Source organism: Nelumbo nucifera, chromosome 3, assembly GCF_055504915.1.
Source record: "Nelumbo nucifera cultivar China Antique chromosome 3, China Antique-T2T, whole genome shotgun sequence".
Lineage (NCBI taxonomy): Eukaryota > Viridiplantae > Streptophyta > Magnoliopsida > Proteales > Nelumbonaceae > Nelumbo > Nelumbo nucifera.
The window spans coordinates 93765669-93883717 of NC_142651.1; the positions used below are offsets into that span (position 1 = coordinate 93765669).

At 38.6% G+C, this 118049-nt stretch overlaps 3 protein-coding genes and 1 pseudogene across 18 annotated transcripts; 2 read left to right on the forward strand and 2 right to left on the reverse strand.

Moving 5' to 3' along the window:
* The first annotated feature begins 20122 nt into the window (after positions 1-20122).
* Positions 20123-64146, forward strand: LOC104586588 (putative LRR receptor-like serine/threonine-protein kinase At1g53440). 2 transcript variants are annotated; one of them, XM_088900997.1, is made up of 25 exons: positions 20123-20467; positions 29979-30147; positions 30315-30386; positions 30916-30984; positions 31073-31144; positions 31227-31298; positions 34130-34201; positions 34285-34356; positions 34474-34545; positions 34669-34740; positions 34833-34907; positions 43841-43909; positions 44052-44117; positions 44312-44377; positions 44465-44506; positions 44599-44648; positions 44774-45017; positions 45123-45141; positions 45364-45559; positions 45643-45777; positions 61079-61197; positions 61410-61620; positions 61745-61982; positions 62651-62801; positions 63504-64146. In XM_088900997.1, exons 1-25 carry the CDS (start codon positions 20341-20343, stop codon positions 63915-63917), a joined length of 2964 nt encoding a protein of 987 aa, XP_088757123.1. In that variant the 5' UTR covers positions 20123-20340; the 3' UTR covers positions 63918-64146. The 2 variants fall into 2 exon arrangements, with proteins under 2 accessions (XP_088757123.1, XP_010242177.1); XM_010243875.3 differs by having other exon boundaries at positions 20124-20467; positions 44774-45141.
* A 3315-nt stretch (positions 64147-67461) lies between these two features.
* Positions 67462-82183, forward strand: LOC104586587 (Putative adipose-regulatory protein (Seipin)). 15 transcript variants are annotated; one of them, XR_016084084.1, is made up of 6 exons: positions 67462-68715; positions 70713-71240; positions 73555-80478; positions 80553-80605; positions 81265-81452; positions 81695-82183. XR_016084084.1 is itself a non-coding variant. In XM_088901319.1 (3 exons), exons 1-2 carry the CDS (start codon positions 67534-67536, stop codon positions 71223-71225), a joined length of 1695 nt encoding a protein of 564 aa, XP_088757445.1. In that variant the 5' UTR covers positions 67462-67533; the 3' UTR covers positions 71226-71240; positions 81695-82183. The 15 variants fall into 15 exon arrangements, 2 of the variants coding, with proteins under 2 accessions (XP_088757445.1, XP_010242174.1); XR_016084085.1 differs by having other exon boundaries at positions 73555-80464; XR_016084088.1 differs by lacking the exon at positions 81265-81452 and having other exon boundaries at positions 73555-73709; positions 80400-80478.
* Positions 82184-83892: 1709 nt separating this feature from the next.
* On the reverse strand, positions 83893-86886 carry LOC104586586 (aquaporin NIP1-1-like). The gene is made up of 5 exons (XM_010243871.3): positions 86443-86886; positions 86139-86363; positions 84999-85196; positions 84499-84560; positions 83893-84382 (listed from the first exon to the last, which is right to left on the reverse strand). Exons 1-5 carry the CDS (start codon positions 86602-86604, stop codon positions 84166-84168), a joined length of 864 nt encoding a protein of 287 aa, XP_010242173.1. The 5' UTR covers positions 86605-86886; the 3' UTR covers positions 83893-84165.
* A 2547-nt stretch (positions 86887-89433) lies between these two features.
* On the reverse strand, positions 89434-91011 carry LOC148801733 (RING-H2 finger protein ATL2-like; annotated as a pseudogene).
* Between the last annotated feature and the right edge of the window lie 27038 nt (positions 91012-118049).

Genomic DNA, 118049 nt, shown 5'->3' on the forward strand with positions numbered 1-118049 from the left:
CCCCTCTGCGGCATAGCTCAGCCTCGACCGAACTCCTATAACTTAGCTTCCTAAGTGAACAACTAAGTAACAAGCCACTTCGGATAACTTCTTTGCTACTTGTGACCTCTCAGAAGGGGGCATCAACCCCTAAGCAAAAAAGTATGCAAGTACAAAAATAGAAAGTAAAGGCACAAGTTACGCAAAAAGTGTATTTCATTAAGTATTTCCTATCATCTTTACAAAAACTAGCATCGGATCCCTTACAAAAAATGACTCAAACAAAAACACAAAAAGAAGATGAGGAGCAACCTATGTAGCATCCTCGGCAGGAGTAGGAACCACGGCAACATCGACAGCTAGGTCAGTAGTAGAAGGAACCTAGGTAGTAGGCGGATCCTCGGCCTCTGGGACCCCCAACTTGTCCATTAGGAAGTCAGGCATTAGCTTCAACACTTGAAGTTTGACATCTTCAAGGCCCTCTAGGTATGAGTCGACGCCATCACAATCAAAGAATAAGTGCATCCTCGACAAGCCGAAGCCTAGGCTAAAGCCCTTATCAAAGAAGGCCCATCAACACCTCCCAATGAAGATAATGCACTCTCTTTGATCAAAGCCGAGGTCCCCAGTTAAGACCCCCACCATGGCCTCGAGAGTGGGGGACAAATGATGTAGGCACTTATAGCCCAGGCCAATGGCGTGCACGCTTGTGGTAAGAGGCAACGCGCAGAGCAGACCTAATGAGAGCACGCACAGAGAAGAGGCCAGCGTGCGATGCAGGGCCAATAGCACGATCACATGCAACAGCTTCGGATGGCCACGCACTCAAGGTCGGACCACATCCTGGCCATCCGCGTCCACTTACCTCCAAGCGGACTCAAGTATAAATAGGGAGTGACCCCCCAAGGTAAACATCTAGACTCTCTATAGTTAAGAACTTTCTTACCTCCCTTGTTGCCTCGTCTAAGCATCCCAACCTCATCCTCGCCCACTTCCTGTCACTGTCGTGCTAACTTGACCATCAGAGTCCTCGCCTTAGGTTTATGTTCAGTCCGTCTTATAACACTAATGCCAAGTAAGTTTGGGAAATACATAAATGGTAGTAGTCAAAGGTCTCAAAATAACAAGGAAACTTCTTTCAACCTAAAGACAACCTGTGTAGAAAGGAACAATCATACAACTGAGTAATACAAGGTTGTAGAGAGCATTAGATTAGTTTCTCCCTAGTAATACAAAGCACTAACTTATCCTTTGTGTCTAAAACAAGTGTTCCAAGTTCTCCACCATCCTCGATTCAAAAGTCTGCAAAGCCACTATTTGGTGAAGATAGCGAAGTTGGGAATGTTGACCCTATGTATTTTGTTGATAACAAACTCATTGAGAATAATTATAGTGTGTTTAAGTATGCAAATAACTTAAATAAAGCTTCTTTGAACTCAATTATATTAAGCAAGTTTGCTACTAAAGAATAAGATATCGAAACATTTCTTATTTCAATTGCTTGAGCTTCATAATCTCTATATCAGCACCTATCTCTTCAATAAGGAGGCTCCAAGGAAAATCAAGCATATAAAGGCTACAAAAGTGTTAAAGGCTTTGTAGTTGCACAAAGTGGACTTATGCTACAACAACTCAAGGAAAAAGACTACATCAAGCCATACTCTAAAGTGTTATATTTTTAAATTCTTAATGCAATTAGTTGTTTGGATGCACTCTTCATAATGCACATCAAGACCTAACTCGATTTAGTCAACCTTAGAGACCAATGGTTAGAATGGATTTGGTTGCTAAGCTTTCCTAGGCTTAAAAAGGTTTTACATACTTGAAAGTCACTATTAAAATCCATGGAAGAATCACCAAACCTTGCGACAAATATTTTCAAGGTTTCTAAGTGTTAGGCCTACAAACGGAGTGAATTCAAATCAAATCAAGATATATTCATATTCTATTCTGATTAAAGAGCATATTATTCAAATTCAATTTGACATCTATTAGATATTCAAAACTACAAATTGAATTTGAATTCAACTAAAGAACCGAATATTTGAATAGATTTAAATCTGATTGAATGAATAAGCATTAAAATTCTTAATTTTATAAATCAAAGCAAGAAACCCCTTCGATGTTGTGATTTGTAAACAAGAAAATCCTAAAAAAATATCTAGAATAAAGAAGAAAAGAGAAAGAACCCTAAGAAATCTATAAAAAAAAGAGTAATAGATAAAGAATAGGGAGAGAAAGGAAGAGCAAGAAAAGAAGAGAACTTATATATCTAGTCAGTTTGAATGTTGGAAGCCAACAACCTTAGTCATGCATGAATGAGTCCGAAGATTCTTCAAATGTTGGAAGTCGAAAACCCTAGCTAGTCGTGCATGAATGAGTTTGGTGATTCTTAATCTATCAACAAGACTCTCTATCGCTATGATCTATAGTTGATGGATGTTGATATGTGGCCTATTAGTAATCTTTAAGATCTTACAAAGAGATTGAGATTGGGAGAGGAGGATTTCATGATGAAAGCAGAGACGAAAAGTTAAACAAAGAACCTAAAGAAGACAATGAAACTATGAAATCATTAGAGGCTAAAGAAGAAGAAATTTAGAAATGGATAATGGTGGAGAGATGAGACTTTCATTAAAAATATCAAAATATTAATTTTGTTCTCAAGCATCATTATAGTTTTAGTCTTTGTTCTTTTACTTAATAAAAAAATATTAAAGAAAGAAATAGATTTCAAAAGTCATCACCGCATGTTCAAATTGTCATTTAATCATATAATATACTAATATATTTTTTATCTACATTCATACCAACAAGATAAATGCTAATATATATGTATATAGTTTATATATATTTTTTGAATCAAATTAGGTTATATCCAAATTTCCAAATTTAATTTGGTTATGTCAAATCTTGAATTTGAATTCGGATTTTCAAAAACATTTTTTCACCCCTACTAAATGTTGGGCTAAGTCAACTAACCAAATTCATAGTTGACTAACCTTAATAGTAGGGATTGAAAATTGTTAATTGTGACATTGTCGGCTACAAAATGCATAGTTGACTAGTTGTGATAGTCAAGACATGAAAGTGACAGCTTGTGTTATGTAGTTAATAACACAAAAATGTATAGTTGACTATTAATAGCTAAGGCATAAAATTGCCTACTCTATGAATAGTAGTTAACTACCCAAAATAGTATAGTTGACAAAGTTTGACAAGTCGTGTCAAAATACATCAATCGACTAATTAGTAGGATTCAGTCGAGCTGCATGAGAAGAAAAAAGATTTCTCCCTTCGTTTAGTAGATGACTACTAGATTTTAGTAGTTGGCTACTTTAAAGAATTTGACCATTTGAAGGCTTAAACAACTACTACTGAGCTTGCTAAGCCCTTTATTGTTGAAGGCATCTTGAATGTCTACTAAGTATGAAAAAAACCCTCCAATGGCTAGAAATTGGTCACTTACTTTGAAAACCTCTATAAATAGAGGTGTTTATCTTGATTCAAGATAAACAAAAAGAAAACAACCTGAGATAATAATATTGTATATAGTGTATAATTGTTTTTGTGAAAACAAGTTTGCAAGAACCCTTTTGTTGAAGAGATTTTTAAGCTTTAATAGTTTTAGATGTAAGAAAAGTTGGGAAGCCTTTGATTTTATATAGTCTTATCCATCTATTGTGGATCTCTTCATTGAGCTAAGCATCTTGGGTACATACTCTTGCAATTAAATAGGTTTGAACTTGTACTGTTTTATTTGCTTATTCTAAAGGCTTTTGTATCTTGCCATTGTATTCCATTCATAACATCTTTGAGTGCACATAAGCTTTCTAGTTTGAATACCATTAATTAGTAGGCACCCATAAGCTCTACCAACTTAGGTTAGGTAGACACCCATAAGTTTTTCCAATTTAGGTTAGACAAGCACTTGTAGGTTATGCCAAGGTATTGTAGGCACCCAGAAGTCCTATTGGTTGTAAGGCTTTATTGGTATTCAAAATGTCCAATTGGTTTATTAGTAGAAATCCTTAGATGGTGTCTTAGTTAGAAGACATAGGTAGGGATTAATTTCTATGGAACTTCTATAAAAAATCATGTATGCCTCTTTTCTTTGTGCTTTCTTGCTTTATCTTTCTTTACTTTTTAGATTTCTATAGTTATTGTGCTATTAACATTTACTAACTTTTCAACTAACTATTAAACTTAAATATATACTTATCTTGTAGTCATTATACTTTACTTTGTTTATTTTCTCTTAATCTGTGAGATATTGATTTCTTGACGTAGTTACTGAGCTATTAACTCATCTAACCCTACTAATCACACTAACATTTACTTTAATTGCTTTACATTTACATTCAATGAGGATAACCCTACTACCACGTCATTAGGAGCTGCTATGTTATCAGATAGATCTCCTTCTACAGATGTAACTCTATCCAGATTGAGATAGAACTCAACTAACTAGATAGACCCTATCATATAGAGTTTAAATCTATGATAAACTCTATCTAATGGAATTCAATGTTATTTGACTCTCTCCAACTATTGTTGTACCCAAACTGTACTTCTTCATCTATAAATACACAAGGGTTCAAATGATTCACCAATTCCATCGAACCATTCTCCATTTATTTCGTTTTTCTATTTCCTGTTTTATTTCTTTAACTTGGTATCAAAGCTAGTTCCCATGGCTTCTTTCAATAGCTCGATAGGAGGAGAGATCAACAACCTAGGGTTGTTGACACCACCATCCGCAACAGGCACGTCGGGTTCAATTCCAAATGTCTCTCACTATCTCCCTATCAAGCTAAATAGCGACAACTACCTGCTATGGCAAGCATAGATTCTTCCCATTCTTCGTACTCACAAACTCATGGGTATCGTAGAACGGAAGACTCCTGCTCCTCCTAAAGAAATTGATGATCCTAAAATCCATCAAGGAAGATTATCAACCCAACATTCGATCACTGGTATCAACTGGATCAACTAGTACTCAATTGGATCATTTATTCACTGACTGAGGGTATCCCAGCTCAGGTCATAGGTATGTCCTCATCCTTTGAAGTTTGAAGTGTGTTGGAAGAGTCCTTTGCTTCCCATTCACGTTCCAGAGTCTTGCAATTAAAGAAACAACTCCAGAGCATCAAGAAAGGTACTCTTTCTATCTCTGAATACATACAGAAGGCCAAAAGTATTGTTGACAACATTTTTGTTGTTTTTGAACCTGTCTCTTAACAAGATCTTGTTATGTGTATTTTGAGTGGACTTGGATCTGAATATGAGTCCATTATTACTGATGTTGCTAACAGACCTGATTTTGATAGATTGAAGATTACTGATGTTGTTGGTCAATTACTGAATCATGAGTCTTGGCTCAAAGAAAACCATTTTACTAGGTCTGATGATGGAGCTTCTACCAATTTTGCTTCAAACAATAAAAGTAACTCACAACACTCCCAACAGTCGCGCAATAGTTTACAGTGAGGCAGAGGCAAAGGCAGACGCAGGAACCAGAATGATGGTTCTAAAAGAGGTCATGGACGTAGCAATATTATCTATCAGTTGTGCAACATCCCTGGCCATGGTGTTTGAAAGTGTAGACGCAAGTTTGATATCTCCTATCTTGGTCTAGATCGACAACTTGCTCAGAATCCCACACCAAATCCAACTGTTGCTTTTCACACTGGTTCTTCATCATAGTTTGATCTGGCCTGGTATCCGAACTCTGGAGCCACACACCACATCATGTCCGATCTGGACAATCTGCAAATTCAATCAGACTATGGCGAGTTTGACCAGGTGAAAGTTGGTAATGACGCAGGTTTGGAAATTAAAAATGTTGGTTCTTCTGTTATTTCTCATGATAAAAATAAATTTTATCTTAAGGATATTTATCATGTTCCCTCTATTACAAAGAACCTACTTTCTATCAGCAAATTCACCAAAGATAACAATATTGTCCTTGAGTTTCATCCTTAATATTTTCTCTTGAAGGATCATATGGGGAGAGTTCTACTATGCGGGCCCAATAAAGGTGGACTCTATCAATTTCCCACTTCAGCATTCATTCCTTCATCTTCTGGCAGTGCTGCATTTATTGGCAAGAAAGCATCAATTCGAGTTTGGCATCATCAACTTGGGCATGCTTCAATTAAAGCAGTTCGACAAGTGTTGTCTCAGTTCGGTCTTCCTTATCATGGTTTGTTTGATATTTCAGTTTGTCATGTTTGTTAGTTAGGAAAATCATCATCTTCCCCTCCCTAGTTCATTGTCGTCTTACAGTAATCCTTTAGAACTTATTTATTCAAATGTATGGGGACCAGTCCCAGTTGAGTCAAATAATGGTTTTAAATATTATGTGTTATTTATTGATGTTTTTTCTAAAATTTTCTTGGATTTTTCCTATGTGCTATAAATCTGATGTGTTTGAGATTTTTCTCAAATTTAAATGGCATGTTGAGCTATTATTTGATAGAAAAATTAAATGTATTCAATCAGATTGGGGAGGGAAATATCAAAGACTTTCATAGTACCTTGACTCTCAAGGCATCGGACACCGTCTCGCCTATCCGCACACTCATGAGAAAAACGACATGGTTGAAAGGAAGCATCGCCATGTGATAGAGTCTACCCTCACCTTATTGGTCACTGCCTCTGTCCCCCTGAATTTTTGGTCCGATGCAGTTGAAACTGCGGTTTTTCTAATCAACCGCATTCCTTCACAAACTCTTCAAGGCAAGTCACCATATGAACTTTTATTTCAGCGCACACCAAATTATTCTTTGCTTTGCACCTTTGGTTGTGCATGTTATTCATATGTTCATCCGTACAACAGACATAAAATGGATTTTTGTTCTTCCCTCTGCATATTTTTGGGGTACAAGTCCTCTCACAAGGATTACCGCTGCTATGATGTTCAGATAGGACAAATTTATATCTGCTGCCATGTCATCTTTGATGAAGATCGGTTCCCTCGCTTGCCATCACCATCTTCAGCTCCAGCACCCAACTCTAAGGGTGTTCACTTACTACCAGTATGTATGTCTTGACTATCAGCACTTGTTCCTACAGCTTTGTCATCACCCCAGACATCTTCCAGGACAAATGTACCCAGTATCGGTTCCAGTGATAATGATGTTGCAAGCGTTGGTCCTCCTTCTGCTTCAAATGAACTTCCACGCACGCGACCTTGGACTCGGCTGGTTCAGGATTTAATGAACACCACACAACCTGTCCCTGCTCCAATTTGGCGCACTCATTCTATGGTCACCAGGTCCATGCGCACTCAAGCCTCTCTGACTACTCGGTACCCTCTGCCCCTCTATTATACTACTTCTGTTGCTGTTGCTGAATTTGAACCTAAAACTTGATCTTGTTTCGTATCATTCCTCGATGAATGTAGTAGGTTCTAAATGGGTGTACAAGGTCAAATGAAAACCCGATCGATCTATGGATCGCTATAAAGCCTGGCTTGTTGCGCAGGGTTTTACGCAAATACCGGGTGTGGATTTTTCAAATACTTTTAGTCCTGTTGTTAAACACACTACAATTCGTACTATCCTCTCTCTTGCCATTTCTCATCAATGGGTTATTCGGCAACTAGACTTCGGTAATGCTTTTCTCAATGGTCTGGTAACTGAAAATATTTATATGCGGCAACCTAAGGGTTTTAAGGATGCAGATCGGCCTAATCATGTGTGCAAGTTATCTAAAGCCCTCTTTGGGCTTTGACAGGCTTCTAGAGCTTGGTTCTCACGCCTTAGCTCTGAGCTTGTTGAACTGGGATTTTGTACCTCTAGCTGTGATCCCTCTCTTTTTATTTACTCTCATGGTGTTCACCATATCTACTTGTTGTTATATGTGGACAATGTTATACTTTCTAGCCTTCCTTAGCTATTATCAATTCTATTATTGCCAAACTGAGCCGTATGTTTCAGCTCAAGGATCCTGGTGATCTCCACTATTTTTTGGATATTGAGGCTCACAGGGATCACACCGGACTTTATCTTTGCCAACACTAGTACATTATTGATCTTCTTCATCTTGTTGGGCTGGCTGGTGCTAAACCTCTCTCTACTCCTATGGCGGCAAGTGCTAAACTCTCTAGACTTCATGGGTCTCCTCTCTCTGAACCATCTCAATACATGAGTATTGTGGGTGGACTGCAGTATCTTACTCTCACTAGGCATGATATCAGTTTTGCAGTTAACAAGACCTGTCAATTTTTACATAATTCCACTTATGAACATTGGATAGCAGTAAAGCATATTCTTCAATACCTCAAATATACCCTAGATCACGCTTTCTCCTCTTAGTCCTCTACCGGACTCTTGGCTTTTTTTAATGCTGATTGGGCAGCATGCCCTGATGACCGCTGGTCTACTGGCGGGTATTTTGTTTATCTTGGTTCTCATCTAGTGAGTTGGAGTGCTAAGAAGCAGCAAACTATTGCTGAATCTAGTACAGAAGCAGAATTTTGGTCCCTTGCCAATACTACCACCAAATTAAGGATAACCCTATTCGCTTGAGGGGGCGTATTGTGGGGGCGTACTGAGGATAACCCTATTTCCACATCATTAGGAGCTGCCATGTTATCAAATAGATCTCCATCTACATATAGATCTCCTTCTATAGATGTAACTCTATCCAAATTGAGATAGAACTCAACTAACTAGATAGACCCTATCAGATAGAGTTTAAATCTATGATAAACTCTATCCGATAGAGTTCAATGTTATCTGACTCTCTCCAACTATTGTTGTACCCAAACTGTACTTCATCTATAAATACACAAGGGTTCGAATGGTTCATCAATTCCATCAAACCATTCTCCATTTATTTGGTTTTTCTATTTCTTGTTTTATTTCTTTAACTACATTTCTGCAGTTGTTTATATTTATTGCTCCATTTCTTGTTTAACTACATTATTTACATTTTATCAGTTAATTTGTCTATGGGGTTATAGTAGGAGTTTTCCAACTACTTAAATCTCAAGTTAATTATTCTTGCAGTTGCAGTTGGTCTTTTTCTTAACTACTTGTGGCATCCTTAATCTCCATCTCCCGTTACAATTTCGACATGCACATCTTATGTAGTTGCCATTTTACATTTCAGTTATTTTCATTTTTGTAGTTATATTGAGTTTATTGTTTATTCTTTTATTTAATTGCATATCCACTATCAATCCTCAATAGTTATTTTACTTCATTGTTTCACTTATTTCAACTGCTATTTATTTTCAACAATTACATTTATTATTGTTCTATCTATTGTTTAATTGATAACCCTTGAAGCTCTTGAGTATATATTATTTATTTGTTTGAAGTTATATCTCATACTCAACAGTTACATTAATCATCCACTTATCTCCACTACTAAATAATATGATTAAGCCTCTATTCCATTATTATTTGTATTGAAGGCTTAGATTCAATTTTAGGGAAGGTATTGGTTCAAAGTTTTAAGCTATATCAATTCACCCCCTCTTGGGTAAGGCCATTAGTCCCAACAAGAGAGTTGGTAGAAAAGTAGGGATGAGTGGAAAAAATAAGAGAATGAGAAAGGAGAAAGAATTTGGGAATTAATATTACAAATTACTTGAGAAAGGAAAATAAAGAGTATAGGGAAGAAGAGAAAGATGAGGATTCGGTTTTAAAATTTGTGGGAAAATTGAGGTGTAAAGTAAAAACACAAATGACCTAAAAGTTTATATTATGAAAAAACAAAGGAGAGGGGAAGAAGAGGAAGAGAAAATGAGATAAATAGAAAGATTGAGGCAAGATAGAAAGGGCAAGAAGAGGAAGTAGGAGTTCAAGTAGTAATAAGGGTAAAAAAGAAAAAAAGGTTTGAAATGAGGATAGTAAGTTGGAGGGTGAGAAGCAAAGTGTAAGGAAGAGATTGGTTATAATGGAGGTGCTTTATGAAAGAAAAGTAATTATGTTCTTATTCAAGGAATATAAGTTGGTAGAGTTTGATAGTGAACAAGCTAGAAGTCTGTAGAGGTCAAGGGGAATAAATTGGGTAATGAATCCATCTTAGGGGTCTTCAAGTGGCATTATGACTTTGTGAAGGATGGTTGTGTTGAAGGCATAAGAGTTTATTGGCAAGTCTACTATTTTCAGTAAGTTTAGATAAGTGAAGGATGGGTTTAAGTGGGTGCTAACCAATGTTTATGGACCTAATGGGTATAAGAAAAGAAACGAAATGTGGGAATAATTAAACAATATCAGAGGTTTATGGGAGAGGCCTTGGTGTATTAAATGTGATTTTAATATCATAAGATTTTTGTAAAATTTCTTCAAACTTTGGATCTTCAAAAAATTAAAATGGTCGTTCAACAGGTATAATATATTTAGCTAGTTATTGTCTCATTTTTTATAAGAATCTTGAAAGTTACTAGAAAAAAGAGATATGTGTTCAATCTTTGTATTTGATTTGAATCATTGTTTTTATTTATGTGTTGTAGTATATGTCTTTTTAAATGCCTAATGCCACTGCTGCTTTGGTAACTAAAATCACTTTTGCATTTTTTGCAAATGGATTTTAAGCCCTTTCCATCAACTTCTTATACTATTAAATATAGTTCATTTGTCACTAGTTTTTATCTTCTCACCCCTAAATCCACTAAAGGTAACATCAATGACAGAAATATTAGCATCAACACCAGTTCTATCATATTGGGATTGGGCATCATCAATGCCATAGGGAAAGGGAGTTTGATAAGAACCAACTATTTTATAAATGGAAAATATTAAAACCTAAAATTTAGAAAAAAATATAAAATCAACTAATCCCTATTTGTTCCACAAGTTTAGTATTCCAATTTGATTTTAATAGATGCACCTTCTAAACCTCCCAAATTGTTAACTTAAGACACTTGAGCAACCCTCCTCCTTGTTGAAACTTGAAAAAAAGTTACAAATGCAAGAGTAAAAGAGAACGATAGAGTATAATACATTGATTGTTGTTGTCATGAAAATGAACCAAAGTAAGGGTATTTATAGGAGTTGAGAATTATTGAATTGATCGAAATACCCTCCTTAACTAGATATTTATAATTGTTAGGAGGGGTATTTTGGTCTTTTATACCTTTATTTATCACTTAACCAAAATTATGAATGACAATGAGGTAAGGCAGGGTTGGGTTTTGCATGCCCCATTCCCAACCCTAAATTTAAATGTCCCACCCCGTCCATGCCCCAATCCCCACTATGATAGAAATCTCAACCCCATCTCCATCCTTGCGAAGAACAAGGATCCCTGAATTTGCCCCGCCCCACCTCAATCATTCCTATTTGCATACTTGCAAATTTACTTATTTTTTATTTTTTTTGAAAACTAATTAAAACTATATTATATTATATAATATAATATAATTAGTATAGTACAATACATAATATATAATATAGTAAGGGTGGGTTTAGGGCCAAGGTTGAGGCGGGTGGACAAATACCATCCCCGCCCTCCCTAATCCCTAGAGTTTCAGGTTTCCCAAAAGAAACCCGCCACGACTAGGGTGGGGCTGGGCAGGACCCCACAAGTGTGGGTAAAATTACCATCTCTAACCAAAATGCCCCCAAATTAGCTATTTATAATTATTCAGGGAGCATTAAATCATTCTTGTTGATTAATAATTAAACCAAAACTACTGAATTTTTCTTTCTTTTAAGTAAATCTTTTCTTCCAAAGCAAGCTTTTAATTGAAAGAGAGAGAGAGAATTCAAGGATTCCAGCCCCCAATGGGGAACCCATCTCCAATGGGGATGGATGTTCATTTTTCTCCTTGACTGGGATAGGGGATGGGAGTATGGCCCCTGCCCCATTTACATTCCTAAATTCTGCCATGTCGAGAAATAACTGGCATAGGGATGAGGATGGGGAATAATTGGGATATTCGATCAAGGACAGGGACAGGGATGGGAGTGAAGTCCTCATCCTACAAGGAGCCTATTGAGACAAATTAGACAAATTTTGAAAATAGTTCTGTATAATTACAATAATGCCACTATATATTGAACAAATTTTCATGTTATCTTGGTGATTAATGACGATAATTAAGTGTAAAACCAATTTAGATTAATGAAATTTTCTTTCTTTAAGTCCTAAGAAAACTTTTAATTCAAATCAAGAGGGATCGAGGACAAGAATGGCTAGTTACTTGGAAATTGGGGATGAGGATGGGGTGTATGATCCCAACCCCATTGACATTCATAAATTCTGCCACGTTAATATATTAAATTAATCAAGGTAGTCACAATAAAATATTACTAAGATAAATTAGGAAAATTAAAATAAATATTAATAAATAATACTAAAACAAGTCAATAGGTATATATGCATAATATTTCATTAGATGTTTTAAATTAGCCACTTAATCTGAAATAATTATTTGTGTATTGCACATAAATTTAAATTCCATTTAAAAAAATGAAAATGAGTAAAATCTAATAAAAATTAGTAAAAAACAAAACAAATTTATCTTACAAAAAATAAAGTTCATGTATTATAACAATAGAAATTAACAACATTTTACCTAACCATAATAAAATTAATAAAAATTAATAGGAAAATTAATACAAGTTTACTTAACAATATACATAGCCCAAAAATAATGCTTGGGTCAGAATCAGTTTGGCTTTTGGCCAATTGAAAATGTCACAAGGGCCTTTCAACTTGGATTTTGTTTAGCAAAGCCCATGCATCACATAAGGCCCCTACTAGATTAGGTACGTCAATTTAATTAAAGTAGTTTAATTAGTTATGCTAATGTAGTTTATATTGAAGTAAAAAAAAAAAAAAAAACACTTAGTTCAACTACACCTATATATGGTTAAGTTAGTTTATATATTACTTTTATTTAATTAGTAGTGATTGCAGATAAAAAAAATTGATATTAATAAAAACTTGCCCCATTTTGTTAATAAATATATTATCCTACATTAACTCTTTATAAATAGATATATATTCTATTTCTATTAATAATAAATTAATTAATTAACTATTAAAGGCATGTCTCTGCATCACGGGACCCTGTTAGTGAGGAGTTCAGATCTGCACCCCATGAGGGGGCGCCCCACAATATTTCACAGTGCATCCCTGCTTTGTATTGGGAACATCTCCCGATGATGACATTCTTTGGTCTGATATTATTATCGGGAGATATTCTTAATACATGGCCGAGATGCGCTATGAGTAGACCTATTCATGGGCCGGGTGGCCCGAAGGGCCGGCCACCGGACGGGATTGAACAGGTATATGGGCCTGTGGGCTTGACTTTGGGCCAAAAAGCCCGGCCCGCAATAAATTCGAGTCGGGCTCGGGATTTGCCAAAATAGCCTGGCCCGAGCCCGGTCTGGCCAGACTTATAACTAAACCTAAGTAAAAACCCTAGTCCCTAGTTGAGTACCCTCTTTTTTTCTTCTCTTTGCCTCTTTCTCTTCTCTTTTCCAGCCAAACCCTTCTTCTCCAATCTCCACATCCTCTACACTCCACAGTTCTCATCCTCACACTCTCAGGCAGCCACAACCGGCGAGGCAGCAAACGATCACCGGCGCAACAACTCCGGCGGCGACGGTGAGCTCTCTCTCTCTTTCTTTCTCAGACGCAAACTGATCATTGTCAAAATCGCAGGTCAAGCTCGCAGCTCACAGACCACAGCCACCGACTCACCGCGAACTCTCTGGCGAATACAATCACCGGCGGCGGCGATGAGTCCTCTTTACCATTTTATTCTATTACAATATTTAGTGTTTACTCTTTACCATTTTATGCTATTGTTTGTCTTATTGTTTACAATGCTATTATTCTATTACTGTTTACAAATTACAACAGAATCTGCGATAACAATAGAATCTTAACTATTTGCTCAAGTTTTCGATACAAGCATTAATGCAGGTGCTTCTTCCAAACAACTTTGACATTGAGTACCATCACTGACCATTCCAATTGTCATCTTCCACACTTGACACTTCCTCGTGTGGTGTATACATATATACCGGATTAAATAACTTGCTGCCAACTGTCCAAGTATAAATGATGAAGGTTGATCATTTCCATAAGTAATACACTATAACACTAATACGTAGACAAAACAACTTGATATAAGATAGAGAAACTCACTGTCAAGTGTCAAAGTGTCAAGCAACATCACCCACGATCAACATATATCATTTCTCACTGTGCAAACAACTAGCCATCCTTTATATTAGAATTAGAAGGTCTTCCAATGTTGAATTGTCGGTTGCCGCTCCAGTTCTTTCAGCAGATCATCAATAGCCATTCGGTCTTGATGAATCAACTTCTCCTCCCACCATCTTTCTTTTCTTGTAAACCTTCACTTTATTTATTTAGGAGTTAGGATGAACGAGAAGAACTTCAGCAACGCAATTAATATCCAACTATGCTATATGTTGTCACAACTTCTATTAGAACTCTGAGAGTTGGGAACTCGGGTTTCTCCAGTTTTGGATCCATTCATAATTTCATCTTTCCCATCATCTTTTGGGTCCAGATCTTGAGTGGTAGGAGAAGACAGCAACTCATGGTATGGTGCTACTAACATGGCAAGTTACTCGATTAATCTGATGGAAATCATGATAGGAGGGTTTTCGGATACACAAAAGAGGGTTTGCATGTGGAACCCATTCTCACTCTGCCAAGGGTGCCTCTTTCCTTGTCAGTGGATAAAGTTTTCTGTAGATTTTCAGTGGGGTTTTGAAAGTAAGCCTACGGTTCTATTTTCCAAATTTACTTACTACTGAAAACAAGGCAATGGCGGCAAGATACGCTCGGAGATCATGCACGAGGTGGAAGTGTGTGAAGACATCATTGCGTAGTGTTTCATGTAGCTAATGTTGGTCTGTTGGTGCTGCTTAAAGAATTGGTGGATATTAGCATCAATCTAATCTTGATAGAGACTCTTTTGGTGGTGCAGTCAAAGAGTTCATCTTTTCTTTTCTTTTCATTCATTCATTTTTTATTTATTTTTTTGCTATTTTTTGAGGGAGGTTGCATTTAGGTTGTTGGGGGTTGGGGTCCATGTGTGTTGTATCTGACTGTAACCTGAATCTGGGCCACAGGGAGTTATCACTTCAGAGAGCTAACTTACTTTTGGTGCTACAAGTCCTAGAGGCTCCATGGAATAGTGTGGCTTATGCAGCAGTGAAATGTCACATTCTCAGAAGGTGGATTTGTTTCAGGTTTTGATGGGCAGATGGTTGTAGCAAAGGAAGGGGAGTTGTTTAGGTAAGAAGGCCCTTTGTTGGTTGATGTGCTTTTCTGATGCTAAGAATGATCTAAGCATCAATACAAGGCTAGTTCTTTAGAAGAGGAGGGGAGATTCTTAGATTATTGGAGGTGGTGTCACTGATGAATCTGAAATTGGGGTTGCTAGAGGAAGCGAAAGAACCACAAGTACATCAAGCATTCAAGGTTGAAAAACTATTACCAATTGAGGGAATCATTACATAAATGAATGTTGTAAAGTCACAGGGTTTTTCTTTTTAGGTGGCAAAGAACTAACAAAGTTATGTTCAGATGATTGGGACTTGGGAGATGAAGAAGATAGAATAAGTGAAACTAGGGAGGCTGGCTTAGCTAAGGAAAGGACAAGTATAGAGGCTTTGGAACCTGAAAATGTTGATGAAGTTGAGGGGCTACTCAAGGTTGTTGGGGGTTGGGCCCTTTGTACATGTAACCGAGATCATTTTTCCCCCAAGTATTAAGGTTGAACTCAGCTCTTTTATATTGAATTTATATTCTTTTTTAATGTAAATAAATTATGATTTATATTGATTACTAAATTCAGAATTTATATTCTTTTTTTAATGTAAATAAATTTTAATTTATATTGATTATTGAATTTAGAATTTATACTGAATTTATATTCTTTTTTAATGTAAATAAATTCTTATTTATATTGATTATTGAATTTAGAATTTATACTGAATTTATATTCTTTTTTAATGTAAATAAAATCTTATTTATATTGATTATTGAATTCATAATTTATATTGGATAATCTGCAATTGTTTTTTTTTGCAGATTCAGAAATTATATTCTTTTTTAATGTAAACAAATGATTACTTTTCTTTTAGTTTTTTATTTAATATATGCTTGTTTTATTGATAAAATTAGAATTCATTATGCAGGTTATTTCATATTTAATAATTACTATCATGTCAATGGCAAGTGAAAATGTGGCTGTTGGAGTAGATATAGTTGATGATGACTATCAAGAGTTTGACCAGACTTCCACTAAGAAAAGATTGGCATCTAAGGTGTGGGAAGAAATGGAAAAGATTAATTCGGAGAAGGCACGATGTAAGCACTGCATGAAAATATTACAAGGTAAGTCAAGTAAGGGAACTACTCACTTGAAGCATCATTTAGAGCATTGCCCTAGACGTAGAATTCAGGATATTAGACAGTACAAAGTAACTACTCAATCAAACACTGATGGGAGTACTTCTTTGAAAAACTACAAATTTGATCAAGAGTCTTGTAGGAAATTATTAATTATTCTTGTATGTGGAAAACACCATTTTACTATTGTTGAAGAACCTGCTTTTAAATTCTTTATTCAATCTATAAATCCTGAATTTAAAAATGTGGGTAGGCATACTGCTAAAAGATATATCATGTCTAGTTATGTGAAAGAGAGAGAGGGTGTGAAAAGTGATTTGTCTAATATACTTGGTCGGATTTGTTTAACTTCCAATAATTGGAGATCTGAATACACTGATGATGAATTCATGTGTATAACTGCTCATTGGATTGACAACAATTGAAAGTTACAGAAAAGAATTATTCGCTTTAAAGCTTTGGCACCTCCTTTTGATGGATTATCTTTAGTAGATGAGGTGGCCATGTGCTTAAGCGAATGGAATCTCGGTCAGAAAATTTTTAGCATCACATTAGATAATGCTAGTTACAATGATGTGATGGCTAACTCTTTGAAATTGAGATCTTCAATACATAAATCTTTGGTGTGTGGTGGTGATTTTTTCAAAGTTCGTTGTTGTAGCCATATTTTGAATCTTATTGTGCAAGCTGGTTTAAATATTGTTGATGATGTTGTTTCTAAGATTCGGGATGGTGTGAAAAATATAAAGAAATCAGCTGCCCGAAAGCATAAATTTTATGAACTTGCTGAAAAAAGTTTTCATTTAAACACAACTAGAAGATTGAGGTTAGATATGTGTGCAAGATGGAATTCAACTTATTTGATGCTTGAACATGCCATTTATTATAAGCAAATCTTAAAACATTTGGGGCAAAGGGATAATATTTTTAAAATGTTTATTCTTTCGGAAGAAGAATGGGAAAAAGTGGATAAACTTCACAAGTTCTTAAAGGTTTTTTATGATGTTACTTGCATGTTTTTTGCCACTAAGTACCCTACTTCAAACATTTACTTCAAGGGAGTGTGGATGATTCATAGACATTTGATGTTAGTGAGTAAGGAATCTCGGAATTTTATGACTGACATGGTTAGAAAAATGAAGGAGAAATTTGATAAATATTGGGTTGAATATAGTATGACTTTGTCTTGTGCTGCTATGTTGGATCCTCGTTGCAAGATTAGGTTAGTGGAGTATTGTTTTGATAAACTTTATGGGGATGAAGCTGAGCATGTTAATGCTATAACTAAAACTCTCCATGATTTGTTTAATGAATACAAAGAAAATTTTTCCTCCACCTCCTTTGTTGGATCTTCTAGTCAATTTGACATGAGTGAGAGAAATGATGATGGTGATGGGTTTGAGGATTATGAGTAATTTTTGAATTCAAAAAGAAAGATTCAAAGTGAAAAAACTTAGTTAGACCTTTACTTGGAGGAACAAAACCTTGATATCAAAGCAGATGCTGATGTTTTGGAGTATTGGAATAAGAGTTCACTTAGGTATCCTGAATTGGCATCAATGGCTCGAGATATTTTGGCTATTCTTATTTCCACAGTTGCATCTGAATCTGCATTTAGCATTGGAAAGAAGGTGATCAATCATTGGAGAAGTTCACTTAAGTCCAAGACAATTCAAGCTTTGGTTTGTCTTGAATATTGGCTTCATGCACAAGGCCTTGTATTAGGTAATTTTTTTATTTATTGTTTATTAAAATATATGATTCATTGATTTTTTTCTAATAGATTTTCCAATTGTATCTAGGGGGATCAAGCTTGTTAGGGGCTTCTTCAGGATCAAGGTTGTTAAAAGATGATGGAGAATCAAATAGTAGTGATGATGATGATGAAAATGTTGAACTTGATGATATGTTTTAAGTATTATAATAATATATATTTCCATTGTTTATTTGTCATTTGACATGATAACAAATTACATATGACATGGGTAGTGAATTTATCTCTTATTTTCTTTTGTAGGGTGGCTTGGAATTTGGAAGTTGGAATATTCAATCTTGTTAGTGAATTCAAGAATGAATGGAGATGGCTAGAAGCCTAGAACGCGTTTTATTTGATATGGTCATATGGGCAATGGAGTCTTTTATTTTATTTTTTAGAATGGCTTGAAACTTGAGAGTTGGAATATTCCATCTTGTTGGTGAATTCAAGAATGGATGGAGAACATGTTTTATGGATTTTGTTTGTCTTATTCAGATTATTTTTTTATGACTTTGGAGGAACAAGAACTTGAAGTTATATGAATTTAGTTTTAATGTGTGATGCTATTCGTAGGAATATGAACCTATATGATTTGCTCTTATGTGTTTTATTTCAGGTTTGCCTTGGTTGTATAGAAACAACCAAACAACAGGGAATATATTAAACAACCTTAAAAAAGGTTGTTGATTTACTTGATTGTAAGAAAAAAAGAATGAAATTAAAATGGGCTATGTGATGTCCATTTGAATAATTTTTTTTATTTAAGAATGTAAAATTGTGTTTATTTAAATAGGGGAAAAATATTGGAATTAAAATACATAATGTAGGGAAAAATTTTAATTTCTTTTATTAGGTCGGGCTTCGGGCTCGGGCCCAAGTTCTAAGCCCGTTGGTCAGGTCGGGCTCGGGCTCAGGCTTAACATTTTTCCGTTAATGAAGACTAAAAGCTCGGCCTGAGCCCGGCCCATGAACATGTGTAGCTGTGAGACATTGTAGGGCGCCCCCTTCTAGGGGCAGATGTGAACTTGCTAGTGATGAATATATAACATTAGAACCTTAAAGGCATGCCGATTTTTTTCCTTTTTTTTTATTTTGGGGATAACTCTCGTATCTAACAAGATTCTTACTACAACTAGCCAAACCATCTGAGGGTGCTCAGTTGTTCCATACCCACAACCTATGAAGTCGAATTAAAGCAGAACAATCAAAGCTTCAGTCCTATCAAATGGACCCATAACTAAAATATCTGACAATGAGTGAAGGGGAAAAAGAATACCTAAAATTTGATAACTAATCCATCATAAAAAATGGTAACCACCTCAATCAGCTGGTATTCATCATGGGGTGGTTCTGATTGGATAAAAGTTCTTCTGTTATATAGAAATTGCCCTTAAAATAATGGCTTCACCAAAAAAGACATGCTGGATAAGCTTATAGACTTGCCCAAAATCAAGGTTTTTAAAATCGACGCAGACAATGAATCTGTCAAGAGTTTGGTTCTCGGGCGGAATGATACGAGCATTTGAACTGAGTAATTAGTTCGTTCTGACAAAAAATTAAAAAATAGTCAAAATCGTTCAAATGGTTCAATCACCTGGGTTAATGATTTATTGATCAAATCAATATTTTTTTTTTGACAAAAATTCGATTTTAAGAAAAAACGGAACCAAACACCTGGTCAGTTTCTAATTTTTCTGATCCAACCGTCTGATCCGATTTTGAAAACCATACCCAAAATAATAGTAAAGTTAGTAACAAGAGGAGAACATGTTGGCATGAACTAGTCGTCTCGTCGGGCTCCCAATTGGACTCTTGATGTTGATGTCATTAATTTCCTATTTCCTGTTTGGTCCGGTTTTTGGACCTTGGACCGGAGTTGATACTTTCTGACTTTTCAGCCCTCTTTTTATTTTATTCAAAAATATTTGTCCTTTTCTGACAGAAACGAAGGCTCTGAGTGACTGACTCTCCAATACATTGTTGTCCTCTGTTTTGTTTATTATTTTCATTACAGTGAGGCGTGAGCCATTTCCGGATTCCTTTCGTCTTAGCTATTTCTTTAAATCTTGTCGCTTTGTGTTTCTGAAGCCATTGTCGATTTTCGCCGTCTGGTTTAGTTTCATTTCACCTCACAAGGGAGCTTAATTTTTATTTTTTTGTCTGAAGCAAAATATCCCGATCGAGTAGTATTAGAGAGAGAGAGAGAGAGAGAGAGAGAGAGAGAGAGAGAGGGAGAGATGGTGTCAGAAGTTGTTCTAAAGAACTCGAATCAGAAGCTGTTATCTGCTGTTGTTCTCTTCTTTCTTTTACTGAATTGCTTCGGAGGGTTCAGATCTCAAGCGCAAGTCTTACCGGAGGTCGAAGGTACATCTCTCTCTAATGAAAAACTTGCCGTATTTTCTTTTTGAACAATTTGTTTTGATGATTTCTCCGTTTTGTCCGACCGTATCAGATTCGTTAAATTGTCAATCTCGTCTTCTATAGTTTTAGTTTCTGTAGATTAAGAAGCGTTACCGTTAGCGACGGGTAACGTTTCCTCAAAATAAGAGAAATTAAAATTCTTTCACTTTCTGGTCAGAGATTAATTTTTGCTTGAATCGAGATCTTGTTTCCTTTTTTTTTTTTTTTTTTTGAGGCACAAATTGCAAAGAGTACAAATACATTTCCAAACTAGCCCAAGAAATCAATCGATAAATAGCGATAAACGTGTAAGAAGGGAGAGAGAGAAAGAGAACGACAATTTACACTTTTACAGTGTTCACAGATAGGGCTAGAGACGGTCGCCACCGTCCTGTCGTTTCATGCACATTTAGTCTGGATCAGTTAACTGAAACATTTTTAGTTCACGTGGCATCATTTCTTTTTCTCTCTCTCCTCTTTCAATGGCGATGATGGCAATCAACGCCTTTGATATTTAGTGCCCTTTTGGGAGGAGTCCGATCTGCTCCCTACAAAAGCCTATTTCAATAATGTTCCAATGTCTCAATACAGTAAGTCCTATGATCAGGATTTGCGAACACATATAGGAATAGATCTCATCTCGTTTTGTTTAGGAGGGTTCAACTGAAGATTCAGCTAAGTTAAGCTACTAAGCTGGTTTGGTTGCTTTGAAGCGAGTCTGGATCTGCTGCTCAGAAATATGTTTCTACGAGTCCAGAGATTCACTTTTGGGTATAATTGTTTTTTATAGCTTTTCTGAAAAAATCAGTAAACGCAAGTCAATCAACATTGAAAGCCCTCCCAAACAACAGGTTTTAGTTTAATTTACACATAGTCCTGTTATTCCTGTAGTCCAACTCGTTTTATAAGTTTTTCAATGAATAATTTTAAACATTTTGACTGTTGAGTGATCTTTTCTTTTTTGGGGTAAATTATAAATACCCTTATGGGTTCATTGACAAATATCTCCTGAATTTTTATTTATAACAAAGACCCCTTTGAATTTTCACTTTACAATAAATATCCCTTCGTTTTTGAATTCTGTTAGTTAACTTTGAAAAAGATTCTCATTTAACTATTTAATTTTTTTTAAATCTCTAAATTGCCCTTGATTGCTCTAATAGATTTATGATTTATGATTCATTTAGTTTTCAAAATGTAATATTGAAGTCCCCTTGGTTGCTCCAATACATCATTGCAGATTTTTGGTTGGATTAAATATTCAAATAAAATGATAGATATTTCTTTTTGATAGATATAAATTTATTGTTTCATTTGGTTTTTCTTGATTTATTAGAACAAGGAGTGTACAAAAACAAAAACAAAACGATGGAATACAAATAAGGTTTTTTGAATTTCTTTGGACTCCATTTGGAATTGCTATGCAAAGGTGGCACTCTTTGTACTTGTTATGGCTACTCAGGAGGTTAGAACCCAGCCTCGTTTTTTTTTTTTTTTTTTAATTTCGTCAACAAGTACAGAGATGCAAATTCCAAGGTTTTAAAAACCGATTCAGAACCGAAACCGTTTTGGCCACCGGTTTCGGGTCAAAGGTTTTGATGTAACTGGTTCCAGTCATGTATCATTTTTTCGTGATGTGTCAATTTTTTGGTTAAGTATCTCGTCATCTCGTCTGCTCCCATGTGATTGGTGACTCAGAGGTTGAAGTGGAGCTCCCTGGTGGCGAGCTTCCTGGAGGTGAGTTACATTGATGAGCTACCTGGTGGTGAGCTACCTTGATAAGTTGCCTGGATGTCAAGCTCCCTAGTGTAGTGCAACCCGACTGCTACCGGTAGGAGGTGATCTCTGGCTATCAACAACGACGGGAACTGAACTGGCTACTCCCTGCTGGCGATGATCTGCTCATCTTTGTAAGCGGCGGGAGCTGAGGGACCTGCGAGAACATCCTTTCATCCTCCTCTTTCCCCTTTGGGGGGTGAGGTCTTTATATACTGGAGTCCTCGTGGGTTAGGTGGAGCAGTTCCTGGATTACCGCTGTGATGGGACCTGCTTTCGTGTTAGGTGGGGAAAAAGCCACCAACTAGTAAGGTTGCCCATTTCCGCCTGACTCGGGGAGTGGGTAAGCTAATATAGCCATTACAAGTCACAATCCCGTAAAATGCAGGGTACGGTGGTGAGCTCCTCGAGCTTGTCAGGTTGGCGCCTGTGTTAGGCCGCTAGGTCGGTGCCTGGCCCACGCCGCCAGCTCGTGCTAGGGCCAAGTCGCGCCAGGGCCAAGCTACCAGCTCGTGCCAGGGCCAGGTCGCGCTAGGGCCAAGTTGCCAGCCCGTGCCAGGGCCAGGTTGTGCCAGGGCTAGGCTACCAGCTCGTGCTAGGGCCAGGTCGCGCTAGGGCCAGGCTGCCAGCTCATGCCAAGGCCAGACTGCCAGCTTGCGCCTGTGCCAGGCTATGCCTAGTGGGACACCATCAACTTAGCAAAGGCAAGTTGTTTCCAAAGTGGTCTTGGGTGTCACCTAGTTGTTCTGAGGTGCCAGGCTACAAGATGGCGAGCTGCCTGTGTGTTGCATGATGGCGAGTTGTCTAGTGGTGAGCTACCTGTGAAGTGCTGCATGGTGGTGAGTTGCCTGTGTGTTGCATGATGGCGAGCTGCCTGTGAAGTGCTGCATGGTGGCGAACTGCCTAGTGGCGAGCTCGAGCTGTTTATCTGTCAAGAGGCTGCACTTAGTTGGCATGAGGTGCCAGGTGTCACAATGTCATTGAAGGGCCAAATCCACCCTCATCAGGTTTGACTGTCCAATTCAAACAGACAACTCATTCCAACTAAAAATCAAAAAATAATTAAAATAAAAAATAGTCAAAACTGTTGAATGGGTCAAATGGATCAACAGTTTGATTGCCCAGGTCAATAAATCACTAACCAATTCAACGATTTTTTGCCAAAGACCGAGTTTGAAATAAAACAAAATTGGTTACCTAGATAGTTCTTGGGCCAAATGGTCCGATCATCCAGGTCAATAACAATTAAAAAACACTGACAAATTTCCATTATGGAATCGTAGCCTTCCAAGTTTTGAGGTGATAAGAATCCATAAAGAATGAATTAGAAATTAGAAGCAATCAATACCATATGTCTTGCATCGAGCGTATTGTATCGTGAGGTTTTCCATACACCCGTTTAAAGGTGTTTTTGAGAAATCACTTCTTTTATTTATTAAATAATATAAAATTATATATATAATGAAATTTTGAAAAAAAAAATCTAAAACAAAATAAAAAAACATAGGGTAAAAAGTATCCATACACCATACATCTGGATAAAATCCATGGTTTTACCTAATAAGTAAAGGCTATCTAGATTGACACCGGAAACTGAAGTAAGAGGAAGGGAACTCGGCTTCAGTCGGTGCAAGGCCTGTTCGAACAGCCTTGATGGCCTTGCATCGGGAGCATCTTCCCATAGGTATGAAGATATTCTCAATGCAAGGCTGTAAAGGCTGTTCTAAAATAGTGTTCAAACAAGTTTTGCACTGACTGAAGCTGATCAAACCTGAGCTCACTGAACGCACGGTCATGGAACCACCTCATCTCATCTAACCATGAAAATAATGAAAAGCAAAAACGGAGAAACAGAGAGGGACTATAAATGAAAAGGCTATTTTTCTTCTTCTTATTGCCGATTTAAGAGAAAGAAAAAAAAAAGAAAAGATTTAGTACTAGTGAAGAGAGAGAGAGAGAGGAATAAAAGGTAAATCGGTTGTGGGTCTGAGTGCAGAAAATGGGAAACAGAGAAATGGTGAAAAGTGTAAAGGCATGATCAAGAAAACAGATCAGGAGAATCCACATCAGAACTAAAGGCTTGCAAATTTTGTTTCATTGCTCCTCGTTAATGCTAGCTATCGATAGTCATATAGACAGTGAAAGGCTTGTTTATCAGTAAATGCTCATTTCTCTCCATTATAACTTTTATACTTTATAGGTATGCTTTAAGCAGTGTATTTCAGACAAAAGGAAAAAACAAAGAACTCCCAACAACATAATATTGTTCTGATGTTTATGTTTTGTTTGTTTGTTTGTTTGTCTTTTTTTTTTTCCATGGTGCGGAAAACCCCAAAGAGCTTTGTAATCCGATGTGTTTTTAGTACAACCAATGCAATGAACGACAATATGGTCAAGGTTTCCACTAATAAGTAGAAAAGAGAGAAAGGAGAGGACTCTTTCATGCATAAAAAGAAAATAGATATATTTTTTTAAAAAATATACAATGGAGTAGTTAGCACCTTTTAGTTATTTCATGATGTAGAACTCTTATCACATGAATAGAAACAACTGATATTATTTTATTGAGTTAGTAGAGAGGGCATAAAGTTAGTAGAGACTGCACGAGCATATAAAAAGCCAATATATATTTAAAAAATATATAATGGAATAGTTAATTAAGACCTCTTCGTTATTTCATGAAGTGGGACTCTTATCACATGAGTAAAGACGACTGATTTTTTTTTTTTTTGGGCAAAGAAGAAAATTCATATCAATTAATTAACTACATGCCAAGGTAAACTAACTTGCCGAGTTGCCGGTAAGGTCTAGGCTTGTCGGGGATTTGGGATCCGCCTTCACTGGGAATGGAGTTCTTCCTTTTCCTGTTTTTGTTTTATTTATTTATTTATTATTATTAGTAGTAGTAATTAAGTGTGTTCATTTATATGTAGTTTTAAATTATTATTATTATTATTATTATTAAATTTTGTATTCTATTTCTGGCATAAATAAAAATATTTTTTATTTAATATGATGAATATACAACATTAGAAATGTTTCCAAATGTTTTTGGCAAAATTCTTTACTTTTTCATTTTTTGTGTTTTATCTTTTTTTTAATATTTATTATTCAATTATAGCATCATGAGTTTCTTTGAAAAATTAGACCATTGACCCACCATATAGGTAATAAAATAGTTTTGCTTTTTGATCAGTTTTAAATTATATATTTCATCTATATTATATAAATAATTACTATCACACTTGATTTTTGTGTGACATAATTAATATATAATTTTTATATATTCTTTTGATTACTTGTACTTTTTATTTTTAGAGATTTATTATTTAACTATTATATCATCAATTAATCTATTTAACCCAAAACACTAACCCACCACCCAAAAAGAAAAATAGTTTGATTTCTAGGTTGACATTAAATTTTGTATTACATCTCCATCATTGACAAAATTATTTATTATGTATAATACTTATTTTTGTTCAATATAATGAATGCATAATATTACAGATGTACCCAATATTTTATTTTTTATAAATATATAACATTAGATATGTGCCCAAAGTTTTCTTTATTTTTTTTATTTTAGTGATTCTTTGTATTTTCTATTTTTTAAAAAAATATATTATTTGGCTATGATATCATTTTATTTCTAGGTTGATTTTAAATTTGGCATTCCATTTTCATCATTGATGAAAATACTTCTTACATTTTATACTTATTTTTGTTTAGTATAATGAATATACAATATTAGAGATATGCCCAAATCTTTTTTTGTATTATATATTTTATTTTTTATTATTTAATAATGGCATTATTTATTAACTCATTTGATCCAAATGGTTGAATACTTGAATTGCTTACCCACCACTTGGAGGGAATAAAATGGTTTTGTTTTCAAATTACTTTTCAAAATATTTATTTTTATATTATTAAAATTAATATTGTAAATTTAATTAATATAATTTAATAATAATAAAAATATATATTAAATATAGGATTTAATGAGAGAATACACCTTAAATATGAGATTTAATTAGAGAGAATATAAATATAGTTTTATTTTCAATTGGTTTTAAATTTTATATTCCACTTGCATCGTTAATGAAAATATTTATTATCTTTTATACCTATTATTGTTTAATATGTTGAATATATGATGTTAAAAATGTTTCCAATTTTTTAAATTTCAATATTTTTTGCATTTTATCTATTAATTGAATTTTATTATTTAATTGTGACAACATGGATTGACTCATTTGACCTAAAATGGTTTAATTTCTTACCATCACCTAGAGAAAAACACTATTTTTTCCAGGTAGATTTTAAAAGTTTAAGTTTTTATGTTATTGAAATTATTAGTTTATTATATATGGATTTAATTAATAGAATTTAATGATGATAGGAAACAAAAATGCCTTAAATATATGATTAAATGGAGGTAAATGCAAGTTAATACCTTAAATGTTGGATTTAATGAGAGAGAATTGAATGCATTGAATATCTTAAAATTACCTCTTTTCAATTCATTTAATATCAATAACAAATTACCCTAAATGCCCTATTTTTTATCAATAAATGTAAATATGAAGGGTAAATTTTGTCTTAAAAAATCTAAGAATATTCTTGATGCTATTCATACTTTAAAGTAGCATGAATTATTATTATTATTATTATTATTAAAGGAAGTAGGGATGACAATTTTCCCCATTTCCTTGATCCCCGTGGGGATCCGCCACGAATGGGGTGGGGATGGAGATGATTATCCCCTAGTGGGGACGAGAATGGAGAAATTTTCATCCCTATTAACGGGGACAGAGAGAGCATTCCTCGCCCCGCGGGATCCCCACTAATATATATGTATATGTATGCATACGTTATATATGTATATATGTACACATACATCTATATATTAATATATTTTAAAAAATATGGTTCAATATGTTTGAATATTTTCTAATGGGATTGTAAATTTTAATTATTTTATTTTTATTTTTTTAAATAAAATAAAAAACAAAAACAAAATGGTTAACATTATAAAAAATGATGGGGAATGGGGATGGGTATAACCTTGCCCCCGTTAGCAGGGATGGGGATGGGGATTTTCGCGGGACGGGGATGGGGAGAGAAGCAATAAATTACATACTAGTGACCAGGGATAATAATGGCAGTAGGTAGGGTATCCGTGAAAATTGCCCTTCCCATTTTTCAAAGCTATTTAAATACCCTTGATCCCAAATCCATTTGCCTTTTCTCCCAATTAGACCTGTTCATGGGCTGGGTGGCCCGACGGGCCGGCTCGGCCCCCGAACGGGCTTGAACATGTATATAGGCCCGCGGGCTTAAACTCGGGCCAAAAAGCCCAGCTCGCAATAAATTCGAGTCGGGCTTGGGTTTTGTCAAAATAGCCCGGCCCGGCCCGACCTAAAATTAGACTTAAAAAGGGTTATGTGATTATGTCCATTTGAATAAATTTTTTGATTTAAGAATGTAAAACTGTGTTTTAAAACGTAAAAGAAAGGGAAGAAAACCATCTTGTAGGCCCATTGTTTATTTAAATAGGAAAAAAAACCATATGAATTTTTAATTCTAATTTGAATAGGGAAAGTTGTAATTTTTTTTATTAGGTCGGGCTTCGGGCTCGGGCTCGGGCCTAGCGTATTTCCATTAATGATGAATAAAAGCCCGGCCCGGCCCATGAACAGGTCTACTCCCAATTTCCCAAACCCGTCTTGACCTATCCCACCTGATTAATATTTGACATATTATTATTGCTATCATTTTTTAAATTTGAAAGTACTAAATGGATGGACTGCTAAATAAAGTCAATTATAGTGAGTTTAATGGGCATTATTAAGGTAACTAAATTTGAATAGCAATTTTGAAAAATGATAGCAATAATTGGATATGTCAAATGATAATTGAGTGAGATGGGTCCTGACTAGACTTGTTCATGGGCTAAGTAGCCCGACGGGCTAACTTGGCTTGGACTGTCCTAAATCGGGCTTGGACAAAATTTTAAGCCTGCAGTCTTGGGCTTGGGCTCTAAAAATCGGGCCCAACTATTTTTTGGGTTGTGCTCGGGCTTTCCTAAATAAGCCCGATTCAATAATATTAAATATATAATAGAGATATAATACATTAGTAATATATAATATATATTATACAATAGTAAAATTAGTAGCAAAAAAGTATTACATATATTAAATGTATAAAATATTATATAATATATAATTAATATATTATAAAATACCTACCAAAATTCGACTTCGAGCTCAAGCCTGGGCTTCAAGCTTTATACAGGGATGGGCTTGGGCCTAATAATTTTTTGTTTATAAAGAGGCAAAGCCCAACTCGAACCTTGCCCAGCTCGACCAACTGGCCCGTGAACAGGTCTAGTCCTTACGGGATTAACAAATTTGTGATTGCCTTTGAGAAATTAGAGGAAAAGTTAAACCGGTTGAGATCAAAGGTACCTAGGTGGATTCACAAATGGGAAAAGGAATTTTCACAGGTATCCTATCTGTTGCAATCCCTAAACTTGGTTTGAGGCTCAGTCAAATCAAGCTTTTTATTAGCCAAGATAAAAAAACTCGTGAAAAACTCAAATGGTATCCACCCCTATTCACTACACATTCCTGTGATGTGTTCTAAAGCATTAGGAAACGATATATAAAGATTTTTGTCAAAATATATTACATCATTATTTATTGAGTGTCCAAGGTGTGGCATGCCATAGATTACAAAATTTTGATGTGTTTCAAAATTTACTTATATTTTGCATTCTAAAACGGTACCAAACACTCCTTAAAATTTTCAATTGAGACTAACCATTTTCCTCTTAGGCTGATAAAAGGTGTGGGACCCTTGTTTAGATGTAACCAATGGCCCAGGCCATGTGAAATGAGAGCTTGGTTGCGAGGAATGCATATGCACTTTATAGTTAAACAACCATAGGGTTCAGCTAATCATTTAACCTTCTGCCTTGTCATGGTGTATAGTTGGTCAACTGGCTCAAAACATCTGTTACCTTTAGGTTGCTTGTCGATGTGTATGTTTTTGCTTTTTGAAACATTGCATTTGTTTTTGTTTTACCAAAAAAAAAAAAAAAAAAAAACAGAAAGGAAATAACCATGGGCCAACTCCCGTGATCCCTTATTGCCAGTTCATAATATGACTGCCAATTCGTCTAAGTTCAAGTAACCATCGCCAATAGATGTTTTTTTTACCTCCTCGATGTGAAATAACATTAATGTCTTTTAGAAAGAGAAGTGAATAATGGAAAACATACATTTCTTCCAAAGAAAATTACCAAGAATAGTAGAATACGGACGATCTTATTATTTTGTCCAACGCAACGAAGAAGATAAAATTTCCTATACAATTTGGTAATTGGTAAGAGTGGTTTAAAATTTTTGAAATATTAATAAACAAAATGAGTGTTTGGCAATTCGGTTGGGTTTCTTAGTCCAAGCTCAAAGGGTCTATAAATCTATTATATATGCATATCTGATCATATGTCTACAAGATTCTTAGCCCAAGCCCAAAGTGGAAAAAAATGAAAAGGAATTGCATTCATCCATAATGTCATTATTAAGTTATCAACAATCATTGCATCTGATTAATTTGTGCTCTGTGGCCTGTGGGAAACTTAATGCATGCTAAATTTTTAACGATTACTGGTGTTCGTTCTTGACAGTGAAGGCTCTTAAGCAAATATCAGCCAAATTAAATAACAAATATTGGAACATTAGCACAACTTCTTGCAGTAGTGGAGGTTTCAACAAGACCAATGGTCCTGCTATTCTCAGCAATGTCATCTGCAACTGTTCTTTCAACAGCTTCACCGTTTGCCACATCACAAATGTGTATGTACATTCACTACCTTCTCCCTCTAGAACCAGAGTGATTGTGCTGGAAGTGGGACCCGATGACCATTATCAGCCTGGAGAGTGGAAACATTATTCTCCTGCTATGATCTGTATTTTTGTTTTTTTTTCCTCCTCTATTTTACTTTCCTTTTACTGAATTGTAGTCAGCTGAAGGGTCTGAACCTGACTGGAGTTCTTCCTGAGGAATTTGGGGATCTTCCATATTTGACAGAGATGTAAGTGATTTTGGCATTTCAGAAAATTTCTCCATTTGAGTACGCGGAATGTTGTTTTTTTTTTTTTTTTTTTTTAATAAGCTACGCAGAATGCTGCTTGATCATCCAAATTGTGGGGCTCCAAAACACTGTCAGTATATTTCAAGGTTTGTATTTTGCGAGTCTTGTCTTGTGCATTCAGCAAATGGTATTTATGTCTCTCACCTTTCGTGATCAATGGCTTGAGAAGAGTGGCGCTATTTTTCCCAAATGACTGTTTGAGTGAGGTTTGTATTTTGTGGGTCTTCTCTTGTGCATTCAGCAATTGTTATATATGTCCCACATCTGATGATCAATGGCTTGAGAGGATTGGCGCCATTTTCTCCAAAACGGTTGTCTTAGATTTCGAGGTTTGTATTTTGTAAGTCTTGTGCGTTCAGAAAATGGCATGTATGCCCCACATCTGATGATCAAGGGTTTGAGAAGATTTGGCGCCATTTTTCTGCCAACTACCACTTAAAGGCTTCTTCTTCTTTTTCTTCTAAAACAGAGATTTTAGCCGAAACTATGTCAGTGGGTCCATTCCTGCGAGTTGGGCTCGGTGCCCTCTCATCACCATGTAAGTTACTTTTGTTGCATTTCGAGTTTTATAGCTCTGTCGGAATTATTTGATAGTATTACTTGACTGAAACCATCATGCATGGCAGATCCCTTCTGGGAAACCGCATTAGTGGATCAATTCCAGCGGCAATTGGTAGCATTAAAACGCTGGAGGAGCTGTAAGTCATGACCTAATATTCTCAGTAGATTATGTCAACAAACGGCATCTGTCTATGTTTCTGATACGAATATGGCTTCCAGGGTGTTGGAAGATAATCAGCTTGGAGGAACCCTTCCTTCAGAGCTTGGTAATTTAAGTCAGTTGAGGAGATTGTAAGGCTTCTGTTCTTATTTCCTTCTTAGTTTCTTAGTTTGTTTTTCTTTTATTATATTATACTTCAGGTTTCCAACAATTTGCATATAGTCTTCCTTACAGTTTACTTTCAGTTTGTATGGACCAATTTGTCCATTTCTGATATTAATACTGATGAAATTCTGCTGTTGTTATATCAGCAGCAGCAGCAGTAGCAGCCTTATCACTTGATTGATTGGAAGGATAAATCCTGTTCTCCATTCTAGGGCTATTTGGTCGATTAAGAAATTAGCTAAGAAATCTTCTGTTAGGACCTGAAATGAAGTTCTGCCATCCCCTTGCCTTTCTAAATCATTCAATGTAACCAAACCACTTCTTCTAACTGGGACATTGTTGGTTTTTATTCTACATATTCAGTCCATCTTTGTACTTTTTTCATCTTTTGCTGATTGGTGTTATTCCAAAGTTCCCTCAAATAAACTCATTTCTAAATTTTCTCCTCCAGCTACATCTTCATATTTGGCATGCTCATTTTACGGGTCTTTTCTTTCTTGATTACACAACATTTTGCTTTGCAAAGCATGAATGCCATCTATAAGCAATTCCTGCTGTATATTCTTTTTAGTACAGCGATTTTGTTTTGTAAATTTTCAGGTACATGGATTTAAATATTGGTCTTAGGATCTGGAGCCTAACACCCTGAAAGCTTTTTTTTCCCTCTTTTGGAAGTCCCCTGAAAGCTGATTTAGACTATATGGGTTAGGGTAGTTGGGAATAACTCAAATTACTTGTACTGATTTGATGGATATAAGTTGCAACTAAGATGCTCTCCTATGTACGTACAATGGAGCACACCATTGCAAACATTTACTCTCCCAAACTGCAATAAGCATGCAGCATAGGTCACAAATGGTTGGGGATTTGTTGGTCAAACGAAGTATACATTAGTCATCCTTGCACCACTAACTAGCAAACTCTTTTAGAAACCTATTGTCATATGATGATGAACTGTTTAAGGAACTATTACGGTATATCTGTTTTATCCTATGGGAAAGGCTATGCTACCCAGATATGGCAAAGATACAGCTGAACATGGTGTTGGATAAAAAAGGCAGCCCAGCTGCCCAGTGCACAAGGCTCCTGCCAATGCAGGGTCTGGGGAGGGACAGATGTACGCAGCCTTACCCCTGCACATACAGAGAGGCTGTTTCCAAGATTTGAAACCTGGTCACCCAGATCGCAATGGAGCAACCCAACCATTGTGCCAAGATTTGAACATGGGGTCAGATGCAAAATATAAATTAAAACATGTCACCCTTGTATAGGTATCTGGGTATCATAGGGTAAAGGAGAGATTGACTTATTCAAAGAAAGTTCACTGGTTCTTTTTAAGTTGGTCCATAATTTAGAGATAGCTGTTTAGTGCAACGTTGTCAGACTAGGACCAGATACAGAATCATTTTGTTCACTGGGTCACAGGTTGAATGGTCCAATGTCTGGTTTGACAATTTGACTTGCTCAAATAGAAAAACTCAAAAAGAAAATGGCAAATAATTCCAGATTATCTTTTAAAGCTGTTTCATGTCAAAATAAGTTTAAAAAAATAAATACTATAGGTCATAATAGGTATCAATGCACCTATTTGAGGTAGGTTTGAGTTGTTTGACCGAGTTAACAATTATAAGAACCAGGGAGTCTAAAAACCATTTTGGCTGCTGGTTCCCAGTTAAGACAGTCCAACTGTATGGTCCAGTCTGAGTCTGACAATGCTGGTTCGGTGTGTAACCCTAAATTTGGATGAAGATAATTCACAGAAAGTGGATTTCCATCTTGTCTATCTCCTTTCTCTCTAGTCCATCTTGTCTTTTCATGGAACAAATGCATTCTTTGCGGTCCTTCCATATTTCCTCTATATTGGTGATTTGGTGTTACATGCAGCTGCATATCGACGTTAGTTAGACTAGGAATAATATGTAAAGCATTTCACAGCTGAAGTTACAGAATGGGATCCTATGACTTCATCTACATATCCTTCTGATTTCATTTTTTAATATAAGCTTCCCAATATGCATGGACGGAATATATTGCAAATGTAAATTAGAATCTTCGAGGCTCCGAGCATGTGTGTCTATCCCTCTTTTCTTTTCTTTTACTATTGAGACAGGAACAAAGAGTGGAAGAAGAAGGTCCTTCAGACTGACTCCTTTAGTCCTCCAATACACCTGAGAGAAACTACTCTAGGAGGGTCAAGCCCCAAAACATCTTAGTTCTGTCTACTCCTCTCCTGGCTGAGGAATCAACTAGCTTATTGGCAGATCCCTCGATCCAGCAGGATGAGGTGTCCCTTCTGGATGCCAAGGATCTATCCTCCCAAATAAGATTTCTGCAATGCCTGTGTCCCTTCCCTCTGTCTCTCATCTAACCCACCATGATCTGAAACTATCCTGGTAACTTAGGGTATAGTCTTGAATCTCTCAGAAAAGACAGTATCCTGGCATGATCAGAGTTTCTGACATAAATGGCCTCTCTGTAGACCTAAAGAATCTAGTCATCATGACTTCTGAACACCCATCAACTCCTGAATGACTTTGACTTCCCAAACAAGAAACTTCCAAATTGAATTCATTAGCTCCTTGGGCTGGAGGAGGCATAAATAGTATCAAGGTACAATCCCCTTAGCTATTAAAAAAGCTAAATGCTGTGATCCTTTCACTATGTTGTCTTATTGAATCCTTCAAACTCCAATTTAGTGCATCATAACCATTAATAATTCTAATACTATTAGTCTATTACTATCTTCTTTTTTTATCCCTCTTGCTAACTAACATAGATTGCTTTCTCACTCCTCCAGTGTTGTTTCAGCAAACAATTTCACGGGCCCAATACCAGAAACATTTGGAAACCTAAGGAGCTTGACAGAATTGTAAGTTGTTATTACCAATTTGGGCAGCTGTTACTTTTGAGATTATATTTTCCTAAATTCCATTACTACTTACATACATGCAGTAGGATAGATGGAAATGGTATATCTGGGAAAATGCCTAATTTCATTGGGAACTGGACCAAACTTAAAAGCCTGTGAGTACCTTGATATTTAACTTAATTTCTCTGCAATTTGTTACCTTATTCAAGATGGACAACAATTACTGTTATCTAAAGATACTTTATATCAACCACCATTTCAAACTGTTGCAGTGACATGCAAGGTACATCCTTAGAGGGCCCTATTCCTTCTACAATCTCCCTCTTGAAAAACTTAACTGAACTGTGAGACATCATTCCAGTCTTTTGTATCTTTTATATTAAGTTTAGAGACCTTTTTTAACTTAAAGCAATGAAGATAGAACGGCGGTATGAGTTTTTCTGATATGATTGCATTTCAAATTTCAGGAGGGTGACTGACTTGATTGGATCGAATATGAGTTTTCCTGACCTCCATGGCATGAAATTCATGATTGAATTGTGAGCTCACATATGCATGGTGTGATTGCATGGAAATGTTTTTTGTGGTTCCTTTAACCCATGAGGTGTTTGGCTTTGTTTGTGTTCTCTAGGATACTCAGAAATTGCATGATTGTGGGCCAAATCCCCAACTACATTGGAGAAGAGATGACTAGTATTAAAAAGATGTAAGTTTTACAGGGATGGATACCTTTTTCTAGATATTTTGTTCTATTAACTTCATTTATGTGTTGGTTTTTCTGGATGCTGAGTGTTAGTTCGGCTGGTTTAGTGTTTATGTTAGTCATATTTGTGTCTTAAGTTCTTAGTTATTGGGCCTAAACTTGCTTAATTTTTTATTTGTCTAGGTGTCCCATCACTAATCAGGGGCATTCTAGTCCATTCATGTAACATTACTTTGTAAACATCTATATAAGATTGTAGGGCCGGCTGAAGTGAGTAAGCCGCCATTCTCAAATCTTCTTCTCTTCTTCTTCTTCTTTGGCTGTTGTTTTCCAGCAAACATGGTATCAGAGCGCTAATCCGTCTGTCTGGTTACAGCCGCCTCTTTTCTCCTCTTCTCTATTCCTTTTTTTTCTCTTTCTCTCTCTCTCCTATCTTGGCCGTTGTGAAGAAACCCTAGGGATGACCGTAGAACACAGCAAGTTCTGTATCTAGGGTTTCCCTTGGTTGTAGGGCCCAAGGGGAGTTTGTTCCAAAAGCTGATGCCCTACTAGACACCCTGCAACAGGTAGTAGCCATTCGGCTGCTAAGAGAGATCTGTGTGGAACAGATCTAGGTGGAAGGACTGAATGAGACAGTCCTAGTACAGATCGTAAGGGTGATCACAGTCTACGACAACAGAAGTCAAAGCCCAACCTAGTAGTTCAGCATAGTACAGAGGTGGATTGTTCTTGGTTTCAGACCTATTACGAGGGGTTCTTAGACTTGTAATGGCTTCGGTAAGTCTGAAATCGTGTTCTTTGTATTGAGTTTTCAATTGTGATCACTGTAAAAGGAAGGAGATGTCTTCAATATTGGGAGAAGTGTCTTTTAGGGATAATAGAATTGGTAGGAGGTCTTCTAATCTGGAAAACCCAAATCTGCACAGCTTGCAGATTACCAGTGTATTGTTGGATGAATATAACTTCAGAGAATGGTCTGTTTCAGCCATGCTCTTCATTACTTCCCGGGAACTTACGGGTTATTTAGATGGACAGAAGAAGGAACCTGAAGTGGGTAGTGTGGAGTATGCAATATGGCGAAAGGAAAATGCTACTGTTATGTCCTGGCTGCTTGCTTTGATGACTCCAAGAGTGGCCAGGACTGTTCAACACTTTCCCATTGCTGCTAAGATTTGGGAGAAAGTGTCTAAAACTTATGGACAGAGAAAAAACAATGCAAGAATTTATAGGTTAAACCAAGACATTGCTGCATTGAGACCAGGAGATATGACAGTTGCAATGTATTTTGCAACCCTAGAAGGAATATGGGAAGAACTTGATCATCATCTTATTCTTGGTTGGGAGAATGTAAAAGACAAGGAGAGGCATGATAAACAAAAAAAGAGGGGGAATAAGAATCCGCTTTATTTTCTTCTTACCATTTGATGTCTAGCCAAGATAAGATGAGAGTTGCTGACGGTTCTCTCTCCACCATCTCTGGGAAGGGGGGGGGGGTTGACCTAAGCAAGGACCTCTCTCTTAAATCTGTTCTACATGTTCCCAATCTTACTTCCAATCTCTTATCTGTTTCGAAGCTTACCAAGAATTTAAACTGTAACATAACTTTCTTTCCCACTCGTTGTGTCTTTCAGGACAGACTGACAAAGAGAATGATTGGGAGCGGTCATGAGTGTGGAGGTCTCTACTATTTTGATGCAGACATCAGTTTGGCCTTACAATCATCTACTGCCAGTAGTCAGAATAATGAGGAGTCAATAGCTAGGTTACACTTGTGGCATGTGAGGCTAGGTCATTTACCTTTTTCATCATTGCAAGGGTTGTTTCCTGAATTATTCAAGGGTATTTCAAGTCAAAGTTAGTTTGTGAAGTGTGTTAGTTGTCAAAACAATGTAGAACTCTTTATCCAATTTCTAATAATGAAATTCAAGTTCCTTTTGATTTGGTCCATTCTGATGTTTGGGGCCCTTCACCTCTTGTTTCTGTAGATGGCTTCCGTTACTTTATCAGTTTTATTGATCACTATTCTCGATGCACATGGATCTACTTGTTAAAAGGACGTGATGAAGTGCCACGGATAACCATGGCATTTTGTAAAATGATTGAAACTCAATTTGATAAGAAGATTAAGCAACTCCATAGACAATGCTGCTGAATATTTTGAAGGATCCTTGAACCTGTTCATGGAGGATGCAGGCATGCTACACCAGTCATCTTGTGCTAGTACCCCTCAACAGAATGGGGTTGCTGAGCGCAAAAATAGACACTTATTGGAGACCACTTGAGCTTTACTATTTCAGCACAAGGTTCCCAAGCACTATTGGTCTCAAGCAGTCCTTACCGCATCATATCTGATAAATCGGATGTCATCCAAGGTGTTGGGTATGAAAACTCCTTTCTCTGTCCTTTGTCCTAATCTTCCAGACTTTCCTCTTCCACCTAGAGTCTTTGGTTGTGTATGTTTTATACATGTAAAGGATCTAAAGAAGACCAAGTTGGATCCTAGGGCTACGAAAGGAATCTTTCTAGGGTACTCTCCTACACAGAAGGGTTACAAGTGTTATGATCCCGTTACCAAGAAGAAATACATCACAAAAGATGTGGTATTTTTTGAGTCTCAATCCTATTTTCATTCTTCTCAGAATCCTCTTCAGGGGGAGACTAGTGGGATGGAAGAGGATTCTTCTTCCCCCTCTTTTTTTGTGCCTCTTTCTGCCTCGGGCCTTCCATCTTCTCCTCCTGATCCTCCTAGTTGTAGCATCCCAGGTGAATCTAGTGAGGCTCCCATTGAACCTGTTACCACTCTTGATGCTGTAGATGTAGCTGAGGACACTAGTAGGCAACAAAAAGATATAAGAATCATCTACAACAGAAGGAAAAAAGACCCTCTAACTCATGGCAGCAACCAATCGGACTCGGATCAATCTGTCTCAGCAACTCCAAGTAATCTTATCACTCATACTTCTGATTTGGATCTCCCTATTGCTCTTCGTAAGTCTACCCTTTCTTGTACTGTCCGACACCTCATTGCTGAATTTGTTTCTTACTCACGTTTATCTCCTCGTTATTATTCCTTTGTGTCTGCTCTCTCTTTCGTGCATGTCCCTACTAGGTACTCAGCGGCTATGTTTGACCCAAGATGGAGAGAGGCTATGAATGAAGAAATAAAAGCCTTAATGAAAGCAAGGACCTGGGAATTACTGGATCTACCAGAAGGGAAGAGCACTGTGGGATGCAAGTGGGTGTTCACTGTGAAGCATAGGGAGGACGGGTCCATTGAAAGACACAAGGCCAGACTTGTGGCAAAGGGGTTTACTCAAAAAGAAGGGATTGACTACAAAGAGACCTTTGCTCCAGTCGCGAAGGTCAACACAATCCGGGTTCTATTGTCATTAGCTGCAAACTTCTCATGGGAGCTACATCAGTTGGATGTGAAGAATGCTTTCCTAAATGGCGATCTACATGAAGAGGTATTCATGGATCCTCCACCTGGTTATGGCTTTGATGGGAAAATGTGTAAACTGAGGAAAGCATTATATGGTCTTAAGCAATCTCCTCGGGCTTGGTTTGAGAAGCTCTATGGGGCCATGAAGAGAGTGGGATACACTCAAAGTGGTGCAGATCATACCTTGTTTATAAGGAAACAGGATAGCAGACTTACGGCACTCATCGTCTATATGGATGATATAGTGATTACAAGGAATGATCTAGAAGAGATAAAAAGATTGAAGGAGTTTTTGGCTTCTGAGTTTGAGATCAAAGACTTGGGCCATCTGAGATACATCCTTGGAATTGAAGTTGGTAGGTCACAAGGGGGCATCTATATATGTCAACGGAAGTATGTCCTTGATCTTCTAGAGGAGACAGGTATGATGGGGAGTAGACCAGTAGATACTCCAATAGAACAAAACCATGGTCTACAGGAATCAATAAGAGAGGACTACCTTGATAAAGAGAGATACCAAAAACTAGTAGGGAAGTTGATATATCTAACTCTCACTCGACCAGATATTGCTTATGCTGTACATGTTGTCAGCCAGTTCATGCACTCTCCAAAGATTCCTCATATGAGAGCAGTGGAAAAGATTCTTAGGTACTTGAAGACTTGCCCAAGAAAAAGAACTCTGTTCAAAAAACACAATAAAATTGAAATTGAAGCGTATACTGATGTAGATTGGGCTGGTTCTGTTGGAGATAGGAAGTCTACTTCTGGGTATTGCACATTCGTTGGAGGGAATTTTGTTACATGGCGAAGTAAAAAGCAGAATGTGGTTGCTAGATCAAGTGCAGAGGCTGAATATCGAGCTATGGCTCATGGTGTTGCTGAACTATTGTGGCTTAGGACCCTTCTTGGTGAGCTCGGGATAAAGGTCGAGGGTCCTCTCAGGCTGTACTGTGACAACAAGGCTGCCATCAACATTGCAAATAACCTAGTGCAACATGATAGGATGAAGCATATTGAGATTGACCGACACTTCGTTAGAGAAAGGCTAGTCTCAGGGGAACTCTGCATTCCTTATACTCCTTCCGAGATGCAGATTGCAGATGTGCTAACAAAAGGACTAGCTTCAACGAAATTCTTAGACTTACTTGGCAAACTAAACATGACCGACATCCATGCTTAGCTTGAGGGGAAGTGTTGGTTCGGCTGGTTTAGTGTTTATGTTAGTCATATTTGTGTCTTAAGTTCTTAGTTATTGGGCCTAAACTTGCTTAATTTTTTACTTGTCTAGGTGTCCCATCACTAATCAGGGGGATTCTAGTCTATTCATGTAACATTACTTTGTAAACATCTATATAAGATTGTAGGGCCGGCTGAAGTGAGTAAGCCGCCATTCTCAAATCTTCTTCTCTTCTTCTTCTTCTTCTTCTTCTTCTTCTTCTTCTTCTTCTTCGGCTGTTGTTTTCCAGCAAACACTGAAAACGCCTCAAGTATGCACAAGTGTACAATGAACTTTTTCTTTGATCAGTAACAAAAATCAATAATTTCATTAATTAACATAAATTACAACAAAGAGGTTGTGATGTTACAGGTAAAAGTACTTTGTAACAAACCCTGCCATCTCACCCCTTGTTTAGCTAATCTGTCAGCTAAGTTGCTGGTTGATCTTTGTGCCCATTGGAATTTTAAGTTAATCTCTCTAGAAAACCCTCTAAAACGTCTAATTTCATTCCTGTACCTCCAGTTGGCTTTGTTATTGTCCAACAGCTAAGTTGCTGGTTGATCTTTGTGCCCATTGAATTTTTAAGTTCATCTCTCTAGAAAACCCTCTAAAATGTCTAATTTCATTCCTGTACCTCCAGTTGGCTTTGTTATTGTCCAACAGCCAGCTGATCACTCAATGTTTGAACTTCTCACCCTGCTGAGTGCGCAGGATTCACAAAGTGATGAATTGAATCAAGGTCAGTTATTTTGATGGTTTAGATAAGTGAGGCAATTTGTGATGTCTATAAGTTTAAAATTTGGCACCGTTTCTAGTATGATCTTGATGTGAATGATAGGGCTGTTCACAGAATTCACCAAACTGACCAAACCGATCCAACTTGATCCAATATGGTCAGTTTCAGTTTATGAATATTCATAACCCAATTGGTTGGGTCGGTTGCAGTTTATGAGTTTGTAAACCGAAGTTAACCCAATCCGAACTGACTATATGTTGAAATATCTGATTTTCGAGCCTATCCCAAAGAAAGGAAATGGTATCATGTTTCTTTCTCCTCCCCATGTTTTGGCAGTTTCCCAATGTCAGAATTCAAAAAATTTTGTCTTTCTATTTTGAGTTTTTGTAGAATAACATGAAAGAGTCAAAGAAGCTATTGAAGGCTTACAGCTAAAAAAAGTAAAAGTCTAAAGTGAAACCAGTCTAGAACTTGTATGAAATTGCATTGTATGAAACTGCAAATATAGAACTTGGCTTTAATGCTTCTAGTATTCTACCCTCTCAAGTCTCTTTACCATTTTGCATATATTTTTTTATTGGTTTAAACTGACTGTTTCTATCATAAGTTGGTTTTTATGTCCATTGGCTTGGTAGAAAAATCAACCCGACCAGTTTGGTTTGGTTCACAGATTTATGTGCAACCAAACTGAACTAACCTGTGTACAGCCCTAGTGAATGAGTTTATTGTAATAAAATAAAAATTAGTTTTTCACAAATGGTAGTTCAGTATGGGCAAGATGAAATTCTGTTAAGACTCTTCAAACTTTGAAGTATTGGATGGGCTGAGCCAAGTTTAGCGCCCAATTGAGCCCTAATTTTAAGACTTACCCAACCAATCTGAATCCAAGGTAAATCCTGAGCCTACCCCAAGCTAAAGCCTAAGAGTCTAAGACAACTAGGTCCAGGTTTCAGTTTGGTCAATCCTGGGCAGGCTGGTCAAGTTTGAGGGTTTTCATACTCATGTTTTTTTCCCGATAAATAACAGCATTGTATTAATAGTAGAGAAGAAAATCTATATTTGTCCAGAATAGACAGCAGGGACAGTACAAAGACAGCAAAATAGCCAATCACACAAAACAATACAAGAGTCTGTTCAGGATACAAATGGACCCCTGGCCCAGGCATTCCCCAAAGAACCCCTTGAGAGTTGAGAGTTGACCCCAGCTTGAGCTGAGCTATCTGCTAGGGAGTTGGCTGATCTAGGGATCTACCTGAACAAGCAGTTCAAGTTTCTTCCCAGGTTTTTGGCCTCCCTAATCTGTGCTCTGAACTTCCAAGCTGGTTCTGCATTGGGTTTTCTTACTCATGTTTTTCTGCTTTATATTTTTATTAATCTGTAATCCAATTTAGAATCTATACTACCATTAAGAGTATGAATGAACTCGTGAACTCTTCTTGACCAAAATACCCATATTTTTAAATTTAGTCCCTCTCTAATTGTGAGGGCAAAAAATGTAATCTGATTACTACTTTTCACCTCATTCAATTCTCTCTCATTAAGTCTTATAAGTTATAAGCAAGGTGCCAACCAGCTGGTTGGTAAGGTCTCATGGCGGTTGTAGTGGAGACTTAGGGTCGAATCCCACCTGCACTTGGGTTCGGGGGGTTATGGGTTGGGGGATGGGCTACCCCCCCCGGTTGTGTATCCCTTCAAAAAGATATAAAAAAAAGTCTTGTAAGTTATAATAAAGGTATTAATTCCCATTCTCTCTCATTGAATCCTATATTTAAGTTTTTTTTTTTTCTTATCAATAGATTCTATTAGTTAGATCTATATCCAATACTTTTAATAATATAAAAACCACGTTTCCTTTTAAAATGGCCCAAAAACAAAATCATTCTTCTATCCAGGTGGCAGGTAACTAATTCAACTATCTGGGTCAAATGGATCAACCCATGATGTCATAATTAAATAATAAAAAATAGAAAAGATAAAAACACAAATAATTATAAAGAAAAAAATCATTATTTTTGAAATAGGTAAAGTATAATATTCATTAATAAGGAAAAAACATGTACAACAAGGAGCTGTACACAGGATTTTACACAGAAATGCCCAAACAAACTATACCCCCACACCCTGATATGCAAAAATATTCCCAACCGCACTTTGTATTGCTGATTTATAAAATCATTTCAATTATCAAAAAAAAAAATTCCCAACCGCAAAAAAAGGAAGGAACTAAAATTTCTGTCCTTAAACACATTATTTACTGCTAACCAAGAAATAAATAAAATTGGGCCATCTCTAATATCATATATTTTCCATATTAAACAAAAATAAGTGCAATATAAAAATTATTTTTATACACTTAGAGATATTCAAAATTGTAAAAAAATTGGACACATTATTACTATTGCCATCATCATCATCATCATCTGAAATTACCACGTGCAAAGCACATGCACATTTTCTAGTAATAAACAAAAAATTCATGGAAATATTGTTAGTTACATACTTATGCATAAGGTACTTTGTATGTGAGGGGGTATATATATATGATATTAAAGGTTAGGTGGGCTTGGGTTGTGTTGGGCCTGTCTGGACCATCCTATGCCTCAACTTAATCCAACCCAAGCTGAACCAAAGCATGATATTCCATGCCTAGGCCCAGCCTGAAGCTTGAAATCCAAACCCAACCCTGCAAGAGTTTGGATTTGGTTCAGGCCTGGTTCAGATGGGGCCTTCACAAATCTCACCCTACTTCTAAGAACTTTGAAAGTTTAGGGAAAACCTTGAAGGTATTGAATGGTTAACTTCAAAACTTGGCAAGAATTGACCCTATTGTCATCCCTTTCAGCACAATCCAGATTAAGTTTGTAATCCTAATTTCCAAGGCATGGTTTGCTGGTTACTACTTGTTGACATCCACTAATCCATCTATCCAGATTATTTCATACACTTAAATTTTATTGTTATTGTCCCATAACTGATATCCATGTGCAAATTGAATTTACTTGCCTAAATGAAATCATCACATGAAAGAAGCTATTTCATAAAGGAGGCAATTCATTGATAAAGTATATTTGTGAAAGTTGATAATTTTCTACCAAAGACAAGATCTAGTAGTTGTTGCCTAGCATATTGACTATGGAACCAATCCTTGTCTTTCTGCACCCAGTTAGTAATGTTTTTCCACATTATGATTTACAAAGCATAAAGTGGTTGCACCCCAAGGCTTGGATATTCCTATTATGCAGGCCTAACAAAGACATTTTTTATGGGGTTCCAATATTCCATTACTTGCAGATTTTGAAGTGTAAAGGTGGTACTACAGGCCCAGCTACCTTTTTTTCCTTTTTGTTAGGGGGTTTAATTACAATTTACTTCACCAGCTACTGATATCTACCGATAATACTTCATTGTAATGTTTTGATAACCTTATCATTCTGTGCCTGGGTAACCCCATATTGGATGAGATGCATTATGAATACACTGTTTATTACATTAATGAGACATTTCATGCTACTGTTCTTGTTCTAACCTTTTAGTTTCAGAGACTTGTCCTTCAACAGATTGACCGGTGAAATTCCTAGACTTCAGAGCTTGTCATCGCTACAATACCTGTATGTAAATATATAAAAGAAAATTTGATTTTCTTGATTTTCTTCATTCCTTTCTTTGTTTAATTTATCTGTTGGTTATTGGATTTTCTTCATGATAAACTGTCTAGTCACAAAGTGGACACAATCTTGTATATGGATATAGGTATCTCAATAACAACTCACTAACTGGATTAGTGCCAGCTTGGGTCATGGACAACAAAAATTATATGTATGTACAACTTATGAAGAGCTTCAAACCTACTGTATTTTTCATGCAATATTTCTGTATCTTGTTTCTTGTTGCCCATCTGTGGCTTTCATCTTTCAACTAGTACCCCTCTTGCTAGTTCCTGCTGATTCCTTGTGCAATTGTCTCTTCCCTAAAAAACCATTACCATAATACCTGATAGATCTGTCTTGCAGAGACATTTCTTACAATAATTTCACTGGATACTCTACACAGCCCAGCTGTGAGAGCCAACATCAAGTGTAAGTAGCAATCTAGATTTAATATTTGTTCTTCTATTGTTACTCAATTATTTTTTGTGTAACCTCCCTTTTCATGTTGTTTAACAGGAAAACAATTTCCAGTAGTTATTCATCTTATGGGGACAACTTGTAAGTTGTTAAATTCTTCAAAGTGTATCTAATTGACTTAACAGCTGCTTTCAGGAATTAAATGAATCAAAAATCTTTTTTTTTTTTTGTAGAGTCAATTGGTGCTTGAAGAAGGACCTACCCTGTTCTAGCACGCCCAAGTGTAAGTGGCTTTTTCTTTCTATCAGATCCTTAAGTTTTCAAACCTTGGGTCTTAAATTTAGCAATGCTACCAAAGAATTACTATTTTGTCAGTATGATTATATATTTTTCATCTTACATAAACAGATCATTCCTTGTTCATTAATTGTGGTGGGCCATTGTTGGATTTTAATGGGAAGGAATATGAAGATGACTCAGCACAAATGGGTCCATCAGACTTCATCCAATATGGTGAAAGATGGGGATGTAGCACTACAGGAAACTACCTCTACAATGACAAAGTTCAATTCATTACCCAAGCAAATCCTGTGCTGAACATGAGCAGTTCATCAATATACAGCACAGCTCGCCTTTCCCCTCTATCTCTCAGGTACTATGGGTTCTGCTTACGTAAAGGAAGTTATAAAGTGAAGCTCCATTTTGCTGAAATTATGTATACAGATGACCAGACATTTAACAGTGTTGGCGAGCGCAGATTTGACATATCAATTCAAGTGAGTGATTGGCAGGTTGCCTCACCTGATTACTTATGTCATTTTTCCAGTGGTAATAATTCACTAATAATCATTCCAGAGAATTTAGTTCCATCTCTTTATTTATGGGAAAAACAATTTTTAATTAACTTGTGTTAATATTATATATATTTATTTGCTTAAAGGGTAAGTATAAGATTTCTTCTATTGATTAAATCTTTTTGGACTTGTTGCTTCATCTAGGGTGAAATGCGATTGAAGGATTTTAATATTGCCAAAGAGGCTAATGGTACTGGTAAAAGCATTGTTAAGGAATTTGATGCCATTGTTAATGGAAGCACATTGGAGATTCACTTGTACTGGTCAGGAAAGGGAACTACTTTTGTCCCAGACAGAGGTGTATATGGACCCCTTATATCAGCTATTGGAGTGACACCCAGTAAGTTCACCCACACATTTTCTACCAAGCTCCCTTCCACTCTCAACAACTTCATAATAATGATGATCACTTTCATGCTGTAGACTTTGATCCTGATACTGGGCTATCTGTTGGAGCTATTGTTGGCATCATAGCTGCAGGGTGCATGATTATTGTATTGATATTGGTATTCCTTTGGATGAAAGGTTACCTGGGTGGAAAGGACCTTGAGGACCAAGGTGAGAGAAATAAATTAAACATAATGCTTATCATTCTATATATACAATATTAGAGTTCTCTTGGCATTTCTTCTAGTTCTTTTTGTGTCTACTTCATGTTAAAGGGTCTTTACTGTGAAAATAAGCGAAAAATGAGCCTATTGAAATTGCTGATGTGCTTTCTTTAAAACTTCTCACATTGAGAAATAAGTTTTCTTTTTAAAATGTATCTTCTAACCTAGAGATGAAAGATAAATACCTTCTTTAACTTCCAATAGAGATCATTTGTTGATTGGTTGATACATTCATTATTCATGCCATATAAGACTCATTCTATAAGATCCAGACTTTGATATGGTGTTATAGAAATGAAATGAAGAAATTTAAATGGGTAACACAACATATGAATTTGACTATACAATTGGTGGGAAGGGAGGCTTGCTGACTATCTAGCCAAGCAAGGAGTAACTAGGGATCAGTTGTATTGGGCCCAATTGTAATTCTTGTATTGTTTTTTTCTTTTAAAGAGTGAGGCTGCACCTTGTGTTTCCCCTTGGTATGCTTGTAACAGACATTTATCTTTTTGCTGATAATGAATTTTTAGTGAGCTTTTATTTATCAAATAAAGACTCATTCTATTCCTGAGGATTACATTGATTGGATCAATTTTCACATTATTCTTGTTTTTTTTTTACTCCGGAGATGAGTTGCTCCCAAATGAAAATGTATTTTAGGCTCTTCTCATTCATGTTTTCATTTGGAAGGTCCCTAGGTCTTGCCTGAAAACTAAAGGGGTACTGGGCAATTTCTTTCTTTCTTTTTCTTTTCCTCATTTTTTTGGTATCTTGAGAAGGAAACTGTAAGCTGCATTAAAGAGTTAAAATAAGCATGAGATGTGCAATTGCTAAACAAGGATTACAGTGTATCCAATCCTCAATACAAAATTTAAATGGGTATGGCTACTCTATCTTTGGGTACATATGAGTCTTGTCCAAATCAGATCTAGCTAATCCATTCCTATTGCATTTAGCTCTCTAATTCAGCAAATTTGGATTGACATATTATGAAGTCTTTTCCTAAATTGATTAGCATAGTGTGATAACCTCCAAAGAACACTGCGTTTCCCACCACTCCATTTGATGGCGTTTACTGAAGTTTCTTCAATTGTCAATGAAGATGGACATATCTCAAAGCAATTATTGAACCCATAAGCAAAGCCAGAACTTTTCCTTTCGTGGAATCAGCAACCCCTATGGGACCACTAAATGCTGAAAAGGTGTTGCCATCAAGTCAGTCAAACCACACCAATACTAGCTGGTCAATGGTTGCCAAGAACTGTTATCAACCGGTAACACCATCTTCTCTAAGGATGGAGTGAACATACTCTTGGAAATGAAAGGTTGGGGTTAGATTGCAGGATCTCCAAAAGGTTCCTTTGTAAAACATTGGGAGGAACACCTCTAAACACCTAAGGTGCAAAGTCCCATGAGTTGAGAAAAAGACCCACTTCCTTAGGTCTTCAAAGGATGCTTTTTCCTTTCCATATGAAAATATATCTGTTCTTTCCCTTCTACACTCTCCACATAATAGTGTGGATCAAGTGTTTTGAGGTAATTGTCTGGTCAGAAAATTAACTTGAACAAGAGTGTTATCGTCAGGGTTGGAGATATTCCTTGGTCATTATTAGAGGATTGTGCAGTGGCTTTGGGTTGTATGATGGGCGAATTTCCTTTCACTTACTTGGGCTTGCCAATTGGAGTAAAATCCTTGTTGTCTTCTACTTGACTGCCAATGTTGGATAGAATTGATCAAAGATTGCCAGGTTGGAAAGGAATGCAAGGATCTTCAGTGAAAAGTGCAGGTCAAAGGAAAAAATCATGGAAACTATAGAGATAGGAGTTGCACATTGGGTAAAAACACTTGAGCTCTTCCAAAGTTTCTCCATGACTGACATAGTAAGGGCATGGAATGAGATGGCACACTCCTATAAGAAGAAAGAAAGAAAGAAGGGTGATTGAATGGAAGCCCCCAGCTATTAAAAAAACCCAAAGGAACAGTCAAAAAACGCAACAAAATGGTACTCAAAAAGCTGAGAAAGATGCTTGAATTGGTATCTTGGGGTCAGAAGTTTTGTTTAGGTAAATTTTGGGTATTGTTGGGCATTAGGCTGGATTGATATTTTGGTTTCTTTTGTCTCTTCGGTTTTATATGTACTGTTATGGGTAAGGGATTTCATAGTTGAGTCTTAGTTTGAGCCAGTTTTAGTTAATTTGGGTTTGTTTTTGCCTCTTAGGGTGTTGGTTTGGGATGACTTTTCTTTTTGGGTGATTGCTTATAACCTTCCTTGTAATCTTCTTTTTTGTTTTAATAATTTTTTTTTGTTATCTTAAAAAAAATGCTTTGATGGGAACTCTGTAGGAAATCCGGGATTGGCAGGCATTGGTGGTGTATTTAGAGATCCCTCAAGCAAAGTGTTGTCAATGTATTCAGAAGCTTTAGGGGTAGGTGACTCGGTAAAGGCTGAGTTGTTAGCACTGCTACATGGTCTAAAACTTGCTAACCAAGCAGATTTAAAAAACTTGGAGGTTGAAGGGGACTCAAAACTGGTGATCTCTTGGATTAACACCAAGGGCAATGCTCCTTGGATTTATAGACATTCCCTAAGGGAGATTGAAAGCCTAGCAAGGGAGCTCAATGCTTCTTTTACATGGATCAGGACAGCCAATGGGATGGCGGACTAATTAGCTGGGGTCTACAGGCAGCAGTTTCTTTGGGCTTTATTGCAATACTTTGTTGGGCATCGACTGAGTTTCTGTGCTTTACTGTAATTCTGTAACCTGTTTACTTAATTATTAATAAAATTCTTCTTTGCTAATAAAAAAAAGGATTGCCAGGTTGGAAAGGGAAATATTTGTCATTGGGGGGAAGAATAATATTGATAAAAGGGTTGTATCTAATTTACCAATTTATTATTTGTCCTTAAAGTTCCAGTTTCAGTTGCAAAGTCAATTGATAAGATGCAAAAGGGATTTTTTATCGAGTGTCAATGGCCAATAAAAAAAGTACCACTTGGTGAAGTGGGATGGGGTGTGTAGGGACAAAAAGATGGGGGGTTGGAGATAGGGGTGCAAATGGATCGGATCATGATCCGATCCGACCCGAGATCCGATCTTATTTGGTTGAATTCGGATCACCTCTATTAGGATCTCGGATCGGATGATATGATCTGATCAGAAATCAGATCGGATTCGGATCACCCCCTATCCGATCTGATGTATATTATATATTTACATGTATATATATGCTATTTATTTATTTATAAATATATTTTATATTATATGTTTATAAATTTGTTATAATATTTATTTTTTTATAAAAAACATGTATATATATGATGAAAATTATTAAAAAATACTTGTATTTTTTGTTTTTACTTTATTTAAATAAGTATATTTTATTTTTCTTTTAATAATTTATTAATTTTTAAATAAAACAAGCCGGATCAGATCAGATCCGAAGATCCGACTTGCTGATAGGATTTGAATTCAAATCGAGTCCTATCAGATCCGATCGGATCGGATCGGATCTGACATGAACAGTGTCGGATCGGATTCGAATATACCCTGTTTCAAATCCGATCCGATTCGTTTGCATCCCTAGTTGGAGAGTAGAAGGATAAGGTTATTCAATAAAGCATTGTTGGGGAAATGGTTGTAGAGATTTGGATGTGAAAGAGAACCATTTTGGAGAAGGGTGGTTGCTTGCAAGTATGGTATTGTTGATTTCAGGTGGGATACAACGGAGGTCAAATCTTCGTATGATGTTTGTATTTGGAAGGGAAATATAAGTTTAGTGAAGCATTTTTGGATTATATTTTTGAAAAGGTTGGATATGGAGCAATTTAAAATTTTGGGAGTATATTCAACTTGAGTGAGTTATGTCCAAGATCATACAGCTTAAGTAGGAAAAACATATCAATTGCCCAGTGCTATGAAGTTATGCAAGGAGCAGTCTTATGGTGTTCAAGATTCAAAAGCCTCTTCTTTATTGGGAAGTGGAAGAGTGTGTAAGTCTTCTATCTAAATTGAATGCTATAGAAATGCAACTAAAAAGGCCTGATGTAAGATGGTGGAAGGAGAGTAGGAATGGTGTATTCACTGTGAAATCCTCTTACAAAGCACTAGCAAGAAATCAAATTGAAAGATTGGATGTTAAAGGTGTTTGGGGAAAGCCAGTCCCTCCCAAGGTGGTGGTTTTTTGCATAGTTGGTTGCTTTGGATATTATCCTTATTCAAGATCATATCAAAAGTAGGGCTATTCAGTTGGCAGGTAGATGCTACTTTTGCTAGGTAGATGAGGAGAATGCATTTCATCTATGCTTTGTTGTTGCTATTCGAAGATCCATTTGGGGTACTTTTTTAGATTATCCAAAATTGATATTGGTCCCCAAGGTTTTCGAAAGAGATATTTGGTCTATGGTTTGTCCTAAATGGAAGTAGAAAGGCAAAGAGCATGGAGGTATGTGTTAGACAGTGTATGCCCTTAGCTCCAATTAGAATGATGTACATTATGACATTTAATGTAAATGAATAAAGTACATATTTGATTCATGTTATTATGGTGTGTTTCTGTGTAATACCCTTAAACTGGACACATATGAGACTCGTGTTATTTTAGAATCTTCACAGCCGTTGGATAGATCTGGGGAGATTTATCCTACCAAGGCTGACACTGATGTGCCGCCAAGTTGGTTGGGTGGCTGGTCTCAGCTGCCAGGATGAGACCTGAGGTACATGCAATGTGGGTTTTCTTGAAACCCTGAACCGGACTAGAATTCCAGTATTGCCCTGGACCTTGGAGATAGATGGGCAAAATTGGAATGTTACACCTGACCCCTAGACTCGATTATGATACTGTACTAGGTGTCGGATTGGGCTGTCTTTGATATGCCAATCAGTGAGATCCTTAGAGGGGGTCAAAACCTGGGTATGTTGGGACTAGACCTGTTCATGGGCCGGGCCGGGCCGGGCTCGGGCTGGGCTTTTACTCATCATTAATGGAAATACGCTAGGCCTGAGCCCGAGCCCAGCCCGACCAACGGGCCTATAACTTGGGCCCGAGTCTGGCCCTGATAAAAAGCGCGAAGCCCGACCTAATAAAAAAAATTACAATTTTCCCTATTCAAATTAGAATTAAAAATTCAGATGTTTTTATTCCTATTTAAATGAACAATGGGCCTACAAGATGGTTTTTTTCCCTTTCTTTTACGTTTTAAAACACAATTTACATTCTTAAATAAAAAAATTTATTCAAATGGACATAATCATATAACCCATTTTAAGTCTAATTTTAGGTCGGACCGGGTTGGGCTCGGGCTGGGCTATTTTGACAAAACCTGAGCCCGGCTCGAATTTATTGCGGGCTGGGCTTTTTGGCCCGAGTTTAAGCCCGCGGACCTATAAACATGTTCAAGCCCGTCCGGGGGCCAGGCCAGGCCGGGCCGGCCCGTCGGGCCAACCGGCCCATGAACAGGTCTAGTTGGGACAGTCTGAGAATTCATCTAAGTGGGTGATCATAGTGACAGGATCAGCCCCTTTGTCGGACAAAGTGAATGATCGGGGATGCACTCTCTCTGATGGAAACCAAAGCTGTCGGCAGCCGATTTCAACCGTTGAAATTTGTTTTTGCAAAATATATTTATATAGAGATATACATATATATATTATGGTTTCAAAATGTTTGCAAAAGGTTTTAATTCCCGGGATCCATGTGAGTAGAGAGTGCAGCACTGTACCTTGCAGCCGAGGGAGAGGTCCTCTCTTGTCAGGCAGTGTTTGATCATTATGGGCTGAGAGGTTAAGTGTAAGACCATTGAGGGTAATACCTGATAGACTAATCTTGCATCTGCCCACAATCCTTGGGTTTTTATAAGGTGGCTTGACCCAAGGACCATTTAGTGTAAATGTTGGGCCCATTAAGAGTCCATGGTGATGGACTCAGGGGTTCACTGTCTCCTACAGTGAATTCGGCCAGGCCTTGTAACAGAGGCTGGGCTGAACCCATGTGGCTGATGTGTAGATCAATGTTTGGGTCCCACACCATACAAGGACATCTAATTGGGCAGTAGTTTGGAGGATAAGTGAGCACATAGACTTAATGGGCCTAAAGCCCCATTCGAACTGGCTTAATTAGATTAATTAAAGAGGGGTGGTTCTGGGATTTAGATCAGCAGATAGGATAAGGGATTGTCTCTATCCACTCAGAGAGTCCAGATCCAAATAGAGATTTAGATCTAAAAACTCTTAATTAGATTAGGAGGGCTGATCTTTATCTGCAGATAAGATAAGGGATTCTTAAAGAGAGTCCAGATCCAAATACAAGGTTTGGATTAGGAAACTCCTAATGGGATTAGGAGAACCTCTCTTTAAGGCTATAAATAGAGGAGAAAGGGAGAACCCCAAATCATCCTTCAGTCTTACTGATTCAATAGAGAAGACAGCATATAGTTGGACTGACGCCATCTTCTGCTCTTGCCTTCTCCTGCTATTGCCGCCATTACTAGTTCGATCTCCACCTGTAGGAGTGATCAAGAAAGGGTTCTTGATATCACCTTTTGGTAGAAAAGGTGATCTGAAGTCGTGCTCACTCGCCCTCCATCAGATTCGTGGTGAAGAATCAGGTTCTTGCTGAAGAGCCATCCTGCTGATTCTGCTCCACCCTATGTTGTGTCATCTTCAGTGGGAGCAGTCTTTGGTAATCTCCTTGGGCGTGAACACCTTCGTTGGGAGTTACAGTTACTCCGTACCAGGTACATTCCTCTCCTACCTTTTGGTTTTAGATCTGTTTCGGTTTAGGTTCAAGATTGATCCTTGAAAACACAGTTTTCTAAAATAGGGAATGTGATTCTCACATGGGAGAGAGAAATTTTTGAAATTTTGCTCAACCTACCTGCAGGGTTCGGCCATCCATATGATGGATCTCTCATCCCTTCAGTATGATCCTTTTGTAGTCTGCTGGGTACTATGGAAAGAAAGAAACAAAAAGAATTTTTGAAGGCAAGTACAAATGTCAAAATCGTCTCGGCTCAATTATTGGGAAATGAGTTCTGGAACTGATTATGATTCTTCTAGAATTTGAGTTTTTTTTGGAAGAAATAAAGTAATTTTATTCATCTCAAAAACATACAAGTTGGGTTCAGACCCAGAAGGGCAGCCTGAAAACCACAGCAGTTACACTTTCCCCCAGAAATTAGAGCAAGAAAAAGAAGACGAATTCAGACTTTTGAACTCCTCAGATACAGATATCCAAGAAATCAGCTTGCCCACAGCTCTCTGAATGATATCTTCAGGACTTTTTGCTTTCTTACTGAAAATTCTACTGTTCCTCTCAGCCCAAATGGACCATAAGACAGCAGCAGGAATAGTTCTCCACACCAGGCTCCCTTTCTTGCTTAGGCCTCTCACTTCCAACAACAGAGGAGATCCTTAACCGGTCTAGGCATTACCCAACTGAACTCCAAGACTCTGAGAAAGTGTCCCCAAATCTGAGAGGAAAATGGACAATGAATGCATAAATGATCTATCGATTCAGCATGTTGCCCACAAAGACTACATGAAAGATCCATAACCTGGATCCCCCCTCCTCACCAGTTTAACTCTGGAAAGACATTTATCAAGGGCCATCGTCCAAATCAGAAAGTTGACTTTTGAAGGACTTATAGTATTCCAGACTTGAGAAGCAGGAAAATCAGTAGGACCCAAATTACCCATTTTAGAGGCAAGGGACTTGACAGAAAATTCACCATTCGAATTCCATTTCCAACTCCATTTGTCTTCCAAGTGCTGATCAATCTTCTGATTTTGAAGAAGTGCCATCAGACCCACAATTTCTTCTAATTCCCAATCAAACGGATCCCTCCTAAAAATGGGAGTCCAAGTTAGAGACCCACCTGTCATATAGCAGTACTCGGCCATAGAAGCTTCTTGGTTAAAAGCACACTGAAAAAGATGAGGAAAAGATTCAGCTAGAGTCCCATCCAAACACCAAGGGTCCTTCCAGAACTTTGTTCTATCCCCATTACCAATCTTGATAGAAATCCCTTCCATGAACACAGAAAAGTTTTTCATGATAGATTTCCAAGGGGAACTACCCCAACTTAGGGGGAGATCCCTGGATCTCCAGTTACCCCACTACACCCCATATTTACCTGCAATGAGAGATCTCCACCAAGCCTTCCTTTCAGCCGAGAACCTCCAAATCCACTTACTTAGCAGGGCAGAATTGAAATTCTTCACTTTCCTAATGCCTAACCCACCCTCAGCCTTAGGAAGACAAACTTGATCCTAGCTTACAAGATGTACTTTTCTCTCCTCATCCCAACCCCTCCAAAGAAAACTTCTCTGGATCTGCTCCAATCTTTTGGCAACTTTGTTGGGGATGGGGAAGAGAGAAAGAAAGTAGGTAAATCGGAAAGAGTGCTTTTTATCAAAATAACCCTACCCCCAAATGAGAGATATCTAGCCTTCCATGCAGCCAACTTCCTTTCCATTCTTTCAATAACTGGATCCCAAATCGATGCGGCAAGACAATTTGCACCCAATGGCAGTCCCAAATATTTCACCGGGAGGAATTCAGTTTGACAAGCCAGAACCTCCACACAATCAGCTAAATTTGATACATGACCCACTGGAATGATTTGACTTTTATTCCAGTTGACTTTCGGTCTAGAGATTACCTCAAACCATTATAGGATTCCAAGGACAAGATCTAACTGGGATGGAGAAGCATCCACAAAGCATAAAGTATCATCTACAAATGAGGATATTGATCTTTTCTCCTTCATGAAAGAATGCAAAACCTTCCCACTCACCAGATTCTGCAGCCTTTCTACAAAGCAAAGTGAGAATCTCCTTGACACAAATAAAAAGCAAGGGGAACAAGGGATCACCTTGTCTTAATCCCCTAGAGCTATCAAAAAACCCTGCTGACTGACCATTAACCAACACTGAGAATTTGGAAGTGGATACACAGACTTTTATCCAGTTTCTCCATTTCTGCCCAAACTTCATATGCTGCAACACCAAATCAATACACCTCCAGTTGACATGATCATAGGCTTTTTCAATGTCCAGTTTGCAAATCAAACCAGGGGAGTCCTCTCTTCTTCTTGAGTGAATCAACTCATTTGCAATAAGAACAGAATCAAGCATCTGCCTCCCTGGTACAAAAGCACTTTGATTATATGAGATAACATTCCCTAACACCCCTTTCATTCTCCCGGCAAGTACTTTAGCTAGGATCTTGTAGAAACTGTGCAAGAAACTGATTGGCCTGAAATCTTTAATGTTAACCGCCGCTTCAATTTTTGGGATGAGGGTGATAAAGGTGGTATTTAAGCTTCTTTGAAGGGAAGCATTATCATAAAATGCCTGAAATACATTCAAAATATCTTCCTTCACAAAATCCCAACATTTGACACAAAATAGGTTGGTAAGCCTGTAGAGAACACTGACGTGGGCCCCACAGCTGTGGTCCCACTCTGTCCGTAGGGTAGAATGTTCCCTAGTCATCCTAGGGTTAGCTGATGGCCAATCTGTTATTCCAGTTGTTTTTTATATTGCAGTTTTATATTGTTTTATGTGTTATGTAAATACCAAGGGCAGATTTGTCCTTTCATGTAACTAGCATAACCTATAAATACTAAATAGAAGTGGCGGCGGCAGAACATTCAAATTCTGTCCTTCCTTTCAATTCTTGTGTTCTACTGCTCTCTCTCTACTCTTTCTCCTCTCTCCTCTGTACCTTTTTTCTCCTTTTTCGAACCTGAAATCTATTAGGGTTCAAGGTTGATAGCAGTCTTGAACATCTACTAAGCCCATCCGGCCCTGGTGACTTATCAACCGCCAACATAGATATGGCCGCTTTAATTTCCTCCTCCAAAAAGGGTCTCTCGATGAGATAGGACTCCTCTTCATTCAACTGTTTAAAAGGAAGGCCTCTTGGAAAGGGTCTAATAGACCAATTCTCTTTATAGAGGTTTCTATAGAAATTAGTAGCCATTACCTTTAATTCTGCATTAGATCCCCCCAATCTGCCCTCCCACTCCAGCTTACTAATTGAAGAAACTATTGCTCTAGCATTTGCCATTTTATGAAAAAAATGAATGTTTTTATCCCCCTCTTTTAACCAGGCCACTTTGGCTCTTTGCATCCACTTGATTTTTTTCTCTTACTGCCAACTTATCATACTTGATTTTTTCTTGAGACCTCTTCAAGAATTCAAATTATTCTCCGCTTTCCAGATTTTCAGCCTCTTTTTAATTGCACCAAGTTTGTTTGCCAAAATGAAAGAGGTAGTACCTGCCACCTGCAAATCATTCCATACAGTCTTCAACAAGGGAATAATCTTCTCATCTTCAAACCAAGCATTCTCAAACTTGGGCAATGATTTTTCCTCTAAATCCACAGACCAACTGAATTGGGCAATGATCTGAGACAGACCTAGGGAGAGCAATCTGCCTAAAATCAGGAAAAAGTTCTTCCCAATTCGAGGACACCAAAAACCTGTCCAACCTCACCAGGGTGGGAGTGTCTTGATTGTTAGTCCAAGTAAATCGGCTACCCTGAAGAGGGAAGTCAATAAGCTCAAATCTGTTGATGAAATCAGCAAATTGAAGCATCCCTCTTGACCTCCTACCACTAGTGTTTTTTTCTGCAGCAGCTAGAATGACATTGAAGTCTCCACCAATGACCCATGGATAAGATAGGCTACCCCTCACTTCAGCCAATTCTTTCCAAAAATCCTCCCGAAGATTTCCATCTGTCGGACCATAGACGTTTGTGACTTGACAAATATTACCATCAGGAGGTTTAAAAATTAATGAGACTGAGAATCTCCCAATATGAGCAGAAATTAAACTGCAGATAGAAGGATCCCAAAGACTCAACAACCCCCCTGCACTTCCCACAACCAATTTAGCTTTCCATCTGACCTATCCCTCCCCCTGAATACTTCTTACTATTGCAGCATCTAAGTAATCCAATTTAGTTTCTTGCAGCATGGTAATCTTCGAACCTGACCACTTCAGAGAAACACACACCACAACTCTCCTCCTTCCCGACCCCAGCCCTCTTACATTCCAAGACAGAAATTTTAAATCCATGATGAGAACAAGAAAAACAAAAAACCTCATCATCTCTCTACTCCTCTTCTTATTCTTACTTCCTTTCTTTGTTGTCAGCTTCCCTCTCTCTAAGATAATTCGCTATTCAATCCCCTCCAGATATTTAATTGTTTCCTCCTGCATCCCCTCCATTGAAACTCCTAAAAATTTCCAAGCTCCACCCATTTATCCCAAGGCAAGAATATGGAACGCCTCCTTCACTCTTCTTCCTACTCTACCCATCCTGGCCCTCCAAGTCCTCCAGGATCGGACAGCTAGGATTAGAGCTAACTCTATCTCCTTCCCCATCTTCGCCAACAGCCGGAGAAGTCGCCAGTGACCGGAAGTCTGGAAGACGATCATTCTGGTTCGTTTGCTGTTGCAGCTTTTCTCCAACATCCTCCAAAACAAGGGTTTTTGAAATCTCCAATTCTCATTCTCTCTCTGTGGGACTTCTCTCCTCCTCAATCCTCCCGTTTCCATCGGCTCACAGGCGGCAGAATCTCAGGCCATATTTGAACTGAAAACAGAGCTTCTCCCGCATCGATCTCCACTTTGTTCGGAATGGAGTCTCCCCTGCGCACCTTCGTTCTGACCCATTCACATGTTGCTACCTTTGAAGGAGAATCATCAGTCTCATTGAAACCCCCACACACATCTCCTATAGCTCTGATCACACTTGGATGATCAATGAAGTTTCAGGGAAGAAAACTTTGCCGGAATCAGCCATAGTTGAATCACTACCCTAGCTTAGTAGCTTCACTTCTCCCCACATTTCAAGCTTACAAGCTTCACTCCTGTACTCATTCATTCTCTTTCAAACACCCTGCTTTCTGCCTCTTTCTTCTCTGTCATTCTTCCTCCACCAAACTTTGAATGCTAGGAAACCCTATCCTCCATGAGGAAGTTAGCAAAGGTTCTTTTGGGACTGGTTTCTGGTCAGTCTTAGAGCTGGAATTGGGGGGATGAGATGTGGATTTTTCTTTCTTTGTTCTCTAATTTATATAATGCAGGGATGAGATGATGTTATTGTTATCTTTGTTTCTTTCTTTTTGTTTTGTCTTTGTGGGTGATCCCTCACCATGTCTTCTTGTACTCATCCTTTTCTTTTAATGACATGTCTTTTAATGGCATTTCTTTCTCAATCAGAGATCTAGTGTTTTAAGTTGACAAAACATATCCACTATCTCACCTGGGGCCATCCATCTAAGGCCAAAGAATCCCAAGAAAAGGTCTCATGGCTTCTTTGTTTCCACAATGTAGTAGGAGGTCTTCTGTTCAATCCCCACTTTCAAACACACTTTGCATACATGGGAGAAATCTACTAGCCCCTAGTCTTTTTTGTCTAAAGGGTAGGCCATTTATTGTTTTTTCTAAACATGTTCCCCTACAAAGAAGCAAATCATAGGGGGACACAAGGGCAATAGAGGTTTATTTTCCTGAGGCATGCCATTAGAAGGTCTGATATGATGGATGCAAAAAAAATAAAGAGTTTGTAAAAAAATGGGCCAGAGATTGCAGCTACATCTTCATTTAGGCCTAAAGTGCAGGAACTATGGTCCCCACCAACACAAGACAGAATGAAGCTAATCTTTGATGGGAGCTCTAGAGTTAACCCAGGACTGTCAGGAATTGGGGGAGTATTCAGAGATGGAGATGGTAAAACTGCTGCTATGTATTCAGGGCCTATAGGAGTAGGTGACTCTTTGAGGATGGAGGTAATGGCTTTGCTTCAAGGTGTGAGATTTTTCAAACAGATGGGGCTAAACCAAATAGAGATAGAAGGAGATTCTAAAATGCTCATTGATTGGTTGAAATTGGGTAGTTTGGGAGCTTGGATTTATAGACATGCCATAAGGGAGATTACCAACATAACAAAGGAGATTGGGGCTTCTTTTAAGTGGACTAGAAGGTCAGCTAATGGACTAGCTGATACCTTCACTAAACAGGGGACAATAAGGGATAATCTATTCTGGGCAGAATTGTAATAAGGATTTTTGGGGTTTAGCACCCTTTTCAGGGGCTGACAGTTGTACATGACATTTCTTAATTTGCTTAATGAAGTTACTGTTTCCAATTAAAAAAATACTAGACTTGAGAATCAAGTTCATGTGTAAAACCATAGACTTATTTGAGAGTTTTGATTAGGGAGGCAACCTCCTCAACCACAATACCTTGAAGCATTTTCTCATGACTGTTCAAATTTTTCTATTTGTCATGATTGTCATTCATGTTACCCATATACATCAAGGACACAGCTAAGCAAGGTGTCAGATAGGAAAGTTGAACTAAAATTGAAGTTCCTGATATGATATGATGCCTACTTACAGGTATCCCGGTATAATAGTCTACCATGCTTGTGGTGATCAATATCTTGTACACGCGTACTTATAACCAATGTTTAGAGAACCGGACCGGGGACAGAACTGGAGAAGGGAGAGGTTGATGACCTGACATACATACATACATATATTATGGGTTATATAAATACTATATATTATATATTTTATAACTTTTAGTATACTTAAATATGGTGGATGGATGGCAAGTTCCTTAATTTAAGCAAATGACCAGGGTTCAAGTTTCTTAATTTACATTTTCTTTAAAATACGTATGTAATAAAGTAATATATACAATAAAGAGTTATTAACACAAGTAAAGAGGTGGACTAGTGTTAATTAAGTAATATATGAAAATAAGAGGTCATGGGTTCAAGTCTTGTCAAACATGTTCTAAAAATTTAAAGTTTCAACTACTTAATGATCCGGGCGATTCCATGAAACCGGGACTGGTTCACCGGTTTTTCGGTTAAATCTGCTGATCAACCAGGTTTTACTGGGTTTTTAGCAAATATTGTTATTGGGGTGTGGCCAAATCGGCCAAGGTCCTGGGTCACAGTTCTACCGGTTTGATCACCCAGTCCGGTCCGGTTTCCTAAACACTGCTTATAACATGCCTATAATCAGATATAACATTAGGAAATATAATGTGGGACAAACCAATGTGAAGATGTCTTTTTGCTGGACTTGAGAGTATAAAGGCTAGTGGGTGAAATAGAGTAATGTCCGAGTAATTTTGTTGGCTGAAAAATTAGGCCGGTTGAATTGCATTGAAGCGGGGAATACAGATTTCTGGAACAATAAAAATAGCATGGAAGTAAATTCAGAAATAAGAGTTTATAACTAAAATTAGAATATCAAAGTCAAGTATCTAAAGAACAAACTTAAGAACAGTGGAAGTTGATGGATAAAACCAATAGTTGAACAAGAATAAATTATCACATCTATCTTAAGTTGGCTTTATATGGCATCATTAAACATGAAATCACCATGCCAGGCATCCTTCATGCACCAAATTGATTTCTGACTAGTCACTTGTTTTACATCACAATATTGTGCTACTTGTGTAAGCTAATGAGCCTGGACAACCAGACCATGAGAGGGTTTAAAATTGATTTCTGACTGCTAATAGAAACTATTGAACATATAAACCTTACTTGAATTTGAGTTATACTAAACAGAAAACTTACTCTCAATAAAACCAAGATGGAAAGTGATACAAACAACTAATGAAGCGGAAAAAAAAAATCCAGAATTCTAGAAACAAAATGAGAAACTTACTCCAGACTTCTCCTGGATTTTCTAATTTCTGTCTTCTCAAGAAAGTGACTAAAATGTAAGATCAAACCTAAACAAAACAGATTATACTACTAAAATTATAGAATTCAAGGATCATCCTAGGAATTGAACATAGTTACTTCCGTTGCAGACCCATATTATATCCCCATTTGGACTTAAACCCACTCAGGTGATGCTAAGTAACATTTTATGGATTGTTCGATGTGTAATCAATTCAGAAGTTTGGGGGTAATGCTGAACATCTAGCACTGAAAAGTGTGTCCACAGTAGAATGATAGATTGAATGTTTAAGTGTACTGGATTAATTTGCATCATGAACATAATAACATGAAAAAGCAAAGTGAATTGGTAAACTGTAGTGTTACCATGATATCTGTTTATAATGGGTCATGGAAAGTTTATCAAAAGAAAGGGTCATGGAAGATTGAGAAGTAATAAAATGCATTATTTTCTGAAATTATATCAGTAATTGTTTATGAAATTATGTTTTTAACTTGTAGTAGAATTATCACTGATTTTGCAGAACTTAGACACCTTAAGCTTCAGAAAGGTTATTTCAGTTTAAAACAAATCAAAGCTGCAACTGGGAATTTTGACCGTGCAAATAAGATAGGTGAAGGTGGCTTTGGGCCAGTTTACAAGGTAATTCTGGGTTGGGAATTTTTTTCAAACTCTTTCATCAATTATTCTGTCTTGTTCTTGGGGTTGATTTGTCTTGCAGCTTTGATGTTAATGAACCCAAGCTTGTATATCAAAAGTGAAAAATATATACTTCTCTTTCTTTCACTTTCACATGTTTCATTTGCTTATCTTTCTGCAGAATCATGATTCCAGAATTTACCTTTGTGTCCTAGGGTGTACTGTCAGATGGCACTGTAATTGCTGTCAAGCAGCTCTCCTCTAAGTCAAAGCAAGGGAACCGTGAATTCATAAATGAGATAAGCATGATATCCGCTTTACAACACCCAAACCTCGTGAAGCTTTTTGGGTGTTGTATTGAAGGAAACCAGCTATTACTGATTTATGAATACATGGAAAATAATAGTCTTGCACGTGCTCTATTTGGTAAATCTCTTTGACTCTATTTTAGCCTTTAGAAATGATTCCTCTCTGCCACTAGCAGTGCTAGGTTCCAGTTGATCCAGACAAGTTATAACCATAATGTTGATAAGAACTGGTTTACATGTAGGAAGAGAGGAACAACGACTGAACTTGGACTGGCCAACAAGGTGTAAGATTTGCATGGGGATAGCAAGGGGTCTAGCTTATATGCACGAAGAGTCAGGGCTGAAGATTGTCCACAGAGACATAAAAGCGACGAATGTGCTCCTTGATAGGGATCTTAATGCTAAAATATCTGACTTTGGCTTAGCTAAACTTGATGAAGAGGAAAACACCCATATCAGCACCCGTGTAGCTGGAACTATGTGAGTAGACTTTATTCCGTACTTATTTCTTCTCAGCATGGGTTGGATCTGGAATTACAAAAAAAAAAATCCTGAATCTTTTCTATATAGAGTAACATTGATCATCATCCAGGTCTTATCCCTATTGCTCGGAGTTAATTATAGAAAATGTCTGCCATTTGACTTTAGCTGAGGTCTTCATTTTAAGCATTCATGTCATAGCATGAGCTTGAAGCATAAACGAGGATCCATGGAAAGTATGTAAAAAAGGACTTCTGCATGGATATAAACCTGATGCAACCTTCCTACATGCAGGCTTCAAACAGGCAATGCAAGGTTGATAGAGAAATAAACAAGACATACTAATTGTGAAGGCAAAAGATGTCCTTTATAACAATAGAAGTTAAATAGGCAGGGATGTTTGTCTTTCAAAATTGTCAATCTGCTGGTGATAGACAGTTTCTTAAAGGAGTCTACAACTTAGGACCCTTTCTTGAGTGACTGTGATAGAACATAATGAAAAAGAATACTGCTACTCCCACTGATAATCCCATTTGTTAAATGCTTTAGTTGCATCATTTCTAGCATAGTCCCATTTTTATATGGCATATATTTATTTGTTTATCATCAGGCCCCAAATTACATACATAACATATTTTCCTCTTTTTTTTTTCTTTTTTCATCTGTAGAGGATATATGGCTCCTGAATATGCAATGAGGGGTTATTTGACCGATAAGGCAGATGTTTACAGCTTTGGAGTTGTCTTGTTAGAGATTGTCGGTGGAAAGAGCAATACAAGTTTTCAGCCACAGGAGGATTTTATTCAACTTCTTGATTGGGTAAACCAGGCATTATTGCAATTCATTTGTATCATAAAGCACTCTTCCACTCAAAACCTGTTTTTTTTTTCTTTTTTTCGTTTCCATGAGGCTACACAACAGGGAGTAGCTCATCCCCCAAATCCATAATCTCTCCCAACCCTGGTGAAGGTAGGATTTGGTGTTAAGTCTGCACTCTCCAGTACAGCTCAAAACCTGCTTGTTTGGATGGTTCAGAAAATTGCAAACTGTCATAGACTATGCATACATCTACCTGTCAATGCATATAACTTAGTTGGCATAGAAGGTAAGCTTATCTCTGAGTTGAAATTGCTCAACTGATAGATGGGTCTTGCCAATTTGGACAATTATGTTTCCATCCTTTTTCTAGAGAAGTCTTTGTGTTGATCCAACCTTATGTAATTAGCTGGTTATTTAAACTTTTTTTTTTAAATGGTCTAACATTCCAAAAGAAGTTTCTTGTCTTCCTAGTCTCGGAACAAGTTTGCATATATTTCGTGGCTTTACAGGAAATAATTGCCAATAATTTATTGTTCTGAAATACTCCTAAGAGGAAATTTCACCGATACACAAGTGATCTTTCTTGAACTAGATAGGAAAATAAGTGTGGTGTAATTGGTGTTGGTATTTTGATGATTGGAAAGTTTTGATGTGATGAAGAAAAATGTGGTTTGACTGTTATATTTGATCATTGAATTGCAGGCTTATCTTTTACAAGGGCAGGGAAATCTCCTAAAGCTTGTTGATCCTGTCCTCGAATCAAACTATTCTGAAGAAGAGGCATTGAGGATGCTGAACTTGGCACTCATATGCACCAATCCATCTCCTTCTCTCAGGCCAGCTATGTCTGATGTGGTGAATATGCTTGAAGGCAAAATGCCAGTACAAGCATCACGAATCAAACCAGGCTCAGAAAATGAACGGATGAGGTTTAAGGCTTTTGAGAAGCTCTCACGCGATAGCCAATCAAACACCTCAATCACATCTCAAGAAAGTCAGGTTCAAAAAAGCGTATTGATGTTGGATTCCTCTGTGTCTCTCCATGGCAAAGAAGATAGTAGAGACCATTTTGAGGGATGCATCAAAAGTTCAGAACTTCTGTCTGATACCAATTGAGTATAACAATCAGATAAACTTCTGCCATAACAATGACTAAACAGAATGTAAGGGAGAAACAGGATTTATGTAACTGACCCCATAGAGTTGGGATACGGCATGGGTGAGGACGATGTTTCCAATAAATTATAATCAATTTTTTGTACTAGTGTACAACCATGTATTTCTGAATTTTTTCATGTAAACGTTTTTTAATCAGATAAATGTACTTCAGTTATCAGAGTCAAAAGCTCTCCAAGTACCCATCCAACTGGAGCACCTACCAACTCCTTCCGACTATCCTCTCTACCAACCCAATGATACGACAACAGTTGCCCAATCTTCTTGCAAAACTTCTCTTTTGTTTTTGATCAATTACAAATTCACATTAAATTAATTAGAGAAATAGTTACAGCACAGAAGAGAGAGGTAAAAAGACTTCACTCTCCCCCAGAGAACAAAATAAAAATTTACAATACAGCCCAAAATATTTGATCCCTTTCCCACCTCTTGCTTTACCAAAGTGTCTACAAATGCATTTGATGTTCTCTTCACCCATTGAAACTGAATTTCCAGCCCCTGGTTAGTCGTTTAATTTCCCTCCTCTCAGTACCAAATTTCCATGGTTCACTATCCTTCTATAACCAGCTTAAAACTAACTTAGAATCACCTTCAACAAGAGTCCCCCTCATCTCTGAAAACCCCCTTACACCTGAAGGACCCGGATTGCCTCACTACTCCCATCATATATTCCTCGCTCTCGTCTAAAATCCAATAGAAAATTAAAAATTATTACATTGATAGCAAGGCTATTTTTTTGGGGAGAATGACGATTCACCCCAGGGTCGGAATTTTTAGGCCCAAAGTACATTTGGGGTAGGTGCCAGATCGGAATTGATGCCAATTCACAAGTGGGCATTGCAGTGGGATTCAGGAATCTGCAATGGGCCTGTCTATACTTCTCCGTTTTTTTGGGGCAAATTACAGAGATCCCATATATTATGGTGTTAGTGATAATTACCTGTTTGAACTTTTATTTGTAATAAAGACCCCTCTACTATGGGGTTAGTGACAATTACCTTATTTGCAATAACTTTCACTTTGCAACAAATACCCCTTAGTCATTAAGTACAATAATGGAATGCATTAAATTACCAAAATACCTACCTTAACTTTCCTTATTTTTCCTCATCCTTTTCTCTTAAACCCTAATTGACCCAAAAATACCTTCATTTTCTCCAAATGAAACGAATTAAAATGACAAGAATCATTTCATTGACATAGAAGTTCAGTTTGGAAGGAGTACAAATACAAATATGTATGGTGCAAATACATACAAAATACAAGGTTTTGCACCCTACATATTTATATTTGTACTCCTTCCGAATTATTGCAAACCTAATTCACTGCCAAAGTCATAAAATAAGAAAACATTTTTGGCTCTAACAACCTTTGAACTTTGCCGAAAGGCCAATTTCAACCCTAAAGAATAGAAAAGATCAGTTTCAACCTCAGACTTTGTTAAAAAGGTCAGAGGCAAAAACAAACAACATTTGAAATGATGTCGATGGATCCATTAGATAATGAATGGAATAATAAAAGCATGTTAATGTGGCAATACTAAACTTTGAAAAAAGCCACTTTCAACCCTAAAGGTTGAAAATACACCACTTTAATAAAGTTAATTAAGTTAATAACTTTAAGGTCTGATTAAATGACCCTAAAGCATATAATCTACTTTACTAAATTAATTAAATACACTAATTAAATTAAATAAACAAAGATAATCAATCTAAATAAGTAAATTAAGTCAATTAAACAAGGTTTTAAAAATAATCCAAAATAGATCCACTTTGGCCATCGATAAATGGTTTTTAAGTCATTGTTTATTTTAATTATATTATATTTTTTTATTTTTCAAAACATCAAGGGTTGATCCATTTGGACTGGATGAGCAAACCATTGACCTAGAAACCGATGGCTAGAGAGATTCTATTTTGGGCAGTTTTTAAAACCTTACTTAATTGGCCTTTTACTTATTTGAATCGATTAGCTTTATTTAATTAACTTTGTTTTCTTAATTAATTTAATTTACTTATTTAATTGCTTAATTAAGGTAATTTATATAATTTACTTAACTAAGTAAATTAAATACCTTAGGGTCATTTAATTAGACCCTAAAGTAGTTTACTTAACTTTATTAAAGTGGCATGTTTTTAACTTTAGGGTCCAAAGTGGCCTTTTTGAAACTTTAGCAGTACCACATAAGCATGTTTTTATTATTTTATTCATTGTTTAGCATATGTACCAACGTTGTTTTCGAACATTGTTTGTTTTTCTTATAAATGGCCTTTTCATCATAGTCTAGGGTCAAGAATGATGTTTTTTATTCTTTATGGTCGAAATTGACTTTTTCTGCAAAGATCAAGGGTTGTCAAAGCTAAAAATCCAAATAAAAAAAAATATTTTGCCATTTGATAGAGCTTTGAGAGGCAAGATCAATTGGGTTTAACAAGAGTTGTTGTTTCTTTTTTTATTTATTCTAAGATCAAAAGAAGGTTGTGTTTGTCCTATATAAAAATTACATTACTAAATCATTTCAATGAGGGTAGAAATCTTTTATTTTCCTTCCCTTGTATTGCAATGGTTTGAGGAGGCAAAATAGAGAAAAGGAATATAGAAAAGAAAGAGTAATATGGATTTAAAAATTTGAAGAATAATCAAAGATAAAATAGACTTTTCCATATTTTCTGTTAATATTTACCATTGGTGTCGACTGTTAAAAACCTTAAGGCTGTGTTTGGTTGCAGTCCAAACTTATTTGCACTAATACAAATGCATGGGAGTTTAAATGTAAAAAATGCAAATTCTTGTTTAATTTTGTTTTGGATTTTACTTTATTCTGCTCCATGTCTTTACTTACTTCATTTATACTGAAATCAAACAAAATAAGCTAAAATTTGAAACAAAAATAGGTCAAAAAATTTTTCGAAAAAAAAAAGCACTGCAACACTGTCATGGTTTTGCATTAGCGCAATTTTATTTGCATTGCAACCAAAAACAGCCTAACCTCAGTTTGGAAAAAGTATAAATATTGTATATAGAGTAGGGATGGCAATTTCCCTCGTAAAACCGGGGCCCCACCCCACCCCAAACGGGATGGGTTTTCCCCGACCCTAAACATGAACGGGGCGAGGATGGGGAAAATATTTTTTTTTTTTAATCGATGACAGGTTTTATATATAATTACCTGAACCTACCCTGAACCCGTAGGTAAATTAATAAAATATCTCTAGATTTAATATTAATATTTAAAATATTTCTAAGTTTTCCATAAATTCTTAAAATACTAAGATCCCATAATTGTATTTTTGAATTACCTCTAAATGCTTATTCCCGAACTTGACAGCCACCAAAGATGAAATGAAATGGGAAGGGGAAAAGTATATTGAGTACGGGGCGGGGACGGGGTGGGGGTGTACGTATACTCTTTCTAAACGGAGCCTAAAGTACTTTTAACGAATGTTCAAAAGTAGGGGCCATTTCGTATAATATAAGAAAATTTCCCTTTTTTCAATCCTACGAGGCTACAACTTAACCCGAAGCAATCGATCTCTTGCCGGAGAGCAACCCCGAAATGGACGAAACGGAGATCGTCGATGACTACTGGAACTACGACGATTTCTTCGACGCCTCCGACGATTTCCCCTTTTATAATTGCAACGACACTGCAGAACCATTTAGAGGAGCTGATGAAACAATCATAACTAAGTCTTCGCGAGAGAATCCCCTCCCGAAGGGTCTCAGACGGCGATCATCGTCGTTCCGACATAATCGTCAAGGAATATCTGGAGAGTATGCAAAGGAACCGGACTGTATCTCTCCCGTTGCTTCAGAAATTAGCGAGGTTTCAGAGGCAATCACGCCAAGGGAGAGAAGAAAAAAAATATTATCGTCTTTGAAGGATCCGGAGAAGGCCCGTGAGGGATCCAGTTCTCCGCGAATCCGGTCGAGCTCGGTTCGAATTGGTAGTTTGAATGAACAGAATCACGAGGATTCCTCCATTACTCCTGCGAATAACGAGAGAGTAGACGAGCACGATCAAGAGAGTTCTACTTCTACCACTAGTACTGCAAATAAGGAGCATGTCGACGAGATGGCCACAGCGGAGTCTCGTCTGGGAGATTCCGCCGAGTCTTCGGCGGGGTCCTCGTCGAGTTTTCTGGTTTTTCTGGCCGGTTTAGTGATTAAAGCAATTGGGCTTCAAATCAGTTTGTTGATTAAATTCATTAGATTTCCTATCTGGTTATCTTATTTCTTTTTCGTGCTCGTTACCGATCCGTTTGGAATTCTAAGGAGAATTAGGGGTTATTTGATAGAGAAGTCGTTAAGAATGTGGGGTGTTGTCTGGGAGAGTGTTAGTCCTTCTATATATGAATGGTTGAAGGGGCAGCAATCCATTGGGAAGTTGGCGATGAGTTTCTGTTGGGGATTTTTCTGGTCAGTTTATGTTTATTTTATATTGCTTGGCCTTCTCGCACTTGCACTTGTAATAAGTGGTTTTATGATGCAAAGCCTAGTAGAAGAGCCAATTCAGATAACAGAGACGTTGCATTTTGATTATACCAAGGATAGTCCAGTTGCTTTTGTGCCTATTAGTTCTTGTGCCGGTGCCTCTTGTGATGTAAATTGTTACGAGAAGGTTAGAGTTGGGAATGATGGAGGATCATTTGTTATTCCACACAATCATAGATATCAGCTCACTATCTCGTTAACACTGCCCGAGTCTGAGTACAACAGGAAACTTGGCGTCTTTCAGGTATGCCATTGATTCATTTCGTGGCTTTTATTGGAATTTGTTATGTTAATGGTTGTAATTGTTTCGCTATAGCTCTTCCGGGAGTTTGTTACCTTTTTCTGGCCTTGTTTTTAGATAATTCACAATGGTCCGCATTATGACCTTGTGAGTAAATATGTAAAGTGCTTTCTGTTTATTCTTTTCTGAAATTTGTAATTTATCTTGTTATGTTTAGCAACTGATTTAAACTGATGCCATGCGATTGCGTAGTTAAGATTTCTTCTCCCTAACCATCTGCCACCAATTTGGTGTTTGAGTCTAGCAGAGGGAGATTCTAGTGGTTTGATACCGTTTAAGATTAAATAATGATTTTTTGGAGTCTGAAAAAGTTGAGGCTCTTTACAGTCAAAAGGTTATTGATTACTTAAATGAATTTATGTGATTGGGGATGAATATAATGATTTGATGTGTAGCTATATTGTTTAATTTGCAAAATAAGGACATAAGTTTTGGGAGTAGAAGAAAAGCAAATTGCCTTCGCATTTACATATTTTTCACAAAAGGTGAAAATATTACATGACATCCTTTCATGTTGTGGAGATAAACTTTAAGCACTGAAATACACTTAATCTTAACCTTTGAAAGGTGTAACTAGTTACTAGCTCATCTGCAGATTAGGTCACTTTACTTTCTCATGGGGTATTGCATCATAAAACCACTGAGAACTTTATTCCCAGCTGTATTTAATCCATTTCCTAACTATTGATCTTTTTGATAGTTCCATACTTGCATATATATTATTTTTACTGGGAAAAATGTGCTTTTTGATTGGGTAAGCTCAATTGTCAAATCCCCAGAATGAGAAAAGTTTGCTGTCCTAGCAATATATATATATATATATATATAATTTTTGAATAATAAAAAGAAATTCATTAAGAAAAAGATACAAAAGGAAGGTGATATTATCGCCTTAGAGAAAGAGAAATACACTTCCAACCATCGAAACCAGACAACAAGACTCAAACAGGGACAAAAACCAAACAATACCACACTCTTCCCATGGCTCCACACCTCCACCTGTTGTCTTAGCAATCTTTCTTCATTGCTTCTTTAATATCTTGAGTGTTTTGTATGTTCTGCAGAGAAAGCATAGCTAACAAAGATTAGGAACAAAGCAGGATACCCCCCTCACTTATTCTTATGAATTCGACTATGATATCAGAAAGATATGATATCTGAAAAACTTCTGACCAGTCAACTGGAATCATAAACGTGGTAGCCAATCAGGTGTTATTTATCAAAACTCATGGGTGGGTTTTGATTGGTCAAAACTCTTCTGATACCATGTCTTTTCCGCATCATAGATTTTCCCTATTCTTATTAATACATATCTGCATATCTGTTAAAGATGTATATCTCAGAGAATCAAATGGTCTTACTGTTGAAATATTGCCAATCATTTTGTGGGGGTGAGGGTGGTTGGCCTGATAAATGATAGTTACATAAAATAAATGGAAGGAAGAGAAAAGAGGGAGGGAGTGGGGAGGCTCATCAATCCCACGGACTCATGTGCAAATATATTAGGTATCCTATTGTGTTTTCCTAATGAAATTGGAAATTTTGCTAATTACTTAGAAAGTTATTTTTTAGGGGATTTCCTCTCTTATTACCTATTTCCATTTAAAGGCATGGAAGGGTTCCATTCTTTATTCATTTTTTTTCTTTCATGCTTATTTATGGTCATCTTCCTATTTTGAGTTTTTTTTTTTTTTTTCAAAAGAAGGTAAGGTATTGTTTTGAATCTTCCTATTTTGTTGAGTTATTTTGAGTTGTTTTTTTTTTTTTGATGAATGGAATTATTTTGAGTTGTTCTGAATCTACTTTCTGAATTAAATGAATTGAGAACCCATGCCTTTCAATGGCTAGCGTAAACCTGTGCTTATTACTTTTTAAATTCTTTTTCTAATTTATATTTTCTTCTTCTTGAGTAACTTGCTTGTTATTGTTTGTGCTTGAAGGTCAGGGTAGACTTCATATCTGAAAATGGTAAAGTCACAGCCAGTTCAAGCTATCCATGTATGCTGCAGTTTAAAAGCCAGCCTATTCGCCTTCTTGAGACCTTTCTTAAGAGTGTTCCCCTAGTAGCTGGCTATGCATCAGAGTCACAAACCTTGAACTTGAAAATGAAAGGCTTTACTGATAAAAATGAACCGACTTCCTGCTTAAGGGTGGTCCTTGAGCAACGGGCAGAATACAGACCTGGTTCTGGTATACCTGAACTTTATCATGCATCTCTGGTCCTTGAGTCTGAGCTCCCTCTATTTAAAAGGGTTATTTGGAACTGGAAAATTACAATATTCATCTGGACCGGTATAGTATCATTCATGATGGAATTTATCTTCATTCTGGTCTGCTGTAGACCTATTATTATTCCAAGGTCGAAGCCAAAGCCAATGCCAACGCCAAGGGATGGTTCTACATCTAGCACCAACTCCCCTCAAAACATGGGTACCCCATTAAATGGAAGCTGAGCCACTAGATTCCAGGTACATGATAATACGGGTAGAAAAGTATCTCTGTTGTACTCAACACTAACACATTTTGCTGTATCCAGTATTGTAACCCTAACTTTATGTTCCATGTAGTTTGAATTTGAAGTTCTAATGAGTGGTTGACAATGAAAATTATATGACTACGTGATTTCATGGCATAAAGAATCTAACTTTCCTATAGTATCCATTTAACATGTTACTTTTTCTAGTTTGTAGTTGCCTAGACTGCTGGGCATGGATTGTATAATTGTGCATGATGCATGTAAGCTAGTTGCAGGAAAAGGAATTAACCATAGGGCTGTTTTGGTATCAAAATAAGTTCAGGCTTCACTTGTTTCAATGCAAATGGTAAAGAAAACAAAGTTGGCTGTAAAAGAGGCAGAAATTTGCTGAAAATTAAAGAAAAGGCCATTAACTAATGTTTGTCCTGGCCATTCAGGATCTTGGGAGGGGTGGACTGGATACAGACCTAACCTCTCTGACCTGAATCTGCTTTCTCATGCTTGTCAGACCTAGATTTTACCCTTACACCATGCAATGGCTCCTAGATATAACTGAAATTTACTGGTTGAAAAATTTTCCACCTATTTCATAGTTTAACAAGTGGAAGCTTAAATGCCTCTTTTGTCTTTGATGCACATTCCTTTCAGCCTGTCCCTTAACGGTTTTCTGTGAAGGTTATCTTTAATATTTTTCATTCTTCTTTTTGCATATAATTCATGGTTCAGCTAACCCTTTTCACTTGTTAGCCTTAAATACTAACTGAGCACGCCTATTCATTTTTAATCTATTGGATGTCTTGTTCAATGATATTACTTGCTAACCTTGTTTCAACCTTAATTGAGCAATGGCAATGGTAGTTTTGATCACAGCACTGTGCTGTTTTAACTTCATGGATGTCTTGTTTGATAATATAACTTGCCTACCTTGTTTCAACCTTAATTGAGCAATGGCAATGGTGGTTTTGATCACAGCGTTGTGCTGTTTTAACTTCACCCACAAATCCCTATTTAAATTCCATAATTAGCCCCCTTTTTGCCCTTGGTTTCTTTTAGAAATCCATCCAACTATTCATGTAGCAGTCAATGTTTTAGAAGGTGTGGAAGGCATAAATCTGGAAGTGCCCCCAAAACACTCTAAGGCGCATGCTAGAGGTGTTGATGCCTCAATCACCTTTTGCATGAGGTGTGCTAGTGGCATATGCCTCAACCCCTCATGCACACATCATATGAAAAGAAAAAAAGAAAAGAAAAGGAAAAAAAAAGGAAAGGAAAGAGAAGGGAAGGGAACACCTCTTATGTGAAGAACTACGCCTCATGCCTCCAGATAGTGGAATGCCTTGCGTCATGCCTCTGTGTTTCAAAACATATGTAGCAGTTCTGATCAGCATTGTGAGACTTGGACCAGACACAAAACCAGAATCCTTGTCAGGTCACTGGTTAAATGGTTTGACTGCAAGTCACATAAATAACATATATAATCTATTTTATAATTTATATCACATCCGAACATGGTGTCCAGATGTTTCGTTCCTTAATTTTGATGTGAATAACCAGAGTTCAAGTCTTATAAGAGATATAAATTAACACAAATGACAATATGGACCGAAAGGGATTGAATGGTATGGTAACAACATACATGACCAAAAGGTCATGAGATCAAGTATTCCTATTCACGTTTTAAGGCTTCTATTGATTTAGTGACCTGGGCAGGTTGTGAGAATCGACTAGGTCATTGAAACCTGGTCAGTTTTCAACCATTATGCTGAGCTTTGATTAGTTTTTCCAATTTTCAAAAATTTGAAAACTGAAACTTTAAAAAATTGGAATGCTTTCTATTTCCCTGGTTGACTGGGCCTATAGTCCAGTCTGGTCCAAGTCTTACAATACTGATTCCAACCTTTGTTATATCTATAAAGCATCAAATGGCTTGCATTCACATGCCATTTATAAACTTATAGCGGGGGGGTGGGGGGGAATACGACATGAATGTCTCTTTCTATCATATTGTCAGCATTCAAGCTGAGGATAACCAACTAATTTGTGATATGAGATTAATTTTCATACAAGTCAAAAAAGTTTTTTTTGTACCCTGTTTTATAGTATATGGCATCAGTTCTTTTGGCAGGTTACCACAGTAATCTATTGTTGAAGATCACAACAATCAACATGATGGCAGCCAGTAAAATGACCCCAGTTATCTGTCACATTAGACTTACTTGATTCTATGCCATTCATTAAGGATATCATCATAAATTTCAATGTGTATTCTGTCATACGTTTGACATGTTTGAAACCTAAATGTTTAGTGCATAGTTGCGAAGGAGTGTTCATTTTTGGTCGAAAGTTTGTTTTCCGTAGAGAGCCATGGTTGCAGAGTCACTGGAAGAGCAATGATGAAGACGGATTTTGCTTTTTGATCAGATATCTGGGACATTCCAGACTGGCAGGTCTCACAACATTGGTAGCAGTTCCTTGCCATAGCATTTGCCTATTTTTTATCTCTAGCTCCTTGCAACTTTTCTTTTTTACTCGGATGCATATCTATATGATGTTTTATCGACTTCTGGTATTCAATTATACCAATGGATCAGTTGCAATTTAAGAATAGCTAATTCTTTGGGTAAGATGATGATGAAATATTTAAGCCAATTCAAAGTTGAAGAACCCTAACATCAATTTGGTCCTTACAATTATAAATCCTACTTCTCTACAATTCAAACACCCAACATCCATTTGGTCCTTACACAATGGCATCCCTGCAGATCTGCTCTGCATTTGGGGTGTCAATTGACCAGTTTGGGTTGGACCCAATCCAAAATGATTTAAAATGTCTATATATTTTCTAATATTTCCATAACATATTTCCATTTCTATGGGTAACGAGTCTAGTGACAAGAAATTTCCATGGAGTTGCAATTGTTATTGCCCACCTAATGTACACAATTGCTACTTTGAACCAGCTCAATATTCATTTCAAACATGAAATTCAATATTAGTTTTTGTTTGTGTAATAGATTATTTGGTTGATCTATTAGCATCATTTGCATTTTCTATTTAACTTTTGTTTGAACTCATTCTATCATGTAGTTTTGAATCTTAAGGTTTATAGGAGAACTTCACAATATATTATTTTGTCTATAACCTTAGTTTCTTAGCTTCGTTTAATGATTTAGAACAAGACAATAATGTAAAAAGTGTTCCTATGTGTTAGTGTAGGGGTATTTTTGTTTTTATACTTATGTTGAGGTTGCTGATCTGTAATATTATATTAGAACTAGTGTCCCTCACTTAAGTAAGGGCACATGTGTCTTTTCCATTATGTTAGTAATATAAAACATGTCTGGCCGAATGGGAGAAGTGATTTTTCCCTTATTCGAACCAGACTTTTCTTCTATCCTTTTCTCCTCCTTTCTCTCTCTCTTTCTTTCTTCTTTCTTCTTCTCTCTTCTTGGCTGTTATTAGACTAACATAACTCAAAGGCAAGCTGAATTATAATATGGTATCAGAGCACAACTAAGCAACTCGGATCTGCCCAGATTTTTGTTTTTTGTGCACTCAATCTAGGGTTTTTTCTTGATTTTTCTGCCATCGATTGGAGATAAGGGAAAGGGCTGAAAAGGAGTAGTCACCCTCATCCCTTGGAGGTTTCGATGCCTCCAGTTGTGCTGTTCATGGTCGGTTGCTGTGGTTTCTAAGAAGCCCTCTCCTAATCGATGAAGAGAAGAGGGCTGATTCATGTGGTGCAGTGGGTGTCTTGTGTGGACTGATTTTCTTCTTGTGTGGTTTATTTTTTGGATGATGAGGTAAGAGATTTCTATGCATATTTTTGTTATGAATCAAATAGGAAGTATGTTTCAAATTGTATGATGGGATTTCAGACTGTAGTGTGCTAGGGTTTATGCTGCTTTTTGTGTGATTCGAAGGGGGAGTGGTTCTCATATAGTGGTGAGATTTCAGGTAATCGTAGGGTAGGGTTTGTGGTGTAAAGAGTGCAACCTTCAGAAATAACAAGTGTTGAAACCAGTGTGATCAGTGTGATCAAGTAGTGTGTAGTGTGCGAATTCAGTTATAACAGAATTCAGCAATTGGAGATAACAATGATAGCAAATCTAATGTGATGATACCTACTGACTACTTGAATGTTCAAATGACCTCCATTAAACTGAATGGAGAGAATTATGTACCTTGGGCTAAATCTGTAGAAGTTTTTCTGAAAGCAAAGAAGAAGGTGAAACACATAAAGGAGGAGAAACCCTCCACTGATTCTCATGAGTATGAAGACTAGGAACAAGAGGATGCACAGATTATCACGTGGTTATGGAACGATATGGAACCCAAGATTAGTGTAAATTTCATGTTTCTTGACACTACCAAAGATGTGTGGGACAATGCTAAGAAGTTGTATTCTGGTCAAAACAATACAACCAGAGTATATCAGTTGTATCAGGAATACTTTAATCTGCAACAGGGCAATCAGAGTCTTGAGGAGTTCTTTGCTAGTATGAGAAACACTCATAATTAGTTGAATGTTTATCACCCCTCCCTTCTGATGTCAAAATTCAGCAACAACAGAGAGAACAACTTGATGTGACTCGATTTTTGGTGGGGCTGAAATCTGAGTATGAACCAGTGCGGGCTCAGATACTAGGAGGGTCAGCTCTCCCTTTCTTAGAAGAGGTGTTTGCTCGACTCCAGAGGACTTCCATTGGATCTACTGAGAACTCTAATGTCTCTGATAGGTCATCCTTTGCAGTGTCAAGGGGTCGTGGCGTTAGTGGTGGAGCTCGAGGAGCTCAGTCTGGCCGTGGTGGTAGCAGTGGTCCAGTATATGGCCGGAGTGGTGGTGATGGACCTACATATAACCGTGGTGGTGGTTGTACTGGAGGTAGAGATTCAGGGGGAGCCCGTGGCAGAGGACGTGGCTCAGGTCCGAGGAGATGTACTCATTGTGGTTTGGATGGACATACCATTAATTATTGCTATGATTTGCATGGTCCACCCTCAACTTGGGCCAATCATGCCCTAACTAGTGACACCGGTTTCAGACAGGAGAATCGTTCAACTGATCAGATGCCTCCTACATCCACATATGTTCCCGAGAAGGAGATGGTGAGTGTTCCTCGTGATGATTATGAGAGGTTTGTCCAATCCACATCTCAGCAGAACACGGCTACTTTCGCACACTCAGGTATGGTTTGTTTGGCATCCACACCCAATCCCTGGATTATTGACTTTGGAGCCTCCGATCACATGACTGGAACTCCAGATGTGTTTTTTTCCCTCTCATTGCTCAACATCACAATTTTTTACCCTTACTACTAGTTCCACATCCTTGATTTGTGGTGTTGACAATATTAACTTGACCCCCTTATCTTTATCCTCAGTTTTGTATGTCCCTAAATTTCCATTTAACCTTATGTTTGTTAGTAAGTTGACCAAGTCACTCAATTGCTCTATTACTTTTTACCCTTCTATGTGTGTTTTTCAGGATTTCAAGATGGGGATGAAGATTGGTGGAGGGCATGAAGTCGGTGGATTGTATTATCTTGATGGTGGTGGAAGAACATCAACAATTCTCCAGTCATCTCTCTCCTCTCTAGTGGCACTGTTGATTTGGTCATCCTTCGCTGAAAGTTTTGAAATCCTTGGTTCCTTCGTTGAGTCATTTTTCTTTGGTTCATTCAGATGTTTGGGGTCCTTATAAAGTGATGTCATACAATGGATATAGATATTTTGTCATTTTTGTTGATGATTTTTCAAGGATGACATGGCTCTATTTAATGAAAGAAATAAGTGAATTGTTTACCATCTTCCAAAAATTTTATGCTGAGATTCGCAATCAATTTGGTGTTCACATTAAAATTTTTCGTTCTGATAATGGCCGTGAATATTTATCTTCATCATTTCAAGAATACTTGGACCAACATGGCATTATACTTCAGACCTCATGTACCTACACCCCACAACAAAGTGGGGTGGCTGAGAGAAAGAATCGTCATCTTTTGGAAACAGCACGATCCCTCATGCATCACATGAATGTTCCCAAACCCTTTTGGAGTGATGCGGTGCTTACTTCTTGCTTCTTGATTAATCGGATGCTCACGTCTATCCTTGATGGTCATTCCTCATTCACTACCTTGTTTCCCACCTTGTCTCCGTTTCCTCTTTCTCCTCGGGTTTTTTGGTGTGTTTGCTTCGTCCATAATCTGGGCCCCGGGAAGGACAAGTTAGATGCACGATCCATTAAGTGCATCTTCCTTGGCTATTCCTGGACCCAGAAAGGGTATAAGTGTTACCATCCTAGTTCTCGACGTTCCTTTGTGTGTGCTGATGTTACCTTCTTTGAGTCTATTCCGTTTTTCTTGGGGTCCGGTGATGCTTCTTCCTCCTCATCACCTCCCCCTCTTCCACTTCCAGTTGCCGATTTTGTTCCCCTTGTTCCAGTCGTGACCAAGTCCTTGCCTTCAGTGCCACCACCCGTTGAACGTCCACCTATCCGTACACATCACCCACATGTACCGGTTGCTACTCCTCCAGCTCCATCACCTTCGACAGATCTGGCAGTTGTCTCCGCACCAGCCCCAAACCTAGTATCTGATCTTGATCTTCCCATTGCCTTGCGGAAAGGTAAACGCACTTGTACCCTTCATCCTATTTCTAATTATGTTTCACTCACTCACCTTTCCGCTTCCCATCACTAGTTTATCTCTTTGCTATCCTCAGTTGTTGTCCCTAAGGATGTTCAGGAAGCCCTTGCCTCTCCAGGGTGGTGTCGTGCAATGGAAGAAGAACTCTTAGCTCTAATTCATAATCATACTTGGGACCTCACCACTCTTTCTCCTGGGAAGCAGGCTGCCGGTTGTAAGTGGGTTTATACTGTTAAGTATTTACCTGATGGTAGTGTTGAGCGCCCGAAAGCTCGATTGGTTGCAAAAGGGTACTCCCAAACCTATGGTATTGACTACACAGAGACCTTCTCCCCAGTTGCTAAGATAGGTTCGGTTCATGTTGTGATCTCTCTTGCTACTATGTATGATTGGCCCCTCTATCAACTTGATATCAAGAATGCTTTTTTGCATGGTGATTTGCTCGAGGAGGTCTACATGGAGCAACCACCGGGGTTTGTTGCTCAGGGGGAGGATGGTAAGGTATGCAGACTAAAGAAGGCTATATATGGGCTTAAACAGTCTCCTCGAGCATGGTTTGGTAGGTTCAGTGAGGTGGTAAAGAAGTTTGGTATGAAACAGTGCCAAGTTGATCATTCCGTCTTCAGTCATGACTCTCAGGCAGGAAAAATCCTATTGGTGGTGTATGTAGATGATATTGTTATTACCGGGAATGATAAAATGGGCATTGACAGGTTGAAGACTTTTCTACAGGAACATTTTCAAACAAAGGACCTTGGTAAATTGAAATATTTCTTGGGGATAGAAGTAGCAAGATGTAAGCATGGTATTAATTTGTGTCAGAGGAAATATGTGCTTGATTTGTTGGAGGAAATAGGTTTGTTAGGTGCTAAACCAACTGAAACACCTATGGAAACAAATACTAGGTTGAGCAGTGATATGGGTGAAGTGTTTGAAGACCCTGGAAGATACCGGTGACTTGTAGGTAAACTAAACTACCTAACCATTACTCGGCCAAATATTTCATTTGTGGTTAGTGTGGTAAGTTAGTTCATGCAGAAACGTCTAGTTCCTCATTGGGATGCGGTTCTAAGAATTGTGAGGTATTTAAAAGGGGCCCCTGGTCATGGTTTGATATACAAAAGTGGTGGAGAACTTGAAATAGAAGGGTGTACTGATGCTGACTGGGCCAGTTCTATGTCTGATAGGAGGTCTACCACAGGCTATTGCACTTTTCTTGGGGGTAATCTGGTGACATGGAAAAGTAAGAAGCAGACAGTCATGGCGAGAAGCAGTGCAGAGGCAGAATATAGAGGTATGGCACATACTGCTTTTGAATTAATGTGGTTAAGGAACCTTCTACAGGAGATAGGATACAATATTAACACTCCAATGAAGCTCTATTGTGACAATCAGGCTACAATTCATATTTCTTCTAATCCGGTGTTTCATGAAAGAACCAAGCACATAGAGGTTGACTGTCACTTTGTGAGAGAGAAGGTGTTGAATGGAGTGACAGACACTGCATATGTTAACACAGGGAACCAGTGGGCAGACTTATTTACAAAAGGGTTGAGTCGGGGAAGAGTGGACTACATATGTAACAAGCTGGGATTATATGATATATACTCACCAGCTTGAGGGAGATTGTTAGTGTAGGGGTATTTCTGTCTTTATACTTATGTTGAGGTTGCTGATCTGTAATATTATATTAGAACTAGTGTCCCTCACTTAAGTAAGGGCACATGTGTCTTTTCCATTATGTTAGTAATATAAAACATGTCTGGCCAAATGGGAGAAGTGATTTTTCCCTTATTCGAACCAGACTTTTCTCCTCCTTTCTCTCTCTCTTTCTTTCTTCTTTCTTCTTCTCTCTTCTTGGCTGTTATCAGACTAACAGAACTCAAAGGCAGTTCGAATTATAATACTATGCTTCTTTGTCTATAACCCTTCTGGATGACGTGTCCTACTAAAGGCATTTTATACAATATATTTAAGGTTTAGGGGTTTAGGAATTAGGCTTTAGGGTTTAAGGGTTTAGACTTTAGATTACAGAGTTTAAGGTTTAGGGCTTAAGGGTTTAGAGTTTAGATTGTAGGGTGTAGGTTTCAAGGTTTAAATCTGAAAATGAAGAGGTAGTGGGATGCATGTCCTCAAAAGGGGTAGGGGCCAAGTATTGCCCTGCTTCTTTTATCATTTCATAAAACACCATTCTATATTTTTGCATATTTTACAATGTTTACACCATGGCTATAATTTTTACAATATTTCCATATGATATTTCTGACATTTCCAACATGTTTCCTATTTATGGATGACTGACATTTCCACCAACACCAGCATTTTAAACATTTCTAACCCAACCCAATTAAAACAATTTGGACAGTCCAAAGTATTGGATTGGATTGAACCAGTCCAGATTTAATGGTCCAGTATATTTAGTAGACTGAATTGGACATATCCATTGAGTCCAAAAGTCCAATCTAAATCTGAAATCAATGGTTTCTCAAAAAATCCTAAACCAGAGGCACTGAGGCAGAGCAAGTTAGGGTTTACTTCGAATGGAGAAACCAGAGATCAAAGCAACAAGGCGAGTGGTAGAAGGTTTCTCTCTCTCTCTCTTTCACACACACACATACATTCATATATTAACCAGGTTTTCATTATCTTTTCCACAGAAGTTTGAATTGATCACTTGAACCTATCTCATTGGAGTTCGACAAGATCTCGGGTAAGATTACTAGTTTTTTTTTTTTTTTATTCAGAAACAGAGAATTTAATTAGATAAAAAAGCAACGAATTGTAATCTGATGCCTTGTTTTGGGCTAAATTGTAATCTGATGTATTTTGGGATGCTGGGTTCTTATTAGCCTTTTTGGGATTTCTTTGTAACTGTAACGTGATAAGCTCTTGGGGATGACATCCCTGTCATCATATTGTACTGCTACGGATTTCTTTACATCTAATAAAATAATTTATTCTGATGATAAAAAAAAAGCAACAAATACAATCCAGAGGGTTTACTAATTAGTATTCCTAAAAAATTCCTCTTGTATTTGACTTGAATGATTGTTACCACATTTAGGTTTTACAGTTTGTTTTTCAACTTTGATCTCTGATTATTTTCTTTAAATAAATGTATATCAAGGATTGGAGATCCTTCTAGTGATAAGCTTCTCTGTTAACAAAATGTCTATGCAATATCTTGGGAAACCAGAGTGAACTCCTTGATACTGATATGCCCATATCCATGTCTCTTTGCTTCGAAAATTCCATAACCAGAGATCTTGATTTGATTTGGCTCTGTTTTTCATTTTGTTGTCCCACAATGAGTGCTGACCCCTAGTTTATCTCAAAGATTTCGTTGTTTGTTTTGATCTGGCATTGTAGCATGGCTGCCACTAAACCTCCATACTTGTACCAGTAATTACATCAAAGTAGTCAGAGATCCATGCATCCTCTCCATCAAGAACCTGTAAGAAAAGATTGTCAGCAGTGTGATCAGAAAACATGTATACAACTTATACCCAATTCATCTGCATAAATGGGTATGCATGATTTTGCACCGCATTGACAAAGTAAGTGGAAAAATTAAAGTCTCTAAAATTTTGAGTGCTGATATCATGCATTGCCCTAAGATTGTGTGTACGCCCATGTGTAGTTCTTTGCCTGCTTGTCTTTATGGTTGCATTTCCATGTGTAATAGGTGCTCTCCCTGAACCAATTTCTTGTAAAAAGACTTTTAGAGATAAAATTTACTGTTATGACATTTTTGTGTTCCATGTATGGCTTTGCTGATCATCTTTATCTTGGTTAACAGGCTGAAGCTGCAAGAAATAAAATCCATGTTGATGTTAGTATGCTCTTTGAACTACTACCTTGGAATACTGATGGAAAAAACAGTAATTACAGCTTGTGTTCATGCCAATAGATTTTGGGAAGGTCTTGTTCCTGAAAATGCATTTAATACAAGTGTTCTGGAAGCTCTCCTTAGAGCAGGGTGCTCTTGGTTTGAAGGTAGCTGAATTAGGGGTTACTGTTGTGATAATGTTGATTCATGATTGAGCTGTTGTTCTCCATGAATTTTTCAGAATTGCAAAGAAGATTCATGGACTATTGTTGTCATAATGTTGCTCTTGGTTTGGTATTTGATGTTTATCATAACCTATTAGCATGTGAAACCTTGTCCATAGACTTGGCTGAGCATAGAGCATTGTATATTAAGCAATTCTTTGGTTGCATTGTTTCTGTATAGCCGCCATTAACACATGGAGCTTATATTAGTGCTGCAATCTATTTAATTCTTTAAGCCTTTAAGGAGTCTGATCTTACAAGTTTATCTATTAAGGTAGGCAGTACTTCCTGTAGATTCATTTCTAGATTCTGGCCCACCAAGGAGGTTTTTCAGTAGGGGTGTCAATTGGACCGGATTTGGTCCAATCCATTACAGATGACCAGGTCCAATCCAATGAATACTCTGGACCGTCCAAGCTGTTCAAATTGGTTTTAATTTAGATTCGTTCCAACTCAAGCCTCGTTTATTGACACCTGTATTCTTATCTCCCATCAATGGACTGGGTATTGGTTCAATCCGATCCAGTCCAATATAAATCCTTTACAGATGGTCCAGGTCCAATTCAATCCAATAAATACTTTGCACCAGTCTGGACAATTCAATTTGTCTTATTTAGACTTGTTCATGGGTCAGGCTTGAGTTTGGTTTTTAGTCAAAATTCTAATGGGCCTGACCCAAAGCCCAAGCCCAACACAATGTAAAGTTGAGCCCAAAGCCCAGCCTGTGGATGGATCTATTGATCGTCTAAATTGATTTTGATTTGGAGGGGTTCAACCCACAACTAATCCATTGACACCCTTAGTTTTCAGAAACTGCCATTTTTTCTTTTAGTCACTTTTTTTATGTGCAAATTACACCAGCCATTTGCCAGTTCAATACTCACTGCAGTCTCAGTGTTTTTAATCACTCGTTGTGTTGCTGGTGGTAGAGAGGGCCATGGTGAAATATGTAGAACCTCCCTCAATTGTATTCTCCATTATTACAGTGATGAGAGATTGAGAGGTTAAAACAGTAATGGTTGCTAGATGTCTATTCTCCATTAGTACAGTAATGCCACGTCAGCTGTTATCAAACGGTCCTTTGGTCACTTCCTGAAATGCGCATGTCCATTAGTACAGTGGCACGTCCTTCTGTACGGTGACATGTTGCTCTACTGCAAAACAGACTAATATAAAGCATTTTCTTCGCCACTGTAGGATTCAAATCGCCCATGAAAGGGATATTTAAGTAGGTGTTTGGCATCAATACCATTTCTTTGAAAACGGCTGATGATGATTGAAATCCATTTTTTGAAAAATGCTTGATGTTTGGTTAACTATTTTTAGGAGAAGTGTTTTCTTAAACCACATTTTAGAAATTGGGAAAGATGTGGTCTGAGAAAAGAGGATGTTTTCCCATTTTTTCTACTATTGCTAGTAATAGTAATAGCATGCTGATAAATGGCATTGAAAAATGCCTATGTGACAGAAACATCAATGATACCAAATAAAAAACCCGAAAAACTTTTTTCTGAGAAAACATCATACCTATACAGCACTCTTTTCTGAGAGAACAGCATTCATTCCAAACACCACCTAAAAAACTGATAACCGATGCATTATTTTTGCTATGATTTGGGCAATCTAGCTTCTTCTTTTAGACATAAAGGCGTTGTCTTGAAGCACGGAGCTCTTTCGAAGTGGTGGCATTTAAACATTGGGACATTCGAGAGTTTATTCTACATCAGATATCTCGATCACTCCAGTTATTTGGGACCCTGTTTTGGGAACTACATCTTGTTCATTCAATGAGTTCGAACATGTAGCCTGAGTTAAGGTTGAACACTTGAACCTTGTTCTGTTTTAGATGAAACTCGATCTGAAATCATCTCTCTCTCTCTCTCCATTTATAAATTATGGGAATGTGTGGAATCTGGAGCTACAGAATTTTGCAAATTCTATGTACCATAAATGAAAAAGAACTCCATATATCACTTGCTGAATAATTTCAAAATAGTTTTTGCCAAAGTTAATTCACTGACTGATGGGATAGGCTGACAAAGAAAAAACAAAATCATGGGTAAATGACAAAGATGGAAACAGTCAAACAGAATTAAAGAGAAAGAGATGCCTTTCTCCATTAAAACTACAGATTAGAAGCTTTCATCGTTTGTAGGTATAAAGGTTACATATACCTCCCCCCTCCCCAAAGAAAACAAAATGCCTTCTTTTCTTTTTTTAGTTCTTAGTAAAGTTCAAGCTCTTGAGGAAAGAACCACTCCTTGTAATCTCGCGCAATGGTTTGTTGGTGAACCGGATAATATTGTAGGCCCAAGCACCCGATACCGTCCCGCAAATGGGTCCAACCATGTAAACCCATATCCCCTCAAACCGGTTCGCTATGAACGCCGGTCCCAAAGTCCTGGCTGGGTTCATGGATGCCCCTGATATTGGCCTGTTCATCAGACACAGCAGCAAAGGTTTTTCTTATTGGCCTCATTATGAAGCAGATGAATTCAATTAACCAATCCAATCAATCAAATTTGTTTAAGAATTAACAAATCAACATACCCTGCAATAAGCACATTTAGCAAGACAGTAGCTCCCACGGCCAGCCCAGCAAGTTCACCAATCTGCAACAAATCAATTTCCTTTTTCTGAGAGATTGAAAAGCAGACAAAGAAAAGAAATCTCTACTCTGAGTAGAAGTTGTGCATTTTCCAGCCCAAGCCATGCTTGATCCAACTGGAGCAGGCTGGAAGCTGTTCTCCTAGCTCTTGCAGTCTAAAAGCCTAATCCAATCTATTTAGGGTCTGTTTAGGTTGCAGGAATAGGGGGTAGGGGGTCTGGAATCTGAATCGAAATGGATTCCAACTGTTTGATTGGACGGAATCGGAATTCTATTGCCATTCTTGCTGGAATGGCATTCCCCATTTAAGTTCTCATTCCAACTTATTCTAATTCGAGTTCTGATTCCGATTTAAAGAGATTTTAATACTGATTCTGATTCTGATATGAACCAAATGTACCCTCAGAGTTGAATTCTAAGTCTTGTGTGCAGAAGAACTAACCGCTCGGTTATCAGTTGCGACACCAGAGATGACGAACATGAGATAGAAAGAGATTATAAACTCCAGAACTAATGACTGTAAATTCGACCCAGCTGGTATTGTTCCAAAAAAGTGCTCAGGCTTCCCATCAAATAGTAACCGAAGGGTCCCGCTTGCAAGCGTCGAGCCAAGGACCTGTGCGACTACGTAGGCTGGCACCTGCATCACACCATGGAGAATGAAAAATGGTGGAATTAAACAAAAGCATAGGGGATTAGAGACGATAGATCAGTACCTGATTCAAACCAGAAACAATGGAAGACTGAAGCTGCATTAGGTTGTGATAGGAGGATGATCAACCAAGACCAACCTTAATTTCAACCAAATATCAGTTGCTGGTCTACAGTACTCTACACTATCTGATCTCAGGGAATCTCTTGGTGGGTCTTGGGTTGGTAAGCCAACCTCAAATCCAAAACTACAAAAACCCAATTGACTATTCCTGTATTGCATTTCTATATCAAGCCCAAACACAATTCACAGTGTAGACATGTTTATCAGAAACTAGAAAGTAAAATCCACGAGTCCATCACCCTTTAGGTAGTCGGTCCCACTAATGAAAATGAGATGTGGGTCATTAGCCCATGACAGTGCCAAGAGATTTGCCGTTACTCACTACAGTTGTGGTAGTTGTGGTAGTTGTGGTAGTTATGACTAATTTTCCTCCATTTCTTAAAGACGAATTCAATTTATTTTATTTATAATTTTTCCAGGCGGTCGGGAGGAAGAGTATAGACCCCCCACTCGGCAAGGTGAATAAAAAAAAATTAAAAAGCATGTTTTATATTTGGAAGCCCTAAGATTCCTTTAAGCCTAATACATCATTTCCAATAGGACCCCAACCTCTAAAAACACCGTACACGTAACTTCAAAGCTAGAGAGCCCACATATGGCCCACTTGGCCCACCCAAAGAAAATGCCGTGTAGGCCCATAGATTTTTGGAAGAACTGAACTAATTGATAAGCTAATCATCATCATGTCTCCTGCCGGAGGCTAGAAAAGTAGAAAACTATTTTCTTTTACTGACAGATGCCATAATTGAAGTTGAAGGGGAGATCACTATTCACTGTATTACTTGCTTAATTGCTCTGCTTGTTTACCTGTTTCCATGGGAATCTCCGGCAAGTTGCAAAGGCGATGGTGACGGCGGGGTTGAAGTGAGCGCCGGAGATGTGGCCGACGGAATAGACCATGACCATCACCACTAGTCCCCACACAACGCATATCCCAGGGAACGTCACCACCTTGTCTTTGCTCAAATTCACTATCACCGACGCACACCCAGCAAATATCAAAAAATATGTACCGAAAACCTCTGCAATCAACTGAACCAGGTTCGAATTCACAGTCAATAACATAGTTATCAAATTAATACTAAGAACCAGAGAGAGAGAGAGAGAGAACCTTCTGCAAGAAAGGTACAGAGAGACTACAGCCTTTATCTTCGTTGGTTTTCTGATCCCCCACCTCTTGAGGGACTGGGACTTCACTGTCTTTGACATTCAGCACAACTCCTCCTTCCATGGATTTCTCGTAATTAGCATTAGTTCCAGAGATCTCACCCATCTGAGCTACTTCCACCAACCCAGCAAGGAAAAGAGACGAGAAGATAAAAGGGATAAAGATAAGAAAGTCAGAGAACCAAACACTTAATTCATGTGTTCAACCATGGAGAAAGTGGCAAGAACCCAGAAGACAGCTGAATTTATAGAGATCCAGAAGCCCAAAAGAGGAAGAAGAAAGAAGCAGAAGTGGGGTCACAAACAGAGATGCATTGACCAAAAACCCAAAAGACAACTTTTCTTATTGTTCACAGAAGGTGGTTTACGAGGACTTTTGAGTGGAGATGGTTGAAAGTTTGTGATGGTCTTGGCTTGAGGAAGGAGAGTGAGCTGTGAGCATTGAAAGCTCTTCAACAACCCACCGGAAGAACAGATAAAAAAGATTTGAAGTTCTACCATCTATCAATTAAAATTTAATAACAGCAATCAATATTAATAACAGTAATAAATAGAGCAGAAAAACAGAATGCCTTCATCCCTTTCTGTGGGTTTTTCCATTTCTGGATGGGAATACCGATTACCGAATGCATAAAAAAGCCTAGAAATGAATTTCCTTCTTGGCTTCTGCTAAATTACTCATCCACCCTTTTTTGATTCTGTCGTTGATAGATCTAACCCTAATAGTGTTTGTACTTTGTACTGTCATCTAAATTAAGTTATTGTTTTTTTATTGAAATTAATTAAGTGCACAAAACCTCAATCAACCCATTTCATAGAGATGAATAGATGATAAATTAGAAAATGGTTGGTCATAGTCGTGACTTGTGTGAACACAAGGTTACCAGGTTATCAAGTTGGGGAATGAGAGAATTTGAATGCAAATTTTCTTCCTTTTTTTATGGATTTTGATTCAATTACGGGCCCCCATTTTTTTCGGTAAATAATCATAGGCTCTTTTGAGACTTGAGAGAGATATTTAGGGTGAAGATTGGAGTCCACTTAGGTGGTGTTTGTTTCATTGCCATTTACAAAGGTCTAATATTTTCTCAGAACCAAGGTTTTTAAAATTGAATCGGACAAAGAACTGGTCAGGAGTCCGGTTCGATCATTTGAATCGAATGGATGGCCTGTTTTGACAAAAAAAGAATGGCTAAAACCATTGGACAGTTTGATTGCCCAGGTTAGCGGTTTGCTGACCAAATCAATGGTTTTTGGCAAAATAACAATTCTGGGGTAAAACGGAGTTCCTGATTTTTACCAGCTGATCCGGTCTGGTTTTGAAAACCTTGCTCAGAACACAGAAATGTTTGGAGGTGCTTGGTTTCATTGGCTCATAACCCACATCAGTCACCCGGGATGAATCCTGACTGTGGATTGATGCCAAAACCTTTTCCCAACAAAAATCAAAATGATGTTTACGAAAGTGATGCTGATTTTTAAGAATGGATGCGATGTTTTACCATTTTGTTTGGTTATTTCTTAAAAATGGCTAACAAAACAGTGGATTCGACCACTGAAGTTGAATGACTGATATAGCACTGATGTGGCAATGGCAATGGAACCAAAGACCTCTTTAAAGGTTGATAGGTAGGTTGTGTTTGATATCATTGCCACTCCTTCGCTAAATTGAAATGTTTTGGTTGATCAATAGAAATCGATGTTAAAATATAGGAGAAATTCACTTTGTGCCTAGTGCCATTTTGGTTTCCAAACTTTAAAATGTGATAATTCAGTACTTAAACCTTCAAAATGTGACAATTCAGTATCTATTTGCCATTAATCATTAGTTAACATGTTGTTAAGTGATATTTAAAAAGGACACAAATGCCCTTCGAGTGTCATTTAATTTTCTTTATCAACCATACAAATGTTGACAAAAAATTTACAGTCCCAAATCCTTGTTTCTTCCATTCAAGAAAGTTAGGGTTATGTTTGAGCGGTTATTTTGGTGACTCCAAATTTCTTGAATAAAAGAGACAAGGATTTAGGACTATTAATTTTTTCTATGGATGGTTAATAAAAAAAAAATTAGATGAAACTATAAGGGCATTTGTATTTTCTCAAATGTCACTTAATGGCTAACTAACGGTGGGTACTGAATTGTCACATTTTAAAAATTCGAGTACTGAATTGTCACATTTTAAAGTTCAGAGACCAAAATGACACTAAACTCAAAATACAAGGTACTAATTGAGAATTTTCCCTAAAATATAAATTGTCATGTTATATAATCAGAAATGTTTTGAGTTGATGAATACAAATTACTCTTGTTACTTAAAACAACTCTAAACAGCAATGATCAGTCCCGACATGTACTTTTGATTTTTCAGTTTAAGGGGCTCATATGATTTAACTGTTCATAATCCTCGTTAATTTTTATTGATCAACGCCAAAACGCTTTATAAAGAAACTGCAAGATAGCAAACAGAACCTTAACCCCTACCTTGTGTTGGTACTGAAACATGTTTGGAATGGTGATGGGGTATTTTGGTCATTGAAGTGATTAAATGACTATTGTCGTTTTGAATGGACTGATTTGGAGAAGTTTTGAATTGGACCCTCACCCTTGATCCATGCAAGATTAGAAGGATTGATTTCCTCCACAGTAGGCGATCAACTGGCCCTCAAATTTAGATCATGAGATATTAATTATTGATTTTCCTTTAATCAGGGGAATTATCTAAAATCTATTAATAATTTTGAGTCTCTCAATAAGTTGGTTGGACTCAAATCTACAAGAAATGTGAATAATTTATTGTTACATTGTAGGTGAACAGAAGCCCTAATCTGGCCATCAATTTCACCTACGTGGCAAGTAAACAAAATTCCAACGCTTGGCCTCCCTGCATGCACGGCTGCCGATTGTTGGCAAAATAGCCGATGAATTCTTTTCTTGCAAGGGATCACTGTCGTGGTATGATCATTGACCAGGTCGTTTCATGCTGACGAGGATCAGTGTCAAGATAATCTCTAAGCATCAATTAAGCATTTCGCGGTCCACAAAGCAATTTTCCCCAATTTTTTGGATCCCTGTATGATCCTCTGTCGGGAATGTGGATCATTTTCAGTTCGACTTCTGTCAAGGCAAGCCGGTGCTTGCACCGTTCGAACAGCCCCTTGCAACCTTACACCATTCTAGCAGCCCCTTGCAACCTTGGTTGCAGAGGGAATATCTCCCATAAAATAAACCACATAACTACGGAGATATTCCCAACGTAAGGTTGTAAAGGTTGTTGGAACGGAGTCCGGCTTCACTCTCAGTCAAGGCATCGTTCGTGCAGCGTAAGAGCGTGCCACGCGACCTACGGTTGCTTCAACCGCCGGACTTTTGACATCGCATATGAGCAGCAACCGGCGTCTTCATCGTCCCCTTCCGACGCAGTTCTCAGCAACCTCGACAAGCATATGAGCGTCCCCTTGCCTCAACTGATTTGTTTGTCTCAGAGCCTCCGCCAATTCCCCTGAAATTCTCTCATTGGATCTCAAAAGTTCTTCCTTCTCACGCAACGCTTCCTCCCTCTGCCTCCCACTCTCGTCGCGCTTCTTGATTGCCTCATGCGCGAGCACCTTCAAGCGATTGAACGAGGTCTGAAGCTCGGATTTTGCATTCTCCGTAGCTTCTCTACCCTTCTGCTCGCGCTCAAGCTCCGAAAGGATCTTCCTAAATCTCTCCACGGTCTGTGTGGTAGAGCTGCAACTCGGCATCATTGCCGCAGGAGAAGAAAGTCCAGCTCTTTGATCTCTGCTCAATATCCTCTTTAACGATAGAATCCGACTTCCCGGTGACTTGAACCCTGGCCTGCTGGCAATCCCAAGCCTACCTCCTCATCCACACCTCTGAATCCTTCGTTGTTCCTTCTAGGCACCTCAATTGAAACACCCGCCAGCTCTAATGGCTTCCTTCGGGACCCTAAAGACGTTGATTCCGCCGGTGCTGAAGGAGGAAGAGGAAGAAGAAGACATGCAGGGTGCGACTTGTTTCATTTTCATAGTGGTGACACCCTGGGTAAAGCCCAGTAATCGACTGGACTTCTGTCTCGGGAGGTTCGCTCACAGGGATAACGACCTCAACCGGAGTTTCAGCCGCAGGGGCGGGAATATCGGGTTGGACTGGTTTTCGGCAATGTGGGCAAGTAGAGTGAGAGTGGAACCACATATCTATGCAATCGATATGGAAGCTGTGCTTGTATCTTGGGAGGAGACGACCCTTCTCGTTCTCCTCGAACTCGGATAGGCACACGGTGCATTCCAGTACTTCCTTGTGTGTGTCGGAGGAATAGACGAAGATGGAGAGAGCTTTCAGAACCAATGCATCAAGACCCCGAGAAACGGTGTAAGCGGAAGCGACGGGGTTGGAGGTGGTGAAGACTATGTGGGTCCAGTGTCAGCTGCGGCGGAAGTTGTGGCGCCTACGGGACCTTGTGAGTAACCAACGGGCGTAGATGTGGAGGCAGAGGATAACAGTACGCCATTAAGATTTAAGGCTGAAGCAAGAAAAGGTATGCGAGTCGGTCGCCGATCGCTGGTTTCTCTGGTCACTAGCCAGTTGAAAGTAGAACCCTGACGCTAGACGGGAGTGAGAGGGAGAGGGAGGATGGAGACTGCGGAGGAGAGAGAGACGTGGCGGACCGGTCCATGTATGCGAAATCGAGAACCAGCATGCAGCGTTGGATCGATTCAGCGAGAGGGTGGTGAGAGGGACTCGCACGTTTTTATGACGCACACGTTTTAAGGACGTGTGGCGCATATCCACCCTGCACGAACGATGCGCATATCGGGAGGGGGAATTTCCATCCCCACAGGTGGGAAAAGGGCGGGGACCGCTCCCCACCACTCCTTAGTCATGTATATAAATTTGTGCTTAATACATTTGTATTAATTTTTCTAAAAAATATATTTAAATATATTTGAATCTATTTTGATAGGATTATAAATTATAATATTTAATTTAAAAAATAACGGAAAATTGGGGATTTCTGTTGGAATGGGAATGGGAAACCTGTTCCCATTGATAGGAATGGGGTTGGAGAGTGGCTCCCCATTCCTATCCTGTCTTATTGTCATTTCTAATTGTTAAAAGCTAGGAGAAATATCGTCTCTAAAATCAAAATAAATCATGATGAGAGATATTTTATGGTCCATTTGATTCATAGATGGAATTGGAATCGGAATTGGAATGATTTATTTCCATAGTATATCTGATTCAGACAAGAATAGAAATGAAAATTAAAACTAGCATTAATGAGATTTCAGAAGAATAAAGGGCCATTCTAGGGGAATGCTATTCCAGCAAGAATAAGAATAGAATTTCAATTCTACACAACCAAACAATTGGAATCAGAATAACACATCCTAAACCCCTATTCCTATGAACTAAACGGGGCGTTAGTTATCATAAATATTGTCCGTAGAATTACAAACACTGTATCATGGGTTAGATATCCTATGCCTAGAATTGACCCAGTAGGTTGACCTATCACCATCTAACCATCTGATCCACATACTATATATTCATTAACGACAAATTCATCTCAAAATTCTTTTCTATAGATATTGAGTATTTTATTTGGTTCCTCATTAACGTCATTGTCTGAGCCTATCTGATTCAACTCATGGCTTCTGGGCTGCTGCCACCGGGCCCATCCCCAACCCCTTTCTTGGTATATGGCTGCTGCCTATTTAGAATGTAGTGATCTATAGCCAAATGTAAGTATGATGAGAGATTAGTAGTTGAATAATGTAGATTAATGATCCGGTAGTTCACTTGGTCACTCGCCATGCATTCCATTTTATATGATATCGGGTCTCACTTGATCCGCTTGTTTTATGGAAAAAAAGTGTGTTCATTTCACAGGTTTAGGGATGTCAAACGGGTCGGTTTTGGCATGGAATTGTCTCAACACTAACTCGATCCTTCAATGTCTCAATTTAAACCTGACTTAACTCCAAAATGCATAATTTCTATACCCAATCCGAGACCAACATTAACCTGATTAAATCATAACATTTCAATTGGATTTTCAACATATTTTGAAAACTTAAAAATCATTAATTTAAGTAATTAGAAATTTGTTTTATAGATTTTAAAATGTATTTTTTCATTTAAAAAAATAAGAAAATCAAAATTAACATATAAAAAATCATACACTTTATGGTTATGGAGTTAGAAATAAAAAAGTTACAAGAATTCTATGTATACATGTAGGAGTATAATGACCCAACGGAATGAATCAGCCAAAACCCAAACCCAAATTAGGTCAAAGAATTAAAACCCTAACTCAACCATAAAGTTGAATATGCGTAATCCTAACCCGACCCTATAACCAGCCTATCAATACCCTACAAAGGTTATTACTTCGAAAAAAAAATGTGGTTGGAAAAAGTTTTGGTTAAATAGTTTGGAGCAAAATTCAAAAAATATAATTTTATGTACATTTATTTTATGGTTTTTATTATTCAGTCTACCTCTACAAATCTTAGACCTATCGTACAGGTGGGATGAATATTGATCATAGATGGATACCAAATCCATGGGCAATATGTGATTTATAAAAGCGCTACTAATAGACGCAGAGGAGACTGTAATTTCAGATTTCTGAGATGGAGTACAGTCTAATTATCCCTATTTTTTTCTTTCTTTTGGGTATTGGTGCTGCAGTTATAGACCCACACCCAAGATTAATAGAATTAATGATAAGGTGTACATACGACTCACCGGCACAACATGGATAACCTGTCTTTCTTTACATGGTTAGAAACTATGTCTCCTGAGATATTATATCAACAAAATATCATTTGCATACATATATTACATTCAAAATGCATAGAAAATTGATTTCTTAAAATCAAACAAATACAGTATAAATAAGTTTTGTTACATCTCATGAACTAATTTTTGCCTCTAATTCCAAAAACAAAGGACGAAAAGAACCAGGAAGGAGGGAGGTCGTATTATGTTACGTTGTTAATAATAATTCATAAAAGAAAATATATTAATTAGACCTGTTCATGGGCTGGGTGGCACGATGGGCCGGCCCGGCCCGGCCCCCGGACAGGCTTGAATATGTTTATAGGCCTGCAGGCTTAAACTCGGGCCAAAAAGCCTGGCCCGCAATAAATTCGAGTCGGGCTTGGGTTTTGTCAAAATAGCCCGACCCGGCCCGACCTAAAATTAGACTTAAAAAGGGTTATGTGATTATGTCAATTTGAATAAATCTTTTGATTTAAGAATGTCAAACTGTATTTTAAAACGTATAAGAAAGGGAAAAAAACCATCTTATAGGCTCATTGTTCATTTATATAAGAAAAAAAAACATCTGAATTTTTAATTCTAATTTGAATAGGGAAAATTGTAATTTTTTTTATTAGGTCGGGCTTCGGGCTTTTTATCAAGGCCAGACTCAGGCCCAAGTTATAGGTCCGTTGGTTGGGTCGGGCTCGGGCTCGAGCCTAACATATTTCCATTAATGATGAGTAAAGGCCCGGCCCGGCCCAGCCCATGAACAGGTCTAATATTAACGAGATAAAAAATATTAATAAATCTGCTATTTCAGTTAAAGATTTCTGACAATAAGTTATCCCTAATGTTTAGAAATTGGACCAGATTGGTTGAATTTTAATTGTACCCCTGGCCTGTTTGGTCATACTATAAAAATTGGAAGTCATAAATTAATATTGGTCAAAACCGGCCGAACAATCATTTTAATTGAAAAATCAGTGAACCAGACCAGTTTCATAAAACCACTTGGGTAACCAAATGAATGAAAATTTCAAAATGGTCATGGCAAAACATAAACCCATAACCTTTTATTTATATATATTGTCCTATTAGCTATTACCATTAATTTTCAAAATGTAAGCCAAGAAGCTTAACTCTAATCATTTGCTTTAAAAATTAGGAAATTAGCCATCCATCCAATGCATTCAAATGTATTATTATATATAAGATACATTATATATAGTATTTATGTCAATGGCAACATATATAAGTGATCACAGTTCGACCTCTGGTTCGACCTTAGTGAACCTTTGACCCATGAACCTCTCTCTTTTCCACTTTTATGCCTACTCCAGTTTGAATGCTGGTTTTTCCTTTTTATTTTTGAAAAATACCATTGTTTTTCTCGGCAATAATATAATATTAAATCGATGAAAATATATGACCAATTATTGTGTTGGTGTCTTGAATTCTAATTGTAAATCCATTTCATGACCTAATCTAAACAAAGTTAAGAAAACCCAAAGGTAAAATTTCATAGTGATCTGCGGTGGAAGGTATGAATTTGCAGTCATTTGAAAATTGCAACACATCTAGATTTGTAGAAATGTGGGATCCACAGCTCATCTAGAATCACAAGCAAGTGGCAATCATGAGCCATCGAACTCGTAGATCATTTGGATTCACTATATAGCTTGGAATCATAGGTTGGGATCAAACCCATAATCTTAGGACTATAGACTCACAACAAAGGTTTTGTAAGCTCGAAAAATCATTTAGTTCTCAATTTTGTGGGGATAATCCAGTTTGGGGTTTCTCTTATAAATAGTCTTGTATCTTGAGAGCCAAGAAAAGAGAGTAGGAGAGTGTATGAGATACAAAGATAGAGAATTTCCCGGTGTATTGGGAGCAAGTGTTTAGTGAAAAGCAATGAAACACTATAAATGCAATTTATATTATTGTTCCACAATGGATTTCTTCTCCTTTTAACACTTGAGAATGAGTACGTAGGCTATAAGTTGAACTATGCAAATCTCTACATGCGCATGCCTTGTGTTGCTTTGTTTTACTTTTCTAGTTTTCCACTCTTGCCAATTGTTTGCTTGATCCTGGGTGCGCTAGTATCACAACACCAACATTGTCTTATAATTATTTGTACTTCCAAGAGCACACCGTTTACATGGGTTGGAGCATTGAAAAGGTGAATAATTTACAACTGATCTGCATATTGATGGTTCTACTGACCATTTACAAGTAATGCAGGTTACGCACATTTGCCATCCAATACCCCAACATGGTTGCAATTAAGTCAAAGGAATTAAATGCTAGTCCCGTACTTGTATGTTATTATTCATGGAGAGATATTCCAAATATATGAGGTCACTATAAGTAACAAATCCTGATTCTAAATGCTAAGCTCAAGGCAGCTATGGAGAGAACATTCTATTCCAAATATACAATAGATCTGTGAGATTATGGTGCATTCTAACTCTATACAGCACAGCTTATCAACCTTGTTGTTAATGTAAATGGTATGAATATACAACACATGTACTTGGCCCGTATTAGGTATTGATGGTTCAAAGTATCGATATGTCTTTGTGTATCAGCAGAGGCATATCGATACTTTGATACACGTGGAAACATGGTTCTTTTTATAGTTTTTTTTTTCAAAATTTGGTTTTTGGGGAGTTAAATACATCTATTTTTCATTAAAAAAGAGTGGGGTCCTGAAACACCTATAAATAGGCATACCGGGACCCGAAAGATATGATATGATACACCCAAGACGAGGTGTATTGTGTCAAAATTTTGAACCTTATAATCACTTATTTAAATAAGTACTTAAAAATAAGTGGTTGAAGAAAAGCGGGAATTGTGAGTCATCAAATTCACAAATCATATAGCCTAAACAGTTCCCATAAAAATAAGTGGTTAAATACATGTATTACTCACAAGTAATGCAGGTTGCACACATTTGCCATCCAATACCCCAACATGGTTGCAACTTAAGTCAAACGAATTAAATGCTAGGAATATCTCCCGTACTTGTATGTTATTATTCACAGAAAAATATTCTAAATACACGGTAGAATGTGCTGTCAGGTCAATGTGAAGAACAAATCCTGATTCTAAATATTAGGCTCAAGGCAGTTATGATGTAGAAATCAGAGCTCTTTTAGTTGGAGTTGAAGCGGGCTCAAGTTTGAAAATGAAGAAGATCATGGTGCATTCTAACTCTGCACAGCTTACCAGCCTTGTGGTTAAATGTAAATGGTATGAATATACAACACATGTGGATTGAACAACTACACTAGGCCCTTGTTTTGTATCACTTATTTTAAGTACTTATTTAAATAAGTACTTAAAAATAGGTGATTCAACCTCCAATTTGACCTCAGTTGAACCTTTAACCCATAAGGCCATAACCTCTCCCTTTTCTGCTTCCATGCCTAGTCAATTCTCTAGACATTTGTTTTTCCTTGATATTTTTTTTCTAAAAATGCCAAAGTTTTCTTGGCACTAATACAAGATTAAATCCTTGAAAAATATGACAAACTATTGTTTTGGTGCCTTAAATTCTAGTTGTGAATCCACTCCATGACCCGACTCAAACAAAGTTTAAAAAAAAAAAACCGAAAGCAAAGAAGTCATTTAGAAATCGCAGCACATCTACATTTGTAAATATGTGGGATCCATAGCTCATCTAGAATTGAAGAAAAGCGGGAATTGTGAGTCAACAAATTCACGAATCATATAGCCTAAACAGTTCCCATAATCATAGGACTCTAGACTCACAGCAAGGGTTTTGTAAGACTCGAGAAATTCATTTAGTTTTGAATTTTGTGGGGATAACCCGGCTTGGGGTTTCTCTTATAAATAGTCTTGTATCTTGCACAGAAAGTAATCTTGTATCTTGAGAGCCAAAAAAAAAGAGCGAGAATAATGTATGAGATACGAAGAGAGGGAAATTCCGGTGTATTGGGAGCAAGTGTTTAGTGAAAAGGCAATGAAACACTATAAATGCAATTTCTATTATTGTTCCACAATGGATTTCTTCTCCTTTTAACACTTGAGAATGAATACGTAGGCTATAAGTTGAACTATGCAAATCTCTACATGTGCATGCCTTGTGTTGCTTTGTTTTACTTTTATAGTTTTCTATTCTTGCCAATTGTTTGCTTGATCCTGGGTGCGTTAGTATCACAACACCAATATTGTCTTATAATTATTTGTACTTCCAAGAGCACACCGTTTACATGGGTTGGAGCATTGAAAAGTTGAATAACTTACGACTTATCTGCATATTGATGGTTCTACTGACCATAATTTACAAGTAATGCAGGTTGCACACATTTGTTATCCAATACCCCAACATGGTTGTAACTTAAGTCAAAGGAATTAAATGCTAGAAATATCTTCAACACTTGTATGTTATTATTTATGGAGAGATATTCCAAATTCATGGTAGAATGTGTTGTAAGGTCAATGTAAGGAATAAATCTCGATTTTAAATTTTAAGCTCAAGACAATTATAATACAGAAATCAGATATCTTGTTAGAGAATAAAACCTATTCAAAGACGCCACTTAATAGTTTAAGCTTTTATGTTGAATGGTTATTTGAGATGTATCAGAGCCACTTTAACCAAGTGGTTTAGTGTTATTGAGAGAGATTTTAAATGCACGGTAAAATGTGTTGTAAGGTTAATGTGAGTAACAAATCTGATTCTAAATACTAGGCTCAAGGCAGTTATGATGCAGAAATCAGAGCTTTTTAGTTGGAGTGGAAGCGGGTCCAAATTTGAAAATGAAGATCATGGTGAATTCTTATCCTGCACAGCTTACCAGCCTTGTGGTTAAATGTAAATGGTATGAATATACAACACATGTGGATGGAAATGTGCAAAGTTTTAGACAAAGTATGTGTTTGGTTCTATTGGCATTTTTTCATTCAACGTTTGTATTTTATTTGTTTGTAAATCCAAGAAAGATAATAATTGTAACCGTTTATGACAATTAGTCACCACATTAGCATAATAGTAAAAAAATGCTTAACCATTAGGAGAAGCTTTAAAAAATCATGGTTTTCAAAACCGGACCGGATTGGATGGTCGGACTGGAAAAACTGGGAACCAGTCAGGTGACTGGTTCCGTTTTCTCCAAAACCGTTGATTTTGGTCCACGAACCGCTGAATTGAGCGGTTAACCATTCAAACGGTTTTGACCGTTTTTTATTTTTTGAATTTTGTTTACTTTTTTTTTATTTTATTATCAGAATGGGCCGAGCATTCGGTTCAAATGGTCGGTTTAATCACCGGATTAGTTTTAAAAACCATATAAAAAATAACTTCTCCAATGCACAGAAACCGAAATCCCCTTTTATTATTCTCGATGCATACGAAAGAACATGAGAGAGGAAATGCCTACTATTCCAAACACCCTCAAAGTTGTGGGCTGAAAACGGGTGACGACCCACAATTAAGTGAGCCGTGCATGAAAGCATCAACAAAATAAAGAATTGGACATGAATTCGTTAGCCGTCGTACGTCCAAAAGAGTGAATCAATGTGAGAGATGTCAAACCTATCAAGAGAATTGAATCACAACTCACAAGCGTGCAACCGTCCCAAATGCCACGCAAAGCTTCTGGTCAAATGCGCATGCACCAGTTCTAGCAAGATCTCTTTTGTTGATCCAAATCTACATATGAATTATCTTATCCACCCTTTCTCTGCCCGCCCTGTTCGACTATTCCATGCCGTCGTCATGGTTGTTGGTTCACGGGCTTAGAGTGGAAGTAGGGACGTCTAGAAGTCTAAGCTAAAAAAGGTGGTAAAAAATAAGAATAGAATTGAGCTCCATGATACACGGAGTCTTAGTAGCTTTGCATAGTTTATTTAGTGCAGATGTTGATCTCCCACTACTTTAATTAATGACAGGCAAAAGGCTCCCTTTAAAGCTTTTTTGTCTGAATGGGAAAATGGGGAAAGAAGTTTCTTTCTTTCCTTCTTTCTTCCACTAAGATCCTTTCTACATTTCTCTTTTTTAGGGGGGTTTTTTGATCTCTCAAGTGAACAAAGTCATGACGATGAAGATCCACAAATGTATAATAATGCTCTAATAATGTCGTATAAGTGATGTAAGTGATGAAATCAAGGTTTTTAAAATCGATTCAGACAATAAATTAGTCAGGGGTCCGGTTTCTAGGTCGAATGGTCTAATCGTTCAAACTGAACTGACAGTCTGTTCTGACAAAAAAATAAAAAATGGTTAAAACCGTGGATTGGTTCAAACAGTTTAATCGCTCGGGTCAGTGGTTTGCTGACTAAATCAACATTTTTTGGCAAAAATCCAGTTTTGAATTCCAGTCTAACCATCCGGTCTGGTCCGATTTTGAAAACCATGAATGAAACAATAATATATCCACCCTTCTAGTTTGTCTACTTAGTTCATCAAATTATTAATATGAGTTTGTTTCATATTAATTGTTCGTTCCAATTTTGGGAGGAGGAGGAATGTGTCAATTTGACAGTCACCATTGAAGTTTTTGTCAAAAATCCTTTGATCATATATAGATCCTAATTTGTCTTTTTGTGCTCATGTTCTTGAAAATAATGTAATACTAAGACGCATTAGCAAATAGGATTCATGTAGCCAATTCATCATAGCTAGGACAATGCTTAGATGATAGATGATGATGAAAAAGGTTTATTACTATGCGATTAATCCAAATGTGCTGATGGTCATTATTTTTCCCATTGCTTGGTGTAATATTGGTAAAATCTTGAGCTTCAAGTATGAGAATAAGATGCAATTTGGGTGGGCTCAGGTTTAGTTTTTGTCAAAATTTGAATGAAACCCAAGCCCGATACACTGTAAAATGCTAACTTGGACCACTTGGGTTGCACCCCTTAGATATGAGTTTGAAAACAGCCCTTTAGTGCAAGAAAATGTCTCTAAAGACCCTAGACAGCCTGGAAGGACATTTTCCACATATATGGTATGTAGTTATACCTCTCTGTTTTGGAAAACTTAAGTATGCTCTCCTTCAGTGTTTACAACTCTGTTAGTGTGAGCTTATCTTACATTGCCGGTCCTAAATAAAGGAGGAGGTTGCACCAACCGTAAGATTGGCAGCTGGTACTAAAACTTTTGCCAAATCCCCGTGAACATTAATCAATATACCAATATTTTGTATTTTTATTTATATATATAATGAAATAAATAATTTGACATCGATGTATTTAGATTGCAAATTGCAAATAACTTGGAATAACCTTAATAAAATAAACCACAGTAATAACTTTAACAAGCAATTTGACATCGATATTGATGAAAGGTGATTTGGCTCGACCTCGTAGTCTGGGGACACGTGTATATGACCTGGCCCAGTGAACAGCTCAGCCTGATAGCACAACCGCAACTCGACGGGAGAGACACGTTGAGTCCAACGCCGGCCACTCGGCGAGTTAAGCAACTCGCCGGGGACTGATGCCTGTCCAACTTTGACTCCCACCAAGCGAGGAAGGTCACGAGCTCTCCCAGAGGCCTGAGCTCCCCCTAAGGGGCCCGAAGCTCTCTCTTCCCAAGGAGGAAGCACCCCAGTTCTTGGCTAAGTGTCCCAAGCACCTCGGGGCAGCACCACCCCCAGTGCAGGCACCTCGGCACCTCGGTACCGGGACAAACCTGCCCCAGGTAGTCCGATGTGCGGTAGCCCGGTAAACTGTGGGGAGCCCTGTCTGACATCCGTACCCGTCGGACCCGGTGGCAGGGCTCTGATCCCTTTTCAGGCAGCATTCCGCCTGCCAGGCGGCGTTCTGTTTGCCTCCTTTGGAAAGCATGACACGTCTGTCAAGCCCGTACCTGGCGATGGCAATTTGTGGTGGCAACCTGCGCCTGCCACACATACCCTAGCAGTAACGGCAAGGGCAGTGGCGGTTATGCTAGGTATGACCAGGCTCCAACATAAAAGAACTCGAACTCTCACAAGAGAAAGGTATTGAAGCTTAAGCACTTTGAGCACTCTTACTCTCTACTCTCTCTTTGAGATTTTCTCTAGTTCTAACTTAGTCATCGGAGTGTTCCCACCGGGATAACTCCCTGGGAACCCTTCACTTTCTCCTTCCTCTCAAGTGTCGTTCGTTTCAGTCAGAAGCCAGGTTACAGCCAGCTAGGAGTGTCAAGATCGTGCAACATCATTTGGCGTTGTTTGTGGGAAATCGCTTCGAAAAGCCTCCCTCTAACCTCTACGAAACTTCTCTTTGTTACTCACCGACGTCCATGGCTTCTTCTAGCAACTCTGAACGCCGAAACACCCCAGAGGAGCAACTCCAAATGCCCACTGTTTGCATCGGGCAGTTCACCGTCCCCCTCTCTGCGGACGAGGTTCTTAGCCTGAACATGCCTGCAATGGTGGCACTCGTAACTGTCCCGCTGCCCCTTGTGGTTGGGACGACCTTCGCCGAACCCACCCTTCTCCCTCCGGTGGCCGGCCAAGGCCAATTCGAAGACCTGATGCAGTGCATGCGGGCCATGCAGGCCCAGATGCAGTAGTTTCAACAGCTCCAGTTTCCCCAGCAGCAAGTGCTGCACCAAGTATCCCAGTACCAATACCGGTAATGGTTCTCGTCACTCCCTCCTCGGCATCCGGTGGCCCAACCAGCTAAACCTCAGCGCCGCAGTGAACTCCCTTCCCGCCGGGGAGAGACTTCGACATCATCTCATGGAAGGAAGGGAAGACTCCCTACCCCCGCCACATGGCCCGCGGTCAAGTCGGGGGCCTCCCAGCCGGTTAGGCCGGCGTCACCCCAGCACTCGTAGTTCGAGCCTCTACTCGCGGAGAACAAGTTCGAGGTGCTAGCCGACGACCTGGAACAAGGTCCTTTTGTCTACAGCTACCGGTAGTCGTCCCTGCCTCCCCCTGGGCCCATCGAGCTCAGCAATACAGAACCCAGCAACACCGACGCCAAGCAGGCCAAGAAGCAACGAAGACGTCACCGTGCTCGCCGAACTACCACCGTCCACAACCTGCCCAAGCTCAAGGGAAAAATAGAAATAAGCTCGGGAGAGGTATGAGCTGCACCACTTCTCTTGGTCCCCTCTCCTCTGTCCCCGGAGCTCCTTGCGGTCCCCATGTCCAAGGACTTCAAGCTTCCACCGTTGGACAAATACGATGGGTCCTTCGACCCCAATGACCACGTCGACGCCTTCCAGTCCTAGATGCATCTGGCCAGGGCGAGTGAATCTTGCATGTGCGTGACCTTCTCCACCACGTTCAAAGGAGTGGCCCACACCTGGTACCGAAACCTCTCACCGGGCTCGATAAGGAGTTGGGCGCAGTTCGTGAAGGTCTTCACCTCCCACTTCGTCACTAGCAAGAGATGCCCGAGGACCCAAGAAAGCCTCCTCAGCATAGTCCAGAGAGAGGGGGAGTCCATCCAGAACTATATCAAGCGGTTTAATGACGATTGCCTACAGATACCCGACCTGGACCTTGCAGTTCGGCTTACGGCGGCCAAACGAGGTATCACCCATAGAGAGTTCGGATGGCACGTGGTCGTCAACCAACCCAAAACCGTGACCGAGTTCCTCGCGCTTGTAGATCGGTTCATAGGAACAGAGGAGGAGATCAACCAGAAGGGCAAGCATGCCCCCGAAAAAAAAGAAAAAGGGAACGAGAACCCCCGGCTCCTAATGACTACAAGAAGAAGAAGGATCAAACTCGGGGGGCAAAGCCAGTTCATCCTTTCCGAGCTCCAGCAGCAGAAAGGGTGTTTACACCCCTCAACACGAAGCGGGCCAAGATCCTCATGGCGATCAAGGACGCCCCATATGTAAAGTGGCCACCTCGGCTCAAGGCCGATCCTAATGTTAGGAACAAGAACTTGTATTGTAGTTTCCATAGAAATCACGGTCATAGCACCAAAAATTGTAATAACCTCCGCGATGAGATAGAAGAGCTCATCCGTCGCAGGTATTTGAGAAATTTTGTACATCATGGCAATAATAACAATAAAGCAGGTCGGCACGGGGAACAGAATAAAGAAGCCCCCAAGTCCAACAGACAGGCGGAGCAACCGTAGAGACAGCCTCTAGACAAGAGACTAGTCCGAGAGACCATCCACGTAATCGTTGGAGGATCGATTGTCGCGGGCTGCACCTCGACAGCTACTCGGTCATCAGCCCGCGAAACCGCCAGAGAAGAGTTGAACCCCCTGAAGCGGCCAAGGGTGGAGGAGTCGATCTTCTTCACTGAAGACGACGCGCGAGGAGTACACTACCCCCACGACGACGCGCTCGTCATCAAGATCAAGATCAACGACTTCGAAGTCAAGCGTGTCCTGGTAGATTCGGGCAGTTCGGCAGATATCCTTTTCAAGGCAGCCTTCGATCAGCTTCAGATCCCAGAGGATGACCTGAAGCCCGCAAGCACCCCACTGGTGGGGTTCAGCGGCGAGGAGGTCATGCCTTTGGGAAAGGTCATTGTGCCGATGGAGGTCGGTACCTGGCCCAGTGTGGTAAGGCTCAATCACGAGTTCCTAGTGGTCGCCACCCCTTCTCCATACAACGTGATAGTAGGCCGACCCATGCCCTTCGGGCTGAAGAACGCTAGGGCTACTTTTCAGAGACTTGTAAATAAGCTGTTTGAGCCACTTGTCGGCATAAAAGTAGAGTGTTATGTAGACAACATGGTCGTCAAAACCCAATTTTCGCATGAATTAATACAAGATTTACACTCAGTCTTTGAAATCTTGCGTAGATTTAATATGAAGTTAAATCCGAATAAGTGCGTCTTTGGTGTCACCTTGGGTAAATTCCTAGGGTTCATTGTTAAAAGAGGTCCAAAAGCTGAATGGCCGGTCGGCCGCCCTAAGTCGCTTTTTGTCCAAGTCTGCAGATCGTTGTCTGCCTTTCTTTAAAGCCATAAAAAGCAAAGGCTTTGAATGGACTGAATAGTGTCAGCTCGCGTTTGACGAGCTCAAAAGGCACATCACCAGCATCCCAGTCTTGACCCGGCCCGAAGTAGGTGATGTTTTACAGCTATACCTCTCGGCGAGCGATGAGGTGGTCAGCTCAGTACTAATAAGAGAAGTAGATCGGGTCCAACGACCCGTCTACTATGTTAGTAAAGTGTTGTAGGGAGCAGAGACGAGGTACCTAGAGATAGAAAAGTTAGCCTATGCACTAGTTATAACAGTCCAAAAGCTCCGCCCATACTTCCAAGCTCACACCATCGCTGTCCTTACCAATAAACCTCTGAGGCAAGTTTTGTGCAAGTCCGAGGTCTCGGGAAGGTTGACGAAGTGGGCCATCGATCTCTACGAGTACGAGCTCCACTACAAACCGCGAACCGCTATCAAGGCCCAAGCCTTGATAGATTTCATCGCAGAATGCACCTTTAGCTCCGAAGTCACCAGGCCGGTGGAACACGAGGCCCCCAGTATGGGAGAGCTCGGAGTTCCTGGACCGGTTGAACTCGAGTACCGTGAGGTAGCAACCAGTGCGGCATCTCTCCTAATTAGGCCAAGCCCGAACTAGGACGACGAACCCTAGATCCTTCACGTAGATGGCTCGTCAAATCGGCAGGGCAGCGGAGTTGGGATCGTTCTGTACAGACCGAGCAGTGTGAAATTGGAGTACGCGCTACGCTTTGAGTTCGTGGCATCCAACAATGAAGCAGAATATGAGGCGCTACTAGCTGGGTTGGACCTTGCAAAGGAAGTGAAAGCCAAGCACATTGTCGTCTGCAGTGACTCCCAGCTCGTGGTAAATCAAGTCTTGGGTGAATATGAAGCTCGCGAACCAACTATGGTAGCATACTTAGCCAAAGTGAGAGAGACTTTGCTCAACTTCCGGTCACACTTCATCTAGAAAATTCCAAGATCAGAGAAGGCTGAGGTCGATGCCCTGTCACGGCTAGCCAGCACGGGAGACAACACCATGAGGATTGTGTATATAGAAAACTTATCTCGGCCTAGCATTCTCAGGGGGGCAGAGGAGGTCGCTCCCGTCGTTCAAGTAGAGCCAAGCTGGATTGATCCACTCACGAGTTTTCTACTACATGGGGCCCTCCCCGCAGACCGTAATGCCGCCAGGAGGGTAGAGCTCTAGGAAGCCAAATACGTCATGATAGACGGACGACTGTACCAAAGGTCCTACACGCTCCCCTACCTGCGTTGCCTACGACCCTCGAAAGTCGAGCTCGTCCTCCACGACACTCATGAAGGCCTGTGCGGTGGACACTTGGGGGGCAGGGCCCTCACTCAGAAAGCACTACGACAGGGGTACTACTGGCCAACCATGAAAGCAGATGCGACCGAGATTGTCAAAAAATGCGACATGTGCCAGAAGCACGCTAACATCCACCACCGCCTTGCCGTCGACCTGAAATACCTCACTAGCCCATGGCCATTTGCACAATGGGGGATTGACCTATTCGGGCCATTCCCGCCAGCAACAGGGCAAAGAAGGTTCCTAGTGGTGGTAGTGGACTATTTCACAAAGTGGGTCGAAGTCGAACCTCTCATGACAATCACAGCTCGGAACGTGCAGAACTTCTTTTGGAAGAACATAGTGTGCCATTTCGGATTACCTCGGGTACTGATCTCCGATAATGGCAAGCAGTTTGAGGACATCAAGTTCCAAAACTGGTGCTGAGACATGGGAATTCAGCAGAACTTCACCTCGGTGGCGCACCCTCAGGCGAATGGCCAAACGGAAGTTACAAACAGGGCTATCCTTCGAGGACTGAAAGTGCGCCTGGACCGAGCTAAGGAACTGTGGATGGACAAGCTGCCCAATATACTTTGGGCCTACCGTACCACGAAAAGGACTGCCACGGGAGAAACTCCCTTTAACCTTACATACGGCACTGAAGCAGTCATCCCAGCTAAGATTGAAGTCCCCTCGCCGAGACTAGAAGCATATGAAGACAGAGCAAACGAAGACGAGCTACGTACCAACCTCGACCTGCTAGATGAAGTACAGGACCTCGCGTACATCAGGACCACGGCCTATCAACAAATGATAGCTCGGTACTATAACGCCAAGGTCAAAAAGTGAACTCTCTGCGTTAGCGACCTGGTTCTTCACAAGGTTATGGTGCCTAAGCCCAGCGTTGGCAAGCTCGGTCCGAACTGGGAAGGACCCTACCAAGTAAAGCGAGTACTCGGGGAAGGAACATATGAACTCGAAACCCTAGAAGGGAAACAAGTACCTTGGGCATGGAATATCGTCAACCTAAGACTATATTACCCATGAACCACCGAACCGAGTGAACCAGGAGTCACTCCCTTCCCTGAGTACCTCGGCCGGTAAAACAGTTTGGAGTGACCTAGAGTCGCTCTCTTCAGCCTAATGGTCAACGCGCTAGGTTAACTGAAGACCTCGGCGCTATGCATGACTCTACCGCCTTGCCAGCATAGGCTTAGCATGCCAAAGACCAAGGCATCTCGAGAATAGACTTTCCGACTCCTAGCCTACCTCGGTATACGCTACTAGAGGTAAACGCCAACCTAAATAGCCAAGTAGGCAGGTCGGGCACGCGCCTTAATATGCCTACCTCGGCGTACGTCGCTAAAACCTAAAGATCACCCCTACTAATTGCAGGAAGACAGTTCAGGGCAACAGCGGTAAAGGGTTGCTCACCTCAAGAACTGAATTTACTAGCTCAACAACTTGGATAAGGCAAACACTCCGGCAGAAGTGAGTCACACAAGCACTTAACAAAATATACATATATACTCTCATTGCATAAGTGTAATTTCATTATAGAATCCCAAGTACAAAGAAACAAGAAAAAGAAAATACAAGCAAACACACAACTATTTGGAAGGCTTATCAGCCTTACTCGGGGCCTCTTCGGGGGCCTCCTCGGGGGTGTAAGTCGGGTCGGAAGTGTCGCCCTCATCATCGGAGTCTGGGTCATCTGCGGCCTGACGGGCCATGTCGTTTATAATGTTATAGGTGGTGAAGGCGCTTATGTCAAGGTCAGGGTATGCACGCCTCATCCACCACCGGCCGAGCTTGAACCCCCTACGGTAGGCCTGCGACATTACGTCATCAAACCTAGACGACTTGCCATAGTCGATGACAGCCTGGGCCTACGCCTCCCTGAGAGCTTCGTTGAAGATCTCAGTCTTCTCCTTGATATCGGCTTTGAGGTACTCCACCTTGTGCTCCAAGGCCCCCTTGGCTTCCTTAAGCCCATGCACCTCAAGCTGCGAAGCCCTCTGACACGCCTTGAGACTCTCCACCTCGAGCTTCAAGGATTCCTGATCTGCTCTAAGCCCGTTCACCTCGACCCTCAGCCTATCCCTCTCGTGGGCCAGCTCCTCCTTCATCAACAGTAGGGCCTCGATAAAGCTCTGCTGGGCGGTAGCGTCACCCTCCAGCTGGTGAATCTTGCCTCGAGCTGCCCTCAGCTCAGTGTGAGCCGCGCGAGATGACTCCGCAGCAGCCAAAGCACGCCTCAGGTGTTTGTCAGACTGGAAGGTCAGCGCGTGCACAGCAGTGTTCACCTGGCAGAAGGGGGGTGGTCAGTACTAAAGAAAGAAGAAAGAAAGGAGAAAGAGGTGGCCCTTAGGGTGTGAACTCACCACCATGGTGTGGGTTGCAGCGCAGGCCCCGAGATGACCAGGGGAGAGTTCGGCCCAATCTACAACCTCTGCAGTAATAACAGCCCTCCTACTTCTGTCAAGGCCGATATCGAGATTCATGATGCTCTCTTCCTCCTCCTGAGTCCCCGAGCTGGATGTCGCCGGGTCTACGGCACGATGAGCCGATCCTTCGGAGGCCTCGACAGCAGCCCCAGTAGGATTTGGGACTTCAGCGGTAGCCCCGACTAGCTCAACGATCGACTCTGCCGCCATTCCAGGCCCCCGAGGTGGTAAGTCCCCCTCCAAGTCTATCACGGGAGGGGCATCAAGGAGCTCAAGCCCCAAAACGGGAGCCTGTGGGGGCTCAGGCCCCGATGAGGGGACCTGTGGAAGATCGGGTTCATAGGTAGGGGTCCTTGAGGGCTCCACACGTGCCTTCTTGGCAGCCCGCTTCCTCTTCTTCATCTGACGGAGGAGCCTCGGACCAGTAATCCTCTCTTCCTCCATGGGACCTGCAACAGAGCTCGGCGTCAGTAAAATTCGAAGACACTATGCTGATTAAGCAAAACACTAAAGTGGAAATCGACCTACCCGGGCTCAAACCGGCCTGAATGAGCTTTCCTTCGGCAATGTGGTCCTTATGATCGAACCCAGCCTGAGCCCATGAGTGAAAGGTCTCCCACGTCTTCCGGTTAAGAGCAATGCTGGGAGCTTGAGTGGCCACCCTCCAGTTGGTAAGGAATGGCCACTCTGTGCTGCTCCAGACTACAAAGTAGTCCCGCTTCCAGGCCGGGACCTTACTCGGGAACTTGTGTAGCATTTTGAAACCCGGGCGAGGGAGCAGATAGTAGGTCTGCCCATGCTTGGGGGGAGCGCCAGAGGCACTCTTTTTTATTAACAGGATGGAACAAAGGATATCCGTGTCTAAAGGGAAGTTATGTTCGGAATAGAGGGAGATGGTCCCGACCAAGTTCCGAATAGAGTTGGGGTGGAGTTGGTCCAGCGTGATACTGAAGCGCCTCAACACCTCGGGAATAAGGTGGTGGAGAGGGAGACGAAGCCTGCCAACAAGTTGTTCTCTGAAGATCACGATCTCATCTGGATCGTGCTCCCAAGGGAAGTTGCCGGTGGGAAGACTATACGAGTACTCCTGAGGTAGGTTGAATTGCTGGATGAGGTGCTGAAGCCTCTCCTGCATCATGACAGATGGACCGAATTGGTCCGGCACCCAACCTCGATGAGAGGTAGACGCCAGTTTGCCCGAGGTCACCCGAGCCTCGTGGGAAGGACGGGCGACGGCAGGGTCACCCTGACCCGAGGTACCCACCTCGGGTTCGTCTAAAAGACTGTCCCCGCTAGACATGGAAGGGAATGAACTAGAAAAAAGGAGAAAGGGAAGCTCAGGGACTCACTAGGAAAAAGACGCAACCGGACTAGAAGACCTGAGCTGAAGACTCCAAACGCGAGCTCACGGTAGATGAAAGGTACTTAGTGGCGAAAGAAAATAACCAGGGTCCCCCGTTATTTATAGCAGATGGGCCTGGACGCCAATGACCAGGATCGAAGCGATCTGACGATCCTCAAGAAAATCGACTGCGAAGTGACCAGTCTCAAGGCGAAATCAGTTTAGCGCATTTTTTGGCGTTAGCGAAGTCCAGATCACGTGACGTCCATGCGTAAGTTGTACGCGACTCAGGTTTTCTTTCCGAACGAACCGAACGCCAGATCGGTCCGGCCAATGAGTCACCCGACAAGGTGGCATGAGTATCGAGCCAAATCCACCCGACGCATCATGAACTCCCCGTGCTGAGTCACCACCCCCAGCATGGGGAGCGGGGGGCAATTGATGAAGGGTGATTTGGCCCGACCTCGTAGTCCGGGGACACGTGTATATGACCTGGCCCAGTGAACAGCTCAGCCTCACAGCACGACTGCAACTCAACAGGAGAGACACGCCGAGTCCAACGTCGGCCACTCGGCGAGTTGCTTAACTCGCCGAGGACTGACGCCTGTCCAACTTTGACTCCCACCAAGCGAGGAAGGTCCCGAGCTCCCCCTAAGGGGCCCGGAGCTCTCCCTTCCCAAGGAGGAAGCACCCCGGTTCTTGGCTAAGTGTCCCAAGCACCTCGGGGCAGCACCGCCCCCAGTGCAGGCACCTCGGCACCTCGGTACCGGGACAAACCTGCCCCAGGCAGTCCGGTGCGCGGTAGCCCGGTAGACTGTGGGGAGCCCTGTTTGACATCCGTATCCGCCGGACCCGATGGCAGGGCTCTGATCCCTTGCCAAGCGGAGTTCCGCCTGCCAGGCGGCGTTTCGTTTGCCTCCTTTGGAAAGCATGACACGTCTGTCAAGCCCGTACCTGGAGATGGTAGTTTGTGGTGGCAGCTTGCGCCTGCCACACCTGCCCTGGCAGTAATGGCAAGGGCGATGGCGGTTATGCCAGGTATGACCAAGCTCCAACATAAAAGAACTCGAACTCTCACAAGAAAAAGGTATTGAAGCTTCAGCACTTTGAGCACTCTTACTCTCTACTCTCTCTTTGAGATTTTCTTCAGTTCTAACTTAGTCATCGGAGTGTTCCCACCGAGATAACTCCTCGGGAACCCTTCACTTTCTCCTTCCTCTCAGGTGCCATTTGTTCCAATCAGAAGCCAGGTCACAGCCAGCTAGGAGTGCCCAGATCGTGCAACATCAGATATATATTGTTTTTCCCCATTTGTGCTCTTAAAATCATAATTACATTTTTTTTTTGTGTGTGTGAGCACAGATTAGCTGAACTTGATGGCTTGTTAGGGGCTGTATCGCCAATTATGTTGTCCCATGTCAGAATCGGAATGGGCTATTTCGATTTTAACTCTTTGGTTGGATGAAATTGGAATCCCATTTCCATTTTTGCTGGAATGGCATTCCCTCATTTGAGAATGAAATCTTAATCTTTTTTATTCCAATTTCCATTCCCATTCCTATCTAAACCAAACTGATGGAGGCCCATCACAAGAAAGCCCATCTCACCCCTAGGGGCGGCAGCTCTAGGATAAGGATAAGGCAAGAAGTCAAGATAGAGAAGGAGCCAAGAACCCAAGATTATCAAGATTAGTCCAAGAAAGATAAGCAAGAACAACTCAAGACTCCCAAGACTATCAAGATTAGCAAGACTCCAAGCATCATCAAGATTTCCAAAGACTTCCTAGATTTAGGCATAGAGGACTACCAAGGAGATCGGACGGTGGAAGATCAAACCCAAGAATTCCAAGAGGGTTCGACCTTATCAAGATAGCTCAAGAGATCAAGATCAAGATCAAGATTCATGTTCTTTCCTAGTTCTTTTGCAATTTCTAAATGTATTATAAATACTGCTATTTCCCAGAATTATTCATCAATTCATACTTCAGATCTTCAAAGTTTCTTCTAGTTCCTTTCTTTGAGTTTTCACCACCTTTTCTCTCTCCTAGAGAATTCGGTGTTCTTCGCTAGAAGCTAGCAATTGCCCGGTGCTTGCATAGCCAGTTCAAATTGCAACTGGATCCAAATCACAAACAGACTATGAAAATAAACATTCCAATTCCGAAGGATTCCGATTCCAATTCTGACAGCAACCCAAACGGATCCTAAAAAAACATTCAAAATTGCAACTACATGTCCTTAAAACTTGACTGTTGATTAATTTTAAGAGAAACTAGGTTCAATGAACAACCCTCCCCTCCCCCTCGTACCCCCGGGGCCAGTTCAAATTGATCGGAGTATCGGACAGTTATTCCTTTGCACCATCATGATTCCCAATTTTATTTCTAAACTGCTTGGTTTGTTTCATGCTGGATGGGCCTAAATCCATACGGGCCTACTAGGTGTAAATTTGTTCAAGGCCTAGTTGAACTGCGGATCAATACGGGCATACTAACTCTTAGCCCAATTCAATCTAATCGGTCCTATCATATAATATTAACATATAGACATATAGATATGAGGCCCCGTTTGGCAGGAATAGGGGTCTGGAATCGGAATCGGAATGGGTTCTTATGATTTTAACTGTTTGGTTGAGTGGAATTGGAATTCCATTACCATTTCTGCTGGAATGGCATTCTCCCATTTAAGTGAATGACCATTCCCTATCCCTCTCTTGGGAATAAAATCTCATTCCTACTGATTTCAATTCTCATTTTCAGAATCAAACGGACTACGGGAATAGGCCATTCCAATTTTGACTCTAATTCCGATTTTGACTGCGAACCAAATGGATCCTGAACTCTTAGCATGAATAAAGAAGATACTTTCAAAAAGAACCAATTGGTTTGTGGGAATAAGGGTTTGGAATCAGAATGGGAATGGGCTATTCTGATTCCCACTGTTCGGATGGATGGATGGAATCGGAATCCCATTCTCATTCTCATTCCTGATGGAATGACATTCCCCCATTTAACCATTTGAGAGAATGGCCATTCCCTCCCCCTCCCTTAAAAATGAAATTCCATTCCAACTGATTCTATTTCCTATTAAACAAAACAGACTAAAGGAATACACCATACTTATTCCAACTATAAATCAAACAGACACCAAAATTTCAAAAAAAAAATCTGAAAGAAATTTCATTTGCAGTTTGGCAGGGGATGGAAATTTCACAAATAAAATTCCCAGCAAAGAATTTCACAAATAAAATCTGAATTGATAGCAATATCAATGACGCCTCTTATTTTTCTTATGCATTAAGGTTTCTAAACGTGGGAACATCCTGAAGAATCTGGTGGTGGCTATTTCTGACTTGCCCATTCAACTGGGGAGTTGAGCCAAGGGGCTTGAGCAAAGTCTTGCACCTGTTATGGTTCTTAGAGATAGGAGGGCAATAAGTGAGGCTGGTTCCACAGATTAATATGCACATTGATAGGCCATGAAAATTCAAATAATACTAAAAATACATTAATAATATCAAATCTCCTTAATCAAATCTAAGCCTTAGATTAGATGACTATAAATAAGATGTATATACATAAGAAATACATATTTTGATGGCCTCTACGAAGAAATGCATACACCATATGGAAATATAGATATTATTGGACATAGAAGTGAATATATAGGGTGATCCACAGATACCCTCAATTAATGCATTCAGAATTTACGGTTTCAGGTGGGTCCTAGATCTCTATCCCTCAAAAGTCACCAAAACAGGAGTTAGAATCTTCAGTTACTTAGTCTGCTCTTTGATCCTTCTAACAATAAGGATATCCAAAGTATTATAATATAACAAATTCAAGACAGAAAAGAATTGGCAAAGAGTAGAGAAAAAACAGGAAAAACAAGAATACACAATGATGACCTACGTCTACAGGTGAAAGAGGAGATAAAATCCACAATGACAATAGAAATGGAGACACAAAGCTGGGCAATCCATAGTATTCTGTCATTTATGGAAATTCAATATGCAGTATTCTGTCATTTACATGAAATTCTAATAGTACAATATACAAACTTATTCTACAAAGCAAGGTTCAGGTAGAGTGACTTGAGGCAGCTTTGGTTCAGAGCTTTATTTATAATTCATACCCACACTAAGAAAATTGGCTTTTAGCGGCAGTCAAGGTTTTACCTACAGTCACCAAATTATCTCTAAAACAATTGTCGCTAAAAATTCTAGCAGCAGTTGTTTTCAACCGTCAGTAAAACTAAAAAACTGCTGCTAGTTATAGTTTTAGCACCTGCCCAAATAACTTGAAATTCATTCCTAATAACCTGTAATTACTTTTACTTATTAAATAAATTTATAATTTGCTTCAAATAACCTGTTCATTCATCCAAATTGAAGTAAAATACAAAAACAAAACATCAAATACAAATCTGAAGGCTCATATCATTTGATGATCACATCTATCCCAAGTTCTATTGAATATTTTTCATGTTTGAAAAATATAAGCAATTTAAGCTTGAATAAGTAACTTTGGAGGGTCTCTTCAATCCATACCTACCCAAAAAGAAAGAAGGCATTTTTCTGATTTTACTAGAACATTAGCCTTTAAAGGGCTGGTGTTTGGCCTTTAAGGTTGCATTTTGTTTACGTTATTGCATTATATTATACTATACATATTATATATTTACAATATATAATCTAATATTATAATATTATACGGAGTGTAATAGCATATCAAAAGTGCCCCTTTATATTTTTGAATAGTCTCATTTTACCCCACGTTCATAATCCCTAAATCTTATTTCTATTTTCTTCTCCAACCTTCTCAACCGACCCAGACTGTGGGTACTGTCTATGCAATGGTGTTGTGCTCAGAAATCTAGCAATAACACCACTAGCGGCAATCAAACTTCAGTGATATGCTGTAGTTCTTCCTTTTTTTCTTTTTTTCTTTAGTTTTTATCAACCTAATGCTAATGGGTGTCTCTATTATAGTTTCATTAAATTAAGGGAGAGAACATCTCCACTGCACCTTCTTTACAAGGTGCGTTTCCCTCCTTTATTATTTAATATTTTTTAATTTGTCATTTTAATCATCTTTAATTTATTACTTATTAATTATTATTCTTATCATCATAATTCTATTATATTTTCATTTATTGTTATTTAAATAAGAAGTTGAAGGGTATATTCATAAAACCGTAAAAAGAATATGTTTCATTTATTATTTATTATTTATTATTTAATTTTTTAGTACCATTATTGTTTCCTATTTATAGATTTTATTATATTTATAATAAAAGTTACTATTTTACCATATTTTGTATTTTGTATTATTTTTGTAATACCCTATTACTTAATCATCTTCATTTACTTTTATTTAAACAATGATGAGGGGTAAATTAGTAAAATGTTAATTTTTTATATGTGATAACATTTTTTTTATATTAGATAAAAGGATTAGGACCAGCGAGGACAGCAACCTCCCCGCTTTTGCCACAGATAGCAGAAAACTGAGGCCGCGTTCTGTGCACCCTATGAGAGGCAAACACGTCATCTCATCCATGTTAACCATAAATTAACAGGAAATTTTCTCCATTACTAATCGTTTATTCTCCTCCACCTAATCTATTGTTGATAAACCAAAACAGAAAAAAAAAATATTTAATTTAATCACAAAAAATAGGAACAAAAAACATAAAACAAGAAATCTATTTATAAGACCTAAACCTAAAAAGATATATGAGAAAAAACAAAGGTTAAAAATTACCAATGAGATGGGGAAAATCCTAACATTGCTAAGAAGTATTTCAGCATTTATTCCAGTTTAGTCCCATTATTGCAATAACTCATCTTCGACATTGTTGGGAGGCCTGAGCTAAAAAACCCGAAATGCTGAAAAACTACCATAAGTTGAACCACCGAAATTGATATTGATTTTAACCCCTCTTTAAATATGCTTCAGTGTTGATGAACTAAAAAAACCTATACCTGATCAATAAAAATCTATTGTTAAAATCAAAACAACAAAAATTCTATTCATGATTCAATAATCTATTGTTGATAAACCAAAACAGAAAAAATTATTTAATTTAATCACAAAAAATAGGAACAAAAAACATAAAACAAGAAATCTATTTATAAAACCTAAACCTAAAAAGATATATGAGAAAAAACAAAGGTTAGAAATTACCAATGAAATGGGGAAAATCCTAACATTGCTAAGAAGTATTTCAGCATGCATTCCAGTTCAGTCTTCTTCCCATTACCACAATAACTCATCTTCGAAATCCAACAAACTAAACACTTGGAGTTCCATACATGATAAGTGTCAATGTCAAAACACCCTTTGCTACTTTTCTCTTATTCACCTTTTAGCACCAAAACCATTAGTCAAATAGAGAAGAGAAACTTCTAGTTATCCAATGTCAATAATAGGGGTGTTCGCCTAATAGGACAACCGACTTTTGCAGCCTTGCAGGGGTGAGAATGGGACAAAGATGCATTTGCTATTACGAATGGGACAAATCAGGGTGTTCACCCAAACATTTCTAGACGATTCATCCATTTTCTCTAGGGGGTAATATTGGGAATGTAAAATAAGGGTGTTTCCACTACTCTACTTGTCCCATTCTCATTAGGCATTTTAAGAGGGTAAGATTGGAAACATGAAATCAGGGTGTTGGATGATTCATCCATTCTCATTTTTATAAATGGGTAAGATATTTTTAATCAACTTTAATATATTTGGGTCCAAAGAAGGGGTGCAAATGGATCGGATCACGACCCGAGATTCAATCCTATTTGGTTGAATTTGGATCACTCTTGTTCAGATCTTCGGGTCGGATGATAGGATTCGATTAGAAATCAAATCGGATTCGAATCACCCCTATCCGATCCGATATATATTATATATTTATAAATATAAATATACATATATATGTTATTTATTTATTTATAACTAATTTTTATATAAATTTGCTATATTATTTATTTTTTATAAAAACATATATATATGATGAAAATAATTACAAAATACTTATATTTTTTGTTTTTACTTTATCTAAATTAGTATATTTTATTTTTTTAATAATTTATTAATTTTAAAGAAAACAAGTTGGATTGGATCAAATCCGACATGAACAGTGCCAAATCCAATCAAATCCATTTGCTTCCCTTGTCCAAAAGCACTTCCTCTCTAAGAAGGTTGTATGTTGATTCATCAAGATTGAGCCCGAAGTGCTTGGAAGCCACACTAAAGAGTCCTCTTGCCAAGAGAAGGAGATGTGGATGGCTAGAATTTTATCCGTGACGTGGGGAGGTATGACCTTAGCCAGTTTTACATGGTCCCAAAATATTTTTGAGGTTCCAGAGTAATGAATTCCTTTACTCTCAGCTCAAAGTCATCATAGTCATTTTCTAATTGAAGGATCATTTGAAGGGGTTAGTTTGTAACATAATTGTCCTTCCAGAAATTGCAACCCGCTCCATTTCTTCACTCTTAAGTATGTCACAACATTTAGATTACCAAACAACCCCACTATATTTAGATGTTTGAAAAAAAACAAAAAAAAAAACAAAAAAAAAAACAAATTTTTTACTAAATGCTTTCAAAGTATTTTTGGATTTTTTTTTTTTTTTGCTTTTCAAACTTTAAACTTCATATTTACCAAACACCTTAGCTAGAAATGGCTAAAAAGAGGCTCATAACAATGAAAAAATAGGGCCTAATAGGTCAGGTCCAATGTAGAATTGCTATAGGGAATAAGTAGTTTGCCATAATTCTTAAGTATTGGAATCAGGTTACTATGGTTGAGCAAATGGGTAGGTTCTACCTAGAACCAAATGGAATAGACCACAAATCAACCTTGAACAAACCATATTCAATTCGTTACAGTGTAGGGTTTCGTACCAAATTCTTGGAATTGACCCCCACTTAAGTTGGTTCCAAGGTTTAGGGGTTTACCCTATTCAAACCGACCCAATGAATTGGCCTTGGTGGAATTTGCTTTGGAATTGAACTTGCTTTAAAATAAACCCCAAAATACTTTTAAAGTTGTGAAGGTTTGAACCCAAGCACTCATGGTTACAAAAGATCATGGTCTTGCTTAACCATTGAGTTAAGTGATTTGATCATTTGTTTTCATTTTAATATTTGAATGTGTATAATAAGTATTGTAAAAGGTAATTGATGAGGGGTAATTTGGTCATTTGAATTGTACAATGACATATGGCTTCCAGACAACACCAAGTCAATGAATAGCTCAGTGAAATTAGCTCGGAGCATCTTAACCAGGCCGAACCGAACAAGCGAATTGGCTATGAGAGCAGACCAAGCTGAATCGACAGTCGAAGCAAGCCTCACCAATCGCACAAAATCAAATAAGCTGAACCGAATGCGTAGACCAAGCAACGACAAGCTAAACCGGATCGGCCAAACTTGTAGAGAGAAGCTAGGTAAACCGAAACTGTCCCAAAAACTTCTACTCTCTTTGTTTGCTAAATAGCGACTCGAGAGTGGGGGGCTATTGACGATGGACATTTTGGTCAACCCACTTGATGATGGAGTAACATGTGGCAGTCAACAACAGATACGTGGCCAAGCTAGGGCGAGCTCTATCCTCCGACTGCCCCAGCTCGCCCGAAACAGCCCCGCAAACAATGCCCGTGTAAGAGCTATAACCGTAGTACAGAGAATGATCCACCTAGTTGACCGCCCCCAGACCAGCAGGCGACCTATAACTGTCGCATGGATCTAGCAAACAATCAACCAGTACACCCCAGGATTTAGGAA

Coding starts and splice junctions, on each gene's coding strand:
- LOC104586586 (XM_010243871.3), bottom strand. CDS start 86,604: ATGGGTGAGATCTCTGGAACTAATGCTAATTACGAGAAATCCATGGAA. Junction 85,197..86,138: donor GGAGATTCCCATGGAAACAG/GTAAACAAGCAG, acceptor GGTGTGATGCAG/GTGCCAGCCTACGTAGTCGC. Junction 84,561..84,998: donor TCGCAACTGATAACCGAGCG/GTTAGTTCTTCT, acceptor GATTTGTTGCAG/ATTGGTGAACTTGCTGGGCT.
- LOC104586588 (XM_010243875.3), top strand. CDS start 20,341: ATGGTGTCAGAAGTTGTTCTAAAGAACTCGAATCAGAAGCTGTTATCT. Junction 31,145..31,226: donor ATTAAAACGCTGGAGGAGCT/GTAAGTCATGAC, acceptor TATGGCTTCCAG/GGTGTTGGAAGATAATCAGC. Junction 34,202..34,284: donor CTAAGGAGCTTGACAGAATT/GTAAGTTGTTAT, acceptor ACATACATGCAG/TAGGATAGATGGAAATGGTA.
- LOC104586587 (XM_088901319.1), top strand. CDS start 67,534: ATGGACGAAACGGAGATCGTCGATGACTACTGGAACTACGACGATTTC. Junction 68,716..70,712: donor GGAAACTTGGCGTCTTTCAG/GTATGCCATTGA, acceptor TTGTGCTTGAAG/GTCAGGGTAGACTTCATATC.